Below are 118,420 nucleotides of genomic sequence, written 5' to 3' on the forward strand. Positions count from 1 at the left end.
GAGCACAGTGATGCTGCACTCGATGGCACAGTGCTCACCCCAGAGCAGTACACCAGGCTGTGGCACTGCCATCCCCACACAGAGCCATGGGATGGGGAGCACTCCATGCAGACTGGAGGGACCAGGAATGTGAAGGGAAGGAGCGGTGTGCAGCAGACCCCTGTGCGTCCCCTGCTCCAAAGGGAACGGAACCCTCCTGCGTCAGGAAAGCCGAGGGCAAGCAATACTTAACCAACAGCCATCAGCACCTGCCTAGCTCTGCTCTCAGCCAGGAGGTTATTTCCATTTCCTTAGACACAGGCAGGACAGGAGGCAACACAGAGAAACACAATGTTAGCACAGACATCTGTTTTTGCCACTGGGGCTTCAAATTTTGGATTTCCCAGGCATTTAACAGCACCTTGCTTTACGGTTCCTGAGCTCAGCTGTGCCAGCAGCACACCCAGACCCGGCTCACGGGCAGCCCAGAGCTGAAGTGGTAAGGAAATAGTGACCAGCGGCATCAAAATAAGATTTATTATTTAGAACTGAGAGCTGGAAGAGACAAACATGGCAGATAACAACAAAACAATATGCCAGGCTCCGGATGCGAGAAGGGATGATACGGAAAGGCTCGTGGGCAACTAGAAATTCATATTTCTCCAGTACCAGAAGCAGAGTGAACAGAACATGGGCTCTGACCCTGCTGAGGGGAAGCCACTGAACTCTGAGTGCACTGCAGTGGGTTGGAAGAGTTTGGGGCCAGAATGCAACAGCGAAAGCAGCACTCCTGCTCCTCGGGGACTGCACTAAAAGCCACTGCTCTACAAAAAAAAAAGTTGAGTAGTCCTTTGTAATAAATGATTACTCATGAGATTATTGCTACAAATGGCTCTGTACATCGCCCCAGCCCAGCAGACAGCTGAAGCCTATTGTGAGTGAATCAAGGAAAAGAAATCTCCCACCACCATAATTTTTGCTTGTTGAAGGCACTTGAAAGTCTTTTAAAAATTGCTCCAATTACTGACTCGTCTGCAGAAGGATTTCAGGCTTACATTTAAAATTAGAAGTGACTTGAGACCTGTATTTAACTGTGGCAAGAAAATGCGGCCAGTCTCAAAGAAAAAGAAAGAGCTAAAAAAAAAGGAAACGACAAGTACAAAGTTACTCTCTAGTGAAGTCTCTGCAGGTTTCTTTACTTGATTTAACCAGATTTTAAGTATTCTCTTTACAAAAGAACAGCTCTGACTGCGAGAAATTCAAATGGACTTGGAACTTATCTTTTTTTTTTTTAGTGGAACCTGAATACATGTGCCTAGCTTATTTTTTTGGATAATCTCTTAAATTACAATTAACTGCATGAAACAAAAAGCATTTGAAAGAATGCCTCCTCCTCCTCCTCCTCCCTCTTCTCCAGAAACTGCTCACAGGAACCTGGCTCACAACAGAAGGGAACGATTTGGAACAAAGTCCTTTTCCCCCAAAATAATTTTCCTTTATTTTTTTTTTTTTCTTTTTTTTTTTTGCATAACATTTTTGTATTTCCAACTATAAATAAAAAAGGAAAATGATTAGAAAGAAGTTACAAAATTGTGTAGAATGGACCAGAACGGCACAGAATTTCTCACACACGACAAATCATTTCCCATCTTCCTCTTCCTCCTCTTTAGCTGCAGCAGGACCTGGCGCTTGGCACCGGAGCTGCGGGGGCCACGTGTCAGTCGCTGGCGATCGCATTTTCAGAATCTAAAAGACAAAATGGCCACGTGAGATCACAGAGCGCAGCGTGCCGAAGGCGCTTCCACGAGAGCCAGTGCAGGCTCTGCACGAGAACAGAACCCGAAATCCTCAGAGGGCATCGCGTGTGTCGTACTGAGAACGTGGCAGCGTAAACGTTCCTAAAGCCCTTTGTCAGAGCCCAGAGCCTGCTGCAGCAGAACCAGAGCACCTCACCCATTCCTTCAGAGCAAGGCACCCCGCTGGGGGCAGGAGGCTACGCAGCGTCCGGGGCTCATGATGGACTTGGAAGGGGACGTACTGAGCACCAGGTGGGAGAAAGCAGCGGCTCAGGGCCAGCGCACGTCCTGCTGCTGTGCACCCACTGCACCGTGACATCACCAGCGTCCTTCACTCTACATCCCAGCAACACGCACACTGGTTATTGGGTCTGCAAGCACATACATTTTTATACAGCATAAAGCTTGCTAGATTCTTCCAGAAAAAAATGCAGTGAGTACTTCAGGGCAGAAGGGAATACATGGGACATGGGGGAAAGGATGCTGTGCAAACAGTCTGTGTTTGGCATAGCTCCTGGGGGATTCCCTGTTTTGGGCTTTGCTCTCATTAACTGCAGCCCCAGTTTTCTCCCTCCCATCTTTCTTGCTCTGCCTGTTCATAGAAAGAATTGCTTTAAAGGAAGCAAAGCTGTCTTGGTTGCCATCCTTCCACAAGCTTCTGCTCAACGTCGGTTCTGCACGTTCACCTGAAACCACCCCAGTTCTCAGCATTTGCCCACTAATAACAACTAGTATCGGGCACAGGAGAAATGAAATGAGCCAAAATTTATGATCTCCAGGTAACAGGGAAAAACCTTAAGATAGCAATGGGACATATCCCATACACATATGCAGCAGGTCAGCCATCAAGCCAGAATGACAGCGAGCTCTGCAGCTTCCTGCCTCTTGATAGAAACTCACAGATACTCAGCCCATGTCCCAGTGGACAACTTCTTAGCTTCTTATTCTGAAGGCAGCCTGAGCTTTTGGCCAAAAACGGAACTGCCCTCTCCACAGCACTAAAGGCATCACTGAATTCAATTACACACAACATTTTCTGTGTTGGAGAAAATGATGGGAAAAACTGCGCCTTGTGTCTTGTAGCTGCTGACCGGAGGGAAGGAAACAAACACTAAGAAACGTTGTTAGGTGTGCTATATCTGGTTTGATAAACAAAAAACTGAATGCTGAAGAAGTTTCTAACTTATTTACAAAGTAACTCAAAAATCCCCACCAAACTACAACACAGGAGTAAATACTTTTTATAGGCCTTCACAGGGAAAAGAAAGTTCTACCTTTTCCTTCTGCCTTGTAGGCAGGTTGTCAATGCGCAGCTGCAGCAGTGCGCTGAACGTATGCTGCGCATCCATTCGGGGCGCGACACTGAAGTGTAAACTGAGTGCTCCTTCCTCCACAGACTTCAAAAAAAAACCTCTACAAATAAGAATTCCATCCATTCACAAGAATTCCACCATTACAGCACATCCCTAATCACACCAGGCCTTATTTTGTACATGGCTTCTCCACACTTAGCAAGAAAAATCTAAAGTTTAGTAAGTCTATGTATATAAAAGTGAAGGCTTGAATTATGCACCCTCTAGACTTCTCATGGGGGAGTTACTTCAAGGGAGAAGCTTTACAGTCAAATACAGATCCAAGCATATGTAACAGCAATCCTGATAGCAGGCTATCACTTTGGATGGAGAAAAAATATAACAAAAGGGACTGCACACTTTACAACAAGAAGTTGCTGCCTTCTGGAATGAGCCTTCCAGATGAAATCAGTTACAGGTACTCTATTTAGTGACACAGCTAACATCAGCACCACAGTACATTCAAGTCCCTTTGAGCAAGAAATTCTTTCAAAATGCAAATTTGTAACCTGACAGCTCCTAAAATCTGTTTTATTACAGTGCACTTCTGCAACTTATCTGCATTAGTAACAGATCACAGAGCCAGGGCCGGCACAACGCCTTCCTGCTGCACACACAGGAAAAACAGACCTTAGGAAAAAGCAAGTCCTGCTCAGGCAAACCTCACCAGCTCGTCAGCCACAACACGGTCTGCATGTGCTCAACAGTTAGTTTCAGCAATATAGACAGGAAGATAATTGCATTTACCAGGCTCATTCAAGAGAAGCGCAGCAATCAGCACAGCAGTCAGCCTGCACAAATACCCAGCTGAATCTCAGCTCACATCTGCATTGGTACAGCTGCATAAGCAAAAGTCAACCCCATAGAAACACACGCACACAAAAAGAAAAAACGGACAAAAAATAACCCGTACTCGATTCAATAAATACCCATGTCAAGAGATCCCCTGTGATTATGTTTTTGCCATTTTATAAATTCAATCCTATAGCAACAGAGTCACCCATCTGTGACAATGGGACTCAACTTGTGATACTCTCTGATTCTGTGGCCTCTGCAGAGATCTCAGAGATTCAGCAGACACACCTCATCAGCAGCACCATCGTTTCCCACAAACATCACCACAAATCAGGGATTGAGAAGGGTGGGAGAGGAACCAGAACACAAAAAATTTCACGCAGGAATTAAACGGTCACAAACTACTGCATCTCCGAGCCAACACACATTACTGAAATTCAGGCGGGGGTCCTCGCAGCAATGCAGAAAACTAAGCAGGTTTTTGCAATGTTATCTAACTTCTGAGATGCCAACCTTGCTCAAAAGTCATGAAATCTTTGCCATTTTTCAGGCAGGACGAGGAAAGCAATGCTGAGGTCAAGTAATTTCAGAATGAAGACTTCTATTCAAAACTCTCCAGGGCTGACTTTCAAAGAATGAAGAAGGATGCATTTACCACTCAAGCAGTGCCCATATCAAACTCATGTTTATTGAACAAAGCCAACATAACACTCTGAACGCTAAGTCTATGGGGAAAATCTCACTGTTCTCTGAACTGAAAGCACTGCAATAGGACCACAAAAACACTTAAAGAGAAAAAGCAGCTACTGAAAAAGCCAAGTTAACCTCACGAATGACACAAAGGTATTAGTGACTTTCTTCCCCAAATATCAAATGGCAAAACCCGCATCTTGATTAAGAAGTTCGTTTCAGAAATACTGGCATTTAGCACTACTGCCTCTTTCCAAAGAGGAATCAATTTGCAGGAGCGCACAGACTGCCACGCTTGGCCGGACAACCAGCCCGTTCAGTTCAACAGCCTGTTTCTGATAACCATCAATGTCAAATATCTCAGAGGAAAATGAAAGAAGCTGTGCCAGACAGTGATGGAAGAGGGGTAGGTGTAAAGTAACACCTGAGTAATATTAACTCTAAGTTACAGAATGAGACCACGGTTACACAGGGCAAGTTTTCACATCAGCCGTTGAACACACGGGCCAGGGAGGCTGAGCCGGGGTGAACAACGAACCTTGAAGGGTGCAGGATCCCCTTCCATGCTGCCCTGCAATGATGCACTCTCGACATCAGACCAGTCGCACTCCCTTTCCTTACTACCAGGTGTGTGACTCAGCAGCAGGAAGTCCTCTTTCAATATCTTGTCCCTCCACCAAAGCTGTAGCACCAGCCCTGTGGTGCCTCCTGCTCCAAGCTAAGGCTGGATGACAGGGCTCAGCACAAGTTGGTTAAATCCAGCAAAATGCACAGATCACTGGGAGCCAGCCCTGCTGCCTGAGCAGCGCCGATGCCTGCTGTGCAAACACCTTTTGCTTTCCAAAGGCTTCGTATAAAGCACGGGCACACAGCTAACAGTCAAGTACTTGCCCACTGATCCTATTTAAGTGGACTTCTTAGGAACATAACTCAGTTTTTAAGAAACAAAAACTGTTTCTTAAAACACAAGACAGACATCCAATGACTAGCAGCTCCCTGGAGCAGGGCATTCTCTTTTTCCAAAGCTGCAGGCAAAGCACCTTTGCTCACATTTTTCTCAAAAAGTCGCCCAATTTGTTCCATCCCAAGTCATTTGCTTAATTGCTATCAAGGCCCAAAGCTCTCCTTTCAGCATGATCAGGGACAACAAAACATAGCTGGAAGTTCACAGCCTAAAGAACTGAAGCCAAGATGGCTACCACAAAATTCAAGTCATGAACACTGAAATGAAAGCATCAACCTCTGGCCCCACCGCCAGCTAAAAGCAGCCCACTTAGGAAAGCAGGCACTAAAAAGCTGAAAGCTTCATTTTAAAAGTGAAAGTGAACACGGTTAGCTCTGGACCAAACCTGGCACCAGGCAGCCCCACGAGCTCCCACAGCTTTGGCCATGCTTGGGAGGAAGTCTCTGATGACCAGCAGCACAGGGCTGGCACCTGACATGCAGGCAGCACCCACAGCAGAACTGCACGTCAGATGTGCAGAAGCACAGAAGCAGAAGTACCAGACCTCTCCCTGCACAGCCCTTCCTCATTTCTACTGCAGCCTACACCGACATCAGTGACTGCCAAGAGTGTGCAAGCAGCACAAACTTGTACTGGGGCCAAGTATCTTCGATGCCCTCCCTCACATTTAAATTATGCCAGGCTCATGCTAATGGGGCTTCCCTGGTACTGGCAGTGTGGGATGCGCATGGTCCAAACGCCTCATTTACCACCTACCCAACTGCAGTATTGCTGGCAGTGCGAATGAGATGCTAAAGATACCATCTCTTAAAATAACCCATTTAATGTTCTGGCCCGGCCTGCTTTGCAGCAGCGGAGCACCAGAAACGCTGCAGGAGCAGCGAGGTGCTGTGGGGTGGCACTACAGCTCTTCTGGAGCACCACTGCACGTCTACAGCTGCAAGAGATGGGACGCAGCCCTGGGCAGGCACCGAGGAGCAGTGGAGGCACGGCATCTAATCCTTCACACTGGAAAACAGGCGCAGTTACCTGGGAGAGCGGGGAATGGACACGCTTCTGTTTTCAGAAAAACACTGGGTTTTTCACACAGTTTTCAAGCACAAAATGTTTATTTTTTCTTCTTTTTAATCTATACAATTTCTTGGGGCTTTTAGTGCCGCTGACTCTGTCAGTGTACAAGGGATGGACTATACAACAGGCAATAGCGACAAACTGTAGGATTCAGTGCAAGCCGAAGGAAAACTGGTGTGAAAACATATTTTCCATGTTTGCTCATGAAGCATACAGACATGAATCTAAAAAACCCAAACAAATTAAAGATACATGTTACAGAGAACAGAAATCTCTTACTACAGTAAGTATTTTGCCCAGGCAGAAGACTCTGCATAATTGTCTATAAAACTCAATTCTAACTGAATTGATGGAATAATATATTCAAAGGGTACAAACAAAATAATTTAGACAGAATAATGCTCGAGGTACAATAGAACTATACAATTCACAGCTCGGCAGCACAAGACATCTCTGCCCGTCAGACAGTAAAGAATGTCATTGCAGTAGAGATACAGAGCAACGCGCCTTCAGATTTGGCCACTCGTTTGGCTCCCTGTGCCTGTAGGGATGGCCCTTAGTGCCGTCCATAGAAGTGGAACTTACCATCAGCAAATCAGTGTCAGTGGTTACCTTGTGCCTTTAGACTGAGAGGTGCAGATGCAGACTCTAAGCACAGTAAAAGAGGCAAAAAGCAACCCGCAAACAGGAGAGAGGTGTCCGTGCCGCCTACGGTGCAAACTTGATTTAAAAAAAAAAAAAGAAAAGAAAAAGGAAAAAAGATTCAAATGAAAGGTGGTGAGATTCCAAAGCTGAAGCATTCATTGCTCACAGAGGAAAAAAGAAAAATAATAGCTTCACATTTTTATTCCATTTCAATGTGAATTCTGTTAGCACTTGAGTGGCAAAGCACGTTCTTAGCGTCTGTTTTGGAACTGAAGGCAGAGCACATGTGTGTACTTACATGGCTCCGACAGCGACCTGCGGATGTGCTCCTGCAACCCAGATTTCCATCAGGCTTCTCACTTAGGAACACGCATAGATTTGTAATTTAACTAAATTATAAACGCCCGGCAGGGAAAGAAAATGTAATCCAATTGGCTACTGTGGTCTGGAAGAAAGCAGAACTCGTGCGTCCACTACAGCAGTGGCTGCAACCTGCAGCAGCTTTAGCAAAGGCTGTAAGGAATGGATTGCACTGCCCGAAGCTATTATCTGTTCTTATACACAGCTCACTAGGATCACTCTGTCAATGCTCCTATTTTCCAATGTGCATTTCACTACTCCTTGTACAAACACAATAAATTTCCATCAGTATCTCAAACAAACTTCACCTCACTTTTTTTTTTTTAAAGCCTCGGAAATGAAAATTCAACACATCAGTTAAAATTAAAGCATTTACAGCAGAATGAAACTGATGACTAGCTTCGACTGTAAACCTTCAGTATCTTTGCAAAGAAAAAGAACTTTACTCACAAGCAAATCATAAATAAAATACACCTTTCAAATATTTTTACATCTCTTTCCAGCTGGAACTGAAAAGCTGATATTCAAGGCACTGTACTCCTGCAGGTTAGTACAATTTCTAGTCATCGATTCAAGTACATCAACTTCAAGGCTTGCAAGTGTAAAACATCAGAACACAACATAATAAAGTGTCTTCAGCAATGACATATATGCAGATATTGCCGTAACAAACAAACGACCTGTTGCGAAACCCATCACAGTGATTGCTGGATGCGGTGTATGGCTGTGTAGGCTGGCAGGCCCGCTGCGGACCCGCGCCTCTCTGACACATATGGCATCTACAGATGGACACGAGGTCGCTATCACCGTCACCTATCAGAGCCCGCTGAGCTATGTCAGTCTCACACGTGGGCCGGGCGGGTCGGCCGCGGGCTGCTGCAGTGGCACAGGGTACATCTGCAAGCAAGCTTTGCCGAGAGCCGAGAAATGAGCAACGCTCTGCCCTCCTACCAGCCCTGGCCGTGCTGCCGGCCCCGACCACTGCACTCCGTAAAGCGGCGTAGGGAAAACTCCTCCGTACTGACAAAGAGGCATCGCATAGGGTGTTACTGTGCCAGAAGGGGTAGTACCTGGCATAGGCACTGGCATGGATGGCGAAACTCCAGGAGTTAGCGCAGACATGGGACAAGACACTGGAACAATGCACCTTTTCCCCAATCCTGTTCTGACTGAATTAACCTACAAAAAGAAAAATAAAAAAGCATGGCTATTAAGTGTCTATCTTCCCACCTGTGGGACGCAGGGGCGGCATGCACAGGAGGACAGCCCAGCTCTTGGCCTCCTCACACCTCTAACTTGTATTCTTTCTTGGAAATTAATAGCAAAGGTTGACACAGGGAAGGACGTCTCAGTATAATCTTACTGTTTAAGGAATCAGGAAACATTACTGAGCAGGTAAGAATGTAATGCCGCAGAATCCCTGGAAAAGCTTTAACGTGCAAAGTAATCCCCCTGTTGTCCCTCAGCGCTACTGCATCTTGTGTGCAGAAGTAAATAAATAAAGCCAAATGCAGAATGAAACCAAATCTCACTGTACTTCTTACAGCCCTTCAAACCTTTAGCACATTATTGCTGTAGAAAGCTGTTCATGCTGGGCCGTTCGCCCAAGCACAACCAAGGGCAGCAAAGAAGGGAAGACTTTGTGTAGAGGTTCACTACCCAGCACTGGGGCTGTGGGATCAAGTCAGGTAAACCAGAAGGACTCAGCAGGAGCTGACCCTGCCCAGGGGCTGCTGGAGCCAGTCCTGCTATTTTGCTGAGATTCAATTAGCATTCACTTCAATTACTCTGTTTTTGCATGCTAAGCTCAGAGAAAGAGCTCTGTCTTCCTAAACACGGGGATGGCAGGGGCACCCGAATTACACGCTTCATAATGCACAATGCCACCGAAACAATAATTATACAAAACGCTGCCTGGTCTCAATCTGGATGAGATTTACAGTACTTCTTTGCTTTTTAAACTTCACATAATTTGCAACTCCCTGCCATGGGTCTCATCAAGCCAGCACCTATTCACGACACAAGAAAAAACAATGCTCTCACTTTGGGAGTGTCCCATTAATACCAAAAATATTTCACATCAAACAATAGAATTAGCACGAAGGTGAAAATTAAGAGGAAATGAACATATGTATAGAAGTGAGTGGAATGCTTACTCTAGTCTCTGGTTTTAGTCTCTCAGTTCAAAATAGAAATGACAATGGCACTCTGATGCACTGCTCTGGGGTGCTCACCTGTGCTCCAGAGCAAATTTTACAAGCACACAAGCATCCAGTGCCTTCCACTGCTTTTCTAATTTCTGATCTGAAACGTGAATGCGATGGCAAACGTCAAAGTAAGAAATAGCTACTTTGGTACAATGAATTTAAAATCATTCATCCATAAAGATTCACCAAAACTAACAGCAGAGAGCAAAGACCAACAAACGGAGCGACTGAGGACGTGCACATTTACACAACATGACGACTTCTGATGGCTGTTCTTAGAACCACGCTTGGCATCCTCAGAGTGATGGTTTTCATCTTGCTAGATGGCTGTGAGTGAAGTGGCTGACCAAGAACGCCGGTAGAGGTACCGAGCTTATATAGGGAGTCTCTTCTAAAAGCAATGGGCTTATCAAGCAGCACTGAAAATGCAAGATGACGTTTTAGCATGTTTAAAACTTATACAACTGAAAAAAGCCTTCTTTTCAGATCTTTTCAAATGTTGAGTAATCTACTTCTTTACCCGATTTATGCTGCTTTACCGTTCCTTGCTCAGCTAATCAACTCAGGAAAGCAGCGGCTATATTTAAGGCCACGCATGTCAGTCAGGAATAAATGCCATCGTGTTGCAAACCCAAACGTTCCACATACACATTGAAACCTGTTTGTATGATGACAAAGGCATGTTCACAATGTAAGGTTGCACCCTCCACCTTGCGGCACACTTTGAACAAGCAAACCCATGCTGTGAGCAACAAAGACAGCCAGCTCGTGACTCCCCCTGTACTGCAGCCCCTTAAACAAACTCATTTTTCAAACCACAATCTTTGGATAACCAGCAAATCAACACCAACGGAGGCTGAAACCCTTCCTCCTGCACACAAAAATTGACTGGAATATTGAGATAAGCAAGCAGTGGTACAGTCCTCAAAACAGAACTGGATTGCCCAGCTGTAGCAAAGCCACAGAGGCTGCAAGGCACCTTGCTGACAAAATTTGTAATGAAGTTATCTTGGGAACTGAAAGCAAGGGGCACAAGATCTGAATCCCATACCAACTCAAAGAGCCCATGCTTAGAGCACGCTGAAAACAGATGTAAAAACAGCCTGCGCTCATACAGGACCAGTGGCTTCTGCTTGTTTGTTTTTAATCCTCTAGTTCTCCAGTTGGTTCTTATCCCTCCTTTTTCAGTGTACCAAAAGTTAAGAGGTGTTACTGAAGATTTGTGTTTCTGATCTTCAAGCTTCCAGAAAGCTGCTCTGACATTCAGAGGCAGCATTGATCAGCTTCAATCAAGCACAGATGCATATTTGTAGCATTCTTTCAACCCAACGGACGTGGAAGACACAGCCAAAGGTGTTAACAGTCCTGTTCCATTCTCACACCTGCAGCTATCTCCACAGCGCCCGCTTCCCAGGCAGGCAGCTCATTAAAATGAGGATGCACTAAACGCAAACAGATGTGCAGTGATTACTAATAGTGCCTACACCACCACACACGTCAGCAGCTGGCACGGACTGCCACAGATACAACATACAGATATCACAGACTCAGAGCATGTTTACAGCTTTTCTTTTGGTAATAATTTTTCTTTAATGTCCATGCAGTCGTGTAACAGTACAAAGGGACAAAACACGTTTGCTACACTCCTCGTCCCCAGTCATCTTCACACAACACCTGTAGCCACACAATATCCAGTGCTTTTTACACAGAAAGCAGCTCACAGTCCTAGATATGGTCCACAGATGGACCCTGTGGTGGGGACCACAATTACTTGTAAGAAAGGATCACTGCATAACGCCTTCAAGATGGATAAGCATGACGGAAATTGCTATTTTCAGGCAGATTGACTTAATTCTGCCTACTATCTCCTACTCCCCTTTCATATTACTGACAGTAAGAATCCATGCATATTTCCACATTTAAATAAAACCTCTGAAAAGGAACATTTCATTGCTCTAGCAATGAAACTGGAAGCCTCAAGGTTTCCCCACAAGCTTCTAATATGCATTAATGGAGATTTGCAGCCAAACAAATTGGCTTTTTTTTTTTTTCCCTGATGGAATTGTCGCTTTCACAGAAACAAAGCAGAATTTCAAGTCCACCTTTGCACCCAAATTATTGCTTCCTATACCTGTGACAATAGAATAAAACCCCTAAGTCTTTAGGCAGCTTATTGAATACCTAACTTCAAGATTTCTCTTCTGTGCTTTCAACCTTAAAAGCAGCCTTCATTTAATTTAAAAAGACATTGATAACACATTGTATTCACATACCAAGCAGATTTGCTGCTGCTGGCCAGAAGCATCTTACAATAATAGAATCCTTAGGGTTAAAAAAGATCTCTAAGATCATCAAAAGTCCAACTGTTAATCCATCACCAACACGTCCACTGAAAGGGCATCTTGAAAGGAGGTGGGGGGAAAATAAACACCTGTTTTCAGGGTGAAAGAGAAGACTTGAAATGAGCCAAACTAGCTTATATGTAAATAGCAATCTGCAGACAGCAAGAGAGTATTAAAATAATAATACCCTTAGCAATGATTTATTGCAATTTTATTTGTGGGAAAAAATGGACACAAAGAAGAGAGCCACCTGGTTTGATGTCTTTGTCATACCTTGTGTGGACTGCACCCCAGGAGGATGCTCACTGGCTGTGTGGAAGAGCTCAACAGCTCCTACTCCTGCCTAAAAACTCTTCAAGGAGACACTTTCCAAACCCATAACCTCCAAAGGAATTCAGAAGTGCCTACATTTCCAATTATTACAACGGGCCAATGTTAGCTTCTCTCACAACAAAATACTTGGTTGGACTATGAGACAGCTGGCCCTACCACTTTCCTGCTGGTTTGTTCCAGTGCTTCATCATTGGCTCTATCAAAGATAAAAAGAATGATAAGCATCACCATGCTTCCAATCTTTCTAGCTTTTATTTCCAACATAAAACCTTATTAAAATTTTCTCTGATGAGCTGGGAATCTGTTTAGTGCTCCTTAGTTCTTTTATTGCAAAGGTAATCTTGCATTTAATCAAAAAAGACAAGAAGATGGTCTTAACAGATGGTCTGAAGAAGTACAGCCTGAGCTTTATATGCTCCCTGTTAGAAAGCTGTTTTTTTTCAGTCCTTTGTGATTTCTTGAGTGCTTTTTGTCTAATACCATTTTGAAGTGTGGATTCCATACTGATTTATTGCAAGTACAACATCTCCCCATATAACTCCAAGAACTGGTGTCACTGGGTCACTCTCCTGGCTGCCCAGGCTAAGTATCCTCTCTGCTTCCTCCCTCTCCTCCTGGCTGTTTTTCCTCCCAGCATCATGAAGCATTATTCTTCCTTCACTTCAGATCCCCTTTAAGGTGAATCTGAAAAGGTACTCAACTTCTACAGCAGCCCTCACACAGCTTTAAAAGGCTCCTTCATCACATCTGTGGCCCTGCTTTCTGCTTCCTATGGCCCAGGAGGCTGGGTGGATGCAGCACAGTGGCAGCTCCTGCTCCCGGCACAGGGAACGCAATTCAGCAGTGCTGTTCAATATTGGAAGGCCTGAAGTAGCCCGCGGCATGCTGTGCCACTCCTGTGTCCAAAACACCCTAACAACAACCCTAAAACAGGAGCCATCCACATTTACATCTCTTCTGCAGCCCACATCCCCACTAGGACTGGTGCATGAAGTCACCTGCCACCAGCTGGCACAGAGCTCTCAGTCCCCAGCTATGAGTGTTCCAAGCAGCAAGTGACAATGTGAAGAACAGCAGGGAATCCCAACCTTTCTATCTTCTTAGTCAATGATCCAAGTTACTTCAGCCTTGGTAAATCCTTGGAACAGACATATTCTGAAAAGCCAACCCTCTAAAACCCAGCATGTTAAGACTGCACATGGCAGAAGGTAAAATTAATCTTAAATTGATGTTTACATCATTAAGATAAGAAGACTCCCCCACATCTCTTTTCCAGAGTTGTAAGCAGGCAGAGCACCCCCACCAGATCCTTCCAGCTACCACAGGAGCCTCACAGAAAAGACCACGAGATGTGAAAAGCACATCAAAGAGAGTAAGAGACAACAAAGGAACAGAGCTTGTGCCCTCACCATGGCTTCCCAGAGCATCTCCAGAAACCTTCTATTTGTGTTTACTGGCACCTTCATGACTTGTTTTCTGAGAACTAACAGGGTCTTGACGTCACTTCTACTCCAGAACACGTTTATGCTGTTTAAACCATCACTGTGGAAAGGGATTATTTACTCTCCAGCTTTTGTTCATTAATGGCCACTATGAATCGATACAAAACTGCTTAATAAGCTCACACAAGTGCTTTTCCCTGTGAAGTCAGTGATCGACAGAGACCAGCAGGTACAAAAACAGACACATCAGCAAGTTCCTGCTTCAGCAGGTCCCACCTGAACAGTGACTGAGCTGCCACTGCTGCATCCAAGCCTTCTGCCTCCTACATGCCAAAAAAGCAATGGCTTTCTACCCAGGTCCAGTTATCTTGTTTTTAAGGGATTACCACGGAGTCCTTCACTAGTTTTACTCTCGCAATTTCTTTGCCTTTAAAATTAATGTTTTCCTCTATTTGGCTCAATTTCCGCTCTTCCAAAAGAAAAAAGAATCCAGCAGAAATAATTAGTTGAGGAACCATCAGTCTGTGAGAATGAGAAAGGGATCTGGAAAACCAGACCAGGGTGGGAGAGAATTCTGAATTGGGATTCTGGCTGTGTCCTCAACACTGTCATGCAGTCACACAAACAAGCACTGAACGCTGACACAGACACAGACACACACCGTGGTACTGTTTGCCTGCTACGGAAAATAAGAGAGGACAAATGGGGCACCACTGAGTCTGGCTTCATTGCACTTCACTTCCACGGAATTCCTGAGATGGTATTTCCATGAGGCAAAGGGCCTTACAGATGCACAAGATTAGTACTGCACAGTGCAGGATATCAAGCAAGATTCAGAACAACACTGAGCAGTGCCCTGTCTTGGCGCAGTACCTGCAATGCTTGTGCTAAGATAAAAGCTTGCTGCCAACAGGCCACTAGGCCACTAGCCCAGGCACTGCCTGCCTGAGGAAGATTCATGTTAAACATCAAAAAGCAGAAAATGTTAGCAATAATAAAAACTTAAGTCAAAGAACGTACGGTTAGTGGTATTAAGTATTGCTGCATGTTACTGTTAATGAGCAGTTTGCAATTTAAAAATATATATTTTAAAGTATATATATTGCGGCCCGTATAGCTCCCAAAATTATTCCAAAAGACAATTTAAAAAAACCAACAAAACTGTTTTAGTACTTAATGAAAAGAGTTGGACATTTATACGAAGCAGCTATCTGAAGTAATTTAGTTTATGTCCTCCTCCAAATCTGAGTTCTGCAAAGGCTGTCAGACACATAGCAAAAGGAACGTTCTTCAAGGAGCGCCACTTACTCCACATGTCTCATTCTGTGTTTGCATGGGATTTGCCTTTGGCTCCATGTCCTGCCTTTTTTGGTTCTGCTTCAGTTGGTTTAAAGAAGGCTTTGCCTGTGCAGCTCCAACAGTTTTGCTTGTCCACTGGTCAACCAGCTTGTGAAGATCATCGGTGAACGTTCCCTTCTTGTTGTTACTGTTGTTGGCCTGAACCTGCAGAGTTGATTGCGGAAGGGGCTCGGGACACGTTACAAGACTGTTTGTAGAGGATCCTGGAAAATCACACACAAAGAAAGTTGACAATGGCGTCTCCATTTCACCACTTATCTGCTCACATAGCTTCCCACATACTGCAATTCAAACAGAGGCTTTCCTGACTTTGCCCTCCCCCTCCTTTCTACAGAACACCTTTGCTTAAAGAAATGGTCCAAGTCCACTGGTCCAAATGCGTTCAGATTATGTCTCATTGTGTTACCTGCCCAGAACTTCTCTCAACTGAAATTCACGACCAAGAGAGAAGGACTAGATGCACAGAGGCACCCCCAGTGCCACCGACACTGCCAGGCTTGCAAAGTCTCTCCGTAGAAGACTGCCATGGGTGTGTTACTTGCTGCAGCTTCATGTGTTTTAAAAATGTATTTTATTTGCATAAGTGTTCTGCCCTCCTGGAAAAATTTAATTAGCACACAGGTTAAGAGTAGAGTTGGCCTCAATGTCTCAAAGGCTCCAGGACCCACAGGCTCCCTCTGCCATCTTGACATTTTGGGAGAAAAAAACATTATGTGAAGAAGAAAAAGGAGAAAGGAGGCCATAAATGGGCATGTGAGTTTCTGACACAGAGATACAGAACTTCTGGGACAGATGAAGGCGGATGGGAAGAGCACTAACAGGAACTGAATTTTATAGGCTTGTATGTCACTAGGAAGAGATCTGTCCTATTTATCTGTTGGTAACTACAAGTCTGACACAGCAAGACCGGCAGCAAACTGGAAGAAAGGTTCTACAAACAGATTTACTTTATCTAAATATTTTAAATAAGACCATCTCTCCAAGCAAAAAGTTCATGGAACTGCAGTAAAATTGTTACAGAAGCAAACACAAATATTCAGTTTTCCATTTTCTGTTAATGAGCTACCAGTCAATGAAACTGAATAAACAAAGTATTCCTACGGTCATATAAAATACATTAATAGCCTTTAAACGATCATGCATTCAACCTGCAACACAACTTGTAAGTGAACACTGCTCATTTCCTTTTCCTTTTCTCGGGGGAAAGGGACCAGTGAGAAAATAAGTACTTGGACAGGAAAGCTCTTCAATTAGTGCTCAACATTTCATGCATCTCCACAGGAACAAGAGAGTTTTAAGCTATAAATTCCTCCAGCAAAAAATTGCAGTCATATAAAAGTGTGTATTTAAGGGAAACAAACACACACTCCAGTTTTCTGGCAGCATGCGTGCACAATCTCACACACAAAGACTACCACGACTGTCTTGCAGCATGCGTAGATCCCAAACATCACAGCGCATGCATTATTAGGAAAGTATCACAACGTAGATAGTCTAATTTCATACCAGTATAAGTGCATCAGCTCTACTCATTAAACAACTAGCTTTTAGTAAAAAGAAAAAAGAAAACTCAAAGAAAAAGCATCCCATGCCATGAAGGAAATACTGAGAAACAAAAATGGGATAGTTACTACTACTGTGATCTTTGCCTAGACATAGTCGTTTCAAGGTGGACCCTACAAGGTAAAACAATACAAGACATACAGAATTAGGTAAGACTGAACATAACAAATCTGACGGACAAGCTTCTGTACTTTTAAGCAATCAGAGAGTAGTTATTATGCAAGAAAGGACAGACAAAGTCAGCAGTTCAGGTGAGTAAAGGAAGTCTAAGTAACTGGACAGCTCAAACCTTTATTAATGTGCAGCCATTCAGAAGCTTTGAGAGGTACAATAGCATGCCAAAAGCAAGGTCCCATGACTTAAAGATGCATTTTTTTGTTTGTTTCAAATTGCCTTGGCTTCCTAATAGGAGATTTTGATTCCTATTTATGCAGGAAATGATGTCAATTCAGTTTGTGATAGGAGGCCAAAAATGCTTTCAGGAACAAGTAACGCTAGTCTGGCTGCAAAGACAAACTGTACAATCACCCTGAAACATTCCGTTTTACAAGTCCAAAAAGATACATTGTTCTGCAGGTCTGAGGCCAATTTTCTCAATTATTTATTAGCATGATTTGTGTCTAAATGTGAGATTCTGAACGTTAATTAAAAATGAGTTTCCCTTCATCTCGTCCAAGTGCAGAAAAACAATCCAGCAGAGTAGCTGAGTTCTCATTTAACCAAACTACGTGTTTTTTCATTATTATCTTGTTAGAGCCTTCGTTATTTTACATATTCTGTTGGACAGTTATCTACAGTGCCAGATGTGTATAGAGAACCCTATTTGACAGTTAGGTCTTGCCAGACATTGGCACCATTTCCATTAGAGTGCCAAATTTCCTGAAAGGTATTTTGGACTTGATAAGAAGAATATCGTTATGGTATGGGAGGAGATGAACATCTGATATGGGGCATGGTGAGTTTATCGTGAAGAAGCACTTGAACACATGAGTAAAATCAAAAGGCTGGGCAGAAAGCAAGATACAGAATGTATGTGCTTTTCTTTATGCTAAACTGGTGCCACTGTTTAATTTTACTGTGCCAGAAATGCAGCTTTAAACTCAGAGATTGCAGGTCCAGGTTGACATGGGCTCTGAATGAGTCTTCAAAGGAGAAAGGAGAGACATCACTCAGAGACTGGAGAAGAGAAAATAAAGAAGAGAGGGAGGAAAAAAGGGAGAAGAAATGTTTGTGTTCTGATATGGGTGGCATGAGGAGGAAAAGAACGATTGGTTTGAAAGAATTTTTTGTTATTTCCTATAGCTTTATGAAGTTTATATTTCAGGAAAATCAGGACATGACTACAGTAATGTCTTATGCAAGCATGACCAAAAGCTTAGTTTCTCAACTCAAAGCTTAGATGAAAAGTACAAGTCACAGTCACAACTGAACATCGTGTTGCATTTTTTTGGTAATTTTTTTCTCTTTTCCCTCATATATTTTACAACACCTATCTTTTAAAGTTAGCTAGCAAACCCCATTATAGCAACATCAGCGGTAGTAATATAATAATATAATGTTAATTTTTTAACTATCCTGCAGCATTCTGCATGTAGCAAAAGGTAGAAGTTGGCACAGTCTGTATGCAAATGAAAAATGCCTGCAAAAACTAAAAGCAGGCAGCTGACTTCAGTACGTGCTCAAATGCATGTAAAAATGTTTAATCACCAGCCCCACTGCTTCCTGAGCACCAAGCCACGAGCTCTGTGCACCCCAGGTGCCAATGCAAACCTTCTGCTCCAAAACATTCGGGAAGTGACAGATAGCACTGATTCTAGACACGCACAAGGTACCCACGCTAAGGGAGCCTGCTTTAATACAAGACCTACAAAAAGGTGAATCACCAAGAAGAGCTGTTTCTTCCCAGCTGCATCACTGCAGCGCTGCCTGGGAGAGGGGAACATTACCTAGCAGGGACTGACGAAGACCAGCTAAGATTTGATTTAAATTCAAATTCAATTCAAAGTGCGCTTGGTAAACCTAATTCACCAGATTAATTGTATTACTTCCACAATAAAGGTGTTTAATAGCTGGAAAAGAAAAGGAGATGAACCCTAATTAATTGAGATTTAATCTCTGACTGTAAAAGTTAAGCTAAGTTAAGCTTTATTTCCAATTCCAGAGGTAACATCTGAAAAATTAAGAAGCTATTGTATCTTTCAGGACAGAAAAAAAATCCACCGTCCCGTATTTGTGCTGTGACGGCTGTCAAAAAACATGAAAGCTAAAACAAAATTGAAATGGCAGTAAGTTGTTAGACCATTTCCATAATCCCATTCACATACAATATATTAATTACTACAGACCTGACGAGAATAGCTTTGCATGAGATTACAAGTCTTAGCCAAGTGGAGCTTTTGAAAATCCCACTCACAGTCAGTGCAAACTCCTCTCTAAGACGCCCTTGCAATTTAACCCATGGGAAAAGGTTGGGCTAAAATTATGCTGGAGACCATCAAAAATATTTTACTCCATGAGAAGTTGAAGAAAAAAGCAGTACTGGACAAGGGGACAGACCAGACAGCAGTGCTGGGAGAACCTGAAAGCGTTCGAGCTTGATGGGCTTTGTAGCCAGGCACAACTGTCTTTAAAGCATCTGAACACTACTTCACAGAAGCATGATTCTAATTTACTAATACAATACATCTGAGCTGCCCTCCCCAGAGTGCTGTTATTCCTCAGTCAAATGTGTAGATGTAGAACATTCCTGAAAATGCAGCAACTCCTCCCAGCAACTCCTAAATAACAAAACAGCGTTGATTTGTGGGACGGATCCAGCTGAACTGCCAACTCTCACAGAACTACCTGCACCCAAGGGTTACATATCAGGCCCACATGCGCTTGCTCCCCGTGTTTCAAACCCACTCTTGGTGCTCCTGTATGCAGAGGTGCTCACACAGAGCACCATGCAGGAGCTGCTGCAAACCCTCACGTCTCCTTTGCACTGGGCAGCCCATGTTCCTGACAGAAAGAAGGGCCACGAGCCAGCTGGCCCTCTCCTTGCCATCATGGTCACTTTGCACTGTTCCCTGAGGCCCATGGCTGCTCTGGACACCCACTAGATGGAACCACCAGACACGTCTGCGGGCTCTGGCCACACAGCCCAGCTTCCTCACAGGTCCCCAGTTCGGTTCTGCTATGACTCACAAATGGGGGAGTGCAAATCTCTGAACACTTTGCCCAAAGAAACTGAGAAGAGAACATATGGGCTGAGAACAGAAAACCAATTTGTTGCGCTGCTGATTACTTAAAGTATTGGGAAGCTTCATAATTGGAAGAATTCACCTCAGTTTCATTCACAATATCCATGCACTCAAACTTCTTTAATACGCTGTTTGTGAACTGCCACCTCCCAGAGCTTTAGTATCCTCCTAAACAGTGGTTCTGTGAAAGTAAATGAAACCACTTTGAGATTTATATGTGCAGGAGAAGAAACTACTACATCCGTTATAATACCAGATGGCCAAAATCACATACTGAGATTTCCCTCAGGTACTCGGAAAAACCTTGAGGGCAAAACTGTTATTAAAAACTGGTACGAAAATAAAAGCAGTGTGCTAAGCAGTAAGCATCAGTTTACAGAACCTGAACGCTTGGATTTAGGACCTCAAACAAAATCAAGATTATTCTTAAAAGTATTGTTTATTTGTAACATTAGGGGGAGTGTTTTTAAGTGGTCTTGTGCCTTTGATCTATACCACGTGGGTAATGATGAGCAACATCGCACTGCAATGGGAGACTTGGTATCAATGCAAACAAACAGTGGGTTAACCAAACATTTTCTCCTGAACATTATCAGCCTTCCTAATTTTATATGTAAGTGGCCTATAGTACCTGGTCAGCCCAACATATCTTTATTGTACAAGCAAAATCTGTTTGCCTAAAGGGCAGCAAATACTGCTAGGTAAAAAGGTTTGCACTTTTTAATTAAACAGCTTGATATCATTTGGTTGAATCGCCAATTACTTTAGAAGTTGTACAGATAAGGTATAAACAATAGGTGCACAATTATCTGAATTGAGAAATACTGGATCCTAACAATCCATTTCAGAGTATCATTTAATAATCTGATACTGCTTTGTACTGATTTCTGCTTTGATGAACTGCTAATTGACTTCATCTCAGAGGTCACATAAGGTCATAAGAAAATAAACTGAGCGCAGTGCTTCAGCCAGATCAGTTTACACATAAAGTTGATGGCACTCTCCTTTGGAGTAACCGCATCTTCCCGCCACTGAGGTGTACATGAGAATTGCTCACTTAAACTGATCGAAGGGAATGCATGGGGAAAAGCCCACCTAGAAAAGACATTTTGAAAGAACTAGCTGGAGCACTATCGTCTCAGCATTTCCACATGCAAAGAGCGGGGGAAAAATTAAAGAAAATAGAGTGGATATAAACAGTACTGTAGATCGTGTTAATACAGCCCTTGTATGGAAGTTATACCCTTCAGTGACCTTCTAGTATTGTATCAGCTTGCTACATGCATGTCTTCATAGTCCAAACATGTGTGAAAGAGACCATTCGTCTACAGAAGGATGGATTTCTTTTTGTTGTCGCTGGAACCGGGACAGCAGACATGTATATTTGCCACATTGCAAATAAAAAAATTACTTCAACATAAATCACATAAAGTACAAAAGCTTTGATAAGTCCAGGATAAAATTTACCATTAGGCTATATCATAAATGATGAGATCTTCCACACATGCTTTTGGTGCCCAGGCATGAGCCAAAAGCAGTGCAAAAAAGCTTTCATATGAAAAATTAATATAAATAAGGTGTGTTTGTGATGATTACTTAAAAGAAAGATAAAGAAAGATAAGATGGCTCAGAAAAAGGGGCATCCTGCCAAACATATTAGAGATATAAAACATGAGATTGGAAAAAGGGGTAAAAGAAAGATGGACTGTGATAAAATACAAAAGAACAAATACAAACAGATGGACAAAGACACAGGTCCACTGAGGAATCTGGTACGAGGTTTGCTACTAGATTTATAGGTCACTCTCTCAGACGTTTGGTGGAAAACCGTCCAGCCTGTAAATGAATATAAAGGGAAGAAAACAAAGACACTTATAAAGTACAAGTAGCTGTGATCAGATGTCCTATACCATCAGTCAAATCAGCTTTGTTAGTTAAACATCCACATCTCCATTTTAACTTTGCCAAAGAGGATTAAGTTAATTGACCGTACACAAAGGATGCAATAACGGCAAAAGAGAACAGATAGATATTTTGTAGATTAGTTTGGCAGGATGTGCAATGAGAGGAAGGTACTTTAATCATCATTATAACTTCCACTATGCATGGCAACAAGATCAGTCAAAGCCTACAGAGGTATGCACTACACAGAAGTACCAGAAGTCGGGACCGGGGAACAGCCAATCTACTGCTCTACAGTCATTTAGCTGGGCTTCCAAAAGCATGCACAACGTTAACCCCTTAGATAAAGGAGACATAACTTGGTTCTATTGTTTTTCCACACCTCAGAAGGATTAGTACTTTATAATGAGGATCTCCAGGTCTAGCCATATCAAGGCACTAAAACAACAGCCCAAAATGGACCATGGGAAACAGTCTCCTATCCGTCTTCATTTGTTAATTTTTTTCTCTTCCCTTTCTATTTTTTCCCTTTAAGAAATCCACAAGGCAGACTCCAGAAAAAGTGTCAGTAGCACTGCCAGCAAAGGTAGAAGGTATTTCCTACCTAAAATCTAGTGTGCCTTCTTGAGTGTTGACTCTGAATACTTTGTGAGATACTGTATTTTTGTTCTCCTGACAATACTGCAGTGATATTTTTAAAGATAAGCCTGTAATTTGGATTGCCAAATCCACTCCTAAAAGTTCAAGCATAAGGGAAGCAAATTGATTTTAGCATGTGCTGGAGGATATGCTGAACAGCTGGTAGGAAAAAATCACCTTGGCCAGAGCTTGCGTTCACATCACCTCCTTCGGGGCCTAAGCCGGAGCAGATGTCAGAAGACAAAGAGGCTTTGACAGAGCACGGCTGCTGTGTCTGAACAGACTTCCCAAATGTGGCTGACACAGAGGAAGTTACTCCTGTGGTTTCGAGAGATCCGGGCTGAGCTTTAGTTGTTTCTTTGTGAGGTGAGTCTTTAGAGTCTGAAACATTACCTGAAAGAACAAAAACAAAATACAAGCAACAGCAAATGCTAGCAAACTGCTGAAGAAATATCAGTGCCTAAAAACAACTGTCTCCAAGAACAGCAGTCTACAATTCAGAAGTACCATATGAAGCACAGACTACACAGATCACCACCACCACCAAATAGTTTACACACACTGCCACTGCTCTTGATCCTCCAAGAAGCTTGTGGGGTAAGTTTGATTTTTATAGTTTCTTTTCTGAGTTTTTCAGAAGGACTGGAGTCAAGAACTCAAAAAGCACTGTTTAGAATTGCAGAAGTACCTGATTAGGGCAACGGAGGCACAAGACGACTGAGCAGAATAAGTAGGTTTGCACTCAAACCTGAGGTGAAAGCAAGTCAGTGGAGAAAAATAAAAAGCTGCTGAGAAGACATGAGGATTTTTTTCTTTATAACTATCTATCTATATATACACATCTCTATAAAAAATTTGTATCTGTATATCTGTCTATATAGGTATATTGGGTAAGGAGACATTTAGCAAGATAGTAGCTTCGTAATCATTTGTGATACAGATTCAACAGCAAAAGCAACTAACAGAGGCAATACTAATTAGCTTATATCCATAACTGCATGAGACTATCTGCCCTTCATCTCTGAGAAATGACCTCAGAAAGCCCCAGAAATGAGGAGTCTAACTAGGTAAGGGTGAGAAGACTCGGGAGTGAATACAGGTTCTCAGAGTAATGAGAACTTCAGTCAGTGCCTCAGAATAGTGACAAATAATAAAGAAGAAATGCAGGAAGGAAAGCATGCACCAAAGAAACAACATAACTGAGCAAACTGCCATTCTCTAATTTAAATGGTGTTTAAGAGGAGGACATTATAACTCAGAAATAGGCTGAAATTCTTTGAACTAAGGCTTTTACCTTGGCTGATATGAGCCAAGGCCCATGAGCAGAAACAGAGAGATATGGGTTCTCTCTGTTAGACAGAAAATGGCTACAGACAACCCAAGAACAAACTGGCAAACGGATGGACAAAATCACAGACATTCACAGCATCTCACCACAAGGAAGGGAGATAAAACCTACACCGGTTAGCCAAGCAGCAGCAAAATGGTTATGAAAGATTGAACACTGCTTCAGATCCTGTATGCAAAAATAATCCGACTTGAGATGGAGCACAGAACATAGAATCATAGAATTACAAGGTTGGAAACAACCTATAAGATCATCTAGTCCAACACTTTGCCTCTGAATCTGCTTTCCCTGTCTTAATTGGAATCCTTAATTAAAAGCAAAACCCTCTAAAACAGTCATAAGAATTCCACTGCATCAGCCTTGCTAAGCAGATCTGTAAAAGTGATGTGCAAACGAGACCCACCAGATTTGAAATACGGGGTCAATATGGAAGCATGCTACTCTCCCACATAACCGTATGAACTAAGCTGAAGGAAAATTGGCCTATTCTACATCCTGCTGAAGAAATAGGCACTGGAGTGTATCGATATTTGTTATCTGTAACGTCATCTTCCTACTTTCCAAAGAGATCATGACTCAAGATTGTCATATTGTTTGAGAGCATTTGAGAAAATCTCAAAGTATTTCAAAGATGGTCGAAGCATCCATCACAGATTTTATTAACTGTTTTCTTATCTCCCACTGTTGGGGAAGCAAATACAATCCCATCTTATTTATATAGCATACTGTAGGAAAAAATAAACAACAACAGGATACAGTACCCAATCAATAGAGGACAGCAGCTCCTAAGAAGTGAATGCAAACATCAATAAATTGCATTTGGAGAAACGATGAGAAAATATAACCAGGCTGTATTCCAAATTAAAGTGGGATATTGTTTGTCTGCCAAACACTGTCAGCAAATGCAGGGAAGGTACAGTTCAGCATGGGGCACTGTAACAAGATGGTCTCAAAGGAAGCCCACTTCAAAACCAGTTCACAGCATGCAAACTTAAGACACCATTTTAAGAAGAAAAAAAAATCAGTAACTTTTATGCAGTCCATGCAATTACACAGCAAAACCATAACAGCCAAAACCAACAGGGAAGTGGAAAGTAACCTAGTGCACCTACTTGTGCTTGATGTTCCGCTCCTGAGCTGTTGAACCAGAGGGTTTAATAGTTTTCCACCTTTCAATTTATTTTTGCTGGTTCTTCGTCGACGGCCGCTTGGTGGGGCTGAGTGAAGGAACCCCATGTTGGGAGGGAGGGGCTTCCCTAGCCGAATGTACAGAGCCTCTATCTCGTTCTTCTGCTGAGTCTGAAGTTCGGCGATTTCTTTCATATGCCTAAGCATAAAAACAAAACGTTTGCTAGCGTGTATTTGATAAAGCACCACGCGTTGGCAGCAGAACTAGCTGTGAGATGAAACAAAACAACCTTCAATCATAAAAGCTACCCAACAGCGTGCGAAGTCAGAACCACCTACTTAGCAAAGGTGGCGGCTGACTTCTCATACACTGATTTGTAAGATAGAGCCCCGGGTAAAAGACTTCAAATATGCTAAGTAAAAGCAATCAATTTTGGAATTCTGATTTAAAGTTGCCATAAAGTCAGTTTCAAACTTTTTGTATTAGTGTAGTTCTGTATAAAAAACTTGTAGCATCTATATTCAGCAAAACCATTACATCATACATTAAAGATTTTGCTTAGATTACCAACTAATGCTAGCAATTATCCATCGCATGTCAGGAAAGAAAGGAACATTAATGTTTTAATAAAGCTGTGAGGATTGGCAGCACAGCAGACCACTGAGGCTTCTCAAACCTCCCTGAGATTGGGCAGATTGCTGAGGTTTAGGCATGGTGTGAGGTGAAGTGAAGGTTTTAATTTAGTATCTGTTAGCAGGTATCTCTCAAAAGAGTGACATCAGGGACAGTGGTGGGTCTGTAGGTCTGCCAGTCTGAAGCACTCTTGCAGAGAAGGACATGAAGAGAATGCCTTACAGCTCTCTATGCAGACATCCACACTAGTTATGCGACCTTACGCAGCACCCACACTGGATCCTAATAGTACACACAAACACACCACAAGTGCTACCACTTGCTGCTATATCAATGCAGTTTTTAAGCAGGGAAATTGGATATCACAGCAGAAGTTCACTGATTTAAAAAGAATTATTCCACTTCCAAATGGAAATGGAAAATAAAGTGAGGCATAAAATGATGCAGGATGACATTCAAGGGAAGGTCTCAGTGATGCCTAATTTGCTCAGGAGCATTTTACTCACTACAGCTACGCAAAACACATTTGCTTAGCACACGCAGAGATGCTGCCTAAGTATCTCAATGCATTCTACCCCAATACTGTTCGCAAAACCAACATACTTTTCTCTCAAGTTCTGCAGTTCTTTCTTCATGTCTGCATCTTCAAATTCAGAGTCATTGTCACTGCTCATGTACGATGACTGCGAGTGGAAGGACGTTATGTTGATGGTAGGAATCTTTGTTCCCTGCCCGTTCGGTGAATCGGGGCCTTGGGAGCCCACTTTTCCAGTCCTTTGCAGAAAAGCTGCTGCTTTTTTAATTAAGTCAGAGGCTGCGCTGCTGCTCGGAGGGGACGGCTGAGCCGCAGCAGCCTGTCGATGGAAAGGTTCCTCAGCAGAATCACTCGAGCCCTGGTCACAAAGGACATCAACGGATGAGGCTGTCTGCACCCGTCGGACAGCTGTCTTCTGGTCGGGGCTGGAAGGGAGCTCATCCAAATAGACGTCCGGGGGCGCAGAGAACCTTAAGCAATGCGGCGCTGCTAAAGTTAATTCATCTTGCGTGCTGCTTACTGAAAACCTGCCAATAGTTTTGGCTGGTGTACCACTATCATGAGTTCCAGCTTGTTTTCCATAGGAACCGGAGTCTAGAGAGTCATCCCTTTGAAGGTTATTTATCACCCCATCTGCTGTCGATAGCTGCATTACATTATCTGTGTGCGTAGATGAAGTTGTAGCCTTTGCCTTCTCGTTCGTTTTAGAAGTTTCCATCTGTTTAGCTCTGCTCGACGATGTGGGTGCAACCTGGAGAGAATAACAGAGGTTAATTTTGAAAGTAACTGTAACAATCAGATATAAAACTATGCGTGGTTTCTGGTTACCTGGAGGAGGCCCTTTGCTGGAGTCACAGGAGCTGGAGTGATGCTCGCAGCTGACCCTGGTTTACAAGTTGGAGAAAACAACAAATTAATGTCTGGAATGGTTTTGCATAAAGCAAGCCAATGGCAAACTCAAGGGTAACAGTGCAGCACTGAAGAATGATGTAAATACCAATTCCTTGTAATGCAGGATCTAGGATTATTATTTTTTTTTAATGCGGGAGACAGTAATGATAACAGTACAAATTACCTGCAGGTAGACACTAGCTTCAGTCTATTCATTTGGGGAATTCAAATAACAAAAAGAGTGTGAAATTTCTTAAGCCAACTGGAAAATTTTGGAGAGGAAGTAGAGTGAAATTTGCATGGTACACTAGACCTGTATGACCAAGGTATTCTTCGTGTCTTGAAAAAATAAGTAATTCCTCTCAGATATTCACGCATGTAAAATGCTGCATTTGACCACAAATGGACCTTTACTTTACACCTTTCATTTCACAGGTACCCACACCAACAATTCAAAGTGTCTGAAATGAAGTTAAACATCACACTGCTGAAAGCAGAAATTACAAGCTTAGAAAATGCCATTTGGACCACAAAATATGTGAAAAAGCATAATAATGTAGACAACACTATTTCACCACTTGGGCCACTGCTTTTGAAGTTAAGGCAGTGTACACAAGCTTTTCAGAAAGCTGCTTTCTTACGGCACACAGTGAACATACAGCCTTCATATTTCTGAAACAGCGAAATACATTCTTGCTTTATGGTATCCAAGATACATTAATTCTAGTACCCAGTGCTACATTTCACTTACACCTGCTCTTCTCCACCTTTAGTGAGACAAATTAACACATGAAACTCAGAGCTTTCCTCTTGCACTGACCTAAGTGATGGACTCCAATGAGCCATGAACATTTTTGGTAATTTACATGACTCGAGGTCCCTTATTTATTCTAGGAGTACTGCACTTCCCTGTAGCTTGAAGAGGCAGTGTGTGAGCTCCAGCTCTGAACCAGCCAGAGGTGCTGCAGGCGGCTGCAGGTGTGCCAGCAAAGAACTGTCTGCCATCACACAAATGTGGCACTGCTTTGCCAGGACAATCTCAAAAAAAAAAAAAAGACCAGCCCTTCCTCACCCCACACCTGTGACAGGGGCAGGAGTTTCAGGCTCCTCAACACTCAAGGCTTCCCATGACTTGCAAGACAGGTAAAAGGAGCATTACAACCACTCAGTTTCTTACTGCTGCTCCTACTGTGTTACTTTGGAAACTGCCATTATATCTGCGAGTACTTAATGAAAAGAACTTCTTCCTATCTCTCCATAGGAGTTTCAAACATCTTACAAGCCTCTCCCCAGAGATGTTACCCTCAACCACATGATTTTCATCAGCTCCTTTTTACGCAGCCCCAAAAATCCAAGGGACTTTCTGTTCAGATGTTTTAATGGCACCAGAAATTTACTGTTGAGATCACAGACTTCCACACAAACACCCTATACCGTAGGCATATATTACCTACTTATGGTTTAAAATAAATCTGCCTGCGAGGCAGTTTATTTCTAGGAAGCTTGGCAGGAGTGAGCTATTTAATACTTGTTATATTACAGCAGGGTCAGCACTGCGCCGGGCACTGCTGGGCAGTTAACCAAGAGCTAGCAGCAAGGAGACACAGGCGAGGACCGGGCACAAGTACAGATCCATCACTGCAGTTCAGCACTGAAAGGAGCATTACCTCTTTGGCTTGCTGACCCACCTCTTGCTTCCAAGGACTCAGTCCCAACGCCTGCGGCATCAGACTTTTCAAGCTTTCAGTAAAAAGAGAAAAGAAAAGCATTTCAGCTTCCAGCACAAAGCCAGTGCATTCTCATCCTCTCTTTCTCTCTCTCCCCCCATCCCTCTATACTCACACTATCGTGCAATGTGAAACTATTTTATATTGTTTGTGGAGATGCCTCTTAGCTTTTCCTTTAACTCATTTTTTTTCTCCCTTGGAAGACAAAGAGGAGGCAGAATCACAGAGGAGACTGCAACCTAAGTCAACATGGGCACTGAATTATAAATGAATTTCGGTTTTGTTCTGCTTTGCTCTTCCAGCAAAACCACACACTTTGCATCCATCTCTTCAGAAAATCCCAGATTTCAGAAGGACTAGATTCAATTACTGGAGAGAGACCACCTTTCATAAACAAGGCATTGTAACTGCAGTAGGTGGTCATTAATCACCACATAGTTCAAACCAGTTGTTCAAATGCAGCCAAACTTCCATAAAATACTGCATCTTTCCAACACTTCATCCAGCTGACATTTATGAAACTGGCTCATCCTTGGCAGTGGTGATAGCATTATCTCCAGAAGTCTTTTCAAAGAAGGTAAACATTGATCTTCTAGCAGAAAGTGCTGCAAACCTTTTTATTTCATGAACTCAGCATTCAGTCTGAGAAACTGCAACACATATCCAGAGCGAATGGTGACCCAAGCCACCAACATCAGTAAACTAAGTAAAATTAAAAACACAACAAAACCAAAACAGGAAAGCTCATCTTTCCTTAGCTATTTCCCAGGAAGTCAAAAGAGGTCGCTCCTGGAAACTGGGCAATCATCTACCTATGGAGTCTTCCACCAGCTGCAGCACTTGTGTGAAGTGTCCTGAGGTGTTTATTTTATTCTGACTTAGAAAGCAGGTATTGTAATCCCTGCCAATAATTAATATTAGAAAAATCCTATAAATATTTCATGTTCGGTGCTACTTACTGTACCTCATTTTCAAAGAGAGAGCGATATAGGCTGTGTTTGGAGTCTGTGCTATTTCAGTAAGCAACTACATATTCTAAAATTGGTCATAAATGCATAACATGCAAATTAAACATTTACTATTGCTAACTTTGTGATAACGATACAAAGCAAAACTATTCATAGACTATAATCAGTCTTCAGAGGAGGTCTGTGAAACTGCTGTGATTCCACCTCATTCATAAATGGGACACTCTCTGCCAGCTCCCTGCTGCTGTGTGCATTTGCTGCGGTATGAGGCAAGGGTGAAGCAGAACATCCCCATGTAACCAGCTACACATGCAAACGATGCACAGACAATACCACGTCAGAGCCAGCTGACCAGACAAACACTATCTTCCCTCTTCAGAACTTAACGACTATTCCCATGATGCGCATTACCGTAAACTACAAAATGTCATATTTCTGCCTGCTTTAGAAACAGGATATGATGAGAAATGTGAATTAAGATATTATATAGCTTAAAAACCCAAAGGAAAAATTTGGCTTTCACTGGTAAATGCTTATGTAAAGTGAGTCAAGTTCTAACTTTACGAGATGCACTCTAAGAGAACATTCACAATGGAAAGCAAGCAGCGACAAAAGGTAATACACAGAGGAGCAGATGTAAAATGTTTAGAGAAGCAAGAAGCCCATACACATGTTATACTACAGACTGTTTCTGGGCTCTACTTTGGTGGTGTCCATGATTTAGAGACACAAAAGGCAAAGTCACTGCACTAACCAATGCTGGGTAAGGTGTGACCTCAGGTGGCACAGCCGGCACAAACTGGGCCTCAGCAGCTTTCACCTCCTGGCAGCTATCCGTGGTGTTATGGCCTGGTTCTCTCAAATCCAACACTAACTTGGGATCTTCGGTGAATGGTGGCAAGTTAAATTCACTGTCTGCCTGTTCCAGTGGCACAAAAGCATCTGGAGTTCCTGCTGATGCAGAAGAAGTCGGGACATATTCCTGGTAAAGTAAGTTGCGCAATTTCTCATCGAGGCTTTTTATTGTGTTGTCAACGAAATCCACCCGGGGTGGCCCCTCTCCATCAGACTCCACAGTGCATGGCTGCTGCTGCTGCTGCAGCAGGCTGATCCCCACGCTGGCGCAGGTGACAGGCTGTGTCTGGGACAGCATCACATGCTGCTGGGATGTGGCCATGGACACCTGAGTGGGGCTCTGAAGTTGAGATCCTGCCAGATTGAGAGACTCGGATGCAACAGATGCAGGAAACACTTGATTCACAAAGGAGTGCTGCACCACGCCGGGCTGGCCGGCCTCTGGCAGGTGAGGGATCTGGGCCGCAGGCTGCCGCTCCAAAACAACAGCATCAGAGAGCACAGGGAGCGGGCAGAGCTCTGCTGTCTTGGCAGGAGCTGGCGGGACTGCTTTGGGCGGCCCGACACTGCAACACGCTATCTCCACGTCAGGGATACACATGGCTTCATCTGCCTGCTGCTGCGCCTGCTGAGTAGGCTGGGCAGCCAGGGGAGCATCAGCGGGCTCCTCCAGAGGGGCGGCACCTGGGGCTGGAGTGCCAGGTGGGGCAGGTAATGCTGCTTGCAGTAGAGAACATTCCGGCTGGCCTCCGTTAGCAGCTGCCTGCTCCAGGATGTTTGGAGCAGGTCCTGGCGGCGCTGGAGCTGAGAGCTCTGCCTGGCTCGGCAAGCCAGCTGAAGATGCTGCAGCAGGAATTTGTGCCAAAGATGGAGAGGCCCCAATGGGGCTGTCACAGATGCTTGCTTGTAGAGGAAGCTGCTGACAAGCTAAGACACCAGGCGCATCCGGCACCGCAGAGTTTGCTTGCTGATCATCCGACTGCTCCAGGTCTAGGAAGGACACAAACAGCATTTGAACTCCTGATGGGCTGTACGAAGTGAAACAAAGTCACTGCAGAGCCTCTTGACTAGCTGCAACGACAACTACACCTAGCCTGAACTTTTCCCTACAGAAAAAATTAAGGCTGCAGTGACCCATCTGGATGCTTTCCTGTACAACTTACACTAGGGAACTCGCTTTAGCAGGGGTTGGACTCATCTCCAGAGGTTCTTTTCAACCCCCGTGATCCTGTGATTAGAATTTCAGCCATGCTATAGCGAAAGGCAGACACTTAAAACTCTGGAACCTCCCCCAAACTCAGATAAACATTTCTAATTTGGTTCAGTACAATAAACACACGTATGTTGTGTATGGCTCAAAGAAGGCTCTCCATCGAAAAAGACGCAAACTAATTTTGTGTGATAAGTGTTTCGTTATCAACAGGAACGTTACTCAGCTCAACACTTGACCAATGACAGGATAACATGGATTGTTCAAACTACGTGATGTCTCTGGCACAACTGTCTTCAATTGTTACAATGACAATGAGGCCTAGGCTGCATCAAGTGCACCTTTTATAGGGTAAGGAAGAAGAGCTCTTCTACATCTCAGGAAGTTTTCTTTATCATCCTGGAACTAGAAGCTGAGGAATACACCTCTAAGCCAAGGCATCAGAGTCCATTTCTCCCCTCACCCTTTGCCCTTCTGAAGCCACCAGAGTTTTCTGAAGGACTGGGGTACTGAGGATCAAAGCCAAGAGACTTCTTTTCCTTCTGAGACAATGTTTTCTAAAAAATCTAAACTTTGTAAATACCTGGACCTTCAGACTGTTGTGCACCCTGAGGAACTGGTGGAGAAAATTCTGGTGCATCCGTAGTCGGGTTTTCCACCACAGGGCATATAATAAACCACCTTTTTCCAGTATGCAAAACTAGATACGAAAATAAAAAGTAAACAATAGTTTTGGTTTATTCCAGATCACCCGTCATAAGCTAGTTTTAATTTTTATATTTATATTTAGAAAATCCAAATTCCTGTGGTAACAGCCAAGATTATGGCTGTACAATGGCTCCCATCTGATTCTCACCCCTGAGAAGCCAGTTTCTGTAAGGGAGACTGACACCACCTGATTCTGCCACACATTTATAGTAAGTTTATTCTCAAGTATTAATTATCCTTAGGTAATAATTGCATACAACACAAATTTATGAACGGTTCTGCAAACAGTTAGCTTACTATGGAAAAAAAATGTCAGTTTGGTAAAGTTTATCCATTTTAACTTTTCTAAGTTGGAAGTGTTATAGCTAACATTTCTTTCAAGTCTCATCTCAAGGTCTGGCATATATAAATGGCAAATGAGAATTATATGCACTTGGTAACATCCAGCATAAGTAAAAATGTTAAAAAAAAAAAAAGTGCTAAAAAATGATATTACTTTTATAGGCAAAAATAAAGCAGGTATTTTTAGCAGAAGATCTAGTCGGTAAAGATCATCCAATTTCTGCATTCATTAAAGAAGTCCTGTGTTATCCTTTCTTCCTGTAATTAAGAATTTTTGAGACAATGCTTCCTCCATCGGAGATTTAGCTTTTTTTCCACGAACACACACTTACTCAGAGATAAAAGGACCATCCCCTTCCCTTCCACTTGGCTATAAAACCCATAAGATGCAATGGCATGCAGACACCCCGAACTCCCCTCAATAATAATGAGGTAGTTGAAAATGTATGGGTTAGAAATTTCAATTAAATTACCAATGCAAACATATCTTTTAACTTTCTCTTGTAGATGTAGTTATGAAAAGAGTATGCTTCTTGATTTTTACACCACTGATTATCCACTGATGTAATTTAGGGCTTCCGTAGATGTCCCAGGTGTCAGTCAGCTTAGCCCTATGATCGTGAAGGTTGCTAACAGCAGAGATCACTGTTACACCCTTATTTCTAGATACAACCACCAGTAAAACTGGTGATATCTTCCTCAATCTAGAAAACTTCTGCATAAGTTAATCAGCAACTTCAAGCTAGAGATTAAGCTTTTATTCAAAAGCACATTTACCATTTTGTTGATACACAGGAGTCTTCACTTGAGATGGCCGCTTCTCCTATTCAAAGAAACAAACAACAAAAAACCACTGTCTTAGTATCAATGCAAAAGCAGCATTATTCCAAGGAACCTTTATATTTAAGTTTTAACTGAGTTAAAGAATTGCTTTTCTAGCTAAGAAACCTTTTTTGTTTTTTTTTTTTCTTTTGTTCAGTGCGGGTTGTGAAACTTCTTTACAGTAATTGGACATTAACAAAAAGGTATCAACCAAGAACTCTAACATTTCTCACCTCATTCATTTCTGTTCCATCAGTATCCTGCTGGGGACTTGTTCCCTGATCAGAACTCCGTTCTCCTTCCGTATCTTCACTGAGCATATCTTCTGCTTTATCGATAATATCTTTCATCTGTTCAATAAATGTCTCTTTCTCACTCTGCAATATGAATTCATTCTCTACCTACAAAGTCACATCAAAACAGAGAAAAGAACTATAACTTTTTGGCTAATGCCCCATTCGGCTTGTAACAAGCCCACATGAGAATAAACTGGTTAAGGCAACATGTTACATCAAAAGCCTGTGGACAGCTGCATCACCAAGTCTTACCATGTAAGTAGCAATTTCCTCGGGTGCATCACCATCCAAATCAAACTTAAAAGTCACCATTTTGTGATTGTGTGTTTCAAGCTGACACTCCACCATCTTATCTCCTGTGTTACAAACCTGCAAACAAATATTAAAAAACAATTATTTCTGGCACAACTGAACTAATCCTGACTTTATCCCTAAAGAAAGAATACTTGCATTTAATATAGTCAGTTTGGGTCTGTTGGTTTTCTCCTGGCGTGAACGAGCACGTGTAGATTTCTTATGTTTCTTTGAAGACTTTCCTTCTTGTTTTCCACTTCCTATTGCTCCCTCGAAGCTGTCACTCATCTCTTTACCTGAAGCAACATCTGGACTCATGTAGCTTTGCAAGACAAAGGAAGAAATCCCCCAGAATGAAACCGCCATCACACAACAGAGTTACATATAGATAAGACAGAGGAAAATCAGAATACAAAAAAGTGTATATTCTGGCCCAGATTGAGCCAGCTCCTGAGAGATGCTCAGTAAGTGAAAGGAGCTCCTCTAAGTCAGGCATGTACTCTGGCTATCACACCTAGCAAGAAATGACCTCTCGAAGTTTCTGTCAGTACCATAAGGAAGTGTCGTCATTATTTCAGTAATTAATGCATTACTAGGCTTGAGTTCAAACTTGTGCACTGCAAAACCTCAGAATGAGCTCTGGCATGTTTTAATCCTTGTCATAATGATATATCTGAGTGGCTCAAAGTACAACTCTCACCAATACATCATCTCCTATATCACTCTTGGGGATGGATCATTACAGAAGGTGATATAGGTGCACCCATTCCAAATGGGAAATAAGCTACATACCCAATTACTCAAGTATAAAATGCCTTTGTACAGATTTAATGGCATCAAAATCAGGGATCATACCACTTGAGTTATTTTAACAGAAATAAATTACTTGCTGAACTGAAATTTGTTGTACATACATCAAGGTTAGGATGCAATACCCAATCCAAAGACCAGGCATTTCAGTTGGCCTTATAAAGACAGAAAATTCACCCTCTGAAAAGAAAGCATTTTTTTGCTGAAATGATTATAATGATACCTTTCACAGCTCTGTGACAGAGTTTGAAGTTTGTCCTGTATTGCCTGCTCCTAAAACATAAGAAAAAGTCATTTAAGTAAACATGTTGTACTGCCAGACAAAAACACCCTTAAGAAAGGTTTGTTGTTGAGATATTATTAATATCCTAAATCATTCTCTTTAACCTATTCATCAATTTTGAAAATGCCCCATTTCACCCTCCTATCATCATTTGTGTCCATCTTAGGACACCAGTGCGCCAGCTCCCTTCCCTGCTGCTGCTGCTGCTAAAGCAGAAGAGGCAGTGAAAGAAACGAAGCGCTCCTCACCACAGTGGAAAAGTTTTACTGCAGGACAAATTCACATCTACGCCTGATTCCTTTTGAATGAACGTAAACTGTACACCAATGTGTTTTATTGCTTTGTATAGTCCACTGAAATAATATTAGGTATTTTAAGCATGCTTGGCTTATTGTGAGAATTTCTGACGAACTTCCAAATAGAAGACAGAAATCCTTTTCTTAAAAATACACTCTTCATATAATGCCCTCTTGGTCTCAACACAACAGAAGTTTACCCTAAAAACTTCCCTGTTCCCTGGTCCAATGCTAGCCCTAGCATCAGTGGTGTTTCACCATGCACAGACCTGATAGGATGATGCCCTGCTACTACAGCCTCATTACATGTATGGGTAACAGATACACACACCTGTGTTTGTATATAGCAGTACATGTATATACACACACATCAGCTTAATAAATATATATATAATCATATATATTTATAAACACGTATAACACTCTTCCATAGACATGGTTACAAACAACCCCCTGGACTGACACCACTGTATACTCAGACCAGAAGAGTTTTTAACTGTAGTTAAAAGCTTTGAGGTTTAACCAGCCCACACCCCTCATTGCTCATAACGCCACTCACTGCCATGCCAAAATTGACCGCAGTTTCTATAAAACTGCAAAATTAATGAACAGTGAGAACACAGACATAATGTATCTAGATTTTAGTAATGCACTTCATCAAGTGCCTCACAAAATCTCATTTGCCTGATCAATACAAATTGGTTTGGATGTGAGTACTGCGACACAATTTAACAAAAGACAGATAAAAGCTAATGGCAGAGCAGTAACAAAACATGACATTTGGAGTATCTACAGGCATGAAACTCCTCTTACATCCCAGAAAACCTTAGCAAAATATGTCATAAAATCAGCACGGGGAGTACTTGGACCAATGTGACCTTTGCACAGTGTCACAGTGTGATGCTCGTGTGCTTTGCTCAGGAGCCAGCTGTGATGATCAGCACTTACAGCTCACTACTGCTGCAGGCTACCAGCATCTCACATATCAAAGAGCTCCAGAGGCCAGCACCTGCACTCTGGGGTTGGCTCTGACTGGAGATTTCACAGGTGTGAGCAGAGGGAGGGAAGCTTTGAAAGAAATAAATCTGGATATCATATTGTCACTGTTATTATTTTTTTTTTTAATCACACCTACTCAGTGCCTTTTCTGCATTCCAGGAAAAGAGGACAAAAGTGTGACACTGGATTGATTTCTCAAACTGCGTAAGAGAAGGCACATAACTTACAAGTGAAACATGAGAATGAAGTTAACAAAACAGCCATTACCTGTTCCCAAGGATGCGATAAATTGCCAGGACAGACTCGTGCCCTGGAAGGCACCCATTTCTCACTTAATATGGGACAACTTGCACCCCCCCTACATCATACTGAACCATAGCAATGAAATCTGTTCGTATTTCCAGAAGCTCAAACTGGAGGGGCCCTGCAGGCAAGGCTGTAGCTTTGGCATCAGCATGGATTCTGACAAGAGCTGCGCACACAGAAAATAGGCAGGTTGGAGGAGAAACAGCTGGAGTAAGGGATGGAAGTAGGGACGGAAGTAGGGGATTGAAGGAGTAAGGCCTAGTGTGGTCAGGCTTTACTTAGGGACTCTGCACACGAAGCATGAAAGGCGAGTCCTGCTAGTTCTTCTACCTATATCTAACCTACAGTACATACAGAAAGTCACCAGGAAACATCCTACAGCACAGCACGATTAATTTCTGACAAGAACTAGGCTGTCACTGCATAGAAGGGCAGGCAGAATGAGGTACCAGAATCCCGTTTCAGATTTAGTCTCATTCTTATGCTACAGCTTCTGGAAGAGGATTTAACTGGACGTCTAACAGAATTCTTAGGCTGCACTGCATAGGAAAGGATCACAACAAATGCACTGGCTAAAAAAATTAGTTTGAGCAGATGTAAATGCTTACTTTGGGAGGAAAAGCCTCAGAACAGAACCTCAAGAGAAAGCAGAAACAGGAGAGCAGAATTGTTGAGGGACATTTCCATTCAGAAATGGAAAACTTATTCACCAAAATCTAAAATGCCAAAACCTTTGTTTTGCTTTGCTTATGGGTATCTATCAAAGAACTGAAGAGAAGGAAACATTCTGTGACATTCTGTCAAGACTGAAGCTTAAACAATCATGGGAGTGGTAAGAAAAGCCAAAAGAGCAGACAGGGCAAGCTGACAGTTTCAAAAGGAAACAAATAAAATCTATCTTGCTTATATGACCATTGAGAATTGGTAATGTTTGTGAGTATTTGGAAAAAAAACAATCCCAGGGCCAGGATAGAACTCAGGCAATACAGGAATGTACAATACCAGACAAAATACAAATAAGACCCAAACTACAGGGCACGAAGGGTGAAGAACTGGATTATGAAATAATTTCTTAAGGCAAATGATGATTAGTTGCACAATTGCTTGACACATTTAAAACAAGACTGGACAAAACATGGATGAAACTCTGTAGAACAGCTTCTTACTGACCCACAGCACTCAAAGACAGTCTTTTAAATTCTGTTTGTGCTCAGCTACTGACAAAGAGGTGCTTTGTAGCTGACTTGTCCTGCAGCCTGATCACTTCAAGGAGATGTTTCACAAGCAGTCAGGGTGCAGCACGCCGCTGGAAATGGCCAATTATTTGCTGAGTTAGCATCTAGAGCTGGCTCTCTATCGTGAGAGTGGAGAATCTTCCTAATGAACTAAGCCCACAGGCATACAGGAGGTTAAGGGCAGGCTGGTGAGCGACTGAGGAGGAGACGGCTCTACCTCTTGCGATGTCTCTGCCACCGCCTGCACGGCTGAGCCAGGAGCGGGGAGCTGCTGAGCCAGGGGCTGGGAAAGGTCTGGCTGAAGCTGCAGAACACCCGAAGGCTGTAGAGGCAGACAGTGATCTATGGGCACTGGTGGACTAGCTGTAGCAAGGCTGCCATGAATCTGTGAAATGCTTTCTGGAGCGACGCGGGGAGGCAACAGTTCAGGTTGCAACTGCAAAGGCGGTGACATGACTAGCGAAGGCTGCACTGGGAGTACCGGCACCTGGGCTCCAGTTTCCAAACCATACTGAGTATGTCCAGTAACCTGCTGCAACACAACAGACACCTAATTAAAACACAGCTCTACTTAGCGTGCTCCTGACTTACATATCACAGCGCTGATGTCACTCTGGTTTATGGAAAAAGGGTTTTAAATCTACAGTGAGAATGCATACGTGTGGTCTCTAATTGAAAGGGCAACTGCAGTTAAAGTTGGCTTTAAAATGATCAAATCAAATCAAAGGATTCTTCCTAAATAAGCGTGACAGTGCGTTTATTTAACAAGTGCTACTTAGTTTATAGAAACAAAACCATCTTTCACTAAGAAAGCGAAATCTTAAGTCCAGTTTGCTGTTTCCAATATCACAACGTACAGAGAAATATATACTTTATCAGTAATTTAAATCAGCACTTTTCAAATCTGTTATACATAAACCACCTGCAGACAAAGGCTATGCAATTAACTCTTTTTATCCTGAACATATGCAGTGTCTTGCAGAACACACTGTCTTCCACTTGAACATTTCAATCCAAATTTCAGTCTTGGCACACTAAACATTGAGGTCCTGATCCTGCAAACAATTCCTTGTGTAACTTTGCACAGAGGAAGTTTCATTTATCTCAGTGGATTTCTTCAGTGCATTAAAATAACCTGTGTGCATGAACACTTTGTGCGAACAGGACCTATGTGATTAGATGCCTTAGAGACTGTGTTGTTATTCTGCATAACAGTTCTGTGAGTTGTATATTTAAGAACAGAACATTCTCCTTTTAGGAACTTTGTGTATTTTTCCAAGGGGACCAAGCTCATAGGAAGAGGAAAAAAGGAAAGAAGAATTAGGGAAGAAAGAAAATTTTTCAGAACTAGGTAAAACTGCATGACTTGTTTGAGGAGTATCTACCATCACCTGGAGATTCAGAGCATTGGATAACAAAAATAAATAAGTAAATCAGGACTCAAATGAGAATTAGGGCTCACAGTTTCATCGCAGTGTGCTCTGTGCAGAATGTAGGTAGGAGCTCACATTATTATCCCAGGTTTTAAGTGGATAAAAATAAAGATGCAGTGGGCCTTGCAGCACACAACTGTTACAAGACTGCCTAAGTGGAGGTTTTTAGAACAGTAACTGCAGCGTATGGAGCAGAAGAACAGTGACAACTTTTTTTTTTTCATCTTTATGTAACTCAAATAATTCACAAAATGTCTCAAAGTATAAATTACCTGAGTATAACTGAACACAGAGGCGCTTGAAATCAACTGCAAATATAGCTCTGTGTAGGAATGCCTCTGTTTACAGAAATGCTTCCTATGCAAAGTGTTTTAAAAGATAGAACAGTGCATTTTTTAATACCCCTATGCTCTTGTCTGTTTTTTTTTTATACTATTTTTTAAATCCTGAAAAGTATAATTTTTGTGTTTTGTGTGTGTTGTGAAGTTTTGTGTGTACGTATTTGGTCTGCTTCTGGTGTTTGCCATGCCCAACTCAGTTCTTTCTAAAGGCATTGGAAAAGCTGTGGCTAATGAGCTCAATGGGAACTGCCTCTGGCTCCACATTGCCTACACTCCCACAAACAATATTTCTGTACCAAATATATGGCTGGAGACAAATTTTAAAATGATGCATTGCTTTGAAGATGCCATGACACGGCAGGTTGAAATGGGACGTTATGAATTTTAATCAGCGTGTTACAACAAAGTGATGTAGCAGAGCAGAAATTTTCAAGAACGCTATTATTAACAGATTTACTGCCCTCTCCTGCTTGGGTAAGGCAGCATTTCATGTTGTCATATCACAGATGTGGCAATGGAAATGTTTACAGACTCTTAACAAGCCCTGAATCAGCTCATTTGTAAGCAGCGCTAACATCTGAAGCTTCATGTTATGCTTCATTTCCTTTAAGGGGGAGAAAGGGTCTGCGGCTTGCGTTTGTTCCCATCTGATAAACCTCTTCCATAGAGTTTTCTGGAGTTGTTATCAAATGGTCATTTTTCTTGGCTTTACAAAGCAAACTTCTAAAGCAGTTCTATGTCAAAACAGCTCTCAGTTCAGTTGCTCCTGCCAGCTCATCCGTATTTTGCCATCTGTATACAATGTCCCTGCACCGCGAGCGTACCGGCACAAAGACATTAGCATCACCAGTGCCATGCAGCTACTGCCAGGGCTTAGTCACTCCTTCTGCCCCAGGAGAACCACAGCTCACACTTCCCTGCCACTCTGTTGTAACTGAGATGGGAGAGGGAAGACAGAATTCAGAAGTGGGTACTTTGCCCACTTTTCTCTCCTTACACCCACAACATCCATCTGCCCCCATGTAAAGACCTCAGCACTTCACACGAGTTCAGTTCTAGCAATCACCTCCAGAACCAAGGACAAAGAGTTAACAAAACATCTTCATGCAGGAAACCAATCTCCCAACTGCATTTAGAGTGGAACGAGCCCCCGGAACGTTCAACAGCCACCCTACAGCCTAGCACCGACACAGCCCAGCGCCGGGCAGATTACCTGGTTACCGGCCCCAGGGGCAGACAGTGGCTGTTCTGATGGATGAATTACGCCTGGCTGAAGTGACTGAGGAGGTGGAGGTTGCTGCGGCTGGGAAACGGCTTGCGTGCTCTGAGTGTGATGGGGAGAGGGTGCTTCGCTCTGGATTATCTGCTGGAAGGTGGTCGGGTACATCTGCTGCTGGGGCAGCTGGGACACCGCGTGGTGCGGCGGCAGCGCTGGCACTCCCGGCGGAGCCACGGCAAGCAATGGTATTGTAGCAGCCGACATATTTGGCACTATTGTTTGGCAGGGCAAGACCAGAGAAGCCACAGTTGTATGAGGAAGGTTCACTGCTTGCATGGGGAGGGCGGGGGAGTTTGGTGCCATGGGCAAAGTGGGGTTCATGGGGAGGCTCGGTAAAATCACAGCTGGAGCGAAATACTGAGAAGGAGCAGGTATGGGGGGCACGTTTGCAGCAGGTATATCAGAGAGGTTTGGAGGAAGGTTGTCAAGTCCTGCCAGAGGAGTAATTGCAGGAATGACAGGAAACTGAGGCATCTGAAAAAAATATAATATCATATAAATCGCAAGAGCTTTCATTGGTGGTACAAAGCAGTTTCATTTGCCATACAGTGTGCAAAGATCACCTGTGCCATGATAATTATGTCTGTTAATCACTTCCATTTATTTCCTGAGGTTTACAGATAGTAATAAAACCTTAGTTATTAAACCATTAGGGGAAAAAAATTAAAATTTCATTTTAAGGGGATATTTTCGAGAGTTTAAAACTATTTCTCATGATAATTTGATAGCCTTCAAGCAACATCCTAGTTAACAAAGTATTGCTTCCATTTTAACAGAAGGGAAATGGAATCAGACCAGACAAAACACTGCACTCTTTCATGCAAAATACAACACGATGATTAAAAATCTTTGTTTTCATGTTTGTCTGCATCACAGGCAGCAGAGGAAATGCTGTAAAATGGTTTTTAACACCAAAACCTCCCAGTGACACTGCAGACCATGATAACTACCCCATTATCATGGAAGCAGCTTGCTTCTTCCCCTTGGGATAAGCTGTTTCACATCACAATGGCTGCCACTAGCAAGCACAGCAGCAAACCATTCCAGGCATAAGAAGGGTCCATCCCTACCAATGAACCTGGGAACAGAGCTGGGAGGGAGGTAGAAATTGTGGGGAAGCCAGGAGCTCAAAAACAAAAAAACGGACAACTTCTCATGCTCTAAAGCCTGGAAGGGGGAAGAGAACACCATGGGGGAAAGTGCAAAAAATATGCAATTATAGCAAATTTGTAACTAACTGGATTATCTCGGCATGGCACAGGATTATTCACAAAGGATATTTTTGGTTTTCAAAACAAAAAAATATGACAAAGAAAAATAAAAGTATTAGGGGAATGTTGAATACCTATGGACTGAATTGCATGCATGCAATATAGCCACACACACACACACACACACAAGAAAAAAACCCAACAACTGCAAATTGTGTTAATTATTAGCTAGAAAGCTTTACTCAAACAATGTATTCACACAGTTTTCAAGAGATATTACCTGGGAAGGGGCAACTGGAGGAAGCTGTGGCACAGTTGAAATCTGAAGGGGTTTCAGTGGTGTACTACTGGCTGCCACCTGAGAGGTCTGGGGCTGGTACTGGGGCAGGAGATGGGGGGCAGGCTGGATGGGGCAAACCGGCTGGCTGGCAAGCACCTGCTGCAGAGAAGTTTGCTGTGATATGGGTTGCTGCCAGGAAAGAAAGAAAGAAAGGAAGAACAAAGAAGGTCATAATATGTATATTATGAAGGAATCAGATCACTGGACACAGCCATGCTGCACAGTCAGATCAGAACCAGCACTCAGTAAAAACGCTTTATAGAAGGGAAGGGTACTCCTAATTTGAACACTGTACAAGAGCCTGTGTTTAAAACACATTTGAACTTCAGATACCTGATTACCTGAAAAGACAAGCTGTAGCTGTTTTGGAAAGGTTATTTTTAATGACTCAATCTTTAAATCCCAGAGATTGTTCTGGTTGGCCTTGTAAAATCCCCACCTACTGGCTTCAAAGAGTCCCACTATGCAGATTACGCCCCGTTAATCTTGGCATTTAAGAGCTGACTATGTAATGCATCAGGCGCTGAAATAGACAACACATTATCTGAGATGTGAACAAAACAGCAATTATCATAAAAGCTCCAGCTAGATCCCAGTTACGTGTAAGGTGCTGCAGTAGCAACGTGGCAGCCAAAAAAGTAATTTTACCATTACCTGGGGAATGGCGTTCCACTGGCCTGCCAGATTTCATATAGCACAGCAGGAAAAAAAAAGCTGCATAAAAGCTGAAAATAATCAGCAAAAAAGTTTCACATTTTCTGTGATTCTGACATCTCCTTCTTCACTTCTGTTAACATTGAAAATACTAATATATACACGTATATATATTTTAAATCTTGCTTCAGAAGCATAGTACTGAGGCACCAAGCTGGCTCTGGATATACTTGGACATACATCAATCAGCCCGAGCTCTGCAGCACATAAAATCTAATACCATGCCTGGTGTTCAAAGGTAAGTTCAAAATGAACAGCTAAGCAGCATTATCTTTCATTTTTGCCACTTGTGCTGTAAGTCAGTAGAGCAATATTTTGCTCTGCGCTTTTTCAGCAGCAGGATTTGTCAACCAGAGTTTCTAAATACATTAGTACAATAGAACTGTACATGATGTATCAAGGGAGCCAGATGCCACTTGCCCTTAAGCATCAAAAACTCAGCCACAACTGCTAAGCTTCCAATACTGGGATCAGTGAACAAACAAGCATTCGGCTACTGGCACGCCGTGTCTGGGGCTGAATGCCCTGAATGCCACAAGCAGCACTGGAGGTGGCACCGAACAGGCACTGACCAGCTCTGCACAGCACCAGCTCATCTCCTGCATTATTTCTCAGTCCCAGCAGAGCATTCCTCTCGCACCTCCACGCAGCGTATGCTTGGGCTGATAAATCTCACCAGCACAAAGCCAGCTCAGGTATCTGGGCATCTGCAGCTGGGTTAATCTGCAGCTCAGACAGGCTGCCAGCAGCTAACTGGGAATTGAGTCCACTGATCGCGGCTGCTCGACCTGCTTGCACTCAAGGGGATGCTGAGCAGAAGGCAGAAAAACCGTGCTCACAGAACTGAGGTAACTTCCTAAGGCCTCCACCTTCAGTCTACAAAATGCGTGTGGTCTGGATGAAATGCAGCGAGTGGAAAGAATCCAAATGAACTGCACTAATTCTGGCTTAATCTAACCTCAGTGTTATAAGTAGACAGATACCCAAAATGAAAAAAATAAAATACTGAGGAGATGCAATATTGATCGCCTCCATCTGAGTCATCAGCTTATATTCATAAATGATCAATACATTTCACTGTTTTATAGAGCTGAATTTATCACCCTGACTTCATGTACTCGGGCTGAGAAACCCTACCGTCCTACAAAAACCTGCAGTTCTCTGCTGCTGAGAGTAGAAGGAAGATTCTTCATTCAAAGTAGGTCTTCCTAAATGGAACCAAGAGCGATACTAACATTTAAGAGTTCCTAGAATTGGTAAACGCCAATTATCAAAAGCTGAACAGTCACTGAGCTACTTCTCCCACAGTACTGTGAGATGGACTCAGGGGTGTTCTTACACTGCAAACTGGATGTGTTTTCTTCACATGTCTCTGCTTCTTTGGACTATCCTGAAAAATTTAAGAATAAAGAAACTGCGTAAGTCTAGCCTTGATCTGGGACTGCATCCAGATTTATCCTGAGGGTGATTCCATTTAATGGAACTAATGGCCTCAGGCATGAACTTTGTCCCAGAGCTTACATCAAGGCGCATCTTCTATCAGTGTCCAAAGGAAGTATACATGGGCACAAACAGAAAAAGGGAACTATGCAGCCCGACTCACTAGAAAACAGATACAATGACTGCTCTGTCTTTTTTTACTAACAGAGATGGAATTATTTCAAGAAACAGCAATGCTGGGAAGGAAGAGTATATAGAAGAAATTAAGTTAGGTAAATACCCTATCCAAAACTGCATTTGCCAGGTGAACAACGTGTTTCGATCTGTCAGCATAAAGCTTCAGAGGCCACTAGGAAGATCACTGTGATCAGAAATGTCCTCAGTGTGCTTGAGAAAGTGTACAATTTTTGGCACAAAGAACCATATCATCATCACTGTCCATTAGAAAAGAAAGATCTAATGCATCATAAAATTTCACATAAGCAGGCATTTTTCAAGGACACCAAATTACACTGTTTTTATACTGATTCTTTCCGAAGAATAGGGCATGTTAAAAAAAAATTAACACCAACACATTTTGGTAACTAGGAAGGTATGAAGAGACACAGTATGTGCCAGACACAAAACACGCAAGCATTCCCCAGCCTCATCAACAGTTTCTACCCAAGGAAGCCAATGTTTTGCTATGATCACAAAAATGAGCCACAGATCAACTGTTATACAGGTCTGAGGCTACATTTCTTACTGCCTGACATCACCTTCGTACAAGGAAGCAACTGCAACCTTCACAGCTGTCCCTGCTTGAAAGCTGTGTTGTGTAAACACTGTTAAGGAACAGGACTTTGGGGGGAATTTGATGATCCAATGTGCATTATTTGGAGACAATTCAGAGAGATTCTTTTCTTAGAAGATTAAGAGATTTGACAGATGCTTCTACTGAATTACAATTAAAAGGCCCAAATCAAAAAGCAGCACCCCCAAGTACCTGAAGACAACTGATCCCAACATCAAAGCTGCTTTCTCACCTTTTAGAAATATTTTGAGCACAAGTTGCCCAACAACGAAGTGAAATTAATAAAAGCCTATTGTAAAAAACAAAACAACAGTGAAGTACTATACCGAAAGCAATGTAAGTGCTCAAGAACTCAAACTTATCGCAGGCACTGTCTTGAGTAGAGCATGGACAAGGTGTGAGGTGAAGCCCCTGGGCAGCAGCCCCTCACCTGCTGGCTGGCCAGCACCGGCTGCGACTGCCCCAGCTGCATGGAGGCCACGGTGGTCGGCTGCACCACTGGGAACGTCATCGCTGGCTCCTGGTAGTGCTGGGGCCTCTGGGGCACCACCGCAGGTGGAGCCTGAACCACGGGCAGGGCAGGCTGCAGCAAGGAGAAGGCAACGTTAGGGGAAAGAGAAGGCTTCCTGCTGAAGGAGTCCCTGCAACTGCCAAGAGTGTGCATTCCAACTAATGGTCAACTTAATACTTAGGTCAAAACAGAGGAAGACGACATAATGACAACTTATCTGCAAGGAATGGAAAGATCATTAATCTAAAAAGGTGGAAAAGAGCTGTCATTCCAAAGGCCAATAAGACAACCACACTGCACTGCATTTCATCTGGAAGCAAGCATGCAAGCCAGTAAAACCACTGAAAGCATATACACAGTGACAGAGGATATATCAACAAGCAGCCACTAATGGAGTAAAGCAGTAACTTCACAAAGATTTTCATTATTTCATAAAGAATCTTCATCTTTGAAAGAAACAGGTAATTTCCTTGAGATGGATGCCAAGAAAATAAATACAGAAATGAAAAAAATTAAAACCGTGAAGGAAATTAAGACAAAAAAACAGCTTAGGTAAGGCTTGTACCAGTAACAGTTCTGATACTTCAGCTCAGAGTAGGTAAAGATGTTAAAGCTAAGCAGTTTCTCAGACTGACGTTTATAAGCCTAAAACAAAAAGGCTACTTCAGCTCCAGTTCTGAGCTGGTGTTATCTTGATAAATAATCTCCCAGGAAAAACACAATGATAACTCATCTTTCTTACAAAAATCATCAAATTAAGGAAAGCTCCGAGTCAGATTTTTGCCCATGAATAAAAGTTATTATTCTTCCAAAATCTTCCAATAAAGAGAAAGTAATGCATTTACGTCCAAATTAGAGACCTACCAATGAAAAGAATGAATCTGCTCTAAAACAGTATGCTGCACGGCATAATGTAATAATAAAAACAATCTTTAAAAGATGTGCCTTTCGAGTGCTATATTTAGAGCTAAGTTAATGCTTCATGCGAACAAGAAACGAGGAAGGATGTGTCTCGGCAGAAGTATGCACATGGGAAAGGTGGTTTCCACAGTGGAGGGATCTGGCTACGGGTTTTTTCCTTCAGGTAAATGGAGTCATGTTTCAGTGCATTCACAAAATACTATTCACAATTTCTTGCAGGCATTTTGGAAAACATAAGGTAAAACCAGGGAAAATGAAGCACTCCCAAAGTATATTGGGTAAATCTGGATCAAGCAGGAAACAACCACTGGTCCTGGATTTGACTTTTCTTCTCTTAAGTCAAATAGCATGAGACAAAGAATTAACCTACCACATCATTACTGTCATTTTTACTGGGTAGGCTGCTTCCACTGCTCAGGGTAGCTGCAGTCACCCAATTGCTCTTCTCTGCCAGCAGGGTTTTGCCAGTGCAAGCTTCATGACAGGGCTGGAACAGTCCAGGCATGTTGGCTTCTCCATAATCACAGGATTCAAAAGGCGGAATATTTTCTGCAACTCTTGCAGATCTCATGGGAGAAGAACTGGTCTTCTGGCTAATTATGTATTGTAAAGATTCACGTAACAAAGGCAGGTCTAAACTTCTGCCACACGGCCCGCTGGTTTGGGGGAGAGGTTGAGACACTGACTTGTCTGGGATCCGGCTGCACAGGGAGTGAGCGCATTCAGCAGGCATCAACACTTTTGATGTGTTCTGGTCTTTACCAGACTGAAATAAGCAGGCCAGGCACATCTGACAAGCCTGCTGGAGAAACATCAGCTCGGTGGGGTTTGCTGAGTTCCCGAGTGCCATCAGTGGTGACATGCCTGCTTCCCCTTCCCTGGTCTGCAGGTCAGAGCTCCCTTCCCTTAACTCCGGGGGACAGGACATCGCATCCGGAGCCAAACTCACAACAGAGTCACTGTGGCGACGAAAAGCACATGGAGCATCGCCTGCCATGTGCAGCAAGCGTGGCCTGCAACAGGAACACGGGGCAGCTGCGGCTTCTAAAGGGAACACTGCACTGTGCCTCTCAGTGGGATCACCTGAAGATTTGTGTTCACTCACATTTGTTTGTTCTTTCACCAGTAATTCCATTAACTGCTTTTGGTCAAGGTCACAACAGTGTGAAAGCCTGACTGGGCTACCAGTCCTCGATTTTGGAGCCTCAATAATGGAAGTACTTCGCCGTCTCTGTGCAATATTAAATCCAGAGCCAGAAAGGTAGTGAACGGATGTTTGACCTTTGTCACAATGGGGAGAAACATCACACCCAAGAAGGTCTTGAACAAGTGAAGGAGCAATAATGTGTGGCTATATTGACAGTGAATGAAAACAAACAAATGTCCTCAAATTTATGCACAAGCTTAAAAGCAATAAATTAAAAGCTGTAAAAACAGCTACACTGTTACTGCAGCTCAGTGAAAACAGACTGATGAAAAACTCTTTAATTGGGAAAAAAATAAAAAAGACAGCTGCTAGGAAAGCACATCTTAAAAACGGCACAATGAACTAGAAGTAGGCTGTCTACTCAATGCACACTTTAGATCAACTAGAGACATAAGTACTAAGCAAGTATACACTGCTACAAACAAGCGAGAATTATATAAAGCAAGCCCTGCAATCTACACCTACTGAAAACAGCATAAAAGCAGTCATTAAGTATGATCTAGGCTACAGCACAGCTTCGAGAAGCTTTAGACTTACTGCTGAGGGCTGCTGGTAGTGCCCCAGCTGCGGGAGGCTGTGGGGCAGCGCCTGGCCCTCGCTGAGAGGCGGGCTGTACACCCGCTGGATTGCGGGCGGCACGGCGTCGGGCACAGATGAGTAGATGACGCTTTGCTGGCTGCTCTGCGAGTCTGAATAAACAGTGGACCCCTGACCACTGTCGAATGTGCTGTCAGCTGAAAAAAGAATTACATTTTATTTATTTATTTATTCACTTATTTTGAGCTCAGCAACTTACAGTGTTCAAGTAATGATTTCGGAGCAAGGTCAGCATTCGTTTATGTAATTTGAATTTTACTACCTTAGACCTTGCCATTCTAAAAATACGTTATACAAAACAATTGTTATTTTCTACAAAGGGCACGTACTGCTCCTTCTAAGCCAAACCCCAAGAGTAATCCTCATGGATTTCTGTGCACAATGATATTTTAAGCACACTGATATTTCCTTTAAAGGGCGCGCGTATGGTTGATAGCAAGAATTGCAGACCTTCATGGATTTTCTAGGATAAAAGGATAGAAAACTCCCATTGTAATGTTCACAGCAGATCGTGGCATCCTGGAGTCAGTTCTTCTAGAGAGGCACTGATTTTAGCACCTTTTTGATCGGTGGCGTAGAAAAATACACAACCTTTTATATGCTTTGCATTAGCTCCTCAAATAACCACCAACTTGAGTATACAACAATACCTTGAGATGAAGAATAGGTAAAATAATTCCATTGGATTAGGGGAAAAACACACCGTGAAGAAGTCACAGGAAAATGTACTATGGATTTTTTGACTGATGTATGTGACAGAAGGTAAAGCAGCATTATTTAAGCAAGCCTATAACATGATGCTCTGCATTAGGCAGCAGCAGCAGTAGGGCAGCTCTCACTGTAAGCAGGCTATGCGGCACTACAAGAACAGATGCTAGAGGAATTATAACCAAAATGCATCCTGATTTTGTAATCTGTAAGTGAAAAGCTTTTAGCCACCTGCGCATAAAAACAAAATCAGAGAATGAAATGAAACAGCTACCTCAGTTCAGGTTTGTGATCATTTAAAAGGACGATGCAGAGCTCCACCAGTGTTTCTCATGCCCACTGTTAGCCCAACGAACCAGCAGAATCGCACAACCTGACACTGGGCAAGCATGGCATCTTCTACTGCAGAAAAACAAATCTTCTAACTGTACCACTGAGCATTACTGGTTTAAAAATATCTTTTTACAGTGTTTGAAGCCTGTGAAGTGCAGGTGCTCAGTACTTCCTCAGTATAAGCTACCAAATTTTTCATGAGAAGAATAACAAAAGACAATTGAGAAGGTAGCTGCAAGCACCCAAAAGGCAAAGAGCTTATAATAGAAATTTGAAACTCAAAGAGAGAACAGTTGTATAGTTAACAAAGAAGGCTTAAGTTACAGATGTGTTTAAATCATCTTTCCACTGTAAGGGGTAGGGATTTCTGCAGCATATACACTTTCACTTTATTACAAACAATTATTCAGGACACCAAGGAAACGAGAAGACTATGGCAGCATAGGATTAATTATTATAAAAGCCGTGAATCTCTTAGGTTTTATGAAACAACATGCATTACAGTTCACATTATTAACTTACATTTTTACATCTGATCTCACATTGTTATTTGAATTGGTAGAAAAGTAATTTAGAGAGCTCGTAGGCACTAAGAAACTGTTGAAGACATTTGATAATACCAAATGTTAAAAGCTGAGGAGTAGTAAGTAAATAAAGAAAGAAATTTATATTTACTAAAAAATATTGCTAGTTAACCACCAACAGAACTGTGGGAAGCACGATGTCATTGCACCATCAGAAATAAGGAATAATAATCATCGTGCTCCTCAAAGGATTAGTATAAAGTAAGTACATTATCTAAAATAAATGAAATAAGATCAATATGACTTGAGAATAAGCTTTGTAATACTCCAATATTCTTGAGAATTATGCAAATACTGCATTTCTCACATCTGGTAAAGATTTGTTTTCTTGTAGAGGCGTGCTTGGTTGTTCTAGTATTCAAAGCAGGCCTCTGTATGGCAATTTATACAATGCCTGCATTAAAGCAGCAGCTGTCTCTTTGCTAAAGTACCTTGACTTTAAATATGCTTACATAGAAGTCTAGAACAGTAAAACAAAACCATCATAATAATAGTTTAGTAGCAAAATATGTACATCAGATTTTAACCAGAAAAAGTGGCTAAAAAAAACTCTCACAAAAATTCAAATATTCTAATCTAAAATTATCTGGCAATATTTCCTTCAAGATGTTTAAAGGTATAAATAAAGATTTCAGTAGCAGGCAGAACCTGACTTGCTAACAAAGACTGATTTTAGGGGACAGACAAGGCTGAGTTATTTTAGGCAATTATAAACACTGCTTCCTCGTGCCTTGCTGTTTGCTGGAGACAAGTCTGATGCTCAGGAGTGAAATGAAGAAACACAAGCTCTGCAAGGCCAAGTAGTTCCTTACTCCAAGACAGAACAAAACCAGTGCTTGGATTTATAACAGGAGGCATAAACCCACCTGTCTTGAAATAGCCCAGTGATTATTTTCAAACCAACCACCCTCTGAACATAGAGAAGGTAAATCGTTGGCTTGTGGCCATCAGTGCCAGGAGGAACGCAAGCAACTACCTACGCTGACCCCCCACAACATAGACCAAGCTACTGCCTCATTTCAGGTCCACAAGCTCAGGATAAAACAGTGAGCCTGGATGGACAGAAAGCACCTGCATGATGACTTAAGAACCCAATAAATGTTGTCAGCCCACAAGGTCTGATATTGTCAAACTAGTCCAAGTTTTTTCCCATAGAAAAGGGAAATCCTGAGTTACACCACGTAACATTCAGAGAGCCTTTTTTCTCTGCTCTGGGTCACTGCACAGACTCACAAAACCACCATATAAGCCATCAAGAGTAACATGCAAACAGGAAGACCTGGGTTTGGATAAACACCCCCACATTGCAAACACCACTTGAAAAGGCAAACAATGAACACCACCAGCCACTGCAACCACCTTGGTGCCAGTTCAAGTTCTGCAATTGTTTCACACAAACTCAGTAGCAATCCCACCACCTGTTCAATTTGAAAACATATTTGTCTTTTCTGCATTTATTGCTACTGAAGGAGTTATCTTTAAACAGTACTTTTTCTTGAAACCATTTCTTTCGAGCCTTCTGCACTTGCCGGATTCCCTTGTTGCCTCTGAGCTAACACGCAAAACCTGCATGGCGTCCAGCTGCTGAGCTCACATACTTGTTAATTTTCATATTGGGACATTCATTATCATGCGTACACAAAGCAAACCTGAGACTTACATGCAACGGATGTGATGCTGGTGGGCAGGTTTTGCTGGAAGGGATGCTGGTCTGCCTCGGGTTCCTCCGACTCGGACAGGATGTGATGGCCCGTGTGGGAAAGGTATGTGACTTGAACCTGTTGTGGAGGCGGCGCCTTCGACTTCTCCAAGCACTCAGAATCTCGGCGTTCCTCTGACTGTATTCTAGGCCAAATTCTCTCTCTTCTCCACAGTATCAATGCTACTCTGTCACGTATTGACTTGGCAACTATCTTGAGATCGTTTTCATGAAAAAATCCAGAGTCAATCTACAGAAGAGGCACAAACTTAGCAAGGCCATGTTTGCACAGCGGTGCACAAGCAGAAACGCACACGGGTTTTACTTGAATCACTTCCTTATAGAAAGCATTACTTTGAAGAAAAACCCAACATACTCATTGCTCACAAGAACAGGAATTCAAGAGCTTGATGGGTTGTTATTTATTCATTTATTGCGAGGGAGGTTTTTGCTTTTTGGGGGAATTAAAACTTCTTTCCCTAGTGCTTTTAAGAACAAATAATTTTTATAAGACTTGACTACCTATCTGATCGATTTATTAGCCAGTTAATCTCCGATGATGAGAAGAGAATAAGCTTAACTGAAGTTGGTTTGTTTGGTTTTGTTACAACTAACAAAATAGTCAAAAGAAAAAAGCATCTTTGAAAAATGGTATTTTGACAACGCAATTGGAGTAAACCTCATTACCTCTAATCAGAATTTATTGCCTTAACCTTTCCAGCATACAGAGTTTCCCAAATTGGTGTGCTTGATAACACTGCAAGTCAATATGTTAACAGAATTTAGACTCAAATTAACTTCTAACACAAAGTCAGTATTGACTTACTTTCATAAAAGATTTTGGCTAAACTCAGACTGCTCACATTTGACTGAAAAGGGGAGCAACATTTCTCAGAATTCAACTCCTCAGAAGATAACATGGAAAATTTGTTTGTATGCTCTTTGCATGAACTTCCTAGTCAGACTCCTACTCTTTGTTAGCCTAATAATGAGCTACCAGAGAATTGCACGTTAAAATCTGCATCTCCTGAAAGATGCATATTCGACAAATTTATCTACGTGAAGGGAGTCTAGAAGTTCTCATTTTGCTCTTGCCCAAAGGCTACAGTTTTACAGCTTATATCTTTTTTACGTGTAAAATCAAATAGGTACAAAGGAGCTTAAAATACACTTTTACAAATGGTTGTGGTATTTTCCACTGTCAATGTGCTCAGACTTTACTGATGTTCCTGAACAGAGGATCTGCAAACTAATGGGTGTGAGTTACTGTATCAAAGGACCAAACAGGTCCAGAGAGCCTTGCATGGCATTAACTAAGGGAAACAGTGGATTTTTCTTGGCAAAGCTTAACAGAAAGGAACTAAAAACCTGGCATATCAGCAAGTTTCTACACTACTCCTATTCTGACATCTCTACTTAGAGAATGATCACCATTTAATTAAGACATACTATTTCATCACACAACTGACTGTGAAACATGTTAGGTTCCAAACCCAGCAGCATGTTTCAAGTTTTTTGCCTATACCATTTGGACAAGCTGGAATATCTGACTACTAAAAACCTATCAATAAAGATAAATAATTCCCTGCACTCAAGAGATCTCCTGCATTTTTCACTACCATAGCACACAAAGCAACACGAACTGATGAAAATACATAAATTTGGTGTTTTGCACTTCATTTGGATTAGAAAAAAATATCTATGATTGCTTGTCCCTCTAACAGATTCAAGTTTGAAAGCAATTAATTAATTTGGGTATCACAGTAGTTAGATATCTTGGAAGCATACTTATACTATAAGAATTATTTCCCATGAAAAACAAAATATCACAAGCAGGGTAATCTACAGAAGTCCAGAACTCCAAATACTTCCATACAGATGTAAAATACAACAGTAAGTAACTATAGTAAAGCAACTTTTAAATGAAGTTCTGTAACAATATATTGGACAATATATTGGACCTACTGCAAACAAGTAACAGGATGACAGAGGAGCTTGATTTTCTCATTATTTTTGGGATACATGAGATGATGACTCCAAGTATGGTAAGGTGACGTTAGCAAAGTGACTGCTTCCTAAGCAGAAGGAGTGTTGATGACAACATCAATAAACAGGATCCTTTGGGATTTAGGATATAATAATAGGAACACACGTGCAAGCACAAGAAAATGCAGACCCTTGCCTAAGAGCTTACTTGCTCTTTGCATTCATGACATTAAAAAACCTAAACTGCATTAGATATATTTCAAGAGATTTCAGACAAATGTAAAGAGATCAACAGCTAAGATAAACTAGCAAATTAATTTTCAAAATATAGAGTAGAAGAGACTTCTTTGATCCTTGAGTGACTTGCTGTTTTGAAACAGCACTTCATGTATCTGATTCCACATCCTTTTTCAGTTTTTCAGTTTTCCTAGTTCACCCTTTTTGTTCTGGCATTCAATCTCAAGATCAATGCAAACTGCTTAATCTAGAACAGTTTAAACTGAAGTTACTTTACCAGACTTGCTCCTGCTGTCCTTTGAGATTTATGCACTAATTATACATATATTTGCCAGGAGAAGTTTATTTTACCATTTCTTGTGCAACATCATCAGGAGTTTCCTTCTCCAGATCAAAAGTAAACTCAATGGCTCCATTATCTTTGGGTTTTCCTTTCAGTTTCTTAGGATCTTCTACCCAGAGTCTTAAGGCAATAGAGGATTTCCTACCATGGTCTTCTTCTGCAAGTTCCACCCTTACCCCAGTATCTTCAGCAAAAAAGGCATGGCTTAATAAGTCTTTAATTTCATATCTGCAATGGATATAAAGAACAGTCAAACACTGCAAGTCTTAAGGACATTCTGAGAAACTTGTGACAATAAATTGCCATTAGAGGCAAAAATTTGCAGTTTTCTTCGTGCTTATCCATAACTAACTTGTATTCTTAGCAGAAAGAGGCAATATTTCTAGAGTTGCTGAGGATTGCTGTGTTTCCTATTTAACAAAGCTTCTACAATATTCATACATCTTAAACATACTCAGAAATGGAGATTACACCCTCCCTTCATGTTCCTTGAGTATCTGAGCTTAATGAGTTCTAAAACAAGGTTCCCTCTAGACAGTCACCTGAGGTTCCCAGGAACTACATTTCTGAAAGTCAAGATACACACAAGCAGACCAGGAGAGACCAGCATAGAAGAGTAGTTTCTAAAATCAAAGCTGAAAACAAGTCCACAACTTTGCTTTTTTACATAATTCTTTCAACTTGAGAGAAACACAGCAATTGAATTTATTCTATTATCTTCACATTATACAGCAGGAACATAACCATTTGTATTTCCATTCCGCTCAGAGGAGACCCAGAATCTAGATTAGGAACCCACACAGTTCCAAAGTCTCTGCACATACATTAATTAAACAAGACTTGACTACGTGATACAAACCTTTCTTCCTTATTTTTGCAAATGCACTCCCCAATTATCTCCTTAATTTCAGGATCTGTAACTTTCTCAAAGCTTGCTGGCTTTATACCCTAAAACAACAGAGGAAAACAGTTCAGTTTGAAAAAATATATATATACGTTCTATCTCTTAAGTAAGGATGCTTTTATATACTATGTAGTCAACTCAGCTACTTTGAAGAAGATAGTTTTAATTTAGTATCACTGCATTTTTAACACATTGGCTTGTACGTTACTCAGTCTTACATCACACACACGTCCTTTTTCTTTACAAACAACTGCAGACCTTACTTTTGCATCCTGTGGACTCTGAGGTCATTACTCAAGAAACAGACTTAATACTCAAACAACTAAAAAATTAAAGAAGAGTAATTGTGTTTTTCTTCAAATAAGCAGTTTCAAGAATGAGTTGAAAATACCTTCAAAGACCTATGTGGAAATCCAGATTTCTGTTTCCCATAAACCTCTTGTTTTTCTACATCCCCCAGTACTCTCAATCGCTCCTTTCCCCCCCTCAAAACAATCTGAAACAAAGCAGGTTAGAGGGAGAGCATGCCAAACAGTCCTATGTTGCTCTTGCATTTCCTAAGTATGTTGTCTGAATCTTACTGGAAACAAATGGAAGGACAAGCATAACCTATGAAGAAACTAAGTCGCATTTCCATCACAAGCTAATTTCTTTTTTCCTGGGAATATGGCTCACTTCTAGATTTGAAACTGTTAGCCTATGAGCGTGTCGTTTCAAGGAAAAAAGCCAACTGTTTTGTCACACAAGAAAGCTTACAGAAGCAGAACTACATTCCCCATGTAGGGAGATTTGGCTCTATGTAGATGTAAGAGGAATAATTTGTATTTCTTTCAGGTTAGGTGGGGCTGTTTTAAGAAGACAGAGAGGATTAGAAGAAACACATATACTTGTAGGGTAGTCCAAGGTCACTTTTCCCTACTCTCTAATATTTCAGGACAAATACCTTCACTCAGCAAGATCCTCCTCAGGGTATTGAGCCTCTGAATTACAAAAACACACATCTTACCAACATAAAGAGAGACTGCAGGAGAAGCAGTGTGCAAGTACTCAAACTAAATAGCAGCTTATATATCACGTCATCTCTGCACGTACAATCAAAATGTACTGTAAAAATAATTAGCAAGGAGACCTGGGAAGTTAATGGACACGTCTAGCTGCGTGTTTTCAAAGCTCAGGCTGATGTTTTCCTGATGTGAGGTTGTGGATTGGGAAGAAGGGAGGCTCACTTCAGAAAACAGCAGCCACCCCTCTGTGCCCCTGCCCAGGCAGGAGGAACTACCAGACCTTTGGTAACATGCAACTCACCTCCATTCCCTTCAGCAGAAGTAGTCATTTACTGTGAATACTTTTCATCTCCACATTCAGTTACAGAGAGTAACAGTGCTAACACTAAAAGTTATCCTTTTTATTTCTGATGTTCAGCTTAAATTGGAAACAAAAACTCATATTTGAAAATCTCATATACATCTACTAAAACAAGGTATGTATGGACAATAGTTCAGACATGAATTTTGAACTAGGTTTTGCAGTTAGACTCTATTACTTAAGGACTATTACTTGCAGTGAAGTCAATAAGCAGGGAAAAAAAAACAACAAGGAAACATGATTTCCTTTATCTTAATAAAGACAAAATCCAATTAGGCACATGACTGAATGGGATTTAGACATTGAACTCCATTCAAACCCTTTTAAAGTTTCACCCTGAAAGGACAGTAACTGTGATTGTACAGCAGCAGGCAAAGAAGCCTGAAGCCCTGAGAAGGGCTCACCTATCCCTGTCTTTATTTAAAAGGATCAGCCCTTACTGAATTTGGTCTTGAAGAAATGTCAGGGATGAATTTTGGCGAGGGCTGGTATTTCCCTGTGTATTTCTGAATATTCGAACATCAGATTTTACTTTTACCTCTTCATTGGCATTCTGTTGCCACTTCAGCCTTAGATTTGAGTTTAAAATCAATTCATCTTAACTTCAGGTCAATCTTTACCTTTACACCTTAAAGTTCAGAAGAGTAAAATACGTAATTCATGAATTTTGAAAACCTCACAGAACAGCTGCAGGCTCTGCTTCCTGCTTCTGCCGAGGCACAGAGGTGGTGCCATAAGAAACTATCCTGAGAAGACTGACTGATAGAAGACAGCCAGTTTGCTACAGGAAACCATCTATTTGTGATGTTACTGACACTTATCAGGAAGAATGGATAATAAACATTATAACTACTAGAGCTTCATGTTTACTGAAAGACATCCCCCAAATGTACAAAGGTATCAATTTAACTGCAGGAAAAGAAAAAAAAGAAAGCATTATAACTAAGAGGCAGAGACAGCGTCCACCACAGCACCTGAGGAGCTTTCAACCCTCTGGAGAAACACACTGCTCCTAGATGTGTGCTCACAGGAGCCTGCCAATTGCTTTTTAAAATGGAAGTGTTCCTCATGGGTGTTTTGGCACAACTTGAGCTTATGAGAGGCAGGAACAGTATAAGGCAGGTCACTGTATACCTCTTGGCTTAATTTTCCAGAATCCACAAACATCCCTCCATTTAAGTGGTCTGATGAACTCCGACACAGCTAGGATGGAGCAGGGCAGGATGTGTTGGGCAGCTAGGAATTAGGTTTGTCTCAAAACGTTCTTTTGACAGACCTGTGATGACTGACCCTGATTTTTTTACCTTACAAATCCCTTTCCTTCCTACAAATACCATTAAACTTTCCACTTCTTTTGAATCTGCCGAGCACCTAAGCTACAAATAAATGATTAAAACAAACGAGGACATAAGATACACAGTAAAGTACTGCACAAAACTGCTTTTCCAAGGCAATGCCCATATGTTACAGGATGCTTTAGCTCCTTACTCTTCATTAAAATCTCCAAGGCCATCTCATTGTAATGCTGAAAATCCTCCCTGCAGCACTGTGCCCTAATGCTTACAAGCCTCCCAACAACGGAGGGGGTTGGTGTGAAACACAGGTTTCTAGTTGAAATCAAAGGATCCATCTCATTCATTTATTCAAAAGCCATCTGTCTCCCTTGAGCATTCCCAAGGAAACATGGCACCAAAATTCAAAATATACTAGCTAAGAAAAACTGCACAACTGTCTCAAACTCGAGTAAACTCAACATCCGTACTTCTGAAATGGAGGGCTAATTAACTGACATAAGATGGATATGGAGAATTTCATGCAAGTTGTTTAAATACAAAAAAAGAAATAAAACATACCAAGTCCAAGTCTAAGGATAATCTAAGCAGATTAATTGCAGATCTAAGAAAGTATCTGGAATACACAATTCAGTGATGTTCATAACACTGTCTGACAGGAATTTACCTCATGTGTATAAGCAATACGTAACCTACAAATACAGAGAAAACATTTGATATATTTAAAAAGGAAACAATATGAACATTTAATGAGCTAGACAGAACACTATAGGCATTTGGGTTGTTTTCAAGGGTGAGTTTATGTAGCTAAACCCAACAAGGTAGCCACGAACCCCTAGCAAACACAATTGGCCCACAGTGAATTCTGCAGGGCATCAGTAAAAAAACATTGGTCTGGAGCCTCATGGGAAGGTCACAGGCTCTGATGTTTCATCACTAAATATGCCCATTGTCTACATATAAATCTCTTGGCAGAATGATTAAACACGCAAAAAAAATAATCTGACTAAGAAAAACCATCAAGTTATGCATGAAAAATGAGATTATGGCATCAGAATGAAGGTCACTGCAAATATGCTGACCAGGAAATCTCTTCAAAATTAACTGTAGTAAACGTGGCCTTGACCTGTTGCTTGAAAAACACGTTACATATATCCTCCTACCACACGTAACTGAAATCAGCCAACAAAAGTTTTGCATTTATTATCTCTTGCCTCATTTACTTTGTTGGATGCAATGCTGCAGTAAGACCTAACGAGTACAAGATCTTTAACTGCAATTCCCATTTCTCATCGCAGACTCAAACAAGTTTTAGTTCCACTGTCTGTTATATAGGATGTGACAAAAAAGTAAGAAATCATCAGGAGAGGACCAGAAGAAGGAGATCATTTAAGCATGTTCATTTACACAGCAGATCTCTGGCTGTATGGGTGGAGGGAATGGCTGTAACAACCACGCCTGCTCGAGCACAGCAACAAGCCCCTCTGTACGCTTGGGAATCAGCTTGGAAGCGATTGTCGCATCACCCTGGACTCTTATATACTTTCAGTTGCACATATACAAATAAGAGTGGAAAATTAAAGCAGCGATTGAACTATGAATCTACAGGCAGGGAGCATGAAAGGTGAGCAAAATAATAAGTATAATGATCTTTCAATATAAATACTTGTAATGTTTAATATCTTACAATAATAATGTTTACAAAAGGTATCTGTTCCCTGTATCAATATGGGTTACCAACGCATGTGACTTTATAAAAGCTATGACTTCAGATGTCCCTTGCAACCTATTAGCGTACACAAATTTGATGCAGTGTTAGGATGCGGAGTGCAAGTGGTTGCAAATCCGAGCTAATGCACTGAGTGTGGGATGCGGAGGGAATGTGTGTCCCAGTGCAATCCAAGTCAGGTTGGAACAGGCAGAAGAACAAAGGAGTTACTGCACTTTTGTTGCAAGCAATCACCTGCATGATTCTAGTATCAGCAAGCAATGCCATCAGCACCACCGGTGGTTGCCATTGAGATAGGCTGGTTTAGCAATAGGGATCAGTATGTTAGAGAGTTTTCTTGCTGGATGTCGGATGACACCACTGTGACACTCAACCCAAGGCAGAAACAGAGTTATTGTATTTTATATTCTAGAAAGAAAAGTATCAAGAAACAAACATAAAAAATGTTTACTGTTCAGTCTCTGTTTAACAGAAAGAATAATGTTTACATTCCTGGTGCAAAGAAATTCAATCAAAAACAAAGTACATCTCCCACTGAGGGGTTGTAATACACGCAGCATTCTGAAGCACTCCACTGCTGATCCTGCCCATGTGAGAATCTCAGCAACCCCTTCTGCCTTAGTGAGAAGCTCAAACTTTGGGTAGTCCTGGGAATAAAACTGTGTAATTCAGCCTCTCAATTTTCATCTATGCTCTCCTTCTATATCAATGCCAGTAATGGGTACAGCACGACAATGGCTACCCCATGAGAAGTGCTTGCACAATTCTCCCTTCAGGTGGTCCCCAGCCCAGCAGAGTGGGCAGAGCCAACGCTGTGTGACAGCTCAGGCCACAGGCACAGCATGCTCCCCACACCCAGGTTTCTGCATCTGAGCACAGAGGCAGTGTCCCCCAGGCCCAGCAGCGAGCTGTGGCTGACTCACATGGCTCCAAGCGGGGTCCCCGTCTGCCGCCAGCTCTTCTGCAGGCACAGCTTCTGGCAGAAGCTGCTGAGCCCCCAGGAGCTGCTCCCTCTGGGACCAAGGACCTTCTGTGGGGCTCTGCTGCTCCTCTCGCACCCTTGCCTCAGAGGTCCTCCCCCTGCTCCTCCTCCATATCTGACAGTCCATGCAGCTCATGGCATGTGACAGGGCATTTTCCTCTCCACAGGGAGAGGTTAACTCTTTCCTTGTAATGGCAGCAATGTCATTTTGTCCACCAAAGGAATCCTGAGGCCTCTGCTCCAGTTGCTCTTGTCTTGAGCTCAGCAGAAAAGAGCAGTACCAGTGTCTGCATCCAATGCATGCTGCTTTGTCCTATTAGTCAGATCTAAAACACCTCTCTTACGAGCAAAGTGACCTTTTAAAACATATCCACAACAAACATTTTCTCTCTCTCTTAAGTTGCAAGAATAAGACCACTCTTACAAAGTTATAACTTACATATAGCTCTGCTGTGTAAAGGCTATTGCCACAGAGAATGAGTTGGCTCAGACTTTCCTCAGAGTTTAAAAATGACTACTTAGGTCTGCAAATTGAAATATAGTATCTAGTTAGGAATCCTCTGATTAATACTTACTCTTTACCATCTTGGATATTGTTTTGATAAATGAGGCTTATGAAGCCTTAATCAGCAATATTCCAGATGGCTAAGAGTTGTACACAAAGCTTTTCTAAGAATGTGGAGCATCAGAAGACACCTATATTGTTTGTGGCTCTAATCCTTTATGTCCATGCACAGGTGAGCTTACCATGAGCCAACCGCTAACAAATTTGGCATGCTGCTCACACAAACTCTCCTCAGAAAAACCATCACTAGATTGATCAGTCCAAAAGTGCACCCACTGCTACATTCAGGAGATGAGGCCCCCATGACCTAAAGCCAGAATACTGTTCTACTGTCATCACGTGAAGCATAGGGAGATCATTCCTGAAATACACACAAAGATGGCATTTAGAGCAGATACTAAAGGACCACATACCTAAATTAAGCCAACAAGCCATGGTGCCAACAAAACAAACTTTTCCTTATAGGGGAGGAGTGAGCAGAACAGAAATACAATGCAAGCAGCTATCCTCATAAGGATTCAGGCAAGCAACTGCACCAAACATCAGCTGTATCCCACTTCTTTGAAAATATGTAGCACTCATTTCCAGCCAGCTCATACTGCAGAGCAGCGGGGCTTGCAGTCAGCAAACCTGATGACCCATCTTTTCCTCATTCCCTTCCCTACAGGGTTGGCCCAGCTATTAGTGCAGGAGCTAGCAATGAAGTTAACTGCACTGCAGAATAGCTTCTGATGTCTTTTTCACTTCCCTCTCTGAGTAGCAGTGGGTTGAAATCAGCACTCTAAGAAGGATTAAAGTAGCCAAAATCAGGGCCGCAGTCCATTGGGAAAGATTCAGCTTTGCCAAGATACAAATGTCAGCTTGCAACAATTTACATAGAAATGAGATAAAGCTGTTTCACTCTTCAGATGCATCTTTCTGCTTTCAGCACATCGTGACATCTCTTTCATTTCCAGCAGGGACACCCTCCTGTTTCTTGTGATAGTGACTTAAACTTTTAAACAGACTCCTGAATCATTTGCATCCTCCCTCTCCCATCAGGGTTAGTAATATCACAGCTGGTTAGCACAGCAATCCACAAGAGCACCAGATTCGGTCTTGATTAACATCTTCATCAGTGACCTGGATGAAGGGACACAACGCACCCTCGGGAAGTTTGCTGGCAACACAAAGCTGAGAGGAGTGGCTGACACACCAGAAGGCTGTGCTGCCACTCAGCAAGACCTGGATAGGCTGAGAGCTGAGTAGAGGAAACTTGTGAGGTTCATCAAAGGCAAGTGCAGAGTCCTGCACCTGGGGAGGAACAACCACATGCATTGTACAGATTAGGGGCTGACCTACTGGACAGGAGTGCTGCAGAGAAAGACCTAACGTTCCAAATGACAATAGATTGACCACAAACCAGCAATCTGCCCTTGTATCCAAGAAGGCCAATGGTATCTTGGGGTGCACTAAAAAGACCGTGGCCAGCAGGTCGAGGAAGGTGATCCTCCCCATCTACTCTGCCCTGGTGAGGCCCCATCTGGAGTACTGGGTCCAGCTCTGGGCTGCTCGGTTCAAGAAAGACAGGGAACTGCTGAGAGTGTCCAGTGGAGGGCATCTCCCATATGAGGAAAGGCTGAGAAATCTGGGGCTGTTCAGCCTGCAGAAGAGAAGGCTGAGAGGGATCTTATCACAGTGCTTGTAAGTATCTACAAGGCAGGAGCCAAGTGCACTGGATCAGGCTCACTTTGGTGGTGCCCAGCAATAGGACAAGGAACAATGGGCACAAACTGGAACACAGGAAGTCCCATCTGAACATGAGGAAAAACTTCTTTTCTTCAAGAGTAATGAAGCACTGGAACAGGCTACATGGAGAGGCTGTGCAGGCTCCTTCTCCAGAGATATTAAAAACCCATCCGGAAGCTTTCCTGTACAGCCTGCTGTAGGGAATCTGCTTTAGCAGAGGGGTTGGACTACATGATCTCCAGAGGTCCATCCAATCCTTACAATTCTGTGACCACTTGGCAGACTGGTTCTCAGTGATATTAGCACAAAATATACCTAAGAACATTAAAATGCACATCATCTGGCACATGCAAATGTATGGGTATTGATGAAAGCATCTCTAAAAACCTGTGCAAGAGACTATCATTCACTAAGTCAGAAACTGCAATCTTGAGCTCAGGCAATTTTAGCCAACCACAGTACTTTATCAGACTTTATCTGTACCAGCATGATCCACTAAACTAAATGGAGAAGGCAAGTGGAATCAAATGCATTTCAAAATTGACCAGTTTTTATTTTTCATTTGTGAAGATTTTTGCTCTCTGCAAGCAGTGGAAAAAGAGAAACACTAATTTAGGACCGTGCTTCTGGCTGAGATGGATTCACTCACTACATCTACCATACTTGTAATGTAGCTATTTTTGCAAATTGTAGCCTAGGCCTACTTCAGAGAACTGTTCTTCACATCCTGAGTGTGCAGTCTGCATCTTTTGGTGATGGGAATGCACAAGGGCCAAGGCACATGGCTCATTGCGTCCTTTTGTAGAAACTGGAAGGAAAGAAGTACCTGGAAAAGCCTTTGACAAACCAGACTGTTTAGCGTAACCTATGGGGCAGAAACTCCCATATTCTTGTTTTTACTTATCCAAGCAGAGCAGAAGATAACCACCACTGCCAAAGCATTTGGCAAGTCCCTTTTCTCTGCAGTCAGTGATTCCTCCACTGATTTGCAAGCTGACAGCATCTTCCAAACTCAGATTTTTCAAGCACTCACAGTGCAGCTCATGCAGACAAATATATTTGTCACATGGAGGTGAGGGTGCTGGGAAGGATACTTTTTTTTTCAGGATAGAAATCATTTTAGATTGGCTTCTTCTATGCCCCGATTTCACCTGCAAATGCAGCAAACCCATTTCCATGGTTCCAGTCTGGGAATTAACAGAGCTTGCAGAACAGATAAGCTCAGACATAAAGCTCCTCTGGCTCGTTCCCAAACTAAACATTGCCATATTTTCCCCTTTATATTTTCAGATAATTTATTACACATACAAGGTGCAAGAATCTGCGCTGGAAATCTGAATCAAACATCCTACGCCACATAAATATTTAGTCTCCGATCTAAAAGTTAGGGCTTTGTTGGCTTGGTGGGAAACTTGATCAATTCTGACAACCCCTCTTCAGGAAACAAGACAACAGCAGAGGTTCTTCCCTGCTCGTTTTCCCCAAGTCTTGCACACCTTTGGCTGGGTGAGACAAAATGGGCAAAGATTACTGAAAATACCACATGCAACTGCAGCGCAGGCAAACATAATTCAACACACAACTGCAAGCTCTTTGAAAAAGCCTGCAGCAGTTTCTGCAACTCAGAACTAAGACACCTCCATTTCTACAACAAACTGCACACATAGGACAGCAATGACATCTCACACTGAACTACGCTTTTAAACTTTCTGATCAGCAAATTCCAAATTACAGACGTAACTGAAATTAAGGAAGTTTACTTACACAGGTTACTTTCCGGTAAATTTGAGCAGCATTCTGGCATTCTGAGTAGGGGTATTCTGAGGTAGCCATTTCCAACATGCACATTCCAAACGCATAGACATCAACGGATTCATCGTAGTGTTCCTCATACATTTCTGGGGCCATAAATTCTGGTGTACCTACACAAAAAAGATGGTAAATTATTCATGAAGTCTGAAAGGTTTCCATCACAGTCTTGTTCTGCCTGCAGAAACGTGTCCATTGCAAATGTGCAAGGGAGCATGCGAGATCATTTCAAAACAGGGAAGTAACTAGAATAAGCTCAAGCATCCTCCAGGGAAGAAACCAAAAGTGTACACACACACATAGATCTCACTGATAGTATACACAGAGGGGGAAAACATACTGAAGTTTCAAAAGAGAATACCAAAATGAGATATGGCATGGTGCCTGAATACACTGAAAGCTACAAAATGGTTTCCTCCTCTGGATGAAGAGAGGGACACGCACAGAGGTCTGGGTGGTGAAAAGGACCAAAGAAACAAGAAGCTTCGGTCTTGTTTTTGTCAATGCAAATTTGCATTTCTTCCTCCAGAGAGATGCGCAGCAACCACCGAGCTGATGAGACAGCACTTTGAAAGCAAGTGGTATCAGAAATTCATCTAGGAAGTCATGCACAAAGCATTAAACATGATTCTACCTCTGCTTCAATAGTACAGACCAGTGAGACTACTTGCAGAATAAAGTCCTACTCCAAAAGGGATTAGGGTGTCAGGAGACCAATAGAACTGGATAAATGAAGGGAAACATTGTACTTACTGCTTCATAACGGGAAGTTGCAGCGTTATGACAAGTACAATGCCTGCAAAAGTTCTCTTATACAGAAAAACGTGAATGAATGCAAAATGTTTCATCAACAACCTCAGAGTAACTCCTACGCTTCACACAGACTCAAGAGCAGCTCAGCCTTTGTCAAAAAAAAATCTCTGCACCAAAAAGGTGTGGTCTGGCAGAGCAAAATTAACACTTAGGTAATTCATTCCAGGAACTTTATCTCCTAAAGTAGTGCAAGCTTGGGAGTCAAGAGCGATTTTTGTTTTCACGTGCAGAAAAGATGAAGGAAGGAGATTAACACAGTTGTTTTCTGTGGGAGAGAGCAGTTCCAGTGAGCAGTAAGCTGCCAAAAGGAAGGTGAGCAATCCCAGACCCATAACCTGGCCTTCACACAGCGGGATCTGCCTCAGCACCCACATCCCCTCCCCAGAGCCCTCCACCAGCTGACATGCACTGGCAGCTCTGCTTTTTGGCAAGGACATCTCTACCATTAGCACAACTGTAATTAAACAACAGACATCAGGAGAAACACTTCTCAAATTTATATATGATTGGTGACCTGATTTAAGTTGTTGGTTGTTTTTTTTCCTAATGGTAGCATAAACTACGTCTCTCAAAATTAGGGTTTGTCTCTGAAACTGCTTTTGCATGCATCACAAAGTAGGCTGGGCCTAACTCACTAAACAAGCCTCAGTTCTGGCACTGCCGTAACATTCACAGAACTCTACATCACTCTCTCCTTTTGTTGATGCTCCTTTCACCTTAAGGACATTCCTTCCTTCAGCCTTCATAAATCAGCTGGATCCCTGTCGTGAGAGCATAGCAGCCATGCTCTGAGTTCAGCTCTGACCCCAGGCCTTTTCTTCCAGCTTTCACAAAGGCTGTGGCTGCTGCTCTGAAATGGTTAACAGCTGTCAGAGCCTTTCCCAGAGATGCTACATTGTTTGAGAATGAACAAGACACAGACACAGAAGTGGATCTCATGAATTATGGAGCATTTAAAGTTCCTTGCACAACTGAAAAAGTGATAGCAAGTAGTCTAAGAAGCAAATGATATTCTTGACACCATTCCAAATCACCATGAAAATGACATTTTCCACCCAACTCTTAGGGGCGGGAAGGAATACATGCAAGTACTCCTAACAAAGCAGACCACGGAAATGCGAAGCTGCTCAGCAGCTACTCAGCTGCACTCTGCAGCACAGGCTTGGCCCTGGCTGGCCTGCCTGAAGAGACACACCGCAAGGTCAGGCAAGCATCAGCGGTGGCACAAATGCAGCAAGGGAAAACCTGGACCTCAGCCACACTGACTTCATCATTAAAAATAATGTAGAATTGCAGCTACTAATATCCATTTAGAGCTGCTCCGTCTAGGAAGATGAGGTGAGCAGTGAGGACAGCAGGGTGCACGCAGCTCTGGGACATGCAGCAGGACGGGGAAGCCAGACGCTGGGGCTGACACCTGTGGGATTCCCTCCCCACCCTGCCTTCTCCTCTTCAGCCTTCCCATTTCTCTGCCTGCGCTCCCAAGCCTCAGCTTCCTGCTCTGGGATGGGGGGAATTGCATTTTTTTCCTATCCTGCTGTAAAGGTGGGAGCTGGCCCAGCATCACCAGTATTTGCAATCCCCCTAATTCTTTCCTTGGAGCAGCACAACTTGTGAAAAAGATGAATTTGGTTATTTTGCCAAAAAGAATACAGATAGTTAGCCAGCAACCTGCAGCCCTTTCCATCATTGAATTTGTTTGACACAGCTATGGTCTGACAGTGCTGTTACAGGAACTCATTTTGCAAAAGCTAATATTGATATTTCTGATATTCCCAGCCCATGAGCAACTGTTACACTGCAAAATAAACTATGGGAAGGAATACTGCCCCTCAAAACAAAGAAATAAAAATACACTACTACAAAGTAAAAGCTAGAAGAACTTAACAGATACAAACTAACATGATTTCACTGAAATCAGCAGCATTAAGGCATCCCACAGCAGCAAAGCCTATATCCACAGCATCAATCTTACAGCAACTTAAACAATATTGGGTTCTCAAAGTGTGAAGGCTGAAACTTGCACAGAAATCATACTAAATATAATCCCTAAATGCATGAGGCCCTATAATTACTTCGGCAACCACCGCTTTAAAGATAGCATGCCATTTTCATAGTTAGGAATAGTGGCTGTCACCAGCAGTCTGCTAATTCTAGTCATCTCAAATCTTATTTCCATTTACATAAGGAGCCAAATTATGACCGTGGGCACAGTAGCTTCCCTCACTTTCAGCATCCTTCCTCAAGGATTTATAACTTTCTAGAAGCATCACCTACAGACCTGAACAAGGCCAATTTGCTGAGAAAGATTAAGGTAAAAACAAAACAAAACAAAATGTTTGAGAACTCAGGGAAAGGATATCCCATTTCTGTTTTTCACACAGAAGGCATTAAATTTCACTTTTGCAAAGGAATGACCTCCTTGACACCATTCAGAACACATCCTCCCAGTTCAAGCAAAATCAAGCTCTAATACATTTCTACGTGGTACCCACATGAATCAGCTATTGTGTACCCTAGTGGGAATTTCCTTCAATTTTGTAGCTACTGATTTTTAATAAATTGCAGCTGTTTCAGTAGAACTCTGCCAGGATCACATTGGGGCATAGACAGGCTCTGCAGAAGCAATTTATTTTGCTGATGCCCGGTGACTGGGGATAAGCTGTTCCAGCCAGGGCAGCTCTCCTGTGACCTCCCCACAAAGACAAGAAGCCTCCTTCTGCAGGGCACTCTCTGAGGACAGGCTGCCAATGCCTTCAGCTGAAACAACTGTACTTATTCCCTCTCACTGGAAGCATAAGATTTCTCAGCACCACCTTGTTGGTGAGACAGCAAGGCAGCATGTGGCTTCCATCCCCCATCCCTTCTCTTTTCCCTCCCAAACAGGCACTGAGCCTGCTCTCAGGGGGATGAGATGCACAAGCTGTTGGGAACTGTTGCTGCTTCTCTTGGAAGAGAACAGAGAAGAATTTGTGGATGCAAAATAATATTTCAATTAAGAATTTACCATTGTAAAGGAAAGAGAAGGCCAAGGTAATATTTCCTAGATAGGCCTTACAGACGGACTTCTTTATAATGGTATGAAGGGAAACAGTCACAAAACCACCTCAATCTCTACCACCAGCCAATACACAAAAAGCAAAATTACTGTGAAGTGTGAAGGGCAGACAAATTAAAAAGACAACCATCACACCAGCAGAAGGAAGCCAAAGAGAACAGACTGATTACCTATTACACTTTTGGCAAACGAAGCTCTCTTGAGGGTTGCCAGACCTAAGTCTCCTATTTTCACAGATCCAGTTGGTCCAGTAATAAAAATATTGTCACATTTTAAGTCTCTGTGAATTATTGGTGGAGTTCTCGTGTGCAAGAAAAGAAGACCCTTCAGGATTTGCCGGCACCAACTACGCAGGACTTTTGGTTTCATCACTTTAAATCTCTTCAGATACCTACAGAACAAACAGGAAGAGAAGCTGGTTATAAAGAAAGCAAAGCGTTATTAAAGATTCTCGGGGCTTTAGCAGCTGAAGTTTATTTTTTATAAAAGCCCCTTATTAGATATCATAATAGCAGCTTAGAAACATCACCAAATTGGAAGAGATCTTTTTTAAAGGAGGAATTAGAGCATTCATTTGGGGGGAGGAAGATAATAAGCATTTTTGGTGCAAATACAACCAAATATTAGCAAGTCTAATAGCAAAGCAATTCACTCCATGCAGAGAACTGATTTAGAATATGTTTTATATCTCCAGAACAGAATAATACTGAAAATCAATTTTAGGCACAAGACTTTGGCCTCTGTATCATGCACCTACATTTTTACTATATGCCTAGAACACTGAGAAGGGGGAGGGTTCATTTTGGAAAAACATAAAAGCTGCCAATGCATTAGCAGAGCAGAACACTGGATATACTCAGTGATGAGCATTGCTCCCATTGGGGCTGAAAATCTGCTCCAGAATTCATGCCAACTGCTTTATATCAACCTTAACAAGATTGTCAGTAGCAAAGCTATTAATATTGTTTAGTAGATAACCTAGAGCATCTCCTGCTTCAAAAGGAGATGCTACCATTCGAGTGCTATTCTGGCTTTGATAACAAAACACACAAGCACAAGAGCAGAAGCAATCACAGAAACACATGCTGACAAATGGAAACGTCACAGGCACACAATGAAACAAGGCAGAGAACTGCTTCCAGTTACATAAGTGAAGCAGAAGATCGGGGAAGGGGAGACAGAGGCCGAAATTCTTCCTGTCAAGTCCATGCAGTCTAAGCACAGGGACGAATGACAGACACCAGAGAACAGCTCCATTTTTATCCTTTATCTCGAGGTGCCTTTTTTCAGTATGCAAAAGTAGGATTTTTCTAAAAATTTCCATAGCTATTCTTAGACTGCTCGCCAGGAGCACAGTACTTACGTCTTCAGTGTTCCAGAGGTCATCAGTTCGGTAACCAGCACGATGCACCTTTTTCCTTTTGCACAGGATTCCCAGAAGTCATAAAACCTTACAATGTTTGGGTGCTGTAGACCTTTCAACATTTCTGCTTCTTCCTTAAATCTCTGTCTCTCTACTTTTGTTAATTTTCTGTCCTATAATCCAAAATAAAACACCATTAGTACAGAATGGACAGAAAACAAAGCCACCACGCTGCTACAACAGTCAGAATTCTTGTTATATGCTTGTATCAAGAACACTTACAAAATCTTTTACGTAACAGATGAGCAATGTGTATGAACTAGGGCACTCGCCTTAAACCCAGTGTCAAGAAGACAAAGACTTGCCTCAGAACAAAGAGCTGTCTGTGCTAAGCTACATGACAGCATTAATATTTCAGGCAACATAAACATACCAGTGTCCTGATGTATCAACACACGGCTATTTACTTCTTGTTTTTGTGAGGATCATTGTCTGAGAGATTAATAAACACAGAGTTTCACTTCCAGGTGTGCAACATCGTCAGTAGCAAAGCTACTGCCTCCCCTTACAGCCCTGAATACTGGACGCAGTAAATGGCTGCACCTGTGAACACATGGCAAGGGCTTCCAGGTGAGGTCCCTTGAGTAACCCCACTGCCTGTGCAGCTCCTTCTGTCTCTCCAGGGATGAATTAAGACAATACCGCGTCAAAAACAAAACAAAACTAAACATTTTTTTCCTATTCTCTTTGCTTGCAGCCCTGCTTAATTTCAGAGCTCTCTTTAAAACTGACAAAAATTGACTCAAAAATTCTTCTTCACGGTTTTCTTTGGCTGCATGGCTACAGTTATAATTTTAGCTCAGAAGCGTGAGCGATGCCACGTTCTATTACTCCATTTTTTCCCTGAAGAAATCTGGGAGCATTTACTCCAGGCCGTAAAGCATAAGTTTAAGCAGCACTGAAGCCCAAGAAAAGCTGCTTTCCTTCAAGAGCTCCTGGTGCCAGGAACAGCCATATGCAACTCAGAGACATCAACCAAGTCCCCCCCAACCACTGCCATGTTTCTCAGCCCATTCTGCAGGCTCAGCACAGGAGGGCTGCAGGGGCAGATATCCCAAGTGACGCTGCCTGGCCAGCAGAAGCCTTCCTGCTCTAATTAGCACCACCCAACCTGACAGCAGGCACCTTACTCCACACCTGGCCCCTACAGAGGTGTTTCACCTGGGGCCATGCAGTCACTTGGCTCACGTCCCGCAGACAGCAGGTTGTGCCGGGAGCAATGCAGTCCAAAACTGCCCTAGAAATGAAGCGTTTTAGTTCTCTAAAAGGCACAATTGTGTAACTGTTCTTACTTACAGGAATGCGGGCTCACAAATCACTGAAATTAATTAGTTCATATAGTAACCTCGGACATTCTCTTTTTCCCAGTTAACTGGGGATGTTTGCAGCAGCGCACACTTAGCAAATTAAATTGGCAGCCCACTCGTTTGTAACCGAGATCCAGAGCGGCAAGGTCACTGCCATTTTTGATGCAGCCTGCCCTCAGCTGTGATTCCAGAGAGCTCAATGCAGCCATGAGAATTCACAGGGCTGCAAACAAGCTGGCTTTGCACTGAGATCTCACTCAGAAAAGCCTGGGTGGCAATGATGATGTTTTATCTGGGCTTGGAAGACAAAAGGCTGCTGCTCCACAGGCACAGGGCAGTATTGCCCTTGGAGAACCCAAGGACCTGGCCCCATCACCAGGGCAGAGGGGAGCACCCGGTCCAGCAGCTCTTGGCACACTGCAGCTCCTGCTGCATCGGGCTTCCTGCATTCTCTGTATTAAAAAATAATAACAAAAAGGTTGCCTAATGAGCCAGCACAAGAGAGCCTGAGAATTGCTTTCAAATCCATCACTCCTTCCCCTACTGCTGAGTTTCCTCTTAATTTAAGCCCTGTAGGATAAATCAGACACCGCTGTTAGGGAGGAAAAGGAACGAGCCCTTGTGTGAGACAGGAAGAGCTCAGCCAGGGCCAGCAGGGAAAGGGAAAGAAAGCAATGCAGATCTAGCAAATTTTGAACAGCCTTCTAATTAAATGAAGTGATACTGAACCCCTCAACTCTTGTTTCCAGATTTCTGAGGACTGGGAGAAATTTTCCACTGCTACATTATGGACGACACCTAAAATACACTCTTCAGACTTTACAGACCATCATAGTTTATATATTCTACACACTAGGAGCATTTAGACTGGCAACAGAATATAAAGTACTTAAACACAAGTTGAGCAACAAAGTGATTTTGGAAGACATATTTTCTATATAGTTACAGGTTTGTTATATTTCCCCAGTCAAATACCAGCTGAGCTCACACTCCTCGGGAGGCAGCCTGGGCCCATTTCTAACACAGAGGAGGGCAGGATGAGGCTGTGGGCACAGCAGCTGCATGGGCACAAGGGTGTCCCCAGCACAGAGGTGCTGTAAGGGCACGAACCAAGCTCTGCAAATTCCATGAGGCTCAGCCTGACATGAGCTGTTTGCCAAAACATAAGCTGTTCCTGAAAGGGCTTAGCAGTTCAACCGCTTGCTACTCTGGAGCAGCAAAACCTGAAGGACTCACTCAGCATTTTGTCCAAACCCAAAAGCCTTCAAAGGAATCACTGACCCTTACTCCCTGTCATTCAGCCCCCCCGAAAGTGGAATAATTTTGTGCTGGACACAAGTATGTAAGTCAGAAACAACTTTAGGACAACCAGTTTTAAGATGGCAACAGGAAAGGCCATGCCAAAGATACAAACCCACAGAGCTGGATGTAAGGCATCACCATGCATAATTCAAACTCAAAATCTATGAAAACTTGGGGGAGTGAAGAGAGTTTCCAGATTCACCCACTGAGTCACCAATTGTCACGCTGCCTGCATGGAGAAGGTTTGCAGCCCCACGCAGCCAAACACGCGGCTCTTGGGAATGCCGCTGTAACACAGCACACCTCCACTCAACAAGCTCTGCTTGGAGCTGCCCTCCAAGTCAGTCTGCTGCACCACACTGATGGCACTGCTTCTATTCTGATCTTCCTCGAGACACGAGACTTGAACAGAAAATTGGAAGATGTTTTTAGTGCGATCTGAGAGATATCAGCTGGCAGATACCCGCACACTTTGTCTCCTTTTAAGGTACCCCAGCTGCTCGACTCTTTCGCCCTCATGGGGACGCAGCCTTGGCTCAGGAAGCTGCATTGTACTCCCATTTCAAATAACCAAAGGTTTCTAAGTCTACTACATAGCACCAAGGTTTCTAAAATAAACTTCAACCTTCGAAAGTGATCACACTGAGCTGGTTTGGCCCTTCCAGACTAACTGGCTTCAAACAGAACCAGGCACAAAGCAAGCCAGCTGCTCAGTCTGCATTACCCCTAAGAAGGAATCTCTGAATTTAACCTGTTCTTCCATCTTAATAAAGATAGAAGTTCATGTGAGGAACAGTCAGCTTAGAAGGATTCAGCCAAGATTTGTCTACTGCAGAACGAGAGCAACAGTGAGACCAGATAAAAGCAGCTTTCTCACAGAGCTGCATCAATTTTGCACATACACACACAATACAAACTCTTACGTTCAGCCTGTTATTTTACTGCAGTGACATAATCAAAAGCAGACCTAGCAGCGTGGAAAGCACTAAGATATAAGAACAAATTCACTCTTGTGAGCAGACAGAGGATTGCACCCACAGGATTGTTAGAAAACTCATTCTCAAGTGCAGCACTGTCAATCCATGGTCAGCTGCCTTAGCTGTGTTTAGAATTTCCCATTTTGTTATTACATCTATTTTGAGCTCCTGCAATTACCTATTTACTGTGTGCTCCTGGAGGAGCATGGCACAGCAGTGTGCACGGCTGGTGCAGGCAGGCTCAGCATCAGCAGGTGCACAGGCACTGCATCAGCAGGTGCACAGGCACAGCCCAGTCACACATGCAGCCAGGCTGTTCATGCCTCCGTAATTTAACCTTTCACATAAATAAACAGGCATTAGTTGGCTTGGAGCTACACAATGTATCCTTTACTATGAAAGGCAGTCCGTAGCAGACAGACAGATAATAAGTATTAAAAAAAGGCTATAAATTGTAAGCCACCTTCTCAATGTTAATTTTCTTAGCGTTCAAATTCTTCCTGCTGCAAACCGTACGATAGCTGCACGGGCAGCCTTAAGCATCAGACTACTGAAAGCTATTCCCTTCTTTTTGGAGGAACAAACCAACACCCAATTAGTACTGCATATCATTGTTCTTGGTAAATTACATATCAATTCACGGAGACTTGAGGAACGTGGTGTTTGTAGCAGGATGATGCATACAACTAAATTTCCTATTTGTTACTCATATTTCTACTAACCAGCCACCACCCAAGCATACGTGCTCTGTGCTTCTCCCTGTTCTTTCCAGGCAGAGCTACCAAAGCCTTCTCTTTGTTAATATAAAATCTAGCCCTTTATTAATTTCCTTGGTGAAGTATGCTAGCGAAAACTGGCATCAGTACATAAATGTGTTAATAAAATCAAAGAGAAGGCTATGAATTACGTTTCTGGAATGACACCCAAATTAACAGCAGGAACATGTTCTGTTAGTCATCCCCAAGCATAATTTCCTCCTGGCTGTAACATATGGGCTCTGACTAACTCTTTGAAAGTTATACAAGCAGGAGGCCAGCTTTCACCTGAGCTTGTAGAATATTCCTAAGAAAGATTAAGAAGTCAAGATTTCTTGCCTCCTACCTGTGAGAGGGTGACAGATTTGGGAATGAACAGTATTATCAACCAGTAAAGAAATGACATGAAATGGAAGAAAAATTAACATCATACCAAGTTTTACTTTGACACAGTAACGCCTAATGATGGCTAGAATTACAGAGCTGTACTTACTGCTAGCTATTTGTTTTTGCCTAACCAAAACAAGTCCACAGGTTGGAACATACTTCAGTCAGCCTGGTGAAACAGAGGTGAGCCAGGAGCAGCAGGCCAGAAGACAAGGGTGGATCTCACCTCAGCGCACACTTCACTACATCAGCTGTGCTCCTGTTTAGGGCTGTTTTCATCTTTTATCCAGGCTAGCGATGAAGAAAAGAAAACTGAAGAGGCACTTAAAATGTGGGAATAGAAATCAGATAGCTAAATCAGCAGAATGAACATCTGTTTCAGACTGTTTGATTTTTATATCTGTGTGCCAGAGCTGTACATTTGCTCATGCTCTCTAAACAGAGATCAACCTTGAAATATCAATCAGCAGCAGGATTCATTGACAGCTCTCTCCCACACAGCTACAAACTGCTTTACTGCAAACTTATCACCAAAAGTGCAGTTCTGGTCTGGCCTGTGAGTGTGAGAGCCAGACACCAGGTGTGGTGGGAGCGCACAGCACACACCAGACACTGCTTGCTTTGCTCCTGCTGTGATCTCAGGACATGTCAGCTGGTACCTGCATATCACTGTTAATTCCTTAAATTCTGCACTAGCAGTATTGTCTTTTTCTGAGAAACAGCATGGTTTTGGAAAAGTTCTCAAAGTAACTAGCAAAATAAAAAGATCTTTGAGTAATAGAGATTACACCTGTGCAAGGTAGATGATGTGGGGTCTGTATAGTTTTACAGAGGGTGACCAGACTTCTCACTTCAGGTCAGGGCTGAAGGCAAGGTCTGATACAACAGGAGTTATGCAGTTTGTAATAAGTGTAAGTTAGCATTTTCAGAATAATCCTGTGCTTGACAGAGAAACACATAGTACCCAGATGCTCTGTCCCACCTCATGGCTCTCCTCTTTCTCCATCAATGCTTCACAGTTCTAGAAATTAATTCTCCAATTTCTGAAGAATACAATTCAAAACCTTTCACCCATGCTAGAGAAGATTGTCAAGAGTGTTTTCCAACAGCTAAGCCTCATTTTTTTTTTTTTGTTTAAGTTATTCCTTATGAAGAACACTATATTAAATAATCTTTGAGAAATACTGGTAGAAATATGTCATTCTTATTGACTATGGAGCAAGATAGAGTGTACTGCAAAATCTGATCTCTTCCATCTTCATAACTTTTTGCAAGTTCTTCTATAAGAAGCAACTTCAACAGGAACAAATCTGGCTTACTTAACCTTTAATACTGTAATTCAGAGATCTTAAAAATTCAAGAAGGAACCAAAAAGCAATTCTGTATTTAAAATGAAAACTTTGCTCCTGTAGTACAATCACTTCTCACTTTTAAGATTAGTCTCATCCACTATCACAAGAATCAGGATTTCTCCCAAATTCAACTGGGAGCACAAGCAGGCTTAGACATGCAGCTCTTTGGACTATGAAGAGCTCAAGATGTTACCAAAGTAGGTCCTCTCACATACCAGGTTTATGCCCTTGTTATTATTATGCCTATGCTACCAATTTTTAATTGCACCCAGGATCCTTTATTCCCATTCCCCATACATCCAGTTATGAACTTGTGTCACATCAAGCAGTTCTGAAGTAGAAAATCCCCCTCCTGCAAACGGCCAACAGATGCCATTAGACAACTTGCGAATCAGGAAAGATTTTTACAGCTTCATTGCACATCAGCTTTCAGTCAACATTTTTCTTCACTAAGTCACCCTCTGTGAAATTACAGCCTACTATTTGTAAGCTGTATTAGTGAAGCGCAGGGAGGTTTCCCAGTGGTAGCTCATTTTCCAAATGCATTAAAAGCAATCCTTGCCCAAAAGGATGCTCACAATTCAGTGAGCAAGTCCTACAGGAAAGGTTGCAAGAAATTAAATTCATTTTCTGTAGTTGCTTCTAGAAAGCTACTGAAAATTAGGAGCTGAAATCAAACCACTGCAGCTAAATCTGGCAATGCAAAAAAGCTGAGCTTTCTTTCCTGCTGGATGGAAGTACAGTTTGCCCCTTTTTGAACTGCTTAAGGGATATGTCCTATGGCAGAGTGAGAATGAAACTCACCTCTTCTGCTGAACTCAGAAGTTAAAAAACTCGCCCTGCAAGGTGCAGCAGGAAGATGAATCAACATCTCAAAGCAAAGCTGTATTCAGGGGTCACGAAAATACATAAGAAACCCAACACCTTGGGCAGAGACTGTTTTACAGATCAAAACCTCCAAACCCAACTATGGTATGATAACCTACAGTTTATGAAGTTAAAAAAAAAAATGTCGCAAGCAATTGAACTAATTGCAGGCAGCACTTCATTAACTCTCTTAATCACCAGTACTTCACAGGTTCCACATAAGCTTATAAATCTAGATGAAATACCAGAAACAGTTCAGGCATGCCTGAAAAAATTACTTTTTCAAATGAAACTGAGATAAATGTGTGTGGGGAAAAAAACCAACAACCAACAGATAAATCTTGTGACATGAGATCACCAAAATACAACCTCTGTTTGTCACTGAACATAGAAATAAAATAATAACTAACACACAAAACAAACAGAGAGGAAAAAAAGAAAACACAGACCACTTCAGGGCTGTCATGAGATTTGATATTTTGCTGTTTTCTGGAATTCACTTCTGAACTAGCATTCATTAAAGTTTATGCAACAGTTCATGCTGCTTTTAAAAAAATCTTTTGCTTCACTTACTTCACGTCATCCATAAATACAGTATTAGGACACGTAAGCTGCCTAATGCTCTCAGGCAGCATCTCTGAGCGATGAAGCCGAACTCCCACGTGCCCGTGGCCCCACTCCTATGTCTCACCCACAGTGGGCTGAGCACAGGAAAACTATCCTGACTTCTGCTTTTATTTCCAGGAGTTTTTAAAGAGTACCAGCTGTAGGTTGGAAGACACAGAAAGATCATGCAAATAGCCGGAGGTACAGCGGCTGATGGCTGGGTGCTTGTAGTAGCTGTGGTCACGAGGTAATCTTCTGTCAGAGCTGGGCTCTGCCACACAAAGGCAGATAGTGGTGGCTGCAGCTGTCTCCTGGAGGGGGATATTTCTGTGGGACTCCCTCCTGGGCTGGGTTGCCACAGCAGGAATGGAAAGAGATGTTTGAGGGCAGCTGCTGCCCAAAACCATCTTCAGGTGTCTGAAAGGGAACGCCAGAGAGATGCCACTGCCTGCAAAGGGCCGCCATCTCTTCAGCCGAGTGGGAGGGGGAGAGAAGCCAGGCTGCCCATGACAGATAAATATCCATCCATCCATGCTTTTTCTTCAAGCTTCTCTCCTTACTTCAAGGCAATTTGCTAATTAGCTCATTTTATGAAAACGAAAACCCCTCGAGTTTCTCTCCTCTGTGCACAACACTGTGCTTTCCACAGGGCCTGCTAGGAGAGGAGCGTTCCTCTCTGAAGGCTGTGGCGCCATTTTGGGCTGTGGGAGACCCAGCCCGAGCTGCTGCCCACCACCCAACACCAAGAAAAACTGCTATTCATCCCACATTACCATTCAGCTTGTCAATGGCAATGCTCATTCGGACAATTAACTTTGCCGGTGAAATTAACTGGCACAAAAAAGAAATAGCAGAATAAGCCAATTTTTATTTAGACTTGCCCTGGCAAATATAATTTAGCTGCCTCTCATGTAGCATGCAGTCCTGCATTTCTAGCAGCAGATTTCATTTTCCTTTCAATTTCATCCCATTATTGCTACCATTTCCCATCCTGCTATAATATATCAGTTTGGGACTTCAGTTGCAAAACACGAAACACTTCATAAAGTGAGGTCCTTCCCTGTGAATAACTTACAATCCCAATAAAAGGACAATACTCACAGCCACAAGCATTCAGAAAGAACAAACCGTTTCCTCAGCCCAAAGGCAGCTACCTAGCACAGATCTCCCAGTGCTTGTCAAGCGCCTGGTTCTACAAGGAAATCTGCTATGCACAGAGATGTTCTCATGGGTTTGCAGCTTCATTAAGGTATTCTGTAAATGATTAAGATGTCCTTTGCATTAGTAGCAAAGGTAAGAACCAGCTAAAACACATTCATTACTATTTACTGACAACTGGAGAAGGTGACATCCGTATAATGATTTCTAGGTAAACTTCTAAATGCTTTCAATATTTATTAGTTTTTACTACACTAATTAGAACAGTCCCTTAAGATAAACCACTATCTTTAGAACTTGCATCTAATCAGAAATGCATTAAGAGGAAACATATTCAACCTATTGAGAATGGAGTACTGTTAAGTGGGAACATGTATTTTCTACCTCTAAACCTCTTGAAACTGTGCTGTATTCACGAAGCACAGGTTTACACTGTCTCATCAACCTTAGAGACACTCACCAAGGAGGCCTTCAGGCTTGGTACATAATTGCAAACCAACTACAACTATTACTCAGTAGGTTTTGTTTTTATTTATTTATTAGCTATTACAAACTCAAAAAAATTGAAATTAGCAGAAAAACATAGCACACCCCAAAACTTCTCACCAAAGCAGACAGCTGGACTGAAAAACATTTAACAGCCTTGGTTGCAGGAGGTCAGAGAAGCATTCACAAGTTCTCCAAATTTTTAATCCTACACAGTGATGAATGCATCTTGTGTTCAATTGTTCTTTTCACAAAAATTGCCTCAAGACATGCAAAAAAGAGTTAAAATATCTTTCTCACTAGTTGCTGCCTACCCAACACAGCAGGATACTCTAAGATGAGAAGACCTGCCTGCAAAGGCCATCAGGAGGCCCCTCTCCCCATCAGGAGGCACGTTTCACCAGGAGAAGGGCATTCTGCAGACAAGTACCTCTGCTTCTGAACACTCACACAATCATTTATGTGGTGTCTGGAAACAACTTGGGAAAAATTTTAAATGCTAAGGAGAGCTGCCACTTTTCCTGCATTGCTAACACCGCTTGACAACCTGTTAGAAAACACTCAAAGGCAAATGCCTCGCTCCTGGCCAGGATATATTAATCAACGTCTGCCACAATGGTTAAGAACTAAGCTGAGAGCATCACATTCATAACCAAATAATTTTTTTTTTCTTTTTTGCAGATCCTTTTGCAAAGCATGACATTCTGCAGCCTTGCCCAAAAAAAATAATACTAGCCTGACAGCTAAAATGTACTAACAGCTAAAAATTCAAATTCACATCCCTTCAACAGCAAAGCATGAAAGAGTAACAACAACATAGTTTCATGAGAAACAGATCCTGGCTACTTCCCAATAAGATTATATGTTTGGGTTGATAAAGATAATAGCAATGACATAATAAACTCAGATGTCTCTAACACATTTGTTTCACATTAAGTAAAAAAAAAAAAAAAAAAAAAGTGATACAGAAAATATGTATTTAGGCAAGTTATTAAAAAAATTGGTTCAAAATCATTAAAAATAAAAATTATACACATAAAAATTGCACCTCCTTGATGACATTCAGGAGCCTACGTCTTTTTTCTAATGAAGTGATTCACATTTTTATAATAAACTGTGAAAAAAGCACAGTTACTAATACATTTTACACCTTGGAAAGAGTTAGAATGCTGAAGCATAAAGACGAGAGGTCACAAAGAGACTGAGATGATTGCATAAGCCAGGCACAAGCACTGCCAACGCTCCACCGATCATGGTTGTGTAACTCAGGCCGCAGGCTGCAGAGGCAGCCATGAGCAGGATAGCCAGCTTGGCACGGCTGAACGAAGACACGGCAGCATCACCAGCCAGCACGGCCTCTGGGCAACAGGAACGAGAGGTTAAAGTGGGAGCAGGGAGCAAGAAGGGTCTTTGAATTTCCCTGCTGTGCAAAGCATGTTCTTCAATATGCATCTTAATGTGGGTCTAGAGATCAATGGGCCACAAGCATCACTACAGAACTGGGCTACACAGATCGTGAGTCCAAGGAGCTCAATCTGCTCCATGTGTCAGAGAGAGAAAAGAATTATTTGCTGACAAAGTTCAGTGTGGGAAAACTCTTCTATCAAATGCAAGGCTATTCTGCAAGCTGAGATTCCCGTCAGCAAAAAATCACACTTCCGCTTTCTTTTTTCTTTCTTTTTTAAAGCACAGCAAGGTGGCCAGCAGCCTCCATTCTGCTGCCCGTACCTCAGGGCTGAGTGTTCTCCTAAGCAGTATGCTTCACTTCATTCAGCAGGCCTGGCCTTGAATCAGAGATTAATCTGATCTAAAACATGTACGAACCAAGGTCCACGGGAGATCCAATGAGATGATCACAGTGCTACTTTCTGACTTGAAACCTCCACAACCATACTACCATCAGTTGCTCTTGGCCAAAGTCCTGGAATACTAATTTGGATGCTGGTTATCAAACACGATCAGGAGCACTCAAATCTTGGCTAGACAAGACACATGAAAACATGAAGTCAGCAGCACCAAGTCTCAACAAATTTGAGCTGTGCTAAGTGATAGGAGCTCTTGCAGCTAATCTTCCAGCACTAGAGCTGGAAAACTGGACAAGCAAAAGAACCCAAAAACAAAGAAAAAAATAAAACATTTATTCATCTGTATCTTGCACTGATACATTCACAGTTGGTGGGCATAGATAGGTATTTTATAGGTTGGCGTGTTCAGACCTCCTGAAGGCAGATCTTCAGTTAGCTAAAAATCTCAAGACTACATATGTATGTATTTTAGAATGTAATGCAAGGAATGTTTGATGTACTGGATTTAACAAGCGGCATCAGACATTCAGAGACGCTGCAGAAAGTCAGAATCAATCAGAAAATTGAGGACAAAATATGCAATTTTATTAAAGATTTCAAGAACAGTATACTTCAAATACTTTTAACTGAGAAAAATCAAGTTATAGATAGGAAAGTAATGGCCTGGTAGCTTGGTCTTCAATCTCAGATTTAATGTGTAGGACAGATACAAGATATTTTTGTTAAAGAAGCATTATTTGTCAGAAAAAAAAAAACCAAAAGACTTAAGTATGATTAACTACATATTATTTCCTACACTTCTAAAACCCAACAATAAACATAACTAGAAAATGAAAATATCCAAACCAATCAATTCTCCAAGGCAATCATTTACTTTTTTTTTTTTTAAATATCACAACAGGCAAGATGCTTGATCACACTTAATAGCAGTATTTAATAAAGTATTTATTTTCATTGAAAGGAAGTATTTGTGTTTCCTTCCCACGCTTCTACTGACTCCTTACCCCAAGACAGCAGCACTACCTGCCTTAGATCAGTTTGTATCAAAGACATCAGAAAGCTATCAGGAAACTCCTTTCAGTTTGGCCAGTGCTTGACTTCAAGTGCACTAACGAGGCACTACAGAAGAGAAGAACCCAGCTACAAGAATTAACCCAGTGGAAGTACTTGCTCTCTACTATTAATTAAAGCAAATAAAAAGATGGAAATTTCTTGCAATGAAACAACCAAAGAAAAGGACAATGTTATATTAATTTGAACAACATCACCTGGATTATTATTTTTTTTTTTTAAGACAAACTGCAATGCCTGCAAAATTTAGTACTGAAGAACCATGTGGTTCAACACACAGTAAACAAAATGGTTGCGCATTCAACAGATGAATAACATTAGTGTTAAACACTCACTAAGGTGTTACAAAGACTGTTTTTACCCCATATATACACCTCTCCAATCAACACATGTTAAAAATGAAGAACAGCAAAAAAGTCTGCTAGAAGTTAAGATAAATTGTCCAGGAACAATGCCCAGCGTTCACGCAGTTTCAAAATGCACTATAAATATTCTTTAAACTTTCCAAAATTCAAGTATTTCATCTCTCCTTGGAGATTTTCCTATTAATAAGACCAATCAATATGCCCTTTTAAGACTGAAAGTGCTGGTCTCTCTGAAGTCCCTGTGGCTTGCACAGCATGAAAGCTTTTTCCTAGTATGAAACAACAGCTTAATTACTAGTGACAGAGAACCAGCAATTCAAGTAAGACTTATTTTAATCTCCGGTAGTAATGGACACTCACTGTAAAGAATGCAAATCCTGTCATTCTGTTTCTCACAGTCACCAGCATAAGTGACAGGCGAGTACACAGAAAGTTTCACTGGTCAACAAGTTATTGTTCAGTCATGGGAAAATGGTACTCACAGAAAAATGAAAGCACAGATGTCATAGAGTAGACAGATAAAGAATGAAGAGAAGAAAGCAGAATTTAACCACATCACGAGACACACCAGCAACTGCCCGGGGACAAAACATCACAGGAGATGGCCTTACAGGAAGGTGTTCAAGGCTTACTGAAACTAAAAGCAAACCAAACACCCTCAAATTATTGTATTTACCTTTGATTTCTGCTTCAGTCAGATAACTGTTCCCATGCAGCACTGCCTGCCTACCAGGCACCCAGCACCAGCTTCCCCCAGTGCTCACCTTGCAGCATCGCGCTGCAGGGCTCCACGCTCTGAGCAAGAACAGCTTGCAAGAGGTTAGGGATGCAGTCACATGAGGCTTGGTCCAAGGGGAGGGTATTGTCACCAACAATCCTTTCTAAGGAGTTTTCTTGGGAGAAACCAGTTGAAATATGTTCCACATGAAGTGCTTATGCTTGAGACTTCTGAACTTAAACCACTTCTCCCCTGTGAAACATCACTAACAACAGGCTTCCACGCTTCCGCATGTGCATTCATGACCCTCAATTAAGCTGCAAGCATTTGTTATATGTGCCAAACAGCAAAGGACACCCCTGTTCTTTAGCCACCCACATTGATCAAATCGGGTTCTGTTTTTAGGTTCTGCTCTCTGACTTACCTTTCAGGTAGGGATCATTTATTGCCAGCTCATGAGAAAGAGGCAGCTCGCCCTGTGGAGTGGAATTCACAGAGCTGCTTCCCCAGAGCACAATGACCCAGTGCAGCCATGCCACCTGCCTGCTCTTGGGAAAGAAGAGGCAGACCTTCTTTCTAAGCCCCCCCAAGATATCCTTTTCATCACACCTAATCTTTTTCAAGCAATTCCACTCCACTTCTACCACTGCAAACCTGGTGCCAAAAAGAGCAAACCGGTCTGCACAGCTTCTCCTTAGGCCAGCAGCAACTGGCTGGGCTTAAATTAAACACCCCCAGATCACCAAAATATGCTTTCTGAACACTGCTTTTCCACTGTACTGCAGCAAACAGATCCTAAAATAGTTTGAAGAAAAGAGGAGGGGGAGAGGAGGGAGGACAGAAAAACTACTTCCCAGCTCCACATATCAGCTCTCTCAGTTGATTCCCGCTGGGTCATTACTTCTGTCTGCAACTCTACTGCAGTCTGAAGTGGTTGTTTTGTCTGTGTATGGAATTCTGGAAATTTATAAGGTATCAAGACTTGCACCTCCTTCAACAAACAGCCTCACTTCAACCAAATCATTTCGCTTGGGCACTGCTGTCCTTCTGAAATCAGAGTACGTAGACAATTAGCTGCATAATAAACTCAGGTGAGATGCCATGATAAATAACACAAATAAGGCATGAAGATATCTTGAAAGCTTATATAAGAGGACAGGGCTGTCTTCAAAACCCATCATCACATTAAGGTCCAAGGCTATGCACTCACCCAGAGCTGGCCATGCATGAGCCCAAGGCGTGTGTTGCAGTCTCAGTCCCCACAGCTGCATTCAGGAACAGCAGCTTGTCTCTTTATTAACAACTCACACTGATATGCATGCTAGGGTGAGAGTTATGAACAGAAGTTCATACATGAAAAGAATATGAAAAAATATTAAAAATCACAGTGCAAGTGAAGGTTAACTTCGAAATAGCAAAAAAAAAAAAAAGCATGCAAACAGATTCCTTTACTCCGATTGAAAGCTGTAAGGGGTTTTTAAGCCTTCATACAATTTCTAAATTAAGCTTTGTTACAAATACCACACAGTGCATTAGTGCACATTTCTCAGGCACTTGTTGACCACAAAATGTTTCAAAATGCTAATCACACCTTATGGATCACAGTTTGTCAGGAGGAGTCAGATGCAGCAATGATGCAGAGGTGTTTCAGAAATCACAGCAAGTCCGAGCTGATTCGGGCAGCCCTTTTAGGCAAGAAAGTTTCTCTCTAGAAACTGAGCCTTCCGTTTATCCTACCAGGCAGAGCTTACAGACACCACAAGGGCACATCCCAGGAAATCTGGGCACCTGACTGCGCTGCTGGTCTGCGGGAAGAGGTGCAGGAGTCCTTTCTTCCAACTGGTGGCAACTGTAGAGCTCTCAATCCTATAAATTATTATCCTGTTAGTATGCCAAGCAGCACCAGTTTGGGCATATGCTTATCTGATTTATTTAACACCATCTGCCTTCATGCGCGAAAGAACAGTTTGAGTCACACAGGCTCTGAGTTATCCAGAAGAGCACTAGTGGAAGTGATTCATGCCTTTACTAAGGAATACTACACAACTGTTAACAAGAGCACAAAGACTCAGTTTTGGTTAAGAAAACACCGTCAAGGTCCATTGGCTTAATTTTATCCTGAAATGGAAGCATATGGAAAATCAGCCTACAGGGATTGGTGGCATTCTCCTAAACAGATGTTCTTGCCATAGGAAACATTTAGAAGGGAAGCAGGTGTGATTTGTGAGATGGCCTACAGACATAACCCTTTGCCATAACAAGAACACCATTTCCATTCAATTCTTGCACTGTGCCAAGACTTTGGAAGAAAGAAGAACGATCATAAAACACTGACAGAAAGACTGGGAGGCGGAAGGGCCAACACTCGCTCTGTTCTCACAGAATAGATGGAATATATGTTGTGCAGTAAAAATTACACCCAATAAAAACTGCAATAATCTTTTCCATTAGGTGTTATTTCACAAAAAGATACTTCAACACAAAGATACTTTTGTAACCAATTTAGAGCTGATTTGCCACCAATCGGATTAGTGTCTCCTGCTATTACTGCTGCCTCTCTCAACCACCCTTCAGTTAATAACCAGAGATTTCTCCTGGTCTATTTACTGGGCTGTTTTGCAGCCCACGCATCAGTCAGCAATGCCCTACTCACAGACATGAGGCTTTGTGAAACCTAAGTGTTAGCTTCCATGTTTCAGCCTCAGCCAAAACTTCATTTATTTTGACATCAAGTGTGTGTTTTTCCCAACTAATACCAAAAGCAGTCATGTATATTCTGAAATTACAGATGCCAGCTTTATGTGTTCAGGTTGCTCTAAGCACACTGGCAAGCTGTTTGGTAACACTCAGCAAGACTGCAGCCCTGCAAACAGCCACCTTGGAGAATGCTCAAATGTTTCAAGAAGGTATCAAGAAAGGCTCATCCATTCTGCAGGCCCTCTGTAAGATGCACTCTTTCAAAAACAAGTCAGACATTATAATCTCCCCCCCTCATTCTTGGCACTTAAATTAAAAAAAACATTAGTAAAAACAACACCGGAAGGGTACTTAAAACAAAAATCAAGATGATAGCAGGAAATGGCAAAACCTACAGAGAACATCCCCACCACTTCCACAAGGTCAGCTGCCACGCAGCGCTGCCAGCTCCCTGTTTCAAGAGTGGTTGCTCCAAGGAACCCCCATCACCGCTTCCACCTGTGAAAGTCAGGCAGCTGGTTTGCCCAGATCACTGTTTCACTTAAAAATAGATTTCATGTGCTCTGTAGTAGACAAGTAGCCATCAGATTACATCAATTCATCTGTGCGCTCAAGTTCAAGGTTCCACTGCCATCATTTTGGTTAGTTTTCTGACTCTGAGCCTCCAGCTACTGACAAGAACATACGTACAAAAAAAAAAAAATCAAATTTATAAGCAAAAACGTAAATGCATCAGCTGAAAGGCATCATGATTCACAAACAGAACGAGAGCCTTCCTTTCTGGTTTTGAATAGGAAGCACTCTCAGGGAAACAAAAACCTCTGTATTTTCACAGGTATGTGAAAACTGATTCACACAGTTGTAAGCCTGACTAACTTGAGAGCTAACATGGAAGAAAAAAAGAAGGATTTGCTAATAAGCATCTCATTTCCACGTTCTTCTTTCCAGACTTTCTGCTTTATGGTATGGTGTTGCCGGTGCTGGACAAAAACTGAAAATTCAAGGCTCCAAGGTCAGTGCCAGGACACACCATATAGCCTTGTTCAACAATTTGGCAACAGTCATCTTAGAACAACCACAATTTTTGTCACGCCTTTCCTAAAGCAAATTCATGTTAAAACTCTATTCCTCCTCTGCATTCTGCTTAATTATGGCCAGCTTAGATTCACTGCTTCTTGAGTCAGTTTCATCCTCCAGTCTCGCTTCCATTCCTTTTGCAGCCCACCCTCAACCTGGATTTTCAGCTTGCCAGGCTAACCAGGCTAAGGTCTAGCCTCCCCCTACAAGCAGTTATCCTTCATGCAGTCCCTCTGGTAGTCCTGCACAACATGTTTTTCCTTCTTGAAGACAGCAACCACAGCTGCAATAGTCTGCACCCAAACAAGTCACTGCTTCTCATGTGCTTTATCCATCTGGATGTGAAATGAGCACAATTTTTGTTGGCTTGGCTTTTATTTGAAGTTGCACCATAACCCTTGCACTGTCTGAAACCAGTTCAACACACTCTTATTTTAATTAATGCAAACATAATTTGCCAGCAACTCAATTTAAAGATGACTTACGACCGTTCAATTTACGTTGGCTCCTTCCCAAACTAAACCAAACTTACATAAAGCATGTGTTGACTGAAATAACAGTGCTCACAGGTCCCATCAAATCAATATGGATGCAAACATAATCTTGAATATATAGCCAATGCCACAGCGTAGAATAAATGAACGAGGCTTAAGACAGGAGCAATGATTCCTAAATGATTCCTGACAGACCTGTACATCAGCTCCAGCAAACCTCTCTAGGCACTATTTGTCAATACTTAAATGCTCTAAGTTGGAAACTTCTCTTTTACCCAACCTGCATCTCCCCAGTTTCAATTTACACCCCTTAATTATTTTCTTCAACATAGCAAGCGTGAAGAATCACTTATTCATCAGAGGCTGAGCTCAGGCTTTGGGGATTTTCCTTAGAGATATCTGAAGAATAATATCTAATGTCAGTTGTCTCCCCCCCCCAGCACCCCGATCTACTTCTCCATCTCTCACAGCCAGCTGCACACTGCAGCTCTCGGTTTGCAGTCCAACCAATTAGTCCACATCTTCCCCCAAGGGAGATGCACGGACAGCATGCAGGCAGTTACCAACACTTTGTGTATTGCAACTGGAAAACAGAGAAACATCAGTTGAAACCAGAGTTGATGACTCACTTCAGCCCCCTGTTGAATTACATCCCCTCTCTTATGGGGAAAGCAGAGATTCTATGGTCATTTCACAGATTCTCAGTTCACGTTCAAAACCAGACAGTTTCATTGGTCAGCAGGCCCCTGAGGTTCAAGTGTTGAGTTATTAATTTAGTTTAACTATGAGACCTGAAACCCAATACTGCTCCTATTTGTTTTCTGGAAAAGCTTTAGGGTATCTCAATGCACTTGCTCAGCATTAGAACCATGTGACAGGGCACCCCAACTAGAGGAAAAATACAGAGAAGCCTACAGGCTTTGCGGTACTTGGGATATTAATCCTTCAGCAGATTTCAGAAAGGTTTGAAGAGGCTCACACACCCCAATTAGACACTCTCCTGAAACAACACCTCAGAAAGGATTGTGCTGCTTATCATCACCAGGCTCCCTCCCTTCTCGTGACCGTGCTCACACTCACACCAACTGGGCAGGATCACTCCCCTTCCCCAGAACACTGCTGTGCACACAGCGACTGCTCTCAACTCCCCAAGCAGCCTCACTTAGCTGTGCTGCAATTCGCTAGCAGACAGTGGCAGCTGGTGCCCTCTATATCCATGTTACATAATTGTCCCTCTGCATGTGGACAAATTCCTCCACTATCAGCTCTAATCATGTTTTTCAGTGTACATTCATGGCAATTCTGAGAGGAAGGAACACTAGGAACGCACTCTTGTGAATCATCATCTTGCTTTAATGCCGCATGTGGCTGCATCGTCAGAGCCTGCCCTTCAAGAAAGCCTTTGAAGAAACAACCGTTGTAGTGGGAGAGGTCCCCATGGCAATCTGACCTGTGAGAGGACCCAGCAGAGAGGCCCTGGCCTGGCTCCTCCAACACCCAACTCAATGAGCTTTTTGTTATCTGCTCGGAGAGCACCTGAGGGGAAAAGCCAGAGCACTTCCCTTCACTGGGTTTTGTTATCTGCCTTCACAGTCAGGATGCCAAGAGCACTTATCTGCACATCTATTTTTGAAGCCTGCTCATGAATTGTAGTTAACGCAGCTCAAACTCCTGCACAGTCTTCTCTCTGCCACATTTTCAGCTTTGGCTCCTTATGATATTCACTCTCACTTTGCCTTCTTCCCCCCACGACAGAGCAGCTCTAGGAAACGCAGAGAGGTGTCACTGCTTCACGTTACAGTCAATGCTGCAAAGGTACCTATAGGAACCCCTCTGTCAGACTCAGCAATTTCTGTAGGATCCAACAGGAGTATGGGCACTGCTGCCAGAAAGCCCTGTGCCTTGGGGACACAGACATTAGCACAGCACCTGCTAAAACCCCACCTGCCTTTGAGCTTTGTTTTGAAAACCTGTGATGCTTTTGGTTACAAGGTTATCACCGGTTCCACTAAATAGTGCAAATATTATTTCAAAGTGGGTTTTCTCTGTGCTCCCTTACACAACCCAGGGCCATACGTGCCCTGTGGTGCTCAGACTGTTTTCCACCTGCTGCACACACAGTGCTCAGTCTCAGCTGATAGAGCTCAATTTCTGAGGATAAAAAGGATACCTGAATGAATTCCTTCTCAGCCGACAACCTCCAACTGCAACAATTCACAAACGCTGTTGTGCTTTTATCATAGACAAATCTACTTCAAATTTTTCATAATTTTGACTTCACGCTGACAACTTTTAATGAGCTGGAGAGCATTGTACAGCGCAGCCAAGTACTATTGCACGTGTTGCCCTCTTTATTATAAGAAGCTGGATGTGAGACTTGCCATTTACTACAGGTAAAGCGAGGGAAAATCTCCTCACGCAATTAAATCTGCAGGTAAATGAGAAAGGAATTCTGAAACATTTCAACAGAAATACTGAAATGGAAAAAGATACAGAAGAAACATAAACCCTAAAAAAAAATGGCATGCACCTAAATTCAGAAGAAACCATTCCTTAAGCTCTGTTCAAATTAACTGAATTGAAGCAAGACTTGGAGGAATTTATAGCTATAGGTCTTCACAGAATTCAGATAACACATCGATATTCTCTGCAAGCCCAGTCAATTGTGCTTTACCACACATGCCCACACAGAGGAATGGATTTAGGAACCACTAGATGCAAATAAAGGGAGAAAGCAGAGCCAGTTAAGCCAGGACAGCCTCAAATCCGGCTCCCTATAAATTGCTTGCACAGCTGAGATTCAGCAGAGCATCACTGACCGAACAATCCCAACAATCTCACACAGCAGAAGAGACAACCAGGACCCGAGCAAAGAGCAGCTCAGACCCCAATGAGAGAAACAAACAAACAGGATCTGCAAGGCAGAGCCAGGTGTCTGGCACCACGCAGTTGTTGGACGACTACTGTCATCACCTGAAAGCTGAGGCATTTAACTTACTGCTCTCCAGCAGAAGAAAAACCACATTTATAAAAAGACATCACCAGCCCTTCAGCGTTAGCTCAGAGGACGTTCAGTTAGACTGCAAAGAGGATGTAACTGATCATTGTCTTATTATAGCTTTTATACATTGGCTGCTGTTCCACGGAAAGATGGATTAAATACCACGTCTATTTGGTTGGACTCCAAATTAAAAGCCCTGATGACCTTTCATTCTCAATAGTAATATTTTTATTTTTTTTAAAAAAGAAAAAGGCCTGATCCTACAGAATGGCAGCCTTAAAAGTACATGGCTTAAAGTGCAGGGGACAAAAGTAGGATAGAACATGCCTCTGTCCAAAAAAGATCCACAAAGCCCAATCCTGCAGCTTTCTACCCTCCACACCCCAATGAGAGCCCTGGGTACCACGGCAGACCAGCAATAGGAGCTGCTGGGCTCCACGTGCTCCCAGCACTGCAGTCCCCACAGGGCTCGGCATGAGCAGGTAGGGCAGTAAGCTGGCAAAGAGACATTAAGCCCCTGTAACATCGTGTTAAGAAGGTTTCACAGAGAGATAAAATTTTGCAACTCATTAAACACACACAGCTGATATTTTTGAACACTGCCGCAGGCTCAGCCTTCAATAGGATTTAATATTTCCTACTTTCAGCTACCTAGGTGAGCCATGTGAAAGGACTAACCATAATCCAGGGCTTCCGAGGGGAGCCAGGAAATACATCTGTAGGAAATGGAATGCCCTTACCTACTGAAAAAAAGAATTAAAAGCTGGGGTCATTCTCTCACCCAAACACTACATTAAATCTGGAAAATTTCTCTTATCTCTTCCCACTCTTTCAATTAACCCAATTCCAGAAATGTGACCTCTTCACAATTGGTTTTACCTTTCCTAAGCTCCTGCTAGCTCCATTTCTGCACGCAGCTTGTTTGTGCCGAGTTTCTTAAGAAATGAAAAGTCTGCATGCTGCCAGTCTGCTGCATCTCTGGCTTGCCAAATGCTCTGCGGTAACAACACACAAGGGCAAACAACCAAAATTCTGTGCAAGTAGCAGCACAGCCTTTCTCTACTGCAAACAAGCCAAAAGGTACAAGTGCAGCTCTCACTGCCTCCCATCTCTCTTGAGGGAAGTAGGGATGTCTTGCTGCCCCTTCCAAAGCAGGACAGTGATCTGCAGCAATGCAAGGAAACACAGCCAATAGGCAATCTTCCTGAGATTTCACTGCTCTCAGCATACTCTACTGAGCCTTTTATTTTGATGAAAGCTTGGTTTTTAGCTGCAGATGACAAAGTTTTCCAAGAGCACTTGTTTTCTACTAACACTCTTGAAACCAATACGTTCAGATTTCCTACAAATAGTACTTAAAAAAAAAAAAAAAAGGCTAGAAATCTAAAAGTTGAAACTCAAAGAGCCTCCAAACAGCTGTAGTGAAATTCTAGGTATCTTAAAAGAGATTGCTAAGCGTTCAGCAAAGGACTTCTAGCAGAAGGAAGCTGGATTAGCTGCGCCAGCATTCACCCAATGGCCAATGCTCACAAACAACTCAATGGTTGGAACACTGGAGTAAAACATAAGAACCTAAAGATGGATTCCCTTATGAAAAAACACCACACAATGAAGACTTCTTAAAAGTCATTTAGGCATGCTCTGCCTGCCAGAGGTACATTTCACATTCTGCACAACAATTACCGCAGTCACATGCTGCAATTTATTTTAAAACCTGCCTACTTTAAAGGGTCTTTTAACAAAAATACTCCTTCTGAGATCTTATCTAATTGCTACTAAATGTAAAGAGGACATTGAGAATTCCAAAATCTTGTATTTATCTCATCTGGGCAAACTTTTTTTTTCTTCTCTTTATTAATATTATTGCATGCAACTCACATCCATCTCAGCTATAAAATGGGCAAAGATCAAGTGCCTAAACAGTAAATTGTTGCTATGAAGGCAAATAGCAACTCAACAGGTAGCAGAAAGGCTATTTAAATCAAATGAAAACAGCCATTATTTAACAAATTCTCCTATCTATCGGTAGTATTGTCACTAGATGCATCACATTACCTACTCAGTAAGGCTTAACACTATGAAATGAAGACAAATCACTAGCATAATGTTCTGTAAAACAGAAAGCAAGAGTTACTGGATTGAAGAAGAAAAGAAAGCTAACATTGGAGCATATACTTTCACCTGCACATGTAGGATTAAGTAGAAGTCAATCAGCTGAAACGGTTATTGCAGATATGTTTATCTGGATATATATATTTAGGTATATATTTACATGTGTGAAAAGATGCACTTAGATATTTCTATTTACAAGTACTCTGCTTTGCTACTGTGCTCTCCATTGTACCGACTGCAGTTGTACTACAGCCCCATACCCTGCTGCTGTGCACCATGTATCATCGCTTTCATTATCTCTCCGATAAAAAATTGTTTGTTCACTTACATGGGTATTTTAATCTTGCAAGATAAGTACGATTCCGAAGTCCTGCTTTCATCACATCACTATCAGCACAGACAATTATTTTTAAATCAAGTTTGCATGGCAATCTTGGGCAAATGAAAAAAAAAAAAGCCTGCTGCTCTAGGAATGCTCCTGCATTTCAGATACAGAGGATCATTAAAACAGCTTAAGTGCAAGGCTTGTTGCAACGCATGTATAAGCCATGGCTCAGCAGTTTTAAAATTCTGCTACTCATTTGGTTGGTGTATGAGCATTTTAAAAGGAGTATACAGCTATTTTTTCTTAATGGATCCATTAAAACAGGTGCACAGGCTTCATTAACAATTTTTCATCCTACTGTCTTAGACTTCTGAGATAATTAACATTTCAGCATGTTTAACATCTTCTAGACAAACCAGTCCTCCCATTTTTCCATTCACGCAATTAAACAGACTGCTTTGCCACAGTCTACAGTTGATGCCAACCTCTGTGCATGTATCCTGAGAAAAATACACACACAACTGCACTGAGGTGAAGGAAAAATTGACTTTTTCAGAACTGATGCAATAGCAACAAGCAATGAGTGGGTTTCATTTCATTCACCCAGGCTGGGTGTTACTTTAGAACAGATGAGAAGCATTCCATCGCATCCACCACATGCACTGCAAAATACTCCATCTTTGTGATGCTGTAAATAATGCACGCATCCACAGAATGACACAGATCAGAGCGCAGCAATGAGCTGGCTGCTCCAAGGCAGTGCTTCCCAAACGCCAACCCAGCAGCAGCGCCGCGGGATTCAGCACTGCCACCCTCCTCATCCTCATCCACAGCCACCCCAGGGCAGTGAGGGAACCGCCAGTGACACAGGGCCCAACAACGTGACATTCCGTGCTCAGGAAAATTGATATGAAAGGCAAAGAAATTCTTCTGCTGCTCCCAGTAAAGGAAAAACTGAGAAAAAAGCATGACCCCAGTAGCTGTCAAATCTCCTGACAAGCACATTTATAAGTAGCCCAACTGCAAGAAGCAGCTTCACTGGGAGCCTGCATCTTATTAGGAGCCAAGGACTCCAAGATGACTCTGTCAGCCCACAGAAATCCATTTCCAAGTATAAGCTCTATGTCTCTTAAGGTACAAAAGTCACCACTCATTGGAAATTACAGAGTTCTCTCTTCCTACCCACATAAATTAGAGTATCGGAAATGTTTTAATGGCTTTTTCTGCCTTTCTCTAACAGATACCTCAGCTTCAGCTCTAAAAAAATACAGAGATAATACAACGAAGAAGGAAGTACAACAAGGACAACAAACACTTCAGTATAAATAGAATACATGCTGCGTCAGTTTTGTGATTTCTTTTTCCTTTAAAAACCCAACCAACCAAACACGCACATCACATGTACTGTCAAATTAATTGCAACATCTGAATTAGTGGAGCTGCAATTATCACTCTCTGCTGATCAGCTGCTAGCAGAGCACAAGAGGTTATGAAATGCCTTCTCACTTCTTCATATTGGTTTCTACTCCATTTTCCATCGCCCCTCTGCAAACTCTGATATTACTTTTAGCCTGAACTATCACATCATGTTGGTTAAAATGGCAGTGAGTGCCCCCTGAAGCCCCACAGTGCAAACCCCTGCCCCTCAGGCTGCATTGGGACAACAGGTCTCAGCTGAAGCCCTCAGTGAGAAGGCAACTGACTGCACTGAGCTGCTGCTGATTTACGGGCTCATTGCTGCACACAGAAGCTGTCCAGGAAAATGCTTTGAGGAGATTGCTAGTTATAATAGACAGCACTTTAAGGGATTAATCAAGGAAGATGATTTCAAGGGACAAATGGCCAGGTGCACTCGCATACACCCTGCAGTGCAGGAGGTGCTGCAGACTGGATCCTGCCACTAACTTTTTGTGTTTGAAGTATGGGCAGAAATACAGCAAAAGGGAGAAACGAGAGGAAAGATGACTTAAATTCGTATTTTAAAAAACAAACAAACAAACAAAACCACTGGAAAGTTTTCATAAAGCACCATCCATTTTTAATGAAACCTCCCTAATGGCGCAGAGAGGAACCCAGGTACCAGCTGATGAGTCAGCCTGTAATCAGCTGCAACAAAGCCAGATCAGCACCAGTCACACCTCTCACACGGATTATCCGGGATTTAACAGCCACACCGATCTCATTTTCAGGTCCCAGGTCAGGAAGTTGAGTACTTTGTTACGCCCTCTTCCTACGAAGCTCATCTCCCAGCCACAGAGCCTGCAGTTTCAACGATCCTCCCAAGACAAAAGACTCGTTCCCCACCTGGGCTGCACTGCAGAGCAGTACTTTTTTATATACATCGAGCCCTCGCTCAGCAACAACACAAAAACAAAGAAAGATAAACGAGGACAGAAAAGAATTTGTGTGCCAGAATTCGATAAACATCCTCAGTCCCCTTCTTTGCAGCGGTTACTTCCGAATGCAAACAGACTCCATTGTTTCCCAAGTATCTCATTTCAGGCACAAGAGATCACTGCCACAAAACAAAGCTATGTAGAGGGAGGTTGTTCTTTGAAGCCCACATGCCGGTGTACAAGAGCCTGTTTTGAAGGAGGGGAAGAACACCTGAGAGAGAGAGCTCTAAAAGAAATACACATACTCTAATAAACGAAGCTTTGTACTTCACACCGGGAGGCAGAATTGCCTGCTTCCAATAGTTTTGTAGCCTCAGCAGTTACAAACTTGTAGCACTGGCTCTATTTAAGCAAGTAAGTAGGTATACATTTCAGACAGCAGATAAATGTTTTTAAATACTTGCTGTTTCTCATGGCTAGTGCAGCTGGGGTTATTTATTGCCACCTTCCCTCCTAGCACAGGGAGCCTTCCCCGGGAACTGCCTGGTGGCTTTGCTGTATGGCTCCTGGTTGGGGTACAGACATGGGCAGAGCACTCTGGGCTGCAGGTGGAGGAATTCAAGTGGCACAGCAGTGAAAGAAATCCCACAAAACGTTCATCATTTATTTATTTCCACCCACTAACACACAACCACAGGTATCGCTGCAGGTCTTTTTCCCATTTTTCTGTGGTTTGAAAAGGGGGATTAATCCCCTTCCACATACGAGGACACACTGCAATGTCTTTAGCATAGAGGAAGCCACAGGGTGCCTTCATAGGAGTATCTTGTGTCAGGTAGGAATCTATCCCAGTTGGCTCCATTTAACATGAGACTATAAAAACAAGGCATAAAATTGACCCGAGGCCAAGTAGGCTCTTCTGAAATCATTGCTGCTCCACCACCCAGCCTGGCAGCTGCCAAGGAACTGAAAGCAGCATGCTTTTCCTTAAGACTGAAGGATGACGGACTCAGCTGTAGGTTCCCCTCCTGCAGGGCAGGAGACTTGCCCAGCTCAGAGAGGTGAAACCGACTGCAAACATGGAGGCCTTCTGGCAGGCCTCACCCCACAGCAAAGGGCCCAGGCTGTGGTGGAGGATCCGCTGCTGTGAGGCACAGCCTCCAGGCCCAAAAATGCAGGCTCCAAAGTGAGATTTCTATTTAAAGGCAAAGTGATCTTAGCTACTTGACACCAATGGGCTCAGCAGTGACCGGCAGCCAGGGCAATTTATAGCTCCAGCTCGCTTTAGTCCAGTTCAAGAATCACTGCATCTGAGGATGTGCAGATTGACAGCAGAAGCTTTACCCCTAAAATAAAAAAGGCAAGGAAGTTATAGAAAATCTCTTTGTCTCCTACAGCAGCACCAAGAGAACTTCAAATAAATGCAAAATATCTCAGTGTCTCCTGATGTTTGTCCCCCTCCCTGTCCCGGTTCTCCATGCTGCAAGTCACACAATCACAGAATGGCCAGGGTTGGAAGGGACCTCAAGGATCATGAATGTCCAACCCCCCTGTCACAGGCAGGGCCACCAATCTCCAAATTTAATACAAGACCAGGCTGCCCAGGGCCCCATCCAGTCTGGCCTTGAATACCTGGAGGGAGGGCGCAACCACAGCCTCTCTGGGCAGCTGTTCCAGCACCTCACTGCTCTCTCTGTAAACAACTTCCCCCGACATCCAACCTAAATCTTCCCTCCCTCAACTTAAAACCATTTCCCCTTGTTCTGCAGTTATCTACCCTTTCAAAGAGTTGATCCCCCTCCTGTTTGTAGGCTCCCTTTAGGAGTATACAGGCTTTGGTCAGGCTGACCTGCCACAAGTACTATTTGAACTCATTAAGGCCAACAAAATTTGGGATAAGTTAGTATAACTCACATAAGAAGCTGAAGAACAGCAGGACTGATGCTACAACCCCAGCAGCATGTGCCAAAACAACACAAAGGAGAAACCTGGCCAGAGGGATGACAGATGGGCTGTGAGGGACCTTTCTAGCTCATTCTTACCAATTCATTTTACTTAATACACAGCCACCTGTGTGAAGCAACAGGGTATTCCCTTTACTTCCACTAATTTCTATACATAGATGAACACAAAGTTCATCCCAAACCACCTGTGTTTTTACAATCACACTGTTGCCATAGGACAACACATTCTCATCCTCCATTAGTTAGCTGAAGGCAATATAAGTCTCCTATGGCAACTGAGAGAAAAGCAAGTCTTTTGTTGCTAATAAAGCCACAGTTGTTCTAACATCCAAAGCAAGTTTAGTACTAAATAGAAACAAGACAAAATCCACATAAACATGGCAATTTCCCTCAGTTAATCAGTAAAACTGAGAATAATGCCAATGTATTGAGCCAGTTTTACAGGAACTAGATATCAAGCATTTCAGCAAAGAGCTGTGCTGGTCTGCAGCAATTGGATACATCTGGAAATGCGATTTCCCCCTCCCTCCTGCACTCTTTCTATTTTAATAGACAAAATTGATTCTGCTCAGTCAACCACCACAGCTGTATTAGCTCCAGCAAGTACAGCGGGTCACCCTAAATGTTCCTTTAACTGAAAAAATCCAGACAGCCTCAGGAAAAACAACATTTGAAAGCTGCTTATTGTACAAAAATCTGGAATAAACACCATAATTTTAATTCTTGAACCACACAGCAGAGAGAAAAAATCCATTCTAGAAGCAGACTCTGGCAATCTTTTATACTTCAGTACATAGAATTCAGTTCTCAACATATGAAGTGGCCAATTGCCATGTTTTAATAATACCATTATTTGATAGATATTCTCAATTATTAACCTTCCCCACCTGTTTGGTCTTTTAAAAAAAGCTTTAAACAAGTCAAAGCAAACTGACTGGTATTTGGGCAACATCTGCAGGGACTGCAATACCACTGGGCTGTTCAGAACCACAGATTATTAAGGTCCATACTTGGCTAAACAGTTAATGAAAAAAAGACAGTTGCCCCAAAACGTGAACAGAACTGGGAATAGTCAGCTATCATCCATGCAGATGCAAACACAACTGCCCTGGATTAAGATGAAATAAAAAGCCTTCTGAATAGTTTTCTGGAGTGCTGGGCTAAAAAAGGCCTTTGAGCACCTCAGAAAGAATTGGTAGCTTTAGTATTTTCTATTTACAGCTTCCCTTCTCAAAAAAAAAAAAAAAGAAAAACATTAAAACAACCTCCCAGAACAGAGCAGAACAGAGACTGGTATGCAACAGAAAAATGCATATTTTTTAGGTGGGAAAGGGGATTAGCTGACTTTCTTAGAAGCCATGATTCAGCACTGTTTCAAGTTTGCTTACCTCACCGAAAACAGCAATGATTTCAAATCAACTTGACTAAAGTATGCTGAGTGACTTTTTAATAACATCAAAGACTACCTAAAGTGTTTTCATTTTCTTTGAAGAAATTTGGAATGAAGATCAGATTGAGTTTACAAGAAGAGGCCAAAGGAAAAAAAAGCAAATGTTACTTGAGCCCATATTGGCCTGTTTTCCTCAGAGTTCATGAACAGTGTTTTGCGTCCCTCTGTGGCAAACAAGTGAAGAGCAGATGACATTAGTCTTATCTTACTTCTTCCTTAGTAGTTTGACATATATTCCTATGCCATAGCACTTCAGTTTACCCATTAATCCCACAGCATGCATAATAACTAGTAAGTAATATAGCAGTATATATTAACACAGCACGGCCAAATTATTTTCCAGGAAATCACTTATTAAAATTGGATTGAGTAGACTGCAACATGTGATATGAATTAAAAGGCGTGTGCTGTTACATGGAAGATTCTGGAGTACAAGGGAACAAGTTTCATCAGCTCCATGACTGAGCTTACTCGGAATAACACTGCAGCTATGATGGGTTACGCAAGATGTGGCACAGTTGGTAGAGGGCTGTAGAAACATTTTTAGAATGCAATACTGGGATTTTGTGAACTGAAACCCAGGTAAGTCCTTTCAAGTCTAAAATGGAGCTTCCAAAAAACAATTTTTGAGTAGAATTGTGTTTTTTTTTTTTTTCCTTTCAGCAGCTGAGCATAATGGGTATCATGCCCAACTTAGCTGTGCATGTTTGGAGAAAGCCATGTTGGTGTTAGCAAACAGAACAGTCACTCTAGAGAGGTTCTGGTAGAAATCTATTGGAAACTGATTTACACGTCAGTCTAAGCTAATCAATCTTAATAAAGGATTAGGACTTGGTTCCTCCATTTCAGTCACTGATAAGTGGTAAGATGAGAAATCTGCAGTGAGGAACCGCCTTCATTTCACAACTCCATGGAAAAACAAAAACAACAACAAAATACTGGTTTCCCTCCTCCTGCCAAGCTAGGTTTCAGGCATGCTGAAATCAAGTCTCATCAGGACAGCATCCTTGTCTTCCAGTAGGCCAACATCACTTCAGGGAAATGATGCATTTCCAGATGTAACTTCAATTCCACATGTACAAACTTAAGCAATTGGAAAACCTGTTCTGCTACTGCATGACTGTTTCAGATATTCTCCAAGCATTACTTGCATAAATCACTCCTATTCCAGAGCAATGAAGATGTCTCTTCCAACAGCAGTGCCAAGCCCCATACATCTCACACAACGCATTTGGCTGTGCTCTTACACACCCACAGGCTGTTTGGGTATCACACATCAGCACTTACCCTGGCCTGAAAACACCACTGTAAGCCTGCCACAGACCCCACTGAAGCTGTAGGTTGGTATCCTGCTGCTCATAGCAAACAGCTGCGAAATGGCAAGTCTAGAAACAGACCTTCTTCCAATCCAACAGCTCTTCTCAACACCTACCCCAAAGCCATTCCTCCGGCTGGGCTCCTGGGATGCAGATCCATCCACACCTCCACCACAGCCCCTTCACACCCAGCGATCCACCCTCCCAACCCCTACCACACCTCTGATACCGCAGAGCATGGAGAAGCCCTGGCAGCAACAGAAGCTCAGCTGCTGCTGCCATCCTTCTTTTAGCACATCACCATCAGCACTGCTGAGCTCTCTCTTCAGCCCTCTGTCACGCTCTAACCGCAAAGCAAAGCAACCACCAGACCACAAAAGCAAGCATGTTATACACACGTGAATCACATTGTGTACCAACTGCAAGCACTAAGATGACAGCATCCAAAAACCAGTTCCTCCTCCAAATCAGCTGCAGACAAGAGATGGACCAAAGGAACCTGAAATATCCTTTACACCAAAACCCGATTTTATTCGCAGGCTTCTCTTACTGCAACAGGACCACATACATCTAGAGAAAACAGCTTAAAAAAGACTATGGGAGCATACAGCCAACCTTTAGGGAAAATACACTCAAAAAGCAGAGGAAAGGAGTCTCATTTCATTCAAAGGAATGAATCTGAAGCCTGGCCCAACATATTTCCTATTTCATATAGTGAATTTGAGAAGCAGTCTATTAATAGTTCACTACCGTGTTCCTATTCCTGCTCCTCTGTATCATGGAGACAGCTCTACTAACAAACACCAATAATGCAGACACGTTTTCATATTGTTGCCATGAAGCAGAGCTAAACCAGTTGCTTAAGCTTAAACAGCAGCATCTTAAAAACTGACTTGGGAGAGATAAAACTGGTCTTGGAGATAACTTAATGAGCTCATAGTAATATCAGATTCAAGCTTCCAGAGGAGTTCTCCCTCCTTTCTTCTTCTTTTTTTCTAAATTATTCTGTTCATTTACACTACAAAGTTCACCCAGCCAATAAATTAACAGCCCAGATAGTAACAATCTGCTCTTCTGACATCAGACAAATGCTGTCAGCCAACAAGGACATCATAAAAGACAGAACTACCACACCAGTGACAATCAGCAGAATATTGCTTTACCCATAAAGAAATTTCCTGAATGCTTAAGGGGTGGCATTATATAATATATATACATATATACACATATAATCTCCCTGCCATGCCTGTTTGTGTTTGGCCATTTCAACACCCTGTGTTCAGTAGCTCTGCACAATCAGCTATTTTTAGCACCCCAATTTCTAACTTCACGTGGAGATGGAGAAAGCGCTCGCACAGAGCACCTCAGTAATCAGCACTGAAGAAGGAACCAAGACAAAATGAGATCTTTGCATTTCAGATAGCACTGTGTGAGACTGTTCCGCAGCTTCCCCATGTGCTCCCAAAGGAGAGCAGGATGGGGATGTTGGAAGCCATTCATTTAACTAGAAAAGCACATTTGGCTTGCCAGCAGCAGGTTGGCAAAGGCCTGCAGTCCTTATTCATGACCTAACATTTTACTTAGGAGTACAACACTTGAAATACTGTTACCGATGCCTCACCACAGAGCAATTGTATGACACCAATTAAAATTAATTATAGCTGTTGACAACCTTAGAATGCAAATCCTTCCAAACTGCAAGGCACAGTAATTCCATTCCAATAGTTTAGTTTCAAGAAGGAACAATACATTCATTTTCTCACTAGAATCTGACTAAAGCTTTCATGTCTTCGCAGACAGGTCTAAAACCCAGATTGCACTTGGTTATCACTTGAATCCTGCTGTAATCCTAGCCATGATTTTGCTTCTGAACCCTAAAACCATCTTTTCACTGAAATAAAAAAGCACTGAACAGGACTGGCTTGCAAGGTCTTGGTACTGATGGACAAAAAGAGGCGGGCACCAGGCAGCAGTACCAGTGGGCTGAAAGAGCTGCTGAGCCAGGGCAGGGGATTAATGCCTGCGCAGGACCTCAACTGCTCACTTTTAGAGTCTGAGAGTTAAAAACAAGAGGCACACCTGCACCTGCAGGAGAAAGGCAAAGAACACCACAATGCAGTTTCCCCACAAAAAGGTCCTCCAATTGTGTGAGTCTGTAAAGGACGTCATTTTGTCTTCAGCAGCTCAGCAGTCATGGCTTCCTTCAGCCTACTGCTAAGTATATCTGAGCATAGCATTCCTACAGACAGAATCACATCAAAACAGTGCAGCATACACAAGAGCATCTGGAAGACTGTGACTGAAGCCATTCCTTCACAGCACTCTGATGCACACAATAAGAATCCCCAGCTGAAACAAGTGCTGTACAAGTTAAAAGGCTCCAGACAACACAGAGAGACACACCTACTGACTGCCTCCTCCTTCCAATTAACCCTGAGGCGAAGGCCTCACATGCCAATGGCAGATTCATGTCATCCAGCTGCACATTCTCACTGCAGACCACAATTCACACCTCCCTCCCCCCCCCAATACACGACACAGCCTCTGGCATCACCTGCACACCTGAGAAACCTCCATCTTTAAAGAGACACGGCAGCTGTAACACTCCAGGTGATTGGCACCCATTTCTCTTAAGTACCTTAACAATAAAGATTGTTCCTACGGTCAGAGGCCTAAATCAAGCTCTGCGCTGCATTTGGACTACCCAGTAGTAAGACCTGGCTTACACTGAAGCTGTAAGCCTGTGTACACTGAAGTCAGTAAGCCTGTGAAGCTGTCACAGGCTGTAACTGAAACAGGTGGGCACTGTGGAATTACTACAGCTGATTTCTCTACAAACAGTGGGCTCAAGAACTCCTGAACAAGCATAACGAGGAACATGAAAAACAATCACCAGTCAAACCTCACACTTCACTGCAAACTTCCCAGCCTCCACCTTCGGTTAAAATGACCCAAACAGTGGATGTCAATAGAATGGGCTCTCCAATGTACCAGGCAGTCCTCTGTAGCTGAAGTTCTTCTGTTATGAAAAATATGTTGGAAAATCTCTAATCTAATTCCCCTACTGAGGATACTGAGAAAACCTGGCAGCAAAATGAATTCCTGCTCTGTGTGATGGCTCTGTTATGACAGAGCACGCATGCACCGGTCAGAGCAGACAGCTCAGCAGCCCCAGCCCTCTTCTGCACACACAGTCCCCCAGAAGGGATCTGAATTACTGCCCTAAATGAATTACAGGAGTAAAAGCCTCTCATCAGGGCTCAGTCCCCAGCAGCAGCCAGAGATGAGGGCCTCTCAGCCCCTCTCCCAACACCACAGATGCTGAGCTCTCCCTTCAATCCTTTCGGCAATCCTAGAGCCTCCCCACCCGGACCGCCAGCCCCCAATGATGGGAGTGGAAATTGGACTGAACCCCTCCTCCACATCGTGGCCATGATGTGCCAGGCCTCCTCACACCTCACAGCTCTGCCTAATGACAGCCAACGAGAGCTACGATGGCAAAAGCTGAGGAGTGCTGCCTGTGCTTCCTAGCAGGGAGCAGCACTGCAGTGAATCACAACCATATTGTTACAAGCAAGCCATTGGGGAATAGGGATGAGGAGGCAGCACATCCATCTCTGCCCATCCCATCAGGCTGGTGGTAATTTACAAAGAGTTTGTGCCAGCCCTAATAAAACAGACAGCTCAAGCTGAGTGCATCACAGTATTCACGTGTGAATAAGTGTGGTGTACCATAGTATTTATGTGCTGCTCACACTCTCCCATGGCTCATAACACTGCCACACAGCAGGAAGCTCAGGACCAAGAGGGTCCAGGGTCAGAACCAGGAGTCAAACAGCCTGATTCCCACCCAAATCATGGGGTGGAACTCTGAGTAATAAGTCAAGGGAAAAATAAAATCAAAAAAAACATACAGATTACATGTTTTCCTAAAGTCCTATTCAAATGGATGTTAATGGAAGTGAGGTAAGGAGAAGGCCCTAAAAGATTTGCAAAAGAAATAATATCCTGCTTTACATATATTCTCACTTTAGTGAACATAGCAGAAACAAAAATCCAGAAGGGAGAACATACATGCACTACAAAATAAGCGTTTAAAAACCACATCCTAGAACAGTGCAAGGCACTACCTGCATCTTCTCTACTCGTTACCAGGTGACTTCACTGCAAAGAACCAGAACCCAAAGCAGAGCTGCTATTTTTAGCCTTACTTTTAGATGTATCAGAGCACAAAGCTGAACTGCAATACGGGCTCAGGGCACCTAACAGAAGACACAGCCTGAGACTCACAACACAAACCACCAGTGTCAGGAGAGAGGAAAGGGCAAGGAAGGGCTGAGAGAGACAGCACAGCTCCCATCGCCGAAACAGCATCTCACACCCATATTCGCTGGGAAAGGACAGCGTGCTTCTGCAAATGCACTGCAGTCAGCGTACACAGCGAGCGCTTCCAGCCCAGACCCGCTGCCAAACGCAGCTCTGCCTCGGCACTGGGCTGCGGGGCCGGGGCTCGGCTCAGCTCCCCGCAGCCTCCGAGAGCCGTACGGCCCCGCGGGCAGTGCGGGGCGGAGGGAGTTAATGCGGGGAGGAGTGCGCATAAGGTGGTGGGTGCGGAGCCAATGAGGGCACTGCGCTATAGTTAGACGCTGGGTACCGAGCGGTGGGGGCTATAAAGGCTGCTCGGAGCCGAGCTGCCGGGGGTGACACCGGCACGCTGCCCTTAGCGCCGGGGCTTACGAAGCAAAAAAAAACCGTAAGGGAGGGTGAGCTTACCTGAAGTTCACACCAAGCGACTTCCACCCACGTCTCCGTGTCCAGTCCCTTATAGACCGTTTTGAAGGATCCCCTCCCGAGTTCAATATCAAACTTGAGGAACCTGCCATCCAGCGAGGTGGCGACCGCTTTCATGTCAGCCTCCTCCTCGGGCTCCTCTTTCTTGGTCTTGCCCTGCTCCCTGGCCGCGTCCGACGCCTCCTTCCTCTCCGCATCCTTGCCGGCCTCCTTCTGCTCCTCGGGCCCCGCCGCACCGCCAGGTGCCGGCCCCGCCCGCAGCGGCCCCGGGGGCTCGGCCTCCAGGCACACCTTTTCCGCCGCCCCGTGCCCTGCCTTCGCCCTCTCCGCGATTATCCTTCTGGTTTTGGGGAGCAAGATGATTTTCCTCTGATGCTCCGACTCGGGAAGGTCGAACGCGGGCTCCTCCTGGTCCGAGTCCACCACGCTCCGCCGCAGGAACCGCTGATGGACCATTTTGGGGTCCCTGGAGCACGGCGCTCGGGGCGGCGGCGCGGGCGCTCCCGGCCCCGCAGCGGCGGCCGCTCCGCTCCCGCCGGGCCCATCCACGTTCACGCCGCCGTCCGCAGCCGGGGGAGCGCCGGGCCCAGGAGCGCCCGGGAACCCGCCGCCTCCCCGCCGAGATGCCGCTCCGGCATCGCCCCCGCTTTCCATCGGCTCTGAGGTCTCGGCGCCCGGCCTGGGGAAGTCACCGCGCTCCGTGCCCGCGCCGGGCCGCCCCGGGGCCACCTGCGGGGGGAAGGCAGAACGCAGCGCCCTGACGCACCGCCTCGGGCCCCGGCCCGGCAGTCCACCCCCCTCCCGGAGCCGCCTCGGGACCGCCAGCCGCCCCGCCTGCCCCCAACCCCCCGGCGAGGAGCCGAGAGCGGCGGGGGCAGGTGCACCTGCGGGCACAAAGGCGCGGCGGAGCCGCTTACTTACGTGCGGAGCGGGGGGCCGCCGTCCTCAACGCCATGGACGGGGATGGGAAGAGGGGCGGGCACCGCCGCGTGTGCGCGTCGCCGTGCGCGGTGCGCGAGTGTGAGTGTGTGCGCGTTGCGTGTGCGGGGAGCGCGATGCCGGAGCCCCGCGCCGCAGCGCTCCCTGCCCGCAGTGCCGCCCCCGCTGCTCAGCGCTGCTCAGCCCTGCGGCAGCCCCCGCCGCGCCCCCATGGGCGATGGGCGCCGGCCGCCCCCCGCCCGCCCCGGCCCCGCTCCTCCGCCCCCACCCCGCGCCGCCGCCGCGCTTTTGTCAATGGGAAGCGCTCCGCGGCGAGCGCCCCATTTAACGCACCGGCGCTCGCGGGCCGCCAATGAGGCGGCGGAGGGCGGACCCCCCCGGCACGGCCCGCCCCCGGCCGCGAACAATGGGAGGGCCCCGGCCGCCACCGCGCCCCGCTGCGCAGCGCCCTCCGCCGCCGTGCGGGGCGGCAGAGGGGTGGCGGGGCGAGCGATCCCAGCGATGCTGCGGTGGCACCGCGGAGCAGCCTCGGCCGGGGGAGCCCCGACGCCGTGTGCGTGCACAGGTGACTGCGGCGAGCGGTCGCTACGGCAGGTGCCGCGAACCCAACCCCCTTCGTGCTCGTAATTTTTCATAATCGATGAAACGACGAGCATAACTCATTCATAGCGTTTGATAATTCACTGCGGCACCTCTGTCGGAGCTGCGGGTCTGAGCGCGCCGCCCGCCACATGGATCGGGATTTTCCTTTGTTTGCTTCTTCTCTCCATCCCCGGCGGCCGACACGGCGCCGTACGAGCGGAGAGCGGCCCTGAAGCGGACGGGGGACCCCGAGCTGCCGCCCGGGGCCGGGCCGGGCCGCACACGCGGGGCTGTGCCCACCGCAGAGAGACGGGGCTGCTCGGTGCATCCACAGGAGGATCCTGCACCCCGCCCTTCACAGCCCTCTGTCGTAGGCGTGAAGTTCCAACAAACAAACACTATATGGTTTGGTAATTAGGATTTAATTAAATAAATCTGAGAACTTATTGTTCATTATTACCTGAGATTTCTGAGTGCGAAGAAGGTGTATGCCAAGCAATCATAATCAGTTTTTTTCTTTTAATTATTCATTTTTTGATGGGACCATTAAAAAAACACCAACTTCACAATAAGAAGGCAGGTGTTTCTTTTAATTGAAGCTCTGCTGTTTTTTGTAAAGACGTGGCTGGTGAATAATAACTCAGTGTTTTGAAACATTCCATCTTTCAGTGGTTTGCTTTTTGAAGCATTCCCATACGATGCAGTGTTTGCAGGACGTGCAGTCGGGGCACAAAGCACAGCTCTGTGAGCACACACAGCGTGAGGCTATAAAGGCACTGCTAGCAGTGCTACTCTAACTGCCCAAACAGGAGTCTTGTAAGCAGAACACAGGAGGAAGGCACCAAGAGGCAGGCGAGGAAGGGTAAATGCCCTGAATCCTTCTTCAGTCCCAGGAGAGAATGGAATGGCTCTGACTTAGGGCACTGCTATGTTGGGGCTCCAGAAAGAAGAGTGCAGGTGAGGACTGGTGCTCCCCTCATTGCCACGGCCCCACGGGTGGAGGTCTTGCCAGTGGCAGCACCATGATCTGTTCTGACCGCTGCTGGAACGCACCACCCGCCCCTCACTGTGCCACTGTTTGGTCTCCATAAATGCTCAGTAAGTACTGATGAATGTTAGTGGGTGTCATCTTTTTCCACATGTAGGAATTCAGTTCCACCCCTTTGCTTCATACACACTTCATGTCAGACATCATTCTATCAGACCACCCCTCTGCTGCTACCTGTCACATGGCAACAAAATGTCACAGGATATTGGTGGGAAGGTTCAGCCTCTACTGCCATACCACCAACATCCGCCTCTGACATCACGGGCCAACATCATAAAATAGGAGGCATTACCTTCAGAGCAGCCATCATGGATAGGTAGGTAGATAAATAGATAGATAGATAAATAGGTTGGTTGATTGATCGATCGATAGCTATTTGTTAGTTTGCAGTAAGAAAGTTTAGCTCAGTTCCCCATGCTAACAGCTTGACCTCCCAGTGCTTGGACACTGAGAAATTTTGTGTTTGTTTAAAATACATGTTGGCAGTGGACTGTGGAAACATATATATAGGCCTTCGGACTTCTACTAACTTGTTTTCTTTCTAATTTGTTACTCGATTGAAAGTGGGTCACGTACTTACGGAAAGCCACTTCCAATTGTATGGAGGCTGTGCTCTTTCTGCTGCATGTATGAGACCAGCCCGAATGCTATGTTGCACAAGGCCTGTGTTTTCTTTAAAAGGATAATAATTTAAAGACCCACTTTCACAATATAGCCTCAGTTAGGTCATTTCTGTTCTGTTCTGGCTATTTGTTTATAGATGCAAAAGTCATCAGGTTAGTACAAACGTTTATTGCAGACATGTTAAAAAGGGTCTCTGCAGTGAAATTGTGGATGCTGTGGCAAACTCAGCTGGCAGGAAGAGCAGAGCAGGCAGCAACAGTGGGGAAATGGCATCACCTGAATCCAACGTGCAGAAATGCCTCTATTTGTCTTCTCCAGTGACACAGGAACCATTTATCGTTGTAACATGCATCCCCATGCCATGTCCTGAAGGTGAGGTTCCCTTTCCAGGAAGGCATGTTATCACCTCCCCCACCAAAATCTGACCCAGGATCATTAACAGTTGTTCAAAGATTGCTGTGTTAATTCAGAAGTTTGTATTCAATTATTTATCTGCTTTTTTTTTTTTGCCAGGAAATGATGGCGTTGAGCCTACAATAAACGCAAATGGGCTGCCCAATTAATTTCCAGATAATTCTGTGTGACCACGAGGATTGCAGGAGCTCAGATAGCACAGTGGTGTTTTTTAAACCTCTCTCCCCTTACTTGTGCCACTTGCTGTTATGATCCCTGCCATACTTTAAAAACACAATTGATGGCTAGAGCTAAATAAGGTGTAGAGACAGGTAAGGAACGGAGCAGAACAGGCAGAAATAACAAGCATGCAACAAACATGCCAGCAAATAGGCTTGTTTTACAAACAAGAACAAGGAGCAACGGCAGGTCTTGAGGCCACAGGGGCTCGTAGCCACTCTCCTGGCTACAGCACTGAGCCCTGCTGTGAGCAACAGCTGAAATCCTGAAGTGCTTCTGCTGCAGTGGTAAACTGAACTGAGAAAACAGACACCAGGTAAACAGCATAGGTAATGTAGAGACTGGCTGAAAACAAACACCTGTGTGTATGGAGAGCTAGCACCACGTGACCAACGTATGGGATTTCTGGCCTTCCATGGGCTGTCCTACTGGAACACCACGAGGCCATCTGAAAATACACGACAACCTGAGCTAACAGGGCCTGTCAGTGCAGGCAGGGCATGAGCAAAGAGTGAGCACTGTGCAAGGAAGTTCCGTGGGCACTATGGGTAAGTTAGAGCTCTGTCCTCCTTCTGGGCACAATTACTCTGCACTGCTCTTTTCTGTGCAGTAAGTACTAATGGCCAGACAGCAAACATCAGCCAATAGTGTGGGTGTTAGAGATGATCACAGCCAGCTCCGGATGGATCCCAGAGCTCCTTGTCGAATGCCAACCAGAAGAACGCTAATAGAATGTCAGTTTCGGTACTTGATAAATATGTGGTGCTATGTTTCTTTGTTAAGAACATGAGAAGTACTCCAGTGACAAGGTGCTGCACAGTTATTCCTTCCAGTTCCTATAGGGAAGCCGAAAACCCACCACCTGTCCTGAGCTGTCTCCATAGATGTCATACCCTTGATTTCCACATAGCTCTGAGCACAAGTGTGTATGTGGGCACATAATTAGCCCACATCCCAGCTTCAGTTTTATTACACTGACTAGTTCCTGGTGCAGATGTAGGCAGATGTGGGGTGTGATCAATCATTTTGATAGGATGAGAGGAAACGGCCTCAAGTTGCACCAGGGGAGATCAGGAAAAACTTCTCTTGAAAAGCGATCAAGCACTGGAATGGGCTGCCCAGGGTGGTGGGGTCACTGTCCATGGAAGTACTCAGGAAACGTGTAAATGTGGCACTGAGGGCCATGGTCAGTGGGCATGGTTGGTGGTACATGGATGGTAGGACTGGATGATCTTAGAGGTCTTTTCCGACCTTAATGATTCTGTGATTTTATGATTCTGCTATTTAACCACTGATCTGCTCGCTCTTCGCATGCGAGTTGAGGAAAAGCACACATCTGAACTGCTGTGAGGTCCTTCACACAGATGCATGCACACGTTGCCCTTGTTACAGAAAACTTTATAAAGATAAAACTTCAAAGGCCAATTTCCTAATGCAATTTTTAAGCTTAAAAATAAATAAAACATGACACAATTCAACACCTCTCTCCTCCTATATAGCAAGTATGCCAAAGCCTTAAGCCAGCACTTTATATTCTTATTTTTTTTAAAATCGAACACTGTGTATTTTATTGCTTTCAGGAAGAGCAGCGATGACTACCAAATTCAACTGGAGTCAGTATCTTCTTCACCAGAACTTCTGGTGCACTGCTGCTTTTAGTTCTTTAGCGGGGATGTTGTCAGTTTCCAGGGCCCAGTGCCAACTGATTGTGTAACCAAAAAAGAAGTGCAAAACAATGTCTGCGATAGCCGAAATCACTAAGCTCCACCAAGTGGCACCACGGAGAACGCGTTGCCGTCAGGCTGGGAGCTGTGCTTTGGAATGGATTCAGAGGTGACTGTGATCTCCGCTTAGCCTGCCTTTATTAAGCATTCAGCTATTTTTGTTTTCTAGCTCCTACAAGGAAGACGAACAGGGCGTTGCAGAAAGATGCTCTGCAATGTAATTATTACTTACGTAACGCTCAGCTCTTGATCCTACTCATCATCCCACTGGCTACGAGGTTAATTGTCCAAGTGTCACGCTCCCGCACATTCTGCAGCAGTGTTTGCAGAATGAGTGCCTGCACAAACATACATGGGGGGACTCAAACATCTGTTGTTACTCATTTATATTCCGTCAGTGCCTAAATAGCATCAGGCATGAAACGAATGGTGTTACCAGCACAGAAAACAAAGATGGCTCCTGCCTTGAAAGGTTTCCAACTGTTAAATTAATCCGCATGCCCGTATGAAAACACTCTGAAAAGAAGATTGCATGCAACATATGCTAACAAAGCCAATGGATCCTGCAGTTCAAGTTTACTTTTCTGCTCTGGTTCAGTAGAGGACTCTTAAGTTACGAATAGGTTGAGCTCTAGAGCTCGTCTGCTTTTTCCAGTTTATAGCTGAAGTGCTAAAGGCGATCATCTCTGCCCAGAGATTGAACAGAACTCTTTTCTTGCTCATGAAGGTACAAAGGATGTTACCTTATCTTCTTAACAGAGCATTTTCCCCTCTCAGTGAATCTATTGAGAATTGCAGGACTCACCCAGAGCAGAATTCTGCCTCCTGGAGGTGCCAGACAGAGAGGAAGAGCTCTCTGTTCTCATTAACACATGTGAGGATGCTGAAGCTGAACATACAATGGAAAAGCTCCAGCTACACTAGGGCAGGTCACATGGGGATATTATTAACAAAAGCCTATAAATACAGCTCATGATGTTCTTATCTGCAGTGCCTTTCTTAGGGAAAGGAACTACTAGAACCAGACTGGGGAGTCTCATCCCAGCAGAGAACCCCACAAATTGTTCCTCTCTTTTCTAAGGATTTCTCTGCTCAGGAAGTAGGTTTTTAACATCAGCAAAAATAATAAAAACTGGCCTCAAGAGATCTGATGCACGGGGATTTTTAGAAGAGTTTATATAAGCTACGAAGAAGTGTATACAGAATTTTTATAAAGCCAGGAAACAATGCCAGAAAGCCTGTGGATGAGAATGCAATAGCCTGAAGGGATTTTATCAGCTGTCGTTCTCTCCAGATGGTATCCTGTTGAGTTTTGCCATAAGCCAAGTTATCTCCTGGTTGGACTAACTAAACCACGTATCTCAATTCTCATTCCATGAAACATCTTACCAAACAAAACATGGTCATCTTTGTTTATCAATCTCTTGTTAGTCAAACCAGAAGGACTAAAGCTCAGCTAAATGCGGCAAGATGTCTAAAAATAATCTTAGATTTTAATCTTTGCCCCAGGCAATTCAAGATATTTTTTCTTGCTTTCTCATGCTGCTTGTCTAAGTAACGTCAGGGCTGACACTGAAAGTACTTCCCCAGCATGGAGGAAACACTGTCACTGTGTTCCCAAGGTTTAAAGATGAATGCCTTTTAATATAAAAGTTTCCTAGCAACATGTGTTCTCAGCCTAAAATGTGTTCCAAAAACGGTGATGCTTTCAGTGCTGTCTCTATTCCCCTGTTGAATGTAGTCTCTGCGCTGTGTTGTTATCCCTGACTTCACAGCCCATTGTGTCACTGAACAGCAATCTTCCTTTCCCAGGTTCAGCTCCTCACGTCTCCAGCTTTGGTCTTACACACAAAACCATCTGCCTGCCCTCTTCCTGCAGTGGGTGTGCTCTGCCTTTTTCTGTAACTCAGAGGAAGAACCTCCTTTTTATTTATTTATTTTTTTTCTGATGTGGTTGTGGAGTTTATCAGACTCCTGAATATTTCTTTATCTTTTGTTATTTAGACTGTAAATTCACCCAGACTCAAAGCTATTTTATCCATGTCTGCAGGCTTCAGGCAGCACCACTGTTTGCATCTTCCAGTGTTCCCTATGGCCAGCAGTACGAACAAGCACACGTAGCTTCCACAGCAGGAGCTGCACCTTGCATGCAGAGAAATAAGCACAGATAAACTCTTATCAAATCGGGTTTTAATATGCTTAGGAAAGCAGTAAAGGAAAGGAAGAGGGGAGTGGCAGAATATCCTAGGATGCAGTTTCCTCATGCCCATGAGACAAGAGAGAACGTGACCATGGATAACCCAAATCCTGCACATCCATTGTCACTCTGTGTTCACTCTGACAGAGCAATTATAGGCAGCATTTGTATTGTTGTGTGACAGCCTGTCCTTACATGCTTTCCTTCAGCTTTTTTTGCAAGAAAGGCATAAAAGAAAATGTTCCAGGTCACCGAGCACTGAGGAAAACCTTTGGATTGCTGGGTGCACAGACCACACTGGTAGCAAATGAGTCCTGTACTGCAGGGATCACACCCTGTCCCAGGCCACTGCCCTTTCCATGCAGGGCCTTGTGAGTGCTATATGTATGGCAGTATTGTATGGCAGTGTGCAGCACAGGTACAGGGCTGGTTGTGGGGGAATTACCTTGTGCCTGAGAAAAAAAGCATCCCATCCCTGACTGCTCTTGGAGGAGTCAGGCTCAAAGGCCTTCTTTGCAAAGCCCAGACAGACTGCTGTCTCCCTGGTAACCAGAAACACTGAAGGAAGAGAAGTAGGTGTACTGATCCTCCCTGTGATAGGGCTGGGAGCAGAAAGGGATGCTCAAGGACCAAAAGGAGGAAGTGCGCAGCCTTCAGCACAGGGGAACGTGCTTCACACTCTGCTATGGCCAATCCTCAGCACTTCACAGGGGGCTGTGGGGCTCCTGGTGGATGTTCTGGCACCCCTGGCCCCAGAACGCTGGAGTACAAGGGGCACTGAGCTCTGCAGGATGTGCAAAGGCAATCCCAAAGGGAAATCAACCTGCTGTAAGTACTTGGGACTCATTAACACATGGTATCAGTGGAACATGAAGCCAAGGTGATTCAGGCCATCTCCTTGTCAAACCCATCTATTTCTAGTAGTCTTTATGGGAAGAACTATTAGAAAGCTGTGCAATTTGCTCTTTGCTTGGTTTTAATCTCAATTGATTGCTATAAAAACCTCCAATCTGGCAAAACCAGGAGGCAGATCTCTAGAAAACGCACCCCAGAGCAGCACACAGGAGTAACATCTGAGCTCCTATCATACCCCTTTCTCACATACTGTAGAAAAACAGTAGTGAAGCTAAGCCAGAAAGTTGTGCAGAAGCATAACTCAATTTCTTCATTTCAGCAGAACAAGTAGCTCGTTCTGTTAAATGAATACACCTGAAGCTCACGGTGCTGTGCAGTTCGCTGGTGTCACAGGTAATGCAAGGCTGAAGATGATGGCTCAGCACACACACCTCTCCTCAGGAGCTCAGACACAGCTTGCCAAGTGGCCTCAGTGTCATCGGTGCTCCAGAAACAGAGGGAATGTACTCCATACCCTAACCTGCCCTCATTAGCAACCACCCCAGTCAGCCTCATTCATGAGGGCTCATTGCGGAGGAGTCAAGATTGCCTAGAAAAAATCCAGCATGTGCTCTGCGAGGAGATACACGAACCCCCTGCAACTGCTTTGAGAATTCAAGCACATACAGGAGAAAGGGGATCTGTGCCCCCAGTTAATCAAGACACGAGCATTTTTTCTTTAATTAGGACAAGTGTGAAGCACAAATAACTTTGCACAAGAGTCCTCCTTTTGCACTGGGGGTTATGCAGGAGGAAGAGGCTGTGCCTTTCGCTCTGACCCCTGAAATCTCCACTGCTTGTGAGCCAGCAGCTTTCTGAGCACAGATTCCTTGGTGCTGAATGTTACCAATCCAGTAACATTCTCACAAGGGACAGATTTGGACTTGGCACACAGCAGGCGTATCTTGGATTCCTTCACTGAATGTCAGGGGTGTCTCACCCTCTCCCTTTCTCTCCCAGGGGAACGCGCTGCAGAAGGATTCCTGCCGACTCTGTGTTTGTTTTTTTTCCTTATTCTGTTAGTTCTGGGATAAAAGGGATATGTTTGCTTCTTGCTAGTTAAGGAAAACACTCAGATAACTTTCACAGTGATAACTGCACTGAACACAACCAAAGCTTAAGCCATATATTTTCATTTGGTTTACAAGACTTATTTTTCTTGCTGTCCTCTCCTTATCAGCTTTCACATTTTAGGTACTTTATTTGTAGATATCTGCCTTCCCCCATACTTCAGTAGCTTCAGCCCTCACCAGGCTTCTGCTCTGCTATTTGCCACTTACCCTTATCAGTCATATATTTCACCTGTCTATCATCACACTTCTCTTTCCAGCCATTCACAAAAGCCAACCCCAAGATCACAGCTCCTAAACACATTTATTCTTGCCTTGAAGCTAACCAGAGAGGTTTGTAGCCTTGGCATTTTACCCACAGCAATGTGCTGTGTTAGAATTCCACTTCATCCGCACGGAGTCCCAATGACTTTTCTTGTTACACTTTGGAATGCTAACACTTATATTTGATTTGTGTTTACTTCAGAGAATACTGTTGGAGAGCAGCATTTGCAGTTATTTCATGCTTTTTCTTTCCGGGATGAAGACAAGAAGATGATGGGCAAACATATATTGGTGAGATACTGGATTTGTCACGCCTCGTTGATTAGTTACAGCTCACTGTGTTTTTGAAACTTAATTGGCTCTGTGCAGCCCAGTGGTACAGGACATTTTGGGTCATGTTGCTCGCAGAGTCCAACAAAAAGAAAACGTGTATTTTCTCTTAAAACAAAAACCTCCCATTTCCACACTGGATTCAAGTGCTTTGATGTTAAGATGACAGGTGTCTCATCTGGATTCTATCTCCCCATGCAAGAAGCCCTTAGGCTTCAGATTAGATCAGACAACAATACAGTTAGAAATACAGAAGGATATAAACTATGCCATTGCTGACTACAGCTTTTCCATTGTAAGCTTAGGAGCCCTTTTCGGTCATTATTTCCCCCACTCTTTACAAAGTCAATTGAATCCATGTGACACTCCTTCTCCATTTGCTGCTGTGTCATGCCAGCCATCATTTGTTCTGTGGCACAGAGCACATCAGTGCAGTGAAGCACTGTAGCAGCAGGGCGAGGTGCTCCTGGTGCTTTGCAGTCTCAGCGCCATGGAGTCCTGTGGCTGCTCAAGAAGGCCTTCATCCTTAGCAACCTGAAGGCTGCTTCAGCTCCAGACAGCTTCCAGCCATCTCAGTGCTGTCACGATCATGTGAGAGACAGGCCAAAAGTCTGCTACTTTTGTCTACTGCTGAGTCCTGCATTGCTCTGGCACAACAAAAAGTTGCATTAAAAGTCCAAGTCCTTTTGAGTCTGATTTTGCTGACCAGGAGCACAAATGAAGCTCCTTGAGCCTGTTTTGGTTTTTTTGGTGTTTTTTTTTTTGTTTTGTTTTGTTTTGTTTTGTTTTGTTTTTTGCAGAGATTCTTGTTCTTAAGTTCTCACCTTACATCTTCATTCATTATTTCTACTCTATATTGCTGTAAAAAAACCCCTCTGATTATTAAAAAAATCAAAAAAACACACTTGTAATTTTCCATTGCCTTTGCAATTTCAGAGGATCACGTTAGTATTTTTGTTGGAACAGCTACTTAATGCTGTTTCTGCTCTGCATATCAATGAGATAACAGCAAAATAACACAGCACCTTGAGTGGGAGGAGGGCTGAGCACTGCCATCACTGCAGCTCTTGCTAAGCGTTGGGAGTGCAGTGTGCTGTAGCAGTTAGAGAAACCATTTTGCTCATTTCAGCCGTCTGCATTTTCATTAAGTCGGTGTGGTTATTCCTTCCCCACGGGGCTGTAAAACTGTAAATAGCAAAAGGAATGAGAACAGGCAGTCAGTCAAATGACAGAATATTAAAAAGGTCATAAGTAGTACACAAGGCCAAAATAATTGAATGGATGTATTAGAATTCTCTAATGGAGCGAATTATTAGAGAATGGAATTCTCTAATAATATCAATATGAAAAAATGGCACAGAACCTTTAATTCAAGTATTGTTGAGTTTGGAAATTAGTTTAAAATACAGTTTTTTTCCAGCACTCTAAATTATTTTCCTGATATAAGCTAAATTCTGCCAGCAGGATCATCCTTTCACTGGGGGGCTTAATGGCGTTCTGTTCTGTGACAGTGAAGCAGAGTTAGCAAGAGCCTCAGCTGCTCTCCTGGCCCCTCCATACCCAGAAACACACTTTCCTTTAAAGGCTAACATGCAGGCTCTGAGAAAGCTGGCAAGTAACCTGCATCACTCACAAGCATGAAGGTCTGCTCAGGGCAAATCTCCCCATTGGTACAGAATTGATGCACACTGGTCATGGCACAACCCCAGGGAAAAAGAGGTAGAGGGAGAAGATCAGTGGTGGGAGATGGATGCCTTGTAAGCCCTTCGCCCTGGCACAGGCAGCCCAAGCTGCTGAGTCACTGGTTATTGCAAATGAGGGGCAGAGCATTTTCCGTTCCCAAGCACAGAATGGGCTGCCTTATAGACAAACTTGATGATTTCTGCTATTACCCTCCTGAAAAAGAAGCCAGGTCTTCGAAGATTTCAGCATCTGTGCTACTGCCATAGCTGTAAGTATTGTCACACCTAGCAGATTTTCATTTAAAATGATAGATAAGCTTTTAGGGCTTCTGTCAGGATATCATAAGGGAGAAACCCGCGTTGCTACTGGAGACCAAAGTGAGGAGCAGAATCAGGCTTTCTGAAGTACTGACTGACAGCATGCTGCAAACACAGTCCTAAGCCATGAGAATTGACATAACCTGAAAATCACCTTTTTAAATAGGCAAAGTGTATTTCCCTGGGGAAAACAAGTGCTGTGTAGCTTTCACACTCAGCTGGTTCTCAAGGTGCAGGAAATTGCAGCTCCTGCTCCCCCCAAAGCCGCCGGTCTTGCTTGTTCCTACTGGCGTGCTCTTGGCCAGCCACATAAATTGGTTCACAACATCCAGTGCCATTTAGTTTCAGTCTGAGCTGCCAGGAGCAATAATTTCCCAAGGACACAAGGCAAAGCCTGGCATCTTGCTGATTCTGTGATTCTGTGATTCTGTGAATGGTGGAAACCAGTGCAGGAAGCAGTGGTGGGGTTCAGCAAGGAAGTCTGGTTTTCCTTTGGCCTTCCTTTGGCACAGAAATTGTAAAATCCTCCTGTAGGAGGCATTGCATCCTGATGTGTACAGCAAGCAGAACAGCTAACACTTCTGCTGCTCCTTTATAAGTGATCTGCTTCATTTTCAAAATAGTGATATTTAATATTATCTTTATTTTTAACATGCTTCTGTAAACAAGGGCATAATGCAAAA

General features: G+C 43.2%; 1 protein-coding gene across 10 annotated transcripts; it reads right to left on the bottom strand.

Moving 5' to 3' along the window:
- Positions 1–490: 490 nt before the first annotated feature.
- On the bottom strand, positions 491–106,504 carry WNK2 (WNK lysine deficient protein kinase 2). 10 transcript variants are annotated; one of them, XM_052679104.1, is made up of 30 exons: positions 106,354–106,504; positions 105,415–106,161; positions 70,654–70,826; positions 69,461–69,681; positions 65,375–65,532; positions 55,905–55,993; positions 55,054–55,273; positions 52,441–52,729; positions 49,096–49,292; positions 46,350–46,502; positions 42,913–43,101; positions 41,356–41,895; positions 38,586–38,900; positions 35,473–35,522; positions 34,596–34,761; positions 34,398–34,514; positions 34,083–34,250; positions 33,805–33,850; positions 32,561–32,677; positions 30,667–31,757; positions 28,885–28,957; positions 27,155–27,210; positions 26,395–27,077; positions 25,142–25,356; positions 22,859–23,074; positions 21,878–21,976; positions 16,967–17,011; positions 15,285–15,538; positions 8,723–8,831; positions 491–1,725 (listed from the first exon to the last, which is right to left on the bottom strand). In XM_052679104.1, the coding sequence occupies exons 2-30, from the start codon at positions 106,084–106,086 to the stop codon at positions 1,697–1,699; spliced, it is 6,750 nt and encodes a 2,249-aa protein (XP_052535064.1). In that variant the 5' UTR covers positions 106,087–106,161; positions 106,354–106,504; the 3' UTR covers positions 491–1,696. The 10 variants fall into 10 exon arrangements, with proteins under 10 accessions (XP_052535064.1, XP_052535065.1, XP_052535062.1 ...); XM_052679102.1 differs by lacking the exon at positions 491–1,725 and adding an exon at positions 1,765–7,367; XM_052679105.1 differs by lacking the exon at positions 8,723–8,831.
- Between the last annotated feature and the right edge of the window lie 11,916 nt (positions 106,505–118,420).

Source organism: Tympanuchus pallidicinctus, unplaced genomic scaffold, assembly GCF_026119805.1.
Source record: "Tympanuchus pallidicinctus isolate F22 unplaced genomic scaffold, pur_lepc_1.0 scaffold17, whole genome shotgun sequence".
Taxonomy (NCBI): domain Eukaryota; kingdom Metazoa; phylum Chordata; class Aves; order Galliformes; family Phasianidae; genus Tympanuchus; species Tympanuchus pallidicinctus.

Coding starts and splice junctions, on each gene's coding strand:
- WNK2 (XM_052679098.1), bottom strand. CDS start 106,086: ATGGAAAGCGGGGGCGATGCCGGAGCGGCATCTCGGCGGGGAGGCGGC. Junction 46,503..49,095: donor ACTACCAGCAGCCCTCAGCA/GTAAGTCTAAAG, acceptor TCCTTGCTGCAG/CCTGCCCTGCCCGTGGTTCA. Junction 32,678..33,804: donor TCCTGTGTATCAACAAAATG/GTAAATGTGCTT, acceptor TTTCGTATCTAG/TTTTGCATACTGGAAAAAGG.